This window comes from Lepidochelys kempii, chromosome 1, assembly GCF_965140285.1.
Source record: "Lepidochelys kempii isolate rLepKem1 chromosome 1, rLepKem1.hap1, whole genome shotgun sequence".
Classification (NCBI taxonomy): domain Eukaryota; kingdom Metazoa; phylum Chordata; order Testudines; family Cheloniidae; genus Lepidochelys; species Lepidochelys kempii.
Window position 1 is genome coordinate 202,471,382 of NC_136380.1, and position 138,020 is coordinate 202,609,401.

The window sequence follows — 138,020 nt, forward strand, 5'->3', positions numbered from 1 at the left end:
CTTGTAAGAAAACTGAATGCTTTTTCATTGTTCTCAGATCCAAGGGTTTGGGTCTGTGGTCACCTATGCAAATTGGTGAGGATTTTTACCAAACCTTTCCCAGGAAGTGGGGTGCAAGGGTTGGGAGGATTTTGGGGAGAAAGACGTGTCCAAACTACGTTTCCCAGTAAACCCAGTTAGAGTTTGATGGTGGCAGTGGAGATCCAGGGACAAAGGATAAAATTAATTTTTACCTTGGGGAAGTTTTAACTTAAGCTGGTGAAAGTAAGCTTAGGAGGTTTTCATGCAGGTCCCCACATCTGTACCCTAGAGTTCAGAGTGGGGGAGGAACCTTGACAACCCCCAATGCACTGTAGTGGTAATTACTGTTGTCCTATATGTCTGACTCTCTGGCCTACAGCCATACCACCACCACTGACTGCCAGACTGATGGAGCCCGTAAGATTAAGCAGGGGTAGACCTGGTGAGCTCTAGGATAGGAAGATCTTCCAGGAAAACCCAGGTGATCTTTGTGAGTGAGAAGACAGAGTTCTTCCCTCCCTGCCAGGGCTGACCTAATGGCCCTCCACAGTGTGGCTGGAGGTGTTGTCTTTCAGATGAGCTGTGAAACAAAGGCTTTTACCACTTCTGGTCATCAACCAGCCAGCCAATGGCATATTACACACAAGGAACCCCGGCCTTGTTTTTCCTCAGTACCACTTGTGTGATCAGGTATGAAAGGCTTCTGTGTTGGGGTGTTGACCTCACACCAGCACAGATGGGTTAAAGTGACAAGAGAGGCCAATTAGCCTTAGGCTGCCCCTGCTGGGGAGCTAAGGGGCAAGGACACTGGTTGAGAATGAAGCTCACCAGGGCAGGAACAGGTGGGACTTCTATAAAGCCTAGAAGCTGAGGATAGCGCAGAGGCTGCAGTGAGGTGAGACTGCAGTCACACTCCCTGGTACAGGGGGGAGAGTAGGAGCCTCAGAAAGGCAGGACTGGAAGCAGTCTAGGGAAGGAGCAGTAAGGCCTGAGAGGGATAGATGTGAACTGCTGGTTTGAGGGTCCCTGAATTGGAAGCTGGTGTAGAGGGCAGGCCTGGGTTCCTCTACCAGCCACTGCAGGAGTGGTAGAGTCAGCCCAGTGGAGATGGAGATTGCCTGAGACTTCTGAGGAAGGAGAATTTGATAATACCCTGGAAGGGGAGGACGATAGTGATTTGGCCGGAGGGCTATGCCGTGAAGGCGAGGTGCTGCAGCTCCGGACCGGCAAGAGAGGTGCCGTAAAGCGAGTGACCTAGGTAACAGGCTGAGTGATTGCCAGATGGTGAGTGGACAATAGCAAGCTGATTCCCCAGATACGCCTGCTGTTAGACAGGTGTGAGTGAGTGAGCAATGTTGCCTTCCAGAGGCTAGTCCACAGAGAGTATGACAGATTTAGTACCAGTGCAATCTAATGGTGATCTCCTTTAGCTCAAGGGCTGTAATTTTTGGAGATGAAGGATTAGTTGCTAGTCCCAGTTTTGGAGGGTGTGTGGGTGTGTGTGCGATAGAGAGATTGATTTAGGCAGTAATTGCATCTATTGTTCTCAGCTGGTGGATTTAAACAAATGCACATTCTCTGGTAGACATACATTTGTCCACACACTCAAATGCTCACTCCTCTTCATGCTCATGCACACCCCAAAAGATGCCTGCATATAGCCCTATGCTGGGTGGATGGTAAATATCTCTGACAGAAACACTTTGGCAGCACTTGTATAATGTGTAGTGCCAATAAAATCTTATTGAATTGAACTGAAATTGCCTGCAAGTACTCACATGTGCACCCATTCACAAACACACACCTGTGGTCACTGATAAACCTGGCTATACACACACACATTCACACACATGCAGTGTTTCAACCTCTCATGATTTTATTTTGAGTCTCACAATATTTGATGGGGGTTTAACGCTCCAGCTCCTGGAGTCAGGTGATTACATGAGAATCTCAACTTTCATTTAAAAAACAACATGGGGAATTCATGTGGAAGTTAGTGCAAAATAGTTAGGGTGTGAATTTAAAATGCAAACTATTCCATACCAGCTCCCCATATGGACATTGTTATTCCATATCAGGAGTGCTTTTTTGTGGTTTAGGTTACTCCACTTCCAAAGTGGATTCAGCTAAACTGCACAAAGGCACTCTTAGTACTGTTCTGGGCTTTTTCCTGTGTAGTCAAGCCTTAAGTTTCTAGGCCTTGTGGTTGAGAAGAAAAGCCTGAAAATATGACCTTAATGACTCAAAAATCTGAAGCCAAATAAAAAGAACCCTGCAATTATTAGTATTATTATTTTAAAATCCCATGATTTTGAAGCCAACCTTGTGATTTCTTAGGGGCCCAACTCAATTTTTCACCACTTGGGGTTGCCACCACTGCATTCCATCATTCATGCACTTCTGGTTATACTCACATATGCACACTGCACTGGTACACCCTTGGGTACATACCCAAATATTCACTAGCCCACATGCAAATATCAAAACACTGTGCTTTCTTTCTTTCACTCATACACACACACACACACACACATGCACACTCCTGCATACAGAGATGCACACACATACACGCTTCTAACAACAGCATTCACCCCCACTTTGTGTTGTTTCCACACATCCTTCTTTCTGCAAATTATACCCATGTCCTTTATTATGCTATGGGAGCTCAACTTCTACTTCTACTTGTACTGAGTAACCACCTCCCCTAATCTCCCACTCCTGTCTTCCTTCACTCCAGGGAAAGCTCTTTCTCATTCTCTTTTCACTGGTGTCGGGTGTTTGTACCTTGGAAGACAGAGAAAGGCAGGAAGACAGTGACGTGAGCAGACAGAATAACCGGGGAATAAAAAGAAGTTGGTTGAAAATCTGTAATTAGAAGACCAATTTCCGCTTCGTATCCAGGCACCTTTTAAATCCCTTTCAGGGGTTTCTTGACTGTCACAAAATTGAATGTCATTGAGATTTTTTTTTGCATCCTCCTGTTTCCCTGGCAACAAGTTGGTGATGCAAGAGCTAGCAACATGCTGTGTCTCTGTGGAGATGCTGGCGTGGGTGTGCCGTGGTGACAGCCACGATGGACGCATGGCTCTGCCAATCCCACCTCACCACTCACCATGTACTATGGGCCCAGCCTTGGAGTACACTTTTATTTTTAGCTAGATAGGTGTTAATTTGGCTGGTTTTCATCACATATACACCATGACACTGAGTCGTAAGATCCAGAAGACTTGTTAACTACATCATCCCAAAGTGACAGAGCTGGCAAGGGCTATGAAAGGCTTCTAGGGCCAAATCCTGAGGCCTTTACTCAGTGTCATCTAAGTGAGGACTGGAGCCTCCACATTGCCTCTTCCCTGACCCAGTCAGGTGTGCTGCATTAGTGTTCCAGGTCTAGCTGAGTGTTTCCCCAGTGGCTTATCTTCAAAGAGGAAGACTTATCTATGAGCAGTGCACAGGACTGGGAATCGGGACTCGTGGGTTCTTGTCCATTCTTGACAAGTCATTTCTCCTTTTAGTGCCTCAGTTTCCTTATCCATAAAATGTGGATGATGCTTATGCTTCTCTCGGGGGATGGGGGGGCGGAGGTGAGGCTAAATTTGTTGATCTATGAAATGTTTGGCTGTTGAGTATCACAGAAGGACAAAGTATTTGTCAGGCTGTTTGGAGTGGCTCATGAGTGCGAGTACTAACCTCAGGGCAGACTGTGAAGAAGCAAGGCCCAAACCACAAACTGGTTGTGAGTTCTATACTTAGATTTCACCAACCAAGTATCAAGTGTGAACTCCTCAAGTGCTACAACAACTGCAGTGTGGAGTCACAAACAGTTGCCTTGGGTACTCCAGTTGCTTGCCTCTCAGGTAAGCTTGGCTTTGTGATAGATGGTCCTTTACACCAGTGGTTCTCAAAGCCGGTCTGCCGCTTGTTCAGGGAAAGCCCCTTGTGGGCTGGACCGGTTTGTTTACCTGCCGCGTCCGCAGTTCTGGCCGATCGCGGCTCCCACTGGCCGCGGTTCGCCGCTCCAGGCCAATGAGGGTGCGGGAAGGGCGGCCAGCACGTCCCTTGGCCTGCGCCGCTTCCCGCAGCCCCCATTGGCCTGGACCGATGAACTGCGGCCAGTGGGAGCCGCGATCGGCAGAACCTGCGGACACGGCAGGTAAACAAACCAGTCTGGCCCCCCGGGGGCTTTCCCTGAACAAGTGGTGGATCGGCTTTGAGAACCACTGCTTTAAACCGTAAATCACAACAATATTCTGGTTACTCCCAGTCCTAAAGGACCAGTCACTTACCCCAGGTCAGTTGCACCTTAGATCCTATATCAAAGACCACACTTGTAGCCAATCCTATAATAAATTAACGAAAGATGTATTAACTAGGAAAAAGAAATGAGCGTTATTTACAAGGTTAAAGTTAAACATACACACACAAATGAGTTTGTCTTAGGTTCCAAAGGGTGATAGAAGCTGTCATAATATGCAAGTTCTATGTGTCCACGAGGGCTAACCCAGGCCAAGCACCATAAAGACCCAGTTCCTTCTCATCAGGGATTTTTATTGCCTTTCCCCAGAGTTCAAGCTGATGGGATCAGTCCATCTGCACAGCTCCTTTTCAAAGGTGTGGGAGAAGCAACAGCAAAGTCTTTTGTCCTCTGAGGTTCCACAATGGCTTGTCTGGTGGCTGTCGGCCTTCTTTGGTTGGGCCGGAGACGAAACCTCTTGTGGAAAACTAGTATTTCAAACTCCTGACTCTGTGTGTGCGGATGTGGGGGTTCTTACAGTTTCAGAGCAAACACCTAAAAACTACCTTGTAGCATGGGATCCAGATAATAGAAGTGAGATAAATGCAGGCAGCAACTCACAAGCACTTCATGAAGTCTAAATACTAAATACTCTAATACCTGTTTAACAATACTAGCACGCAGGTGAGCCAGGCTGGTTTCCAGCTTTGCATTTGTCCGTGTTCAGTGAAGCCTAGGGGCCTTGGCATGAGCTGGGACCTAGTCTGCCAGTGTCACACTACAGTATTCTCATTATTTCGGTAAGAGGGGTTTGTCTCCTTTTCCAAAGAGTCTTTTTAACTCTGTTCGCCCAGGCTGAGGCCCAGTCCCTTCCAACAGCAGGCAAAGTGTCCATAGGGATTTCCAAACAGGTACAGTTTCTTCTTAGGCAAGAAATGATGAATTTTAGACTAGGCCTCCCAAAACATCTAAATACAGAAAGCCCTTTTCCCTTTCTTGTCCCACAAGCTGGATGGAATACACTGAAATATTTTACAGGATCTTTAATACCCCCTCTGCCCTGCTGTGCTGACCTGCATTCTCTAGTTATCTGCAAATATACTAAAGACCCAAACTCTCCTTTGACATAGCTCCGACTAGAAGCAGTGACAGAGTAAGGTCTCCTGTGCCATGAAGCGGTCACTGAGTGTCTGGGTGCAAGCTGATCATTGGGCTCTATGTGCTCAAAGGGCTCCCCAAGTATCTGAGAATGGGGGCTGCAGGGAGATCTTTGGGGCCTATATGTGCCTCAAAGGAGACCCACATTTTTTGGGGGGGGCAGGGGTTGGCGGGGGGTGTAGGACTCTAAGCCAGTCCAAGAATTCCAACTGCTCTGAAGAGGCCTCCAAGTACCTGAAAATTGGACCTTTGAGTTGATCAAGAGGTCACCACATATCTTCAGTTGGGTGGTACAGGGTGATACACAAGCCTCAGTACCATAAAGGGACACACAAGAACATGCAAGTGGGATATTTGTGGCATTCTGATGTCAATAGTGCTATAAAGAGGGACCCTCAGCCCTTTTCCTCAAACCAACCAAGTCTCTGTGACATCATACAGTACGCAGCAATGTCACTGCAATACCCTCTGCCACTCCTCCTCATACCCAATATGTACCTGCGACATCCACTGTGACATCGTTGCAAACTTCAGTTCCCTCTTTATAATGCAAAACATATGATGCTATCTGTGAACCCCTGGCCTCTCATCCTCCTACACAAGAATCTTCTGTGACATGGTGCTGAACACTGCGATATCATCAAGGAACCATGGGCCCCTCCACCTCCTCATTCCCGAGGTGCCTCTGTGACATCACACATACGTGGAGGTCAATGAGGAACTCTCTGGGAAAGCTTGAAAGATGCTTTCCCAGGATCTACTTTTTTCCAAATAAGTGTGACCTAGTTCCAGTGAGGTCTGCATAACGCCCATCCAGGAAGCAGTAAAACTAAGCATCAAATTCTCCTCATCAGAAAGATCAGTTAAAGGGTTACATGCAGAAAGCTGAATCCCACAACATCCATGGGGCCAGAGTTTTCTTTTCCCTTTTTAAACTGCAACTATTTTTGTAGAATGTTGTTCCGGAATCAGTGCTGTTACATTAGTGCAGTGACATGCAGAAAGAAGACAAAGAGAGGACCCAAACTGAGCCCAGAGTAAGCCCCTATGCCAGCCAATGCTGGCAGGTTAATTGGGCTTTCTTTTCTGTACTCCTCCAGTTACCTAGGACAGTATAACATGTTGGCATGCCCCTAAAGGCTGGAAGGTCTGGGGCCAGCCACTCCTGATCACTAAGGTGATCAGGTGCTTGCCCTATAAAGAGCAGAATGCAGCTGCAGCAAAAGGGGGAAAAGCTTTGGGTGAGAGTGTTTTGGGTGTGTGAGAGAGATCAGGGCCTAGCAGAGAATCAGGCCTGAGACTCCAGCCAGGCAAGGACTGCAAAAGAAGGTCTGAGAGGAGGAAGAGAAACCTTTGCTGTTTATTGACTTTGTGTTGGGAATTTTGAATTTTGTTTGAAGTTTATTTTATATTAATGAACTCGGTCCCCAAGGAGGGTATTTTTGACCACAAAAAAGCCTGGGTGAAGTTTTATTTCAACAGTCCAAGATGGGAAACTGAGGCAGGCTGCCTGTGGTATGACTCTAGGCCATGACGGGGCACATGGGATGCATCAAGCCCATTTACAGAAACAAACCTGATTAATTTAGACTTCAGAGCAAGCAGGCTATTTGGACAATGTGTTTTATTGTGTGGAGCTACAGGGCACACTGAGCAATTAGACTGTGGAGTTAGCTAAAGGAGAAGAGTCACACACATGCACGCACCCACTCGACTCCAGTGCTTATCTCCACTAACAGCTATGGTTGATTTTGCTACAGCTAATCATGTTGTTTAGTACTGCCTGTAGAAGACTCCAAACATGCCCCCTCTTCACTCGCTCCTGTGCCTGGAATAGGAAACAGGCTATTCTGAGTGATTTTTGTGGTGCACATAGAGTATAGAAGATATCTGGAATGCTGGAGTGCAATACCCAAGTACACCAAATGGAAGAAAGGAAGCTGTAGACTATTCCATTTCCAATGGGGAATACATATCCTCATCCCATTCTTCCACTTCCAGGGGATGTAAGGAAGACTACATTCTAGTAGGGCAGAGAAATCTAGTTCAGGTTCTTCTTTTAGGAGCAGCACCATCCAAGGTGGGTACAGAAATCTGATTCAAGTTCTATTCCTTGTAGAGGGTGAATCCAGAGTTTATCCCAGGTGGGCACAGAAATCCAGTCAGACTTCTTCCTCCTTATTTCTCTATTGTGTTAACAGACCAAAGGAGCTAGTGTTATTTGTCACGCCCCAGATATTTGCTGATCATCATACTAGGCTCTCAGAAGACAAGTCCCCTGCCTCCACGAGCTTACCACCTAAGGACCTGATTCAGCAAGATGCAGATGCCGAACTCATTCAACTTCCAATGGCCTCCATTGGAATGGAGGATGGTTGGTTAGTACTCCGAGGAGGCACACATCACAAATTGTGTGTGAGCCCTAACACAGACACTAATAATACCACCCACATAAGGTACAAGATTCTGTGGGGGGCTGTGCTAACTGGAAGCAATGGTCATGTCTAGAGGAGGTTGTTGCTGAAAGGTGTGGGAGAAGCAAGGTCTTTTACAGTCTGAAAACTGGATTGAGGAAAGGCATTAAGGATAGGGGTGGTTGAAAATTTTCCATCAAAACTATTTTTAGATGGAAAATCCTTTTTTGACTGAACAATTTTTTTTCACAAAGTGTCTCCTAACAATCATCGTTTTGTTAAACTGAATATGTGGGTTTTGGCCAAAAAACTTCAATTTTTTAATTTTCAATTTTTTCAATTTCAATTTTTTAATAGAACGTCAAAGTTTTCTGAGCAACACCTTCCTTTCCCTGCTCCCCCATTTTCTGACTGGCTGTGTTAGTGAGCCCTCTCCCTGCTGGACACATACCAAAGTAGACACAATGGCAGCTCACAAGCTCCTCCATCAGTGACAGGGAAAACTCAGGCATGATTTCATCTTGCACAGCAGGAATGACTTCCTCTTTATCATTTGAGAAGCTAGGACCAACCTGGAAATAAAATCTAGTGCTAATTCTTAGCATCAGTCCTATTATTAATTATTATTATTACAATAGCTCCTACAGGCCTCTACCTGGGTGGGCTCCAATGTGCTTGGTGCTGTACACCCAAAATAAATGACAGTCCATGCCTCAAAGCCTCCTGCCACTGGAAGGTTAGAATGAAACTCATCATGCAAGCCTCTGCTATTAATCCACAAAGTGAGATTTAGCAGTTTATGCAGTGTCACAAGTCCAGCCAGCTGTCATAGGACTAAAATACAATCTTTATCTCATCCCTCTTCCCCAACTTTCAAAATTGGCTTTAAGGAAAATGCACGTTAGCAGGCACTTGTGCCCCATGCCCCTCCAAACTTACTAGATGTGGATTCTGCAATACATAGCCTGGCTGGTCTCCCACTCTGCTAGCAGAACCAGAGTAGGGTGGCAACTCTGATTCCCATCCCACCCTGCCAGCATGCCCCCTCACCCCAGATCATAACCTCTGTTCTTCCTACCTCCCTTCTTTATCCTGCAAGACCATAAAAGCACGAGCCAGTGTGCCAAGTCTACGCTGGTGAGTGAAAATCTTGCTAATTCTATTACACCAAAGCAGGGTTATGTTTGACTGTAGAAATAGCCCAGGGCCAAGGATTGTAAACAGAGCTGAAACCATGCACCATGCTGTTGTAGGGGGAGGCTGGGGGGGGGGGGGGAGAATCTTCCTTCTGGAAGAGAGAGAACACTACACACACAGACAGCATCACCACCAAGCCAACTTAGTCCACAGGGATAATTTCTAACTAATATTTATAAGATGTGGTTTGCAAGGGAGGGGGCCGATGAATCACTTAGTTGCCCTTTGTAACAAGCCTTGTGCAATTGCTTCTTTGGCTGCTCTTTTTCCTGCCAACTGCCTGCCTTGCAGTGTCTGTTTGCTGCTTGCTTGTCATTCAAAAGGCACCTGTAGATTGGACAGAACAGTAAAGTTACTACGTTGGAGAAATAAATAAGTGGCAGCTGCAGTCCTATACTAAATGCACGGCTCGATTCAAACACTGGGGTGCTAGGACCATGACTCTGCCAGAGAAACATGGAGATTTTCTTGAATGGCTGCTATGGGAGCTTGGCTCTAGACTTGGCATTTGCTCAAAGTGGAGGGCATGACTCTGACATTCTAGTCAGGAATGATCAACCTATAACTTTCTAGCTAGTGGGCGCAAGTACCGCTGCATCCTACTGGGTGGAATCAGCGTTGTCCAAAAGTGTGTGTTTAGCCTTAATACTGCTACAGCTCAATGAAATTCTCCTTCAGCTCAGGTGGCAGGGGGCTTGTGCTTTTGTATTAAACTGTTCCATGCTCATGGTGTGCAGAATATTGGTAACCGCAAAGTCCTAGCTTTCATTTAAAAAAAAAAACCTGGAAAAAATTGACAATGTAAACCACAGCAGTCTTGCCTTCCTGAGTCTGCAGACACTTGTAATAATAACAGAGATGTGAACTGCCTCATTCATCTCAATGGGGTGTTAACTCTGAAACATAACAATGACTTATTAACATCAATGATTTCACTGACAATTATTTTAGCAGAAATATACAGCTAATACCCTTAGCCCACAAACTCAACCTGCCTCCCATAGCACTTTAAGTGTCAAAAGCCGCAGCTCCCAAAATCTCCAGATTTACCCCCTGACAATTTCTATGATATAATTATACCTGATAAAGATTAAAATCTGTGGCACACTGAAAACTGAATATGTGAGGAAAATGTAAAACCAGCTACATTTAACCAGCTAAAATTTAACCAGCTAAAATGTAAAACCAGCTAAATTTATCAACATCAATAACAGAGGCCATTGGATTGATTGTATTATTCAGTTTTCATATTTAATTATTGATTTTTTAATGTAAATGAAGTTGCCACAGAATCCAAGAATTCTTCTGTAGAACTTAGGTCCAGCTTGTCTCAAAGTATACAGATTCTTGACCACAACTGTGGTTGAGAGATAGTGTTACCATTCAAAATCCTGATTTTTTTTCCCAGTTACTTATAACTTTCTCCCAAAATTCCCTTTCTGGCAGAGATTTTTTTCACATTTGAGCTGAGCCCAAAATCAAATTATCATGGAAAATTTAATTTAAAACAAATCTGTTAAACTACCTTGGAATTATTTGAATGTGAACAAAATATATGGGTGTTCAGCTGCTAAGGCATTTTTAATAATAATTTAATAACAGCCCATCCTTAAAACTTCAGACTTAGAATGTACACGGCCCTGAATAAGAAACATGAGCTTTGCCTCATATGGTTTCAAAATGACCAAGTTATGGATGGTTTAGAAAGCACTGTCATCATGTAGAGTATGTTTATCTTAAACATGCAGCAAGATGCAATGTGGATGAGTTGTGATGTATGAAGGGGTGAATGGTGGAAAAAACACACGTAAGTGTGATTCATAATAATGCCATATTTTATGCTTGTTATAGTCCCTTTCAAAGGTAGATAAATATTTCAAAAGCAAATAAATATTATTATCCCCATTTTACAGATGGAGGAAGAGGAGAGAAATTAAGTTGCCCAAGGTCATAGAATGACTCATAGAGGCAGTCAGGAATATATCCCAAATTCAAATGTAATAGAGTTATTTGAAATGACATTGGAAAAGGGCAGAAGTGCTTTCTCAGCTCCATTCAGCACAATTATATACCCTTTAAATAGCAGATACTCCAAGATGAGCCCTGTCATTAACCCTACAACAATAACCCTCTTTTGTCACCAGTGCAGCCGTATATACAGTTTTAAAGCTAATGGCATAACCATATTAGAGATATATGCACTTCCTTGAATGAATGGCTGTTTTCACAGACTCTAGAAGACAGTAGCCAGATGCTTGAACAAGAAAGGCCATGCTGCTCTGTTCAACCTATGCTGTTACAAGCTATGCAACCTCTTTGGAGTGTCTAAATATTTAGGAATCTGGTACTCTGTAGGATTGTTATTTCTTCGTGTTTGATGTTGTCTTATCAATTGCTATTGTATTCTCTGGTCACTTTTTAGCCTTTTCTCTTGACAGGGAGGAGGCTAATGTCATCTAAAGATTTTGGCCTTAGTTGGGACTACTATTGAATGAAAAGGCCAGTTCCTCCTTAGCTTTGTGCTGTACGTAACCCTGAGATGATTAGACACAGATGTGTCTTGTCTTTAAAAAAAAAAATTAAAGGGATTTTTCACATTAAAACATCAAACAAAACCCAAGGAAATTCTACGAAAAAGCCATGTAACTACAACCCTGACCCTGTGACTGGTATAGCTCCAAAATTAGGAAAACTCAGAATTATGTTCCTACAGCAGCTATAGTTCTGAGATCTTGCACATATTCATAACAATAGGATCTTTCATTACATGATCACTCAACACCAGGTAAGCAGATTGCCAAATTCATCATTTTTCGCTGAACAATACAATATAATGCAAAGACACAGCACTTTTCTCACCAGTGCTTCACTTTCATGACCATCAGTGGATAGGAGTTGCATAAATTAGGGTGGCAGGACAGACTCATGCAGTGTATTTGGTTGACAATATATGGTTTATTAAAATAAATGTTTATCCCTTCCACATTGAGACTGAACACACCGGAGAAAATATAAAAAATTTCAAGACTAAGTGTACTTATCCTCTCTGCTGTATAAGGTAAATAAATTCTCTCCTCCTTCTCTCTCTCTCAAGCTATGGAAGATCATTCCACCACCCAAATCCCTTCTGCTGAGCACCAGATTCCTCCTGCCATCACCTGAGTAGGTAGAAAAGTTCATGTCCTCTCTGCTATTGGGCCTCACTTACCTGCTGCATCTCACTGCCTTCTTCACACTGTCTTTCTCCCTCCCTGACCTCAGCTCATACTATGATTTACCTCAACTCCTAGACTGAGTGCACCAGCACCTGTGGACTGAAGGTCATGCCCGGAGGCTGGGGAAGGCTGGACCTGTTGGGAACATAGGTTGGGGGTGATAGAAGGGTTCTTAGTAGGAATATAGCAGGACTGGTTTCTCACAAGTGTCCCGCTACCATGCACACGTGACAGATGCTAGTTCTGTCACTTAATGCAGTTCTGGAAGGTACCCAAATACTATAGTGATGTGGGCTGTATAAGAACCTGAATAGAATAGAACCTGCTACAAGTCCAGTCACCCAGAAACCATCCCTGCTTCCCAGTGCCTTAACAAACACTTTGGAAACTAGCCAGGCTCCCAGGTATTAAATGTTGCACTATCCAAATGGGTAATACTGAACAGCAAGAAACTCAGACAGATACACTGTAGATCTGGATCTAAACAGGCCCTTTTTCTGTAACTTTAGATGCACAAACTGGATATTTCTGCATATACACTCTCCCAGACCCTTAAAATTCCATCTGCCCTGCAGGGTTTTTCTAGACCACTATAGTGACTTTCATTGAATAGCAGCAGGTTCCTGAAAGAACACTCTAGGATCAGTGTATTATCTCCAGGACCATGTGCTATCATACCCCTGTAAATACAAGGGCACAGTTATAGTGGTGAGGGGAAAGCGGAGGTTTATGGTTCACAGGAAACCTTCACAATGAATTTCCAGACTGAATACAATAAAATGTATTGGTCAAATCCAGACCCATTCATATTTCAAGGGGTTGCAGTTTGACTCTTCCGATCCCCTACAGTTCCGTTTCTGGGATGGATCCAAAGCCACAATGAGACCATTTTCTGCTTCCTGTTGGTAGTCAGCCGAAAAAACTGAAATAAATTGCACAAGATTTTAGCTATATCAAGCCCAAGACCTAGCCATGGGCTAGCTTCAGATCTGAGCCTGACTTTTGGGCTGAGCAACCCCTCTTGTGCTGGGTAGCTCACCCCACCCTTTCTAAAGGCTATGACAGGAAGTTTGAGGATTCTACTAGGGGGGAGTTTCCCCCTTTCCCAAGGAGAAATCCCAACTATCAATGAAGTCAATGGAAAGCACATACCATGTTTGCCTGGATGATTGATGAACATGGGGCTTCCACTCTCTTTGACCTAAAATAGGTTAGAAGCTGGACAGTTTTTTTCCACAGCAAGAAAGAGTTTATAAAAAGCCCCAATTCCTAATTCTTTCAGAGCTACAGATTTGGCTTGTGCAAACATTCAAGATTTCTTTGGTTGTTGCTTCTTGCTTCTTGCTGCTACCACACTCCATCAATGCGACCTGCTTTCTCCCCCAGCCTCAGCCATTCCTCTTGATTCACTGGATGGTCATGAAACTTATTAAGTTACATTTAACACTTAAATGTTAAAAACATTGAGTACTCATTGTATGAACTGTCTGGTCAGCAAATCTCAATACCATTCCTTGAGAAGAGAAGGGAAGGGGAGGGAGGCCTACAGAAAGGCTGCACACTTTAAAGAGGGCAGGACTGTATTAAAGCTTTGCTGGAACTCAAACTCTGTTCCACTGCTTCAGTGGAGCTCCACACAGACTCAGAAGCCAGCTTGCAAGATTGAAGGATTAAGACCATAGATTGCAAGACCCTTGGAGCAGGAGCCTATATCAAACATGCATTGTAAAGTGCCATCCACCCAATTGCACTAACTAGATACATTAATAGTAATAGCTAATGTGACATCTGCAGTCTGATTTCTGTTGTGACATTTAACTTCATGATAGACAAGCAGACAAGATTTTAATTTTATTGAAGGATTATGGTTTCTAAGCACTACACTAAGATGGAATTTAATTATAGTAAACATTTGCATTGTTGAGAATGCTGAGGCTGAATAATAATAAATAATGACTTGTGAGTTATGTAGGCCATCCCCCATGAGTGTGCTAAAATCTTTCTCCCACCCCCACTATCATGTATTCAGTGCCACACATGTTAGAGGAATGTTTTTTGAAAATTTTTAAAAATATTATTGGAACCTTTTCTTGTATCTTATCCCTGGCACCCGGTGCCTTAGTTGCCAAGAGTCAAACTGTACAGGGCTCAGAAGAAGAAAAAAATGATAGCGAATAAATGTAAAACACCTGCAAAAATTACCTAGAATTGCGTAATGGCAACAGGCGTATATTGAGTTGCTGAGTATAAGCAGCCAGCCAGTCATAAATATCATGGGGTGGGTTACAGCACTCTCCCAATGGGCAGTTAAACTCTTTGCTAACATGAGAAAGTTCCCTGGTTTATTTAAAGGTGTGATTTAAAGCCATTTAGGATTTGTTTACACAGCAGCTGGGAGGAGTAACTCCCAGTGCATGTACCTCCCAGCTACTGTGTAGACAAACCTCGCTTTAAACTGGTGCAAAAACCCACATAGACACTCTTTTTTGTTTGTTTGTTTAAACCAGGATTATTTTAGTTTATTTTAAACCAATCAGGAATAAATTAAAGCTAAACTGCAATAAGGCACTCTTCCATTGAAATAAGGAGGTTCATGCAGGGAGTTGCACTGATTTAACTAAATTGGTTTCTAAACTGATTTAAGGTTGTGACACTCCACAGAGGTACGGAGGGCGCCTCACCACTACCTGGCCTTAGCACGAGGCAGACTTGTTTGTGCCTGCCGTGGGTCAGCTCCCTGAATCCATCAGCTTCCAGCAACACAAGCACTGCCTTCTAGGTCTCTGAAGGCCTCATGCTCTCTGTGTAGGTGGCAATAGGTACACACAAACCCCCAAGTCCTTGGAACATTCCCTGCAGTGTCAAGCCTGTGATCCACTGAATACGCACAGAGTTACCAGTCAGCTGTTCCCAAAGGAACAGTACACAGTGCTTATAAGTTTCAGTTTAGGACCAGCCCTTTGCTAACATCACAGCACTTAGATATAATTATAGTGAAAACAAGAATAAGTTTACTATCAAAGATTCAAGTAATAGTAAGAATATTGGAAACAGATGGCTACAAAAAAGACAAAATCATAAGATGCTTTCTAGAGACTAAACTTAACTAATAGGTTAACCTCCTGTCTAAAGAAGGTTAACCTCCTGTCTAAAGAAGTTCCCAAAGTTCTCTTCAGCATTTTGATCCTAAGCTGTCTGAGATCTCGCTTTCATGAATGCTTTTACTTCCTAGGAGCAAGGGTATTTTCTTCGCCTTCTAGAAATACCTCCAAAGGTCATTGTCTTTACTCATAGACAGGATAACCCCCTATGGCTTATTTTTTCCTGTGTGCCCCTTTCCTGTTGATTTCACATCACTTTGTTAACATTTGACTTGGTATGTGAACAGGCATCCATTGTGTTAACGTACAGTGCTTAATTTACATCCCAGAGAGAGAGAGAGAGAGACTCCTCCTACCTCCAGTCTAAGACATGTCACCTTTTGGTAACCAGCTTTTAACTTCATATGTTTAAGAGCATAACTTTCTGCTACAGATACACAGCTCCTTACATAATACCTGTACATATATTTCATAATGATATTGATGACCAGTGTGTCACCGGCTTTCATTTGAGACCTCACATGCCATTCTTTGGTGGACCAGAATATACATCCAGAATCAGGAAATTCCTGTAACCCCTCTGCACCCCTTTGTCAGTTAGCATTAAGAGGTTCTTGGGTCAGAAGTTTGAATCATTGCAACTATCTTGTGTAGAAAATATCTATGTGATCTTTGGCAAGTCACTTGAACCCTTTCTTCTTCAGTTACCCCAGGTACAAAATGAACCTAGGTACACTGGGCCAGATTTGCAAAGGTAAAGAGGCAAATGGATGCCTTGTAGCATTTTCAAATGCACCTGTGCAGGTTAGGCATCTACATACCTTTGCAAATCTGGTTCAATGACTTCATCATGGAATATGACTACAACCTTAAAAAAGAAAGGCTACCATGTATGTCCATAATATATAAATCATGAGATCACCCAGTCCTTCTCTAAGCCAATGTAGCACTAATCACTTCAATATTTTTTCTATTCTAACTTTAAACATCCCAAATGGTGGGGCTTCCAAACCACTTCCCCTGGGGACACTATTCCTCAGCCTAATACACCTCACTATCAGGACATTTTCCCTCCTATTTAGCCTCAATTTCCCTTTTCTTGGTTTCCTCTCATTCCTAGTTACAGCCTAGTGTACCATGTAACAACCACCAGTAGGTGTCATCGCTAGTGGGATTGAACCAGGACCCCCAAGGGTATGTCTACACTATGAAATTAGGTCGAATTTATAGAAGTCAATTTTTTAGAAAGCGATTTTATACAGTTGATTGTGTGTGTCCTCACTAGGCCCATTAAGTCGGCAGAGTGCATCCATGTCCACAGTACCAAGGCTAGCGTCGACTTCAGAGCATTGCACTGTGGGTAGCTTTCCCACAGTTCCCACAGTCTCCATCACCTATTGGAATTCTGGGTTAAGCTCTCAATGCCTGATGGGGCAAAAACACTGTCGCAGGTGGTTTTGAGTATGTCATCAGTCGCCCCTCCCTCTGTGAAAGCAACGGCAGACAATCGTTTTGTGCCTTTTTTCCATGTGGCGCCATACTGCTTTCAGTTGCAGTAGGACTGCTAACCGTCATCATCAAACGACTGCTTCCGCTGCCACTCTGCTCTCCTGATGCTATGAATCCATCTCGCAGGTCCTCTATATGACCGTTGTCATCCACTGCTTCTGCTGCCACTCTGCTCTCCTGCTCTCCTGGTGGTCTCGCAGGGCTGCTTCCGCTGCAAATCTGCTCGTCTGCTCTTGTCTTGCCATACCACGGCAAGCATGTAGCCCACTCAGCTGTTGTGTCCTGGCAGCAGACGGTGCAGTAGGTCTCCAAAACTGGTCATCCAGCCACCGCTTCCTCTGCAACTCTGCTGTCTTGCAGATGCCATACCACGGCAAGCATGGAGCCCACTCAGATCACCACGGCAGTTATGAGCATTGTAAACACCTTGCACATTATCATGCACTAAATGCAGAACCAGAACCTGCAAAAGCAGGCGAGGAGGCAAATGCAGCACGGTGATGAGAGTGATGAGGACATGGACACAGACTTCTCTCAAAGCATGGGCCCCGGCAATTTGGCAATCCTGGTGGCAATGGGGCAGGCCCATGCCATGGAATGCCGATTCTGGGCCCAGGAAACAAGCACAGACTGGTGGGACCACATAGTGTTGCAGGTCTGGGATGACTCCCAGTGGCTGTGAAACTTTCGCATGCATAAGGGCACTTTCATGGAACTTTATGACTTACTTTCCCTTGCCCTGAAGCGCAAGAATACCAAGATGAGAGCAGCTGCAGCAAGGGACTTACTTTCCAGGCCAGAAAATAACCATTGGGGATGTTGAAATGCCTATAGTTACCCTTCGGGACCCAGCCTACCCGTTAATGCCATGGCTTATGAAGCCATACACAGGCACCCTGGACAGTAGTCAGGCACTGTTTAACTATAGGGTGAGTAAGTGCAGAATGGTGGTAGAATGTGCATTTGGAAGTTTAAAAGCACGCTGGAGCAGTTTACTGACTTGCTTAGACCTCAGCGAAACCAATATTCCCATTGTTATTACTGCTTGCTCTGTGCTCCACAGTATCTGTGAGAGTAAGGGAGAGACGTTTATGGGGGGGTGGGAAGTTGAGGCAAATCACCTGGCCACTGATTATGCACAGCCAGACACCAGGGCGGTTAGAAGAGCACAGCAGGGTGCGCTGCGCATCAGAGAAGCTTTCAAAATCAGTTTCATGGCTGACTAGGCTACTGTGTGACAGTTCTGTTTGTTTCTCCTTGATGAAAACCCGCCCCCTTGGTTCACTCTACTTCCCTGTAAGCCAATCGCCTTCCCCTCCCCACTTCGATCACCACTTGCAGAGGCAATAAAGTAATTGTTGTTTCAAATTCATGCATTCTTTATTAATTCATCACACAAATAGGGGGATAACTGCCAAGGTAGCCCGGGAGGGTGGGGGATGAGGAAAGGACCGGGTGGAGTGGGGGAGGAGGGGAGGAGGAAAGGACAAGGCCACACTGCACTTCAAAACTTATTGAATGCCAGCCTTCTGTTGCTTGGGCAGTGGAGGTGGAGTGGTTGGGTGCCTGGAGGGCCCCCCCCCCGGCGTTCTTGGTCGTCTGGGTGAGGAGGCTATAGAACTTGGGGAGGAGGGCGGTTGATTACACAGGGGCTGCAGTGGCCCTTTCCTGCACTTCAACCATACGCTGGAGCGTATCAGTTTGATCCTCCAGTAGCCTCAGCATTGCATCCTGCCTCCTGTCATCATGCTGCCGCCACCTTTCCTCTTGATCCCGCCACCACTCCTGTTGCTCCCACCACTTGTCCTCTCGCACGTCCCTCCTGTCCTCGCGCTCATTTTGTGCTTTCTTGGACTCTGCCATTGTCTGCCTCCACACATTCTGCTGGGCTCTTTCAGTTTGGGTGGACTGCGTGAGCTCAGAGAACATTTCGTCATGAGTGCACTTTTTTTGCCTTCTTTCTGCACTAGCCTCTGAGACGGAGATGCTAGTCACAGCATTGAAACATTTGCAGCTGCAGGAGGAAAAAGATGGAGATTAAAATTGAAAAAGACACATTGCCCATTTAAAACGAGGGGCTGATGTTTTTGGGTTAACGTGCAGCACAAACCCAACTAACCCCCCCACACACCCAATTCTCTGGGATGATCACTTCACCCCTCCCCCCACCGCGTGGCTAAAAGCGGGCATGATTTCTTTTCAGCCACAGGCAAACAGCCCAGCAGGAACGGCCACCTGAATAAAAGTCCCCTATTTCAACCAGGTAACCATGAATGATCTCACTCTCCTGAGGATAACACAAGGAGATAAAGAACGGATGTTGTTTGAATGCCAGCAAACACCGGGACCACACGCTGCCATGCTTTCTTATGCAATGATTCCAGACTACATGCTACTGGCCTGCCGTGGTAAAGTGTCCTATCATGGAGGACGCAGTAAGGCTGCCCTCCCCACAAACTTTTGCAAAAGGCTTTGGGAGTACCTCCAGGACAACTTCACTGAGATGTTCCTGGAGGATTTCTGCTCCATCCCCAGACACGTTAACAGACTTTTCCAGTAGCTGTACTGGCCGCGAATGCATCCCAAATCTGCAGGGCAAATTAATCATTAAACACGCTTGCTTTTAAACCGTGTATTATATTTACAAAGGTACACTCACTGGAGGTGCCTTCTCCGGCCTTCAAAATCCGGGAGCCCAGGTTGGGAGTGTGCAGTCTCCAGGGTGATAAACAGTTCCTGGCTGTCGGGCAGAACGGTTTCTCCACTTGCCTGATGTGCGCTATTTTCAACCTCCCTCTCCTCCTCATCTTCCTCGTCCCCCAAATCCTTATCCCTGTTGCTTGAGACTCCCTTGCAGGAGTCCACGTACAGGTGTGGGGTTGGTGTAGGGGCACCCCCTAGAATTGCATGCAGCTCATCATAGAAGCGGTATGTCTGGGGCTTTGACCATGAGCGGGCATTTGCCTCTTGGGTTTTTTGGTAGGCTTGCCTGAGCTCCTTAAGTTTCACACAGCACTGCTGCGGGTCTCTGTGATAGCCTCTGTCCTTCATGCCCTTGGAGATTTTTTCAAATATTTTGGCATTTCATCTTTTGGAACGGAGTTCTGATAGCACGGATTCGTCTCCCCATATAGCGATCAGATCCAGTACCTCCTGTTCGGTTCATGCTGGAGCTCCTTTGCAATTCTGGGACTCCATGGTCACCTCTGCTGATGAGATCTGCATGGTCACCTATGCTGATCAGCTTGCCATGCTGGCCAAACAGGAAATGAAATTCAAAAGTTCACAGGGCTTTTCCTGTCTACCTGGCCAGTGCATCTGAGTTGATAGTGCTGTCCAGAGTGGTCACAATGGAGCACTGTGGGATAGCTCCCGGAGGCCAATACGGTCGAATTGCGTCCACACTAATCCAAATTTGACCAGGCAATGTCGATTTCAGCGCTAATCCCCTCATTGGGGAGGAGTACAGAAATCGATTTTAAGAGCCCATTAAGTAGACAAAAATGGCTTTGTTGTGTGGACGGGTGCAGGGTTAAATCAATCTAACGCTGCTAAATTTGACCTAAACTCATAGTGTAGACCAGGGCTAAGGCTAAAAGCATGAGACTCTTCCACTTCATTTAATGGACAAGTTTTAGAGTAGCAGCCGTGTTAGTCTGTATCCGCAAAAAGAAAAGGAGTACTTGTGGCACCTTAGAGACTAACCAATTTATTTGAGCATGAGCTTTCGTGAGCTACAGCTCATTTCATCAGATGCATACAGTAGAAAATACAGTGGGGAGATGTTATATACACAGAGAACATGAAACAATGGGTGTTACCATACACACTGTAAGGAGAGTGATCAGGTAAGGTGAGCTAATACCAGCAGGAGAGAAAAAAAACCTTTTGTAGTGATAATCAAGGTGGGCCATTTCCAGCAGTTGACAAGAATGTGTGAGGAACAGTGTGTGTGTGGGGGGAATAAACATGGGGAAATAGTTTTACTTTGTGTAATGACCCATCCACTCCCAGTCTCTATTCAAGCCTAAGTTAATTGTATCCAGCTTGCAAATTAATTCCAATTCAGCAGTCTCTCGTTGGAGTCTGTTTTTGAAGTTTTTTTTGTTGAAGAATTGCCAATTTTAGGTCTGTAATCGAGTGACCAAAGAGATTGAAGTGTTCTCCGACTGGTTTTTGAATGTTATAATTCTTGACGTCTGATTTGTGTCCATTTATTCTTTTACATAGAGACTGTCCAGTTTGGCCAATGTACATGGCAGAGGGGTATTGCTGGCACATGATGGCATATATCACATTGGTAGATGTGCACGTGAACGAGCCCCTGATGGTGTGGCTAATGTGATTAGGTCCTATGATGGTGTCACTTGAATAAATATGTGGACAGATTTGGCATCGGGCTTTGTTGCAAGGATAGGTTCCTGGGTTAGTGGTTCTGTTGTGTGGTGTGTGGTTGCTGGTGATTATTTGCTTCAGGTTGGGGGGGCTGTCTGTAAGCAAGGACTGGCCTGTCTCCCAAGATCTGTGAGAGTGATGGGTCGTCCTTCAGGATAGGTTGTAGATCCTTTATGATGTGTTGGAGAGTTTTAGTTGGGAGTTGAAGCTGATGGCTAGTGGCTAGCCATCACCTTCAGCATATCCCTAACTTGGGATTTGGGAATATTCAGCTGTGCCTAGGGGCTTAGGAGCCTAAGTCATGTTGATTGTAACGAGACTTCAGATTTTTAAAGTTATTTAAACCCCAATAGGGATTAGGTGTCTAAATACCTTTTAAAATCTGGCTCTATGTCACTCTTGAAAGTGGAACTTTGACTCCTAAATCACTTAGGCACTTTTGAAAATGTTACCTTACTCCTTCTCTTCTCCCGGATGTGATGTCTTTGGCATGTGCAGCCATAGTGCAGACCTATATCTAATTTGATACCCTCTATCAGCCCTTGGCCGGTTTCTGCAGCACCACTTCTCAGGTTTCTTACTTCTCTTAATTGTACATATTTTGGATTCTTTCCCCCGGATGAATTTTTCCAAGCTGAATCTCATTTTGTTATTTAACCCTTCGGTCTCTATGTACTGTTCGTCTGTGTCGGCTGGTGTTTGCAACTCTTCCCAGTTCAGCATCGTCTGTGAATTTCATTATCATGCTATATTCCCCCCTTCCAGATCACAAACCCAGACCTACCTAACTCTGTACCTGCTGTACCACACAAGAAAGTTCCCCTAAACTACATAAATAGACATAGATAGATAGATTATGTTTGCAAGCCTTTCTATTTACTTTCCTTTTTCCAAAAAAGTCCTACTGGGAACTACAGTGATGTCATAGCAACTGAATATGACTATGAGGGAATCTGCTCTGAGGATATTCCAGTAACCACATATTATATATATTTAAAAAGTAAAAGCCTTACTTGGCTTGGGGCTACATTCCGCTATTAGGCTGGTTTACCATAAATCAGAATTAGATCAATGTAATAGCTCAGAAGTAGACTTCAGTGATGTTACTCCCTGATTTATACTGGTGTAACAGAGATCAGAATCTGTCTCTTAGTAAATAAAGGAGGCTTAATCCTAATTTTGTTAGATAGATTATATCTACCTTTTCCTTTCTAGGGTGTTCATCACTGTCATATTTTGGCTGAAATCCATGCATTGCCTAGATTCTCTTTTCCATATTGTCAGACATAGTCACTCTGCTATAAATTCTGAGAAAGCACAACGTTATAGCATCTGATACGTGTGTATTTGGGCGCATGTGTGTGTATGTTAGTGTTTGTGGGTGTGTGAGTGTGCCTGTGTCCCTTATGGCAAGTTTTATAGAAATTAATAAAGAAAAAAATCAATGGGATTCTACAGAAATTATTTAAAAAATAAATAGAGAAAGACAATAGAGAACAACATCCGTTCTATAGGTTGCTTCTAAAACCACCCTATAATAACTCTACGGCAGGAATATAATTTTCTATTAAATTCCATAGAAACCTATAGAAAAGTTATGTTCCATTACATTCTATAGGGCATTTCCATCTGGGGCATGTGTGTAGGTATATGTGCATATCTGCCCACGTGTGTATGTGCATATCTGTTTGTGACTATGCATGTGAGGGGGAAAGGAAAAGATCCACAAACATTCGTACATGTATTGTTATTCCCCACCTACCACAGCTCACACCTACAGCATGTCACCTGTGCATGAAATGCCATGGATATAACCCGAGTAGCTGTCTTAACACACAAATCCTCTCTTGGCTGGGGCCCTGTGCTCTCTGCTTTAACTACTCCAGTGTGAATGCGGAAAAAGAGTGGCAGAAAAATGTAAGCCCTCACCCACTTCCCGTTCCCAAGCCCCCACAGACACACCTCACCCCACCCCCTCAACAATCTATAATGTTCCCTTTCCTGCTAGTCTCAGTACAGTGGGAAAGTCGTTGGGTAATTGGGTCCAGATTGGAGATGTTTAAATATTCATGAGGCTGGCAGGGGACTGGGAGGGGGTGGCTGCCTGGATTGTAGTGGGGGGTGGGGTGGGGAGGTGACTAGTCATTGAGAGCTAGTGAACAATTCTGGGAAAGATACAGAGAGAGAGAGAGAGAGAGAGAGGGAGGGAGGGAGGGAGGGGGAGAGGGAGAGACAGCCAGCGTGTGCATGTGTGATGAGCAATAGCTGTGGACCTTACAGTTGCAGCTAACTGCCCTGGTGTGTGTGTGTGTGTGTGTGTGAGTGAGTGAGAGAGAGAGAGAGAGAGAGAGGGAGGGAGGGAGTGGAGAGGGTGGGGGGGAGAGATAAGAGAGAGAGGAGGAAAAAGGAGAGAGGAGAAGGAAAGAAGAAGAAGGAAGGAAGGGGACAATACAATCATGCTGTGCTGTATGAGAAGAACAAAACAGGTAGAGCTGAAAATTTTATACTTCTTTCTGTGGAGAAATTCGCAGGCTGTTGGATGTGTGTGTATGTGTATGGGGGGTGGGGGAGAGGAATTTTTAACTGCTTCTAAGCAGATGTCTTCTGTGCAATTCTTTAGCATCTTGCAATTGAAGGCTCTTTTCACACCCTTCCTGGTGACTGTCTTTCTAGTGCTGATGATATGGGGAGAGGGTGGCCTATCTTCATGTTTGGGGAGAAACAAGGATCCCCCTCCCTTTTTTTTTTTAACTGTGGGCAGATGCATTGCATAGGGTTTTCTGTCTCTGATCCTGAGGGTGTGGATGTGGAAGGGGGAGGAGGGAAATGTGATGAGAGGTGGCTCTACCTCAAAGATGGGGGAAGCAATTCTTCATCTTTTGCCACAAAAATAAATAAATAAAAAGATACTCAGTGAACCGTGATCCAGGATCAGGATGCCAGCTCTCTGTTGCCCTTTGCTCTGAGAGATGAAAGCTGCTTTAATGTGTCTGTGCATGTGTTTTTGAGATGGCAAGGGGGATAGGTGCATTTAGTTAAAATAGTGTGAACAAAAATAAACTGGTAATTTCTTTCTTTCCTTTTTTTTTGGTTTTAATAATATCAAGTACAATTAATTAATAGCAAAAGTAATCGGCCATGAAGTCGGGGGGGAAACCCAGCCCTCTTTGCAATCCCTTTAATAGTACGACCAGTTAGACAACTGTGCACCAGCTGGTAAAGAGACAGAGGACCACGCCTCTATTAGCTCTGAGCTCCGATGGGATGAGAGAGACGAACGGTATGAACCTGTTGGAAACCAGTTCATTCTCTCTACTGGTACCACATGACTTTCCTTGATGGAAGTGGCAAGAGGGGCGAGGAGACAGCGAATTTTCAACAATAAAACATGACAAGCCAAAAATAATAATGAAATAAAAAAGCTGGCTAGCTCATTCTCCCCCCCACACCCCTTCCATCTCAAACTGTTCACTTGAAAGCCAAAATCTGCTCTCAGTTACCTCAGTTTAACTCCTTTGACTTCAGTTGGAATCACTCCAGATTTGCACCAAAGTAGTCAGGGCAGGATTTGGCCCTTGGTTCATTTCAAAGGTATTATGACAACTTTCTCTATAGGGATAATAACAAAGAGGTGGGATTCCTGCTTGTCTTGTAAATCTTGTCTCAGTCTTATAACTACAGAGCTGCTCCTGGCACCTCCATTATATATACCTTACAGTGTCTATTACTGCAATACTCTACAGTAATTACCCAATCCACTGCTGGAAGCTGTAGAGATTTGGACAATTACTGTAGAATACTGTATTTAGTTACAATCAAGATTAAGGTGAATTTCTGTGCCTCAATGTGTGTGCTCCCAAGCCAAGGAGTCGTATTGTAGACTAATTGGAAGGGGCAGGCGAATGGGATAGAAAAAGACCCAGCGTTATATATTTTTCCCTATGCAGATTTCAGATGCTCTGCAATTAATGATACAGTCACTAAAACCTGGAGAAGGGTGGGAGGAGGGACACGTTGCAACCAGCCAGCAGAGCACGTTTGGTCGGCCAATGTGGGATGAAAAGAGAGGAGGAAGAAGGCAGACGGAGAGGCAGAATGACAGAGCAGTGGGTGGAGAGGCACAGCAAATTTTAAAATAAAATAGCAGTCTCTGGGGGCTTTTTGGAGGCAATAAGCTGGGAAGAGCCACAGGGGGTATTTTCACCATATTTTAATAGGCTGGGTTTTAGCACACATGGTTAATACCCAGTTTTACTCATTCTTTAAATCTTTTTATTATTATTATTATTATTACAACATAATTATAAGCGTATGATACACAGATTACTAGGTCATGCATATACACCCCCCCAAATTCAGTCACCTACCCAGACACACCCCTTCATCCCCCCATACATTCACACACACACATCCAACCCTTCCAGCCTCAATACAACCACACACCTCCACACACCGCCAGACACACCCATTCATACTCCTACACCCATACATGCATTCATACATATTCACACACAAAAAATTGCTATAGTGACTACTGTGTAAAACTTTGGAAAGCAGAGCTGATGATAATCATCCAAAAGAAGCTTTAATTTGGATGGGGAAAAAAGACCTGGGTTTTCAGCCTGCTTTCTTCTCTCCCTGCCCCAACCTATTGCAAATGGAAAGAAATCAGATCAGGTTCTTCATAAGGAAACAGGAGCTTCCTTCCAAAATAAAGACAGCTTTCCTCTTTCAGGGCATTTTTCTGGGGAAGCTCCCGTCAGCCTGCCTTTCTGATTGAAAAAGAGCCAAGTGCTGAAATTACAAATACAGATTCAGAGAAATCTCTTTAAATTCACATATATATATATAATTACAGGGGTGGGTGTGTATATACACACACCTCTAGAGAAAGTGTGCGCACATATACATATATATTTGTGGGTGGAGATGACAATGGAAAAGAACTAAGTAGCTGACTGACTGCACCTGCAAATGAGAGACCTACATGTCTAAATTCTATCATCTGTACCAACTGATTGCACCTGCAAATTTATACCCATAAAATCTGGAGCTAAACAGATGCAAAATGAGAGACTGGGTTGAAGAACCTTTGAAATTTGCTCTAAAGTTTATTTAATACTAACTATTTGGAAATATACTGTGCTATCTACTGTATCTCTTCATAGCCTAGCATGGATGGATAGATAGATAAATAGGAGAGCATTCCATATACCTACACCAGAATGGGTGGACATTATCGGGGCAAGTGCTCAGTACTAGATTGCATGAATGATTAAATGATAACTCACAAGCCGGTTTCCCACTTGTGGGTGAAATGATTTTCATTCATCGCCAGCCATGTTTTATGGCTTTCCCTCCAGTACTATCCTCTGTTCATCACACTTGTGCCTGTGAGAGACTGCAAAGGTTTGAACCCTGCCACACCCATGAAATGAAAGGCAGGAGGAGGAGGAGGAGGCAGACACAGTCTGCATTTCTTTCCTCTTCCACATGAGCAGCATGAATAAACAGGGCTGTATCTATAAAGATGCAGTTTAATGCAGTTGGAGAGGAAGCAAGCGTTAGGGGACTGTTCCAGCAATTACAGCCAACCAGGTTGGTGTCTGCTCACACTGGGAGCCACAGAGGTGAAGAGGGAGAGGGAAAAAGAGAGAGAGAGAGAGAGGGAGGAATGAACATCAACCTGAGATTTTATTGCTTCAGGATATTAAAATGTCTCAGACCTCATTTAGAATAACTTAATTATGCCGCATGATGCAGATGCTGCAAAACTTGCAAGGCGTGTTCGTACCTTTAAATGCTAGCACAGAAAGAGAGAAGTATTTTTCCTTCTTAAAAAAGCTTCTGAGCCAGGCTGTCAGTTGATGTCAATTGTTGTAGAGCCACTGACTTCAAAGGAGAGATGTTGATTTATACCAGCTGAGGATCTGGCTCTTGTTTCTTTTGGTAACTGATTTTTGCATGTGAGGTTCATTGCTTAAAGTTCTTATGGCTCCTATTTTCCTTCCTTGGATAGTGTCTGTGGGGATTTCTTCTAAAAATTAGTCTCCACAGAAATACCCGTCCCACTCTTCCCCACCTCATCCTCTGCTGCCTTACTGTGAGAGAAATTGATTTCTCCTAAATCACGCCACGTAACCACTCTGGATGGCACATGTGAGCTACCTTGGGGGATTAATTGCAGGCAGTGCTTCCAGAGGGGAAAATACAACCATAATGCTTTGTGAGAGGGACACCAGTCTACCTGCCAATCTAAGTTTCCTGACACCACTCACAGGTGCATAGAGGCCATAACAGAGCAAAGAGCATTCAGTCATCCCCCATATTCACAGAGGTCTATAGGAGCCATGTCACCTCCTTGTCTGAGGTTGGGAGGGTGTGTTCAGCCTGAAGACTCCTGGTCCCTCAAACTGAGAGGGTGTATACAACAGAGGGCTCTTTCAGCCTCATGCTGAAAGGGTCGGAATCATTTGTGAGCTCCTTCAGCCTCAGAACCCGATGGTGGTGCCTGTCCCACACTGAGGCAGGCTGTATAACCAGAGGCCTCCCACATCTCCTATGATGAGAAGATGTGAATAACCTGAGGGCAACATCTGCATCACCCTGACAGGGTGTAGTGTGTGTAGGTTACACCCGCATGGCTGCCTCTGTCTTACACTGAGTGCACGTGTGCAACCGGAGTCCTTTCTAAGTGAGGGTCTGTGGAACAGGCAGTGTAAAATATGGCGGTTTTGGCTGAGCTGTGCTCAGAAGAGGACCCCAGGTTAAATGTGGTTTTATACCATCTTATTAGAGTAACCTCAGGACTCCTCTAATTGCACAGCTGTCCATGGATCCATGGGGCCATTCCAGGACCTGGAAATAGTCAAACTATGGAGGCATATCAACCATTCTATCTTTCCGCCAGCCCTGCCGCAACATCACCCCGAGATACCCCATGCAGAGGGGTTTCCCAGCTGGCCACAGCTGCAACCTGTAGGCTCCAACTGTCCCATATTGCAAGGGTGTGTATAACCTGTAGGCGCTGCCTGCCCTATATTGTGAGGTTGTTTGTAACCTGAGGGCTCTGCCAGCTCCATGCTGCCTGATTCTTTCATTACCTAAGGGCTGAGTGTGTTTCAAGGTAAGAGGCCATGCAGACACAGTTACCAACTTTTACGCGGTAAATAAGCACCCCGACTTTCACAATAAGCCAAAAATCAAGCTAATCCCATTTCAAAACAAGGCCAAAACAAGCCAATCCCTAAGAACCCCAACACTGTATATGACTAGATTCCCCCAGTGTGCTGTCTGGGATTGGGGTGGGCCTGCTGTGCACCCCTGACTCTCTCTCCCCTTCCCCCTGCTTGCCCCTCTTTGCCCCTGCTTGCCGGGACCCGATCAAAAAAAAAAAAAAAAAAAGAAGCAACAAGCTATAAGCCAAACAAGCAACAAGCTGCAAGCCAAAAACTAGCCAACAAGCAACTCACAGGCCAATTAAGCCAAAAACAAGCCCAATTTCTGCTTTTTTTTCGCGGGTTTGGCATGTCTGCATTCAGTGCCTGAGGACTCTGCCTTCCCCATGCTGAAATGGTGTATAAACTGATGATTACTCTTGTCCCAAACATAGAGAGTGTATGTAACCTGAGGCCTCAGCCTGCTCCGTGCTGGCTGGGTCTGCATAACTTGACTAGCAGTCACTTAGTTCATGGCTTTCCTCCACACTGTATCCCTCTTTAACTCTACCACTGTCCCCTCCTCTCAGTGACTCCCTGCACTTTACATACCTCTGGCTTCCCTTGCATCCCTCTGGGCTTTATCTCTACCTTACCTGGATTTCGGAATGGGTGATGGATCTGGTCATAGGTCCAGGTTGCTGCGGCTGCCACCTCTGCATTAGAGCTTGTTTACTCCATGCTCAGGGATATCTGGGAGTGCGTTGCCTGGTTCTTCCCTTTTCTGTGAGGTTAAGTATCCTCCCCAGGGGATATTTGTCAGACCGTGCACACTTGGGCACCTCTGAGCAGTGAAGTCCCAGTGTGCATATTCTAATGCAGCAGCTGTAGCCCACGACTCAGCATAGAGGATTCCTGACCTGCTGAGTCTGGCAACTAAATCCATTGTTCTGAAGCCACGGTAGGGAAGGCCTGTGGAGGGTGCTGTGTCAGAATGGAGTGGGGTTTTATTGGAGTACAGTGAAGAAGGATTTGGAAACTGAGGCATATTGTGGGATTAAATTTAATTGAACCCAACATCCAACCCCCTTCACCAGCTATCGTCTAAACTCTGATCCTGAAACCCATCCATATTCATTTCATGTTTTACCCCAGGAGTCCTCCTGAACATCGTGGGAGATTATGTGCACTCTCAGGACTCCTGTGGGCTCATGCTGATAACCACAGAGCTCAGTGGTTAATGTACAGAAATAGGCATCAAGAGAACTGGGTTCAGTTCTCAGCTCTGCTGTTTGACTTGAGCCAGGGGCAGGCTGTTTGCCTGTCAGTATCTCTCTGAGAGACAGGGATAATGCTTTTCTACCTCAGAGAAGGCTTCGGAGACTAAATTAGTTATCATTTGTGAAGTGTTTTGAGACCCTGAAATGGAAGGAGCTGTTAACAGGTGAAGGGTTCTGTTCTCCATTCTAGATCGTTTGTGGAGCCCTAAAATATTTATCACCTGCATGGGTTGCCTGACACAACCCATCTATTGCCCTCTTAATTCAAGGTTTATCAGACTTGTTCTTAGTGTGGGCCACACCTTAAGAGAGCATTGGCATCATGCAGATTTTCCTTCCATTTGCTGTCACACCAACCACCTCCCTTCCCATCTGTGAGCATGCAACCGCCATGTAGCAACCTACAGCAATTGCTTGCATGGAAAAACAACATTAAGAAAGTAGTGATGTATTTTTAGCTTCTCGTAGTGCACCAAGGAATTTGTCCTTTTTAAATGAAGTTAAATCACACTGTCTCCTTCTGTTCTTCATTTCATCTCCTCTTTCCATCTGCGCTGCTCCCTGCTCTCCCCCTGCTCTCTTGCACATACTTCCCAGATGCTTAGTCCTCCTCCCCAGCTTGTGCACATACTTCCCTGTCATGTGGTCCTCTCTCTTGCCCATGCCTAGTATTCCTCTATTCTGCTTTCCTTCTCCAGTATTCCCTGGGACATTCCTCTCCTAAGGACAGCTGTGGTCACTGATGGCAACTTCTATTTCCTCTCGTCCTCCACTTTACAGCAGCAGCCTGGAGAAAGGCAGCTCAGATAGCTCCTCTGCCTTGTTTCCAGTTGCTTTTACAGGCCTCAAGGTGCATCTTTGCGAGGGTGCCTATAGAAACAATTGGAAACAGTTACCTCTCAAGGGGGACAGAGTGCTACGCTATGTGAGTTACACCTCCACATCTGTATATTTCTGCTGCCAGGCAGGGTGATAGCCTCTCCAACCCCTCAATGGTCTCAGCAGTTTCCCATGATGATAGAGGGGTAGTAACTGCAGTTTCCCCCCAGGATATCCCTGATGCTGGTATGGACAATATCTGCAGGCTCCCACTAGCATTATCCCTGTGCTGGGGGCGGAGAGGGGAGGGGAGGACAAATATTCTGAAGTAGTCCCCTATGGCAGGCCAGGGGGTGTGATGCAGAGCAATAACAAGCGCCCTCCCCTCATTTTCCTGCCAAATCTGCTGGGGCCACCTCCACTACTCATCTCACCGTGGTGGTTGCAGAGAGCTCTCTTACTCTCTTGTTGGCCTGAGAGGGGTTCTCTTGAGACTATCCTCCCCTTCTAGGGTTCATTGGGCTAGATTCCTAGAAAGGGAAGCGAGGAGATACTTATCTCCTTTCAAATTATAACCAATAAATGTCAGCCCCATTCATTACTCATCTACTTCTGAATTTCCTTGAATTAATTCCAGTGATAATCGCTGTACATCTCTATTTATAGAAAGCCGACAAGTCTCACAATATTGAACCGTCCTCCCTATAGGAGCTGCCTTTCTCTAGAGGCACAACTCTGGTAATTAATAGTATTAATAGGTACTGAGTCAACCCTGCCCCTGCTCTGAATACCCCTTGAATTTGGGGGGGTTATTGGATCTAGACCCAAACTCTGCAGCTGGTTTTATTCTTTCCCCTCCATAATAGGTTTAAACCAAAACTCTAGGATCAAGATCCCCTGTACTTTGTGGTTTGGGCCTATCGTTAGTAATCAGTTGTCTCCAGAATTATTTAGAATTTCTTTTATTCAACTACTTAACAAGGTCCTTATCAATAAGCATCTATACCTCACTCTGTCTGATTAAATCTAATCCATTTATTGCATGCTCCAGGCATGTTACAAATTCTCAATGCTATAAATACGGGGGCAAGGGAGGGGAGGGGCTCATTGTCCATTGCCCTGCACCACCTGCAGTCATTTACATCAGTGCAATTGGGCATGAAACATTACCATTCTGATCTGACAGCAGAGAATTAGGCCCAAGATCTCTGTTCTTCTCACTTGCTCTTCCATTCCCCCAACTCCCTCTTAAGGAGTAAATTCTTTTTGAATGATGCATTTTTGTCATTTTCCTTTTATTATTTTATTGCTGGAAAGTGGGGCCTAAAGAAATGAGCTTTGCATTTTGCTCCGGTGGCCATCTGATTAGTGGTTATTTTGATCTCTCGCGGAAGTGAGTTCCACAGTTGTGGTCAGCTGCCGAGAAAGCTCTGTTTTTCTGCTCTTGTTAGTTTCACTGGTGAGACTGACTATTCCTTTGTCCCTGATAAACATGGCTCTTATGGGAGATCACATTCACAGACTGAAAGGTGCTGACATAGGTAGCTCAGACCAGTCCAGGGCAGGGCTTTGAATATGGAAGGAGCTGTTAACAGGTGAAGGGTTCTGTTCTCCATTCTAGATTGTCAGTACTGTAACACTGAACATGCCTTTGTATTCAATAAGGAGACAATGCAGAGTGGAGCACTGGAATGAAGTGCTCTTGGCAACTTGTTTTGTTCAGTAGATGGCCCTCTGCATTCTGAACCAACTGGAGCTTTTTCGGGGTCAGCATTTTCCTTCCTATTTCATTGCACTGCAGTGCTCAAGCCATAGGTTACAAATGCATGGATCCCAGTATCCAAGTTGGAATCTGATGGGATGGGGCAATCTCTAGGTCAGCCAAAGGTGGAAGAGGCTGTTTTGTACAGCCATAGCTATCTGTGTAGGCACTGGCAGTGGGGAGTCCAGAAGAACCCCAAGGCTGCATACCAGCTTGAGACTCTAAGAACAGATGTCCACAGCAGAGGATGATGTTTGGTGGAAGCAAGTCCTTTCAAGGCACCATAACAAACCTATAACAAGTTCTAAATGAAGAAGCAACCGGCCCAACCAGAACCATAGGGTCTGATAAAAAAGCATCCCTTTATAGCCATGGGGCAGCCAGATTAACAACTGGAAGAAAATGATCCCCAATTAACTGAAAGAACATAAAAGAAAGAGTGGCTAGGAAAAACTGCCCTCCGGAACAAAAGAAGAGGTGAAAAGTTAAAGATAATCCTGAGGGAATAAGCAGAACATGCATTGTGCCCAAAAGGCTGCCATCAAAGGTTGAATCTGGATAAATAAGACAGGAAATTCCATTTTATGTGTTAGAACTAGATACATGGCAAAAAGGATCTCCCTATTTCTGTGCCATTGGACCACAGTATGCAGATGAGGAAAGGAAGATAATTATATGTTAGCAACAGTTGAGCCCAAAAAGATTCAAGGAGTTTTGGATCAGAGAAACCCCCTCAAAAAGTGTAGACATAGTCTCTAGATCTTCCTGAACCACATGGCTCTCTAAAACTGGGCTGGGTATCACAAAGAGAATGCACTTTCTTATACTATTTCTTGTGCTTTAGACCGGAGGCCTAGCTGGAAACCTTGTGAAAGGAGCCTGTAACATGGTAACTCAGGGCTTCCTGTCTGGTCAGAACCCAGAAGTGCAGAGGTGGTGCAAAAACAAGTCAAACTAACTTTTTGGAAGTTCTGCCTAAAAAAATTCAGGCTTCAATTTATTAGTAGTAGTATTTATTATTATTTTATTTACTTTATTAATTACTCCATACATGTGCCTGTTGCTTTACAGGGATTGAGCTCTTTGAAGGGACTTAAGGGAGTCTAAATTGAATGTGAATTGGGCTCCTAACTCCCTTAGGCTCCTTTGAAAATCCTAGCAGAGTACCTGCCAATAAGATCTTACGATCCAGTGAGGAAGCCCTTGAAATCTATAAGAGTTGGGCCATTAACTTCAATGGGGGCAGAATCAGGCCTCAGGGCTTTTCTACACATGAAGCTATTCCTGAATATCTCCATGTGTGGACACTTTTATTCCAGAACAAGAATGCCTTGTTCCTGTTTATCTTAACCCACAATAGTTCTGTCACGGAGTGCCTCATGTGGATCATCCTCCATTGGCTGAATTTCATCCTTGATGATTTGTTGTCTCAATTCATTACATTTTTGGTTCCAGAAGCTTTGAAGCTTCAGTTCTCTGTAGTTAACCTCTCTCTAGTGACCAAAAGCCTGTCTTCCAGATAGGGGTGTTTGTTGGGACAGATACGTGGAACTGCATACTGAGATTTCCTTTTGATCATCCTGGTGGTGGATTATTATAAGGGATTTACCAGCCTGGGAGCTTCCTCGACCTGGCTGATACTTGCTCAGGTTGTTATTTGTAACAGTCATTCAGAAATTCCCATTGGAGTTTTGTGCCCCTCTTGGAAGTGACCTGAGATTCTTAATCCCTTTGGCTCATTAATCGCTTTTGCCCATTATAACACCTCACATTGTGCCTCAGCAGTTTCTAGGAACCTTAAACTAAACATACTAAGACACAGTATAAAAGTAAAGAGGCAGCTGCTTCACTGGATACACGCTCATGTGGCTGGGAGTGTCCTTTCTCATGCTCTGGTTCCTGTGTAAAACCTAGACAGATGTTTCTTCCTCAGTAATTCCAAAATCCTGGCCTAGATGGCGACCTTTACTGAACATCCTAGGTGGGGCTAGCAGTGCTGTCTATAGTTAAGGTTGATTAACACTTTCGATTATAAGATCTTGTTTACAAATGCTTATAATTTTGCCAAAGTTTATGTGTTGGGGCAGAAAATTTCCATGCTGGGTGTCTGCCTCAGGCTGAAATTTTTTTTTTGTTGTTGAAAATTTCAGTAAAAAATGTTCAGCTGTTTCTGAGAACAAGATTAGAGGACAATGTCTTCTTTTGCCCATGTTAAAAAGTTATTAGACCATTTCTTTGAGAAGTTCTAGCTCCTTTGTGCTTTGTAATGGGGATTTGACATTTTTTCCTGGTGGGTCACACTGAGTCTGAAGAATTTTCTTCTACTCTCCCTATGACAGTATGCCCTCATTTGATCAAGTCACAAGGCTCTGAAACGTGCAGTTTGCACATGCTTAGTAGAGGGTTGTTAGAGGCTGGCCGCTAAAATCTACAAATATATCCTCTACAATGCACATTTTTCCAAGTCCAGGCCTGCAGGGCTTTCCCAGCAATTGCTCCCCCTGCTGGCTGCCAGGGGCTGCTTTGGCACTGTAACTGAGATCAAGGGCAAGATCACTGTCTCTCCTGTGCTTTCAGTGCTCCCTCTGCTGGTGGCCTAGCAGCATGGAAGAGAAGGAGGATACAGCCTGACTGGAATGCAGAGGAGGAAGCCAGGGCAAGCAAGGGAAGCTTTGAGGGGAAAGAGACATGGGCAAGCTAGGGATGCAGCCTGGTGAGAAAGGAATAGAGAAGACTAAGAGCAGGTGGATCAGGGACAGCAGGTGACAGGCTGGGGTGGGGGAAGGGTAGAGATAAAATCATGCAGAAAAGAGGACAGGCAGGAGGGCCAGAAGCAAAACTGTGTGTCTGCACACTCCCTTCCTCAATCTGCATTTGAACCCAGAATTCTTGAGTCCCAGCTTTCTTCTTCTGCCTTCAAATAGTTGTGAAACCCACTGAGAAATTGTGTGTCTCATTCCTCCATGATGGTAGTTCCACACAGAGGATAAGAGCCTATTACTGCTACCAGATCAGGTCACCCTGCTGATGACCCATTGAGATTCAATAGGGTTCCACGTAATGGAATTTCTGTTTAGCCTGGGTTTTTAATATTTAATTAATTACTTAATTGTTTATTTATTTACTGTGGGGAAATTACACACAAAATACTGTGTTAAGGATGGACTGCCCTCAGGAATGAGTCAGAGTTGTGTAGCAGAGGAGGCTGTTGTCTGTAGGACCCCTACCTCATTTGTTGAAGAAATTAGAAGGTTTTGTAATGAATAAGGAAGGAGACTGCAGGAAGGAAAAGAATGGTCTCATGATTAATGCAGTTGAACACTGCCCTGGAGAACTGGATTCTATGCCTGCCTCTACCATATAGTCAATATATGACTCTAGGGCAAGTATTTAACCAAATTTTCACAGGTGGCCACTAACTGTGTGTTCCTTATTTTCTGGGTGCCCAACTTGAGGCAGGGATAGCATCCAATTCTCCAGGGTGGCATTTGCACAAGGGGTCCAAATTAAGGTTACACGGAATACCTTAATTCTGGTATTTGCTAACTTTTGAGTGCTTGACTTTGCAACTTTAATGTTCTTTTTAGCATAGCTTTTTGTGCATAATTTCCTAAGTTTTCAATGAAGCAAACAGAAAAATTCCATCATGTGTCATCATATTGACACACACACGCCTCATCAACATGGCTGGAACCTTTAGGTTCGCCACACAAACGACTGCCACTTGAGATAATGGAGAAACTGAGAGCAGTAGTAGGACCAGCACTAGAGGGGGATGAGACAATTTCAAAGTGGGTTTCACAGGTATTTGCTGACAGTAGAGGAATAGTGAGACTCGGGGATTTGGGGTTCAGTTTCAGACTCTGGAGGGAAACTCATTTTAGTACGCACAGGCGCGTCTTCCTATTCTCCCCAAGTTTGACCCCTTCTGCCCTGTCCCTTTCCCAGTTCTATATCCGCTCCACCACTAGCCCCTTCTCACAGTTCCATTCCCCTCTCCTACCATGGGCAGCGGGTGAACCTCCCCCCTTTGGGGAGGCTAGCTCCCCAGCCCCCTTCTGCCTGAGGCCCCACCCCTCCCCTGCCCCTTTCCCCCTCGCCCTCTGCAGCCCTGAGCCCTTCCGCCCCCACGGCCGGAGGAGGCCTGACCGAACTGTCCCGGTCTGCTGGCCAGCCAGATAACCGACCTGAGCCATGGGCTGGCCTGAACCATCCGTAGCCACTGGCCAGCTTGAGCTCAAAGCTGGCCAGGCTGCTGGCCCTAGCTGAGCCCCTGCTGACTTCAGGGAAGAGGGGGAGTGACGGCGGGGCCTCAGGGCAGGGCATAGACAGGACTACGGCCTGGATTAGGGGAGGCTTAGCCTCCCCTGGACTATTATACCCGCTGCCCATGTTAGTCATTGCTAGTCTCCACTACTCAGGCTTCTGATCATTGTTTCTGTCTGACTCCCTGTCTCAGCCTGTCCCATTCCCAGTCTCCCCCACACTCCTACTCCCAGTCTCCTGGACAGCATATCCAGTTCTCCCCCTGCTCCTGGCTACTCATCCCAAGTACCCTTGCCCAAGTCCTAGTTCCCTCCTCCACTCCCTGATCTGTCTCTTTCTCTCTCTCCCACCCTCTGGTCTCCAGTCACCATCCACACCCATGTTTCCCATCCCATCTCTCTACCTGGGTTTCTCATTCTGTCTCACTGTCCTTGCCTTCCCCCAACTACTTATCCCAGTTTCTTTGCCCAGCCAGTCACAGTTCTCCCCTGATCCTCCAACTTCATGTCAGAGCTGTCTCCCCTTCCCACACCTTCTTCTCCCTGCCCCACTGGCTCCCAGTCCCAGTCTCCTCCTTGCCCTGTCATTCCCTGTCTCCCCACTCAGATCCTCCTTCCTCCTGACCCACTGGCTAACTGTCTCCCTGTGCCATTTCCATCCCCAGCTCCCCGACCTAGTCTCCTTGCCCACCCAGTCCCAGTCTCGCCTCTTGACAACCTCCAGCCCTAATCTTTGCCTCCCAGATTCCTTGTAGCAATCTACTGGCCCTGCAATGCCCTAGGTCTGGCTCTTTTCCCCTATGCATTTGAATCAGATGGCTTTCTGCTCCATGCTGCCTGGGTGTCAGCAACGGGGGGTGTCACTGAGACAAGAGAATAGACAGGCCTCCTGCTCTCAATTCTAGTGTCCAGTCCTAGTCTGGCCTGGAGCACCTGGGAGCAATCATTACAGGGGAAGTCGTCCTGAGCCCCCCCATTCTGGTAGCTCTGGCTTGGAGCATGCCCTGTCACTTGGTGCGGATGGTGCATGAGCAATTTGGTCACATGTAGGAGCTGTTTGGGGGTGGAGCTGTATGCTCACCTGCTCTGTGGGGATGGCACATGTGCAGACTGGGCAGTACTAGGAGCTGGGAGATTCTCAAACATGCTCGGTGATGGCAGAATCTTCAAAGATTTTAGCTAGGGTTAAGGAAGTCTCAGCTGAGTATGTGTGAATTGCTATTTTTCAAAGGCTCGTAAGTTGGCCCAATTTGGGCAGTTTATCACAGGGAAGGCAAAACGCACGTTCTTGACACCAAGGCCACCTGCCTGCCAAATTGCAAGTATCTCCTCCAAAGCATGGAGGCATTAGTGCATTCCAAAGAAAGGGTCACCAGAATTTTGTTCATGCTATAAAATAATGTTTTCCCCCTAGCCTTGTTCTTGAAAATGTCTGAACTGTTTTGGCTGAAATTGTCCAGAATCATTCAGACTGAGGCAGAGCCCTGACATGGAAATTGCTGGCAAAGCTTCCACTGACTTTAACTGAAATTGGCCAAGTCTCATAAAGCTCCTGTGGGGTAGGTCACTAGTATTATGCTCCTTTCAGATGAGGAAACAGAGGCACAGAAAGTTGTGGAATTACTTGCCTAAGGACACTCTCCCTGTCTTTATATCTGGCCCCCATCACATTCATGTCTGAGTGGCTCGCAAGAATTAAAATAGAAATGACAATAACAGCCTTTTTCTGTCCTCCAAGCCCATAGAAGAAATAGTTTGATTAGTGTAAAGGCTGTTTTTGTTTGTTTTAATTTGCTTGCCTGTTTTCTATTTGTGTGTGCTGATGCGTGGGTGGCATTTGTGTGTGAGAGAGCATTCTTCTGAAGAGCTTACAGAGGGAGGGCTATGGTGGAGAAACGAGAGAGTGGAGAGGTCCCTGGCCATTCTTGCTGTAAGGGGAGTGCATTCCACAGTCTGGGTCCTGTATAAGCTTTGTGTCCTCCGCTCAGGAGCCTGCCATTTTTGGCTGACAGTTTTATGATTGCCTGGGAACATAGCTAAGGGAGAGGCAATCTCTCAGTGACATGGGTCCATTCCATGGGAGGCTCTGAGGTCAGAGACCTCCAAAAGGACTCAAGGGGAAGCCATGGCCGAGAGGAGAGCACCAGGGTGGTGTTTTCACAGTGACTCATGTTGCTGAGGAGACTGAATGTTGTGTTTTGTACCAACTAGAGTTTTTTCCAGAATGTGTTGCTTCCTTCTTAGCTAAAATAAGTTGCAGTAATCAATTGTGGAGGTCATGTATGCCAATATTGTGGCTCATAAGATGGGGCACAGTTTTCTGGCCAGTCACAGGTTTCTTTACCACCACAACTATTTGGCCATCCAGTAACACTGAGGAGCACAAAAGGCTTCAAACCAACTTAACTACTGAAGCCAGATACCCTCAGTAGTGGGGGATGAGAAGACATGTTCTTTGAAGCACTTCCCACTGCCTACCAGAAGAGCAGGCTGCTTACCATGTATATGCTGATTTCAGGCAGGTATTCAGAAAGCCGTGAGATGGTTTGACATAAAGGTGGCGTAGAGCTGGGTGTCATCCACAGAAGAAAGTGTACTACCCCATAATGGACCATGATGGAATCGCATAGGGGAAGTTTCTTCCTTGGTTTACACACTTAGTGGTTGTCTTGTGCCATGAATGAGGGTTTATATCCCTTACAAGTATATCCTAGCTCCTATTTTGCAGAGCTCCCATTACAGTGGGTTGAAATTGTGCGTCAAGTTTGCACTCCCCTGGCTAGTAATAGGTTCCAGGCTCCGAACCCCATCCCCCCATGTCTTGGCTTGGCTTGGAGACTCCTCCTACTGCCTTTGAGGAGGCAGGAATCACACCAAAATGATGCTCAGTGCAAACACTCCTTTTATCAATAACAGTCACCTTGACTGGCAACAGACTGGGTCAGAATCCAAACCGCCCCAGCTGCAGTCTCTGTACGGTGCGAATACAGTGTGCCAAGTCCAGTCTCCGCTGTGTTTGGCATCTGCTGCCGTGGTTCTGGTGGTGGCCTGGACTTCTCTTCAAAAATGTCAGTGTTGGTCAATGATGAGATTAGTCACATGGCTGAAGTCACACAATTGAAGTCACATGCTAGTGCTCCTGACTCACTGATTGAGCTTACCGCTGTGTTTCCCAAAACGTTCAGCAGAAGCCATTTGGACTCGTTTTCTTAGAGTGGCTGTAGTTCGCTCTGAGCTACTTAGGGAAAATTTTAGATACTGTTATAACTAGGGGGTCAGACACACTTCATAGCGTGTGCAGGCTGATACTTATTGCAGCCCTCCACATTCTCCCTATAGTCTGTGCTTGGTATCGGCTGTGCCCCCCATTCCCTCCTCCTCCCATACCCAGGCCCCTCCTTCTCTCCCCCATACCAGTGGCTCCGTGTGCAACCCATTCCCACTTCCCGCCATGCCCGCCATTCCTTTCCTTTTCAGGGGCTCTGTGTTCCACCATTCCAGGGTCCCCCACTCTCCCCTCTCCAGGGGTTCTATGTGCCTTGTCTCCCATTTCCCCAGTTCCCAAATTCCTGCTCCTTGACAGGGGCTCTGTGTGGCTTCTTTTCTCCCATTCCCTTCCTCCCACTGTTCGACCCATGATAGGGGCTCTGTATATACCCCTGTTTCCTCCTTAACCCACCCCACACAAGGTTTCCCAATCTTCCCGCATTGCAGGGGCTGTATATGAACCTACCTTACCCCTTACCCCCACTTCTCCTTCCCCTCCCATGCCAGGGGCTCTGTCTGACACCCATTCACCCTCTTTTCCCCCATGCTAGAAGATCTGTATGCCCATTTCCCCCTCATCCAATACCAGGGTCCCCCAACTTTCCCCACCCACACCAGGGATTCTGTGTGTCCCATTCTCCTGTCCCCTATTCTCCCCCATGTTCCAGGGGCTGTGTGAAGACCCCCTTTTCACCATCGCCTCACTATTATTCTTCTTTCTCTCTGGATGATAAATCATTCAGGGTGTCCACATGTTAAACTATTAGGAGGATGAGCAGAGTTGAGATGGGGTGTTTGTGACATTGCATTCTATATGACTTTATGAAAATATGCTAATGAGTGTGAATATAATGTAACTGGAATATGCTTCATGCAAAAGGTGTCTTGTAAGGTATCATTACAAAGCTTATAATCTAGTGAGTGTGGTCGTCCTATTTCTATAAGTGTATCATTCTTGTATCTGAAACTAGAAATATGAAATATAACTCTGAGGTCCTATTGTAATTATGCGAAGTGTGGGCCATTAATGGTGGCTTGGAATCTTGATCGCTCCCAATAACCAGGACAATGGCTGTAGATGGCTCTGTTTACTTGCAAGCCTTCCTGTGAGTCAGGCTGGGAAGAATGAAGGCTTGGGGTCTCCCAGGACATGTGACCATGTCACCTGATACTGGCATCCATCTTAAACCGTGGTGCTTTTTCATTTAAAAGGAGGGGTGGGGACCCAAAGAGACAAAAGGTTACTGCCTTGTGCCAAAGGGGTGGAACAAGAACAAAGGGGGCTGGAGTCATGAGAAATCCCCTACCTACCACCTGAGTTGGAACAAGGACTGTACCAGGTGAAAGGATTGGGCCCAGACTAGAAAGGAGTCTAGTTTGTAAAAGGAGGTTATTGGAACATCTCTGAGGGTGAGATTTATCTGTAATAAGTTTCTTAAAGTGTTAGGCTTGGGCTTGCATGTTTTTGTTTTATTTTGCTTGGAAACTTATTTTGTTCTGTCTGTTATTACTTGGAACCACTTAAACCCTACTTTTTATATTTAATAAAATCACTTTTTGCTTATTAATTGACCCAGAGTAAGTAATTAAGTCCTGGGGAGCAACAGCTGTGCATATCTCTCTATCAGTGTTTTAGAGGGCAAACAATTTATGAGTTTACCCTGTATAAGCTTTATACAGAGTAAAACGGATTTATTTGGGGCTTGGACACCATTGGGAACTGGATATCTGGGTGCTGGACACAGGAGCATTTCTTAAGTTGTTTTCAGTTAAGCCTGCAGCTTTTGGGGGATGTGATTCAGACCTGGATCTGTGTTTGCTGCAGGCTAGCATGTCTGGCTCAAAAAGACAGGGTATTGAAGTCCCAAGCTCCCAGGGAAACGGGTTCAGAGGAGTCTCAGCACATCAGGTGGCAGTTCACAATGGGGTTTCTGTGACCCAACGCATCACAGTGTTGCTATGCTGGAAGGCATTAGTGGGTCCAGTCAAACACTTGTTTGATCTATAGACCACTGCAGAGGTATTTGAAGATGTGGCTGTGCTAATCAGATGGCCGGAACTCCATCTGCTCCCCATTCCCTCCCCCCACCCCCCGGTTTTCCAATTTTTCCCAAATCAGTAATCTGTTCCTTGATGCGTAGAACATTCCCTGGAAGTTTGAAATGTATTGGATGCAGCATTCAAAAATTATTATGTTAGATACCGCAATACTTACAAACAGTAAAATGCTGTAAAGTTGGGTATAAAGTCTCACAAGCTCTTTCAATCAATAAGTGTGATCCACCCTGGAAAACCCATATTTGAGATTATAACAGAGTATCCCATTACTAGTGTTTTATATTGGAAGTGGACTGGTCAGGGAATCTTAAGAATGCTGTTCTAGTATCAGATCACAAAATGAAGAGGTCTTGTACCAGCAGCAGTCTGAGAAGCAGAGAGAAAAGTATTTTTCCAGAAGATTAAATATTATCAAGGGCTGAAGTTGGACAGGCTGGGTCAGGCCCAGGGACCGCAGCATGGATTCTGAGCAGATGGCCACCTCCCAACTCCAACTCAACAGTTTTGCCCACAGACCTCTGTGCTGCCCCAAACTTAATAAACTTAACTGGTAGGGTAACATGTTTATTAGAGCCAAAGGCTGGGGTGTAGGTGGCCCAAAGAGAGGATCTACTGCCAATTTTGGAGGGAAAGGTTCTTCTGCTGTGCTGTTTAAATATAGAAACAGGGAGCCTGCCATTTTAGGATGTGGGGGCCCAGTTACAAAGTGAGTCTGAAGTAGGTTGTTTGGGGCAAACCCTGCTCCTGTGCACACCACAGGAGGATTTACTGTGCCTCAGTGTAGAGGGCGATTTGTGGGGAGCCCAGAGATAGGCTGGAAGAAGAGTGGCATTAGGCAATCCACAATTACATGGATCCACTAGCTGTTTTCCCCCATTAATGGGGAGGACACTGACCGTAGAGGCTACAGTAGCCCTGAGGCACTAGTAGCATGGCAGTGCAGCTATGTGTCCACTCCAAACCCTGGAGGGCCTTCTCGGTACACTCTCAGTCTTTCCTTGATGCCAACTACTATGTGCTGTGTCTCCTACTAGGGTTTACCTTGCTGCTCTTTCTGTGCTATGGTTCGAAGCTGTCTCTACTGACAGGGAGACTCACTCTTTGATGCTTTCCCTCCCAGGTCTAGTCCCCCAGTCTCCAAAGTCTTGCACATAAGTCCCTGCACCTCGGCCTGCATTCAGAGTACAAGCATGGCCACTGAACCACCAGACTGTAGACCGTCTTCTAGGTACTTGGCTCCAAGCGCTTCCTGATTTCAGGCACAACCAAGAGCATTTTCCATCCTGGAATGCACTGAGTACCAAACAGAGGTGACATACAAACACACTGCTCTTTGAGAATTAGTTTCTGGGACCTTTGAGCAGGACAGAAATGGCTAGGAGAAACTGATCACAACTGAATGGTTAAGAGAGGCAAGATTTTTAAGGCATTTTGTTTTAAAACAGGAGATAAATTTGGAAATAATGGAAGTAAAATTAGTATTAGATTTAGTTATATGAAGTACAGGCAGGTGCTATTCAGCATTCCACCTGCCCTCCCTCAAACCTCTGCCAATGCCCCTCGCTCCTGACCTGCAGCATGGGTGTATTATTCCAATTTTACAAATGGGAAATTGAAGCACAGAGAGATTAAGGTCAAAAGTATCCACGAATTTTGAGTGTCCAATTTGAGATGCCTAGGACCTGAATACTTATTATTTTGTAGCACTTCAGAGAACAACTCCCATAGACTTCAGTTGCAGCTGTGGGCGCTCAGCACTTCTGCAAATCAGACTCCACGGTCTTAAGTCAGGCACCCAGAAAATGAGGAACACACAATTAGTGACCACCTAAGAAAAGTTTGGTTTAGATGACTTGCCCAGCATGACTTAGGAACTCTGCCACAGAGGCAGGGATAGAATTCATTTCTCCAGGGCAACATTCAATTGCCTTAATCATGAAAGCACCATTTCTCTTCCTGCAATCCCTTGCCTCATTCAATACCTTCCAATATAGTCCAGCATGGAGTGTGCTGGTGCACACCTTTCTCCACCATTTCCAAGGGCTCTAATACAGCTGGCAGCTGTTTTATTTCCACCTAAGAGGCCTCCCCTGCGACCTCTCTGAGCTTCTGGTCTTTTACGAGGACCTCATCAGGACCTGGAAGCTTGTGTCAGTGGCCAGGTCTGTAGTGGCCACCTAGGGGGAGGATCTCCTATCAGAACCCCAGCCACACAACCCCCTTCACCATGGACTTGTGGTGGAGTCCCCCTTGGTGCGCTGGCGGTTGGTCCTGGCTGGTACCACCAGAATCGGAGACTTCCTGGACTACAATCAGAGGAACTAGGTGAACCTGGCAGTGCTTGGCCAGTGAATGGGGTCGTCCAACTCGCCCATCTGCAGTTGTGTGCTCCATGACATGAGGGCAGCCTTGCTTCCTGCTTTGTTTTCTTTCTTTGACCAGCTCCTGCGGGAGAGTGCTCCCTGCCCACCTCTCACCCCAATCCCTCTGGAACTTGCCATCGGCCCCTTCCCTACAAGCCTTGCTAGCTGCCCCTAACACACCACCTCCAAACCACTCCCAGAGAACATCTATATGCGCTTGTGCTTCACACCATCCACTTTCTTGTCCTCGTGTCCTGCCCTGACATCAAGTGGTGGGATCTCACCTAAGGAGGGAGAGGAATTGCAGTGGGCCAGTTTATACTCCACACTGGTCCCACAACCGTGGTTATTAGTTGGCAGCTCCTCCATGGAGCCATGAGCATTGGCGTGTGCTGGCCAAACTCCCCCAACACCTGTCCCTTCTGCAGCAAGAGGAAGACTCCAGTGCACATCAATGTAGGGTATGTCAGGTTGCAGCCCCTCTTCTGGCTTCTCCAGAACTTCCTACTGAAGTTTTGGCTGCACTTCTCCCTGCACCTCCTCATATTTGCACACACCATCCATGGCCCCACAAAATCTCAAGACCTCCTCATCAGCCTCCTTCTGGCACTGGCTATCATACTAAGATGGGGAAGGTAGGTGGGAGGTCCTCTGTGACTGTGCAGCCTATCTCTGGTCCCTTATCTGATTACGCCTCTGGGAAGAGTTCCTCTGGGTAGTGTCCACTGGCTCCTGCAATGCCTTTGAGGAACAGTGGGTACTGTCAGAGGCTCTCTGCTCAGTGTCACCCTCTGGATCCCTCATTATTAACCTTTGTCCTCACTTCTGCTCCCAGTTGTTGTTCCCAGTAATCAGTTGTAGCCTGGCTTAATGGCTCCTCCCCCTTCATTGAAGGGGTGGGCCTTTAGTTCTGGACGCAGGCCTAGACCTGCCTCTTCTAGTACTACAAATAGTACACACCTTCCAGCATCATGGAGTGTGCTGGCACATGCCTTCCTGTGCCACCTCTGAGAGCTCTGATGTGACCGGCAGCTCTTCTATTTGCACCCCTCAACCCTGGCCCTTCAGAACTCATCATTGTACCCCAGCCCCACGAGCCTCCCCACCCACCCTCAACACGCCACCTGAGCCAGCTGCATGACATTCAGCCATCTGCTCCAAACCTCACCCCAACAACGTCTGCACAAGTTCATGCTTCACATCATCCACTTCCTTGTCCTTGTGTCCCAATCTGATACCAAGCGGTGGGTCCTGTTGCCACCTCTGGAGGGTGGGGAGCTCCAATGGGCCAGTCTGTACTCCACTCTGGTTCCACGACCCACCAGGGCTATTAGCTGGTGGCTCCGCATGAAGCCATGAGCGTGGCCATATATCTGGCATGGTTCGCAGAGTCCGTTGCCACCTGTCCTTTCTGCCGTGAGACGAATGCGTAGAGTGCACCAGGCTGCAGCCCCTCGTCCAGCTCCTCTAGAACCACTTACTGAGGTTCTGGCTGCACTTCTGCCCACACCAGACCAGACACCAGCCTCCTACAAACCTGATTCATTCCCAGAGCACATCTGTTCTGAGCATTTAATGAGGCAGGGGTCTTGTGGACAAAATAGCATGTCGTCATGTAATTAAAGACTGTATCATAATTAGAGCTGGTTGAAAAAACTTCGACGAAAGAGTTTTCTGTCAGAAAATGCAGTTCCATCCTATTCTGACATTTTCTGAATTCCAACATTTTAATTTTTCATTTCAAAACAACTTTTCATTTTGATTTTTTTAAAGTATTATGTACTATAATACAGACAAAAACAAAATGGAATGTTTTGAGGTTGTGAAAACAAAACATTTTGGTTGATCCAAACTATATATATATACCCACACACACACACACACATATATATATATATATATATATATAAAATATTGGAATTTTATTTCATGGAGAATTTTGAAATGTTCAGGGTTAGTTCCTAATCGAGTCAAAACCAAACTTCAAAATCCTGCACGAGATGGAATTTCCATTCTCTGCACAGCTCTGAGCATAATCCATATGCACGAGGGGCCCAAATTAAAGTTACACAGGCAACCTTAACTCTGGCATTTCCTAACTTCTGAGTGCTTCACTTTGCAGCTGTAATAAAGTTCATTTAACCTAGTTTTTGTGTGTGTGTAATTTTCTAGGTATTAAAAAAATACCAGAAAAAAATCCCAAATTCCATCATGTGGCATCATATTTTCCCACGTGGGTCATTAACAGGGTTGGAACCTTTAAGGCTGTCTACGTGAACACGTAGTTTGTGGCAAATTGGGATGAAAATCTACCCCCTCACTAGCCTGCCAAGCACTAACTCTCCATGTGGATGCCCTAACAGTTCCGCCGTGTGCTTTGATCCACCTCCCTTTGAAGTGAGAGTAGATTAAAGCACGCTAAGAAACTGTTAGTCCATGTGAGCAGAGTCCATGTGGACAGTTATTGAGTGGCAGGCTAGATTCACACTCTAGCTTGCCACGAATTAATTCATATAGACAAGCTCTAAAAGCCAACTCCAATCTGCCACTTGAGCTAATAGCATAACTGATAGCAGTAGTATGTTGTCATCCTCTATGGAGACCAGCAACAATACACCTACTTTGCCAGTGAGTTTCACGGATATTTGCCGACAGCAGAGCAACAGAGAGACTCAGGAATCTGGATTCTATTCCAGGCTCTGGTGGGGAGTGTGTTCTGTTGGGCAGATTCTTCTTCCTGTATCCACAAGCTTGACCCCTTCTTTTCCATCCCCTCCAATCTGCCCCAGTCCTGTCTCTTCCCCACCCCTGGCTCTTTATTCCAGTCCAGTTCTTCTCACTTAGCCAGTCTCCACTCCTTAGGCATCTCTTTCCATTCCCAGTCTTTCCCAGCATGTCCTGGTCTCCCCCACACTCACAGTCCCAGTTTACTTGCCAAGCCAATTCCAGTTCCCCTCCCTGATGGCTCCTCACCCAATCTCTTTCTCACCCGCTGGCCTCCAGTCAACCCCCTCCGCCCCCCTGCCACACATAGACACCCCGCTCCCTAAACCCACTGGTTCCAAATCCCAGTCTCCCTCTCTAAGCTTCTTATCCAATTTCAACATGTCCCCCATGCCAGGAACTTTGTTCCAGTTTCTTTGTCCAGCCAGTCCAAGTTCTCTCCCTGCATCCTGTGTTCTCATCAGATCTGTTTCCCCTCTCCCATCACCACCTTCTCTTTGCCTCACTGTTCCCAGTCTCCTTGCCCAGACAGTTCCAGTTTCCCCCTACCCCAGTTCCTGTTTCCCCCTCCCTCCTGCCTCTACCTGTCTCCAGTCCCAGGCTCACTGACATGCTCCTTGTCCGAATCTGCCCCCTCTGTTCCACCTCCAGGCTCTAGTCCCCTCTGCAATTGAATCAAGAAGCTTTCTCCTCCATGCTGGAGAGGCACCACAGGAGAAGCGGGTGCCCTGTTCTCCATTCCAATGCCCGACACCAGCACAGCGCACAACCAGTGGTGGATTAGTCACTGGACCAATGGGGTCTGTGCCCAGGGACCTGGCCAATTGGGGGGCTGGGTGGGGGGAGCAGGGCAGGCCCCCACACCCTGACCCTGTTCCCCAGCAGGAGTGCTGGGCAGGTGGAGTGGGGCAAGCACCTGTGCCCCAACCTCTTTTCCTGGCAGGAGTGTGGGGAGTGGGGTGGCGACTGCAGGCAGAAGGGGCGGGAGCCCCCCCACCCCCACTTGTCCTGGCCTAGGGCCCCACAAAACCATAATCCGCCTTTGCCTGCAACAGCCCAGATCTGCAGTTGTAGGGGAAGTTCTTGTATCCCTGGGCTGGGTCCAGCATGCCCAGTGCAGAAGGAATCTGGGGAATTTAGCTACAAAGTTCTAACAGTTCTCTAATGAGCATGTGCACGAACGTGTGTGAACTGTGGTTTTTCAGCAGTTTATAATCTGACCACATTTGGACAGATTTTCACAGGAGCTGCAAAAGGCACATCCTTGCCACCAAGGCCACTTCCTCCCACCAAATCTCAAATCCCTTCTCCAAAGCATGGAGGCACTAGAGCTTCTCAAAAGGTCACCAGATTTTTTTTTAAGGTGGGCAACATCTTTTCCCTTAACCTCATTCTCAGAAACAGCCCAACACTTTTGGCTGAAAATTTTCCAGATGCATTCAGCCTTGAGCCGGACACCTGGGATGCAAAACTTCAGCCTGAACACTTGAAGTTGGGTAAAGTTATAAGCAACTGATTTATGTCTGTAAAGTACTTTGAGAATCTCAGTTGGAAGAGGGCAAAGCAGTGCAGAGGGTTGTTACATTTTCCTTGTGCCTTCAAATCGACAATGGCTTCTGTAACCAACACAAAAAATAAATGAATGCTCATATTAATTCTACAGGGATCAAACTGTTACTTAACTTAAAATATCAACAGGTTTTTTCTCCAAGTTTGCTTTAACTCTTCATAGATACCAGTTATGGTTAGTCAATGTCCAAAACCATTGAGGAAGGTACTTGTTTGAAAGAATGCTAAAAGAGTTTGTGAACACATTCCTTGTTCGCACTGGAACTGATCAAGTGGTACTTGGTGAATTTAGCCCTTTTTCCTGTTTGCTTTCATTATTCATAAGTATTCAGCAAATTGTTTATGCAGACAGATGTCAGGCTATGGATTGCTTGCAAATTGTTCACTGTTAGTAATATTCACTGTTACTGGTGCTTGGTTCGTGACACTCACATGACATTATTTCTGATTATTGAGTGGATAAGAGAATGGTGGATAAAGAATCGCTAATAGGAAGTAACAAATGGTGCACTTTCCTGTGTGAATTTCCAGACAAATAATCATTTGTGTTAAAATGTATGATACTTATGGGATTGATAAGCATATTCATGAACAAACTGATGGTTATCGAAACATTGGCATACAACTAATAATATGTCCAGGCAATCATTTGACTAGCTCTATTAATTACTTATTCAATTCAGGTTATTTGTCTGGGAACATATTAGGTATTGTTATTCTCTTGGGTTAACAAAATTGGGTTGGTAAGAACCAGCCTTGTCCTGATGCTACCTCTGAGAGCAGAAGTTAGAGCAGGAATTTTTCATTTCTGTTTGGAAACCATCTAGCACATTGTGAGTGCTACCATAATAATGATAACGATAATAGTAATAATACATAAATAAGCCAGGCTGACCTCTGGAGTATGTGAGTGCCTTTTCTTCTGCAAGCTTGTATCCTGCTCATGCAGTTTGTTTTTGTATCTCACACCATCCCATTGGCTTTTCCAGTTGCCATTGCTTGTTTCAATGCTTCATCTCCAGATGTCACCAGGGTAATGTTACCAGGATGTAGTAGTAATAACACCAGTAATAACTCCAACACAGTAAATCATCACAAGCTTGGCCTATCTCACAGTAATCTCCTTCCATCTGGACCTGAAAGCTCAGAGCCATGTGAAAATTAAAGGTAAGAGGACCCTGGTGCAAACAGTTAGTCAGACATATTGGTACCTCAGAAAAATGGTTGACTTCCTTCCACCAGATCTTATTTCATCTAGCCTTGTTGAGCCATCCCTGCGTTTAATGTCCTCAGAAAGCTCCTTAATGTTCTGAATAGCTTTCAGGAGGCTGGACAGCAGACGAGACACAGGGCAGTCAAACTCAGGACTGTCCTGTGACAGTGAGGAGGGATGGTCATCCACCTTATGAATTCTCTGAAATCTTTTCTCTTCAGGTGCTAAGCTAATTTCTTCACCATCTATGTTCACGGTTGCAGCTTCCCTTGCTGCCCTTGAGAGTCAGTTCCACACATTGTTTTTATTTTTAGATACATGGCTAATTATTATTATTATTGTAAATATGGTGTGTTTTGCTATTCATAGAAACTGGGAAGACATTTAGTCATTTCTCAGTAGAACAAATGTGACTTCAGGAACCGAAAAAAGAGCTCTGAGGAGAGGTTACGGTAGCAGGGCATGATCAGTTTGAAGGAGAGAAGACTGATGTGAGAGATGAGGGCTATAGATATATGAAGGGATGTTACCAAGAGGGCAGAGACCAATTGTTCTCACTAGGTACCTAGGACAGAACAAGACAGAACAAGAAGGAATAGACAGGCTTAAGCTGCAGCTGGGTATATTTAGTTCAGCAATGAAATAAGCTGCCACCGGGAGCTGTGGAATCATCATTTCTGGAGAGCCCCAAGACTGAGATGGGATACCCATCTATCAGGGAGGGTTTAAGAGCAATGAAATCAGTCCTGGATGACCCCAAAAAAGAGTCCATTCCAACCCAAACATATCTACGATAGTTGTTCACTGACTGTACAGTCTGTGGTGTGAGTCAGTTCTTCACTAGTAGTTGCTCCCAGGTTAATTACTGCAGCTTCTAAACAGTGATGTTCTTGTTCACCCCTCTTGGCACTTTCTCTTTGTGGCTGTGTACTGGATCTCAGGTAGAGAAAGACCCTATTTCCAAACCCCACACCTGTGGCTTAGTCAAGATAAAAACTTGCCCCCACTTCCAAAGTATACTAGAAAGAAATGGAAAAAGTTTCATGCATCGTACCTCCCACACCATTCACTTGTTCCATCTGGAGAACCCCCCTGCCTTGTTTCTTCTGCTAACTCAGCATGAGATGCTGGACAAAGCACCCTAAAGGGACTGTTTTGATGGTGCCTATATACTTCAGTGGTGGGTGGGTTATAAATGCATCAGATGGATCTCTGTCTATCTAATTTATTCGGGAAGAACACATGACAGTAGAACTCACTTTTTGAAGCTACTATAATGCTTGCTGATTGGAGGCTGGACAAAAGCCAGTAGAATTGAGTTGAGGCCTGAGCTGTTCAGAGCCAACTCAAACCCTGTTTTAATAACAGTTTGGAGGTGGAAGCCCCATGAGCAAAGAACTGAAAACAGTAGAGAGCAAAGAGGGACTGGGTAGGGAGCTTAGGAGGAACTTCTGGAAGAGTGTAGCAGTGGTAAGAGGTGGGCTGATGTGCACAAGGCCACTGTGAGCCTTAAATGAATATACTTCAGGTCCTTTCACTAGCTGCTTTACTTAATGCCTCCCTTTAGATCTGACTTTGCAGAGCCACCAAAGTGTCCTGTCCCAGCATACACTGCAGATCCAGTTAGCATTTTTGGCAGAGCTGTGTGCTCTGTGCAGGAACAGAATGGGAGCAAGGATGGTTTAAAGCCACATTTGCATTTCCCATATTCCAGGGCCAGCCCTGAGGCTGTTCAAACTCACATTCAACTGACTAGGGCCACAAAGGGTTGTTCCAGCAGCCAAGAATTGACAGAGCTCTGCTGTACTCGGGCCAACCCCTGCTTTCCTCTGGCCATCCCCTCTACATAAAGGGCTATGAGAGGGGCATGACATAACACTGTCATACTGATTCTCTGCCCTCAGGGATTACCCCTGTAGCAGGTAGCCAGGTTCACCAGTTTCCTGGTCCCTTTAAAGCACTGGAGCAGCATAAACTAAGGAGCAACAGAAAATCAAGCCCTGGTTCTCTTGGGTAACCTGTGATGGATTCTTTAGTGGGGGGATGTTGCTCTATTTTGGCCCTTACAAAGTCCTTATTGGAGACATAGATCTTACAAACATGCCTCCTCTCAGTGATTTCATACCCTGATGCACTGATAGTCAGGAAAGGGGCTGGAGAGGGCCATCTTGAGTATTGTACTCTACCTTGCCCTGCTACAGCACCTTCCATTTAAGGATCTCAGAGCCCTCCACAAGCATTAAGGAGTCTAGCTTTAGAGTCCCACTATGAGGTAGGATGGGACAGCAGAGGCAGAGAAAAGCAAAGTGACTCTGTCAAGGTCATTCAGGATGTCCATGGCAGAGCCATGAATTAGAGCCTAGGTCTTGTGACTCCAAGTTCTTTACCATAACCATGAAACCATTCTCCGTCCTGATTGGTGAATGTTGGGAGGGAGAAACTGGCTGTGTGATCTTAGGGTTTTCAGGTTAAACTGCTGCAGAACGCAGGAGGAGTTAGCAGAATCAGTTTTGTTCTCATCATCCTGGCTCGGTCTCATCTTGGTTCTTTCAGGAAAGTTCTTGAGAACACGTAGCCCTGAATTTACGACTGTGTTCCTCTAGTGTTAATGCAGACACCTGGGGCTAGATCTCGTCATTCCTTTGCCATTAAGTGGAATCTTTAATAACCAGTGTTTGTTTTGTTTCTTTTCTTAATTTTAACCAAAAGCCAGCCTCTGTCATGCGGTGTATGTCTATTCAATTCTATTCTGATAGCTTCTCATACTGCACCAACATCCACAGTATTTGAGTGCCTTTTTCTCTACAGGTTTGTATCCTGCTCAGATGGCTGTTCATATTTTCATCCCATTGGCTTCCCTAGTTGCTGTCATTTGCCTCATTGCCAGACATCACAAAGAGGAATGCCACAAGGATGCGGTTGGTGGGGATGGGAAGGTGCTGAAAGCAAGCCCCTGTGCTATGTGTCCACTACTAGCAGAGCCAAGGCCGTGTAGGTGAGGTGCTCATTTAGCTTGTGCTTTGTGTCTCCCTGTTAGTAAAGGAATGAGAATTGCTGTGCCCTCTCCAAATTGTTTGGGAGCAACTGGCCACTAGGGACCTACAGGCTCTCCAGTGGAAAAAGAGGGCATTGAAATAAATGGAGCTGCACCCACTTACACCAGCCAATGTTGAATTTAGCCCTGACTCTCCAGCAGCACATGTACGCAGCTGCTTCTCAAATGAAAGTCTCCATTTTATTTGCACCGCTTTTGGGGCAAAAGGTATGTGGGCTTCACTCACTTTCAACTACAGTTCTCCTGTCGGGTGAGCCTTACCCAACAGATCGCAGTCGCGTGTGTCTGTGCATCTTGGGAGCGGGGAGCTTCTCTCTTTGCCACATGATCATGAAATCAGCTAGCAAAGAGAGTAGTCTCCCATTCTTAGCTCTCTTAAAGGGCTACGCTTTCCAATGAGAGAGTTATTGCAGTAGCTCTGCCACTGCTGGCGACCAGGAGCCATGATCACTTACAAATCTAATATCCTGGATACCTAGAGTAGATTTTACTCCCATCGTTCCCCCACACTCTGGTGACCAAGCAGAGAGGATATTTGGGGTCTACAGGCCTCCTTCACTTCCTGGACAGAGTTGTGGGATGGGAAGGTAGCAGGGGCGGGGGGAATATTTTCCCTCCACGTGCAATTAAAAACATCAGAAGTGTAGGCCGAGAGTGATTTCGTAAAAATGGTGGCATATGGGACTCCAGCATCCCAGATGTGCTGCTGCTGGGGAGAAGTCAGATACACCAGAGAGGGTGGTGTCCTGCCCTCCCTGCTCACAGGGACGTCATTCAAGTGCTGTGTTGAGTGAACACCCTTTCTGCCACCGTGTCTGGAGACCTGCAGGGGAAGCCTTCCACAACTAGAGCAGGTGCTGGGATCTTCTGGGTCAAGCGATATGCATAAGAGTGTGTGTGTGAGTGTAGAGCCCGTCTCTGTGTCAGTCCAGGGCCAGCTGGGCACCAGGAGTGAGTGCATGAACCAGGGATGCCAGCTGCCCTATCAGTCCTCAGGAATCTGAACCTTAGCTCTTGAGGCCACTTTGGCACCAGCATCCCGAGCCTGTACCAAAAAGGCCAGTCCCTAGTCCGCAGGAGCCGGAACCGGTGCCAACTGGGCCAACCAGGCCCCCAGGAGCTAGAAGCTGTGCCAGCTAGGCCAGCCCTGACCAACAGGGAGGCAGGGAGGCAGGGAGGCAGAGTCTGTACTCAAAGGGTAAGTCTACACTGCAACTGGGAGCGAGCCTCCCAGCTCTGGTAGACAGTCTCGTATTAGCTTCCCTCAAGCTAGCAAGCTAAAAATAGCTGTGTAGACGTTGCGACTCTGGAGGAGACTTGGGCTAGACACCCAAGCTCAGACCCAGGGTGTCAAGCCTGAGCCACAACATCCACACAGCTACTTTTAGCATGCTAGCTCGAGCCCCGGTAGTGCAAGTCTGTTTACCCAGGCTGGGAGGCTTGCTCCCACCTGCAATACCCAGAGGCTGCCAAAAGAGCCAGGCAGGCCCCGTAGGGAACTGGAGTCCATATCAAGGGTGCCAGCCAGGTGCCTCAGGGAGCAGGAATTCGTAAGTGCAAGGCCAACAGGATCTGCTGTAGGATTTGAAAAGCACATGCACATCAACTTTTCAGAGAGAAAATGAGGGTGATCTCTTAGTGAATGAAAGGGGTTCAGATCTGGGGAGGGGCTATCATAAGCTAAGCAGGCTTGGACCTTGCCTGTATTTGGATGGGAGATGTGCAGGTTGTACCTAGGGGCTGCAGTGTGTGGGGATGGTGCTCTTCTCTATGAGTCAGTACAGACACCCGTGTCCCAGAGAGGTGCTGGGGCATTGTGCTCTTTCAAAAGAGAAGGGAAATTACGGCACCAGCCACGGGGTATAACTAAAGATTCCACATAAGAAAAGAGATGGTAACCTGGGTGTCCTGGCCAAATCTCAGTTTGAGGAACTACGGGGTGCCTCCTTCAGTTCCCCGAGTAATTTTAATTAGATGCAGTGGTCTTCTTCACTTCCTGTCTGAAACTGTGGTGTAAGGTTGTTATCCATTGTTAAGTAGCTACTGTGGTTAACCACAGAAGTGGCTGCATTTCAGGCATGGGTGAGGCAGTTTTTGTATCTGTAATGTTTGTAAAGCATTTTGGGATGAAAGGTATTGCAGAAATGTCACCAATTCATTATTATAATTCCCTGTTCCTGAGAGCAGAGAGGAGGGCAGTTATGGATACCACAGTGTTTCTTCCTGCACAATTGCTGTGTCAGAACAAGGTGGTCTTGTTCAGCAGCGCAGTAATGCACAGGAGACACTTGTGTAACCATGAAATTGCTCTCAGCCAGGCTTCAGCTGACACACGAGAAGCATGGTCTGTGTGATGCCCTAGTTGTGTAATAATAATATACTCATGATAATATTTTGCATTTGCAAAGCACTTTTCACCTATAGAGCTCAAGATACTTTACAAAGATAAGTATCACTATATCCGTTTTACAAATGGAGAAACTGAGACACACAGAGGGGAAGAGTCTTGACCGAGGCCCCACCGGGCGTCAGTGGCAGAGCTGGGGATAGTACTCAGGACTCTCACTGCTGCTCTGTCTGCGGGACCACCTTCCTAGTGGTGACTGTCACTGCGGGGGTGCCATGTGTCAGTATGGCCCATCCTGCTTCAGCCCAGACCCACAGCGGTGCTGACAGTCTTCAGCGAGAGGAGGGAGAAAGGATAAGGATTGAATGGGGAATTTCAATAGATACCTCCCAAGCAAACAAACCTCGACCATTGCCCTTTGCTCCTTTCTGGTATGTTCTCCAAAGATCCCCTGGCTCGCTTTGAGCACTGAAAGGGCATAATAAACCTGCTGCTCTGGCCAGTAGTCCCTCCTCTCCCTTTACGGAGCAAGGTCTAACATCTGAGGCCATGGCTACACTAGCGATATAGCTGTACTGATGTAACTGCACCACTGTACGATCTCTCATATAACTGCTCTGTGCCAGGGGGAGAGAGCTCTCCTATTGACAGAATAAAACCACTGCCGCAAGCAGCAATAGCTATGTCGCTCGGAGAAGCTCTCCCACCGACACAGCATTGTCCACACCTGCGCTTCTGTTGGTGTAAAGTATGTTGCGCTGAGGTGTGTTTTTTCCACACCCCTGAGAGACAGAAGTTATACCAACAAAAGTGGTAATGTAGACATGGCCTGAGACTGTGTGAGAGCTCCTACTGAGCATGCAATGGCTGCAACATATTCCTACACTCTCCCAGCACTCCTTTTATCTAGCTCATTGCAGTCCCTTCGGGATAACCTGGAATAGAAAAGGTTTTATAGATGCTCTAAGTTCGCGTCACTGGGCAGCAGGCTGCCTTCTTTTCCTCTCCCCTGTCTTCCAGAAAGAGAGCCCCTTGACTGGCTAGTGCAGTTTGCGACCCATATCTATTGTCTGAAGTGGGGAAGGGAAGGGAGCAGCAATGCCCAAAGCTGCCACACATTAACACATCAGTAGCCAAATCAATATCCTTTCTGACAAGGCTAATCCCCCGGAGGGGCACTGCCGCCAGCCACGCTTGCAGGAATAACCCCGCCGTTGCTGGGGAAATGCTTACATGGGGGTCCCTGCAACCAGTGCATTGCAGATGGCGTTCAGGGCTCAGTGCAGCGAGACTGGGCCTGCCATGGAAAGAGCAGCAAGTGGTGCCTGAGTTGTGGCAGCAATAGTCTTCTGTTCACACAGGTCTGCTTCTGCTGGACCCGTCCAGCTATTCCCTCTCCTCCTTTTCATGGCATCGCTCTCTCTCTCATACATGTCAGAAAAGCATCAGTTACTCTTTTGTCTGTCTGTCTCTCACTCGAGGTCTCTCCATGTGCCTTTCTCAACCTGCCTCTTCCTCTTCTTTCTTTGTCTGTTTCCCATTCTGGCTCTTGATTTTGGCCAGTTTCTCTCTCTCCATCCCTCTCTCTCCTTTTCTCCTCTAATTGTTGTCTCTCATTCCTTTGTTCCTGCCCTTCTCTCTTTCCTTCTTCTTTCATCTCACTTCTTATCTTCTTCCCCTGCAGCTCCCCCTTTTCATTTCTCTGTCCCCCTCTTCCCTGTCCAGCTGCCCGGGGTACCTGCTCTGTCCCTTGCTGTTTTCAGCCTCGGTGACTCTAATCCTCTTTCAGTCTCAGCTTTGCTCCTGGCGGCTTCTCCAGACAGAAGGCAGAAAGGGTGTGGCACCTGTCTGTGTCTGTGCTGGGAGGGGAGACTCTCCCCCAGGCAGCAGTGGTGGCTGGCGCTGCGGCAGGAGCAGAGAACCAGCTGCATTGGCGGAGCCTGCTCTCTAGCTGTTTCCCAAACCACTGGGAATTAATCTGCGCCTCGCTTTCCCTAATTGCTTGGGATGTTTGTTTGATTTTAACGAACCTGTAAACGCTTTGTGGGAAGATAATTGCCCCTATTTCCAATTATATAAATTAAAAAATAATAATAATAGAGCAAATACAGCCCCATGCTCATACAGCCAAGTGCGGGAGATCCTGGGAGCTGCTCAGCTCCCTCTCTTATCACTAGGCTGAACTGTTTCACCGCAGTGGCATCTCACTGTCTGCAGTGGGCATCCGAGTAAGTTCAGGGTTAACAGGCAGTTTAAAAAGAGGATTGAGGAACCAGATGGTTGGCTGCAGGCCTTTCCTCTCCAGAGCCGTGAATGCAGTGGTACATTCAGAGAGAGGGGAATGGGCAAAAGCAAGTGGGACAGAAATTGCTTCCTTCTTTAAAAAGAGTTCCGGAGAGGTCACAGCACCTTGGCCTCCATGGAAGCTCAGTGACTGGCTGCACCATATCTGAAGGAAGCATTAGTCATAGATTAGCACCTGGCCTCTGGCCCCTGGCCTTGGCTGGAGCTGGAAGCAGGGACGCCCAGATCTCATGGGGACAGTAGTTCTGAACTGCTGGAAATGAGAATCACCCAATTGCAATGTTTGTGTGGAGCCTCCTTAGTGAGACCCAAAACTAGATAAAGTCATCGAATTTTGAGTTTCCTTACAAAAGTGAAATGCAGGCTAGAATCGCCAGAGTCTGCAGGGATTTATGGTTCGGGGGTTATTAATAATAATCATTTATATTGTGACAGCAACAAAGGGCCTGAATGCACGAAGAACTATACAAACACATAGGAGAACACAGTCTCTGCTCTGAAGCACTGGGAACTCTACAGGCCCAAGTCACAGCGTTTGGATTTGGCTCTGAATTTCCCCAAAGTTTAGTGGTCTCAAGATCCAGGATTTGGTCAGAGCCTATCTTTAGGTGAAGTCATCTGAAATTCCATTGATCACTCAGCTTGTGAGGGGAAGGGCACAAAGTACATTTAGGATTCCCGGCATCCAGTGAGCTGGCCTTCCTCAGTGCAGGACCATCTGACGCAATTTAAGACAGGCACCAACGCTAAGCAAGATGCTGGCTGAGGGCACTGCCTCTCTGGTATTTAATCCCTTCCTTGGTCGGCCACCAAATTATTTTCAGTTGCATATTGCAAATGCACAAAGGGACAAGATAGGCGAGGTAATATCTTTTATTGGACCAACTTCTGTTGGTGAGAGAGAGAGATGCTTTCAAACGTACACAGGGCTCTTCTTCAGGTCTGCCCAAAGGGTCATGCACACTTTCTCCTTGGGCATTTTACGCCATTGCGCCAGGAGACCGTTCTCTGATACAACCCATTCTCTTCTGTCCGATGTGAGGGTGCAAGTGTCCCATAGTGAGCACATGCGATTTCTTGGGCATTCTAACAGCCACTGTCCTGTGTTTTATCCAATAGGGAGCATGCACAGTCTCTGGTATTGGCAGTACTTTTAATAAGGTCAGGAAAGCCGGTTGGAAAATGGAAACAACAACAACACAGGAAACTTTGATGAAAATGAAAACAAACAAAAAAATGTTTCATTGAAATTTTCAGTGGAACATTTCAATCTTTTCATCGAAAATCGAATTTCTTTTTGGCCAAATAAAAAAAAAATCCAGCCCAAAACTGCTGTAAATTGAAATATTTCCAGCCAAAAACTGAAAAGAGTTCAGGTTTTTGGTTTTCCAGCAAAAAAATGAAAATTTTCAAAGAAAGGAGTCACTTTCAATGAACATTTTTGTTTATCTGGAAACCCAATTTTCTGTCAAAAACAGTGTCAAAGGAAAATTTTCATCTAGCCTTGGCAATCAGTTAGCCCTGACAATCAGGCATATTTAGGTGCCTTTCTTCACTTACCCAGCGAGACTCTAGGGTTCTTGACATGGGAGGATATAACATTTGACCACCATATTAACAGAAAGACTCACAAACTGAAAGGAGTTCACAGGAGAGAAACAAAATAGATGAGGGGGTTGGAGGGACTGATTTGGGAGTGATTAAGAAGCTAAATATGTCTAGCTGGAGTCAGTAATGGACAGAGGAGAGAACATGATAATCTACAGATGTTAAAGGAATGTGAACACTTCTATCTGTCTATCAGGGTTGCCCACCTTCCCGGATTGGCCGGGAGTCTCCTGGAATCGGCCTCAATCTCCTGGTGACTATTAAAGGCAATCCGGGAGATTTTAATAGGTCAAAGTCCGGTTAGCAGCGCAGCGGGGCTAAGTCAGGCTCCCTACCTGCCCTGGCTCCGTGCGGCTCCTGGAAGCAGCTGTCATGTTCGGAACCACGGCCAATGGGAGCTGTGGGGGAGGTGCCTTCAGGCAGGGCAGCACACAGAGCCACCCAGCTGCCCCAGTGCCGGTAGCTTCTGGGAGTCACCCAACGGTAAGCGCCACCTGGCCGGAACCTGCACCCCGCACTCCCTCCCACACCCAACCCCTCTGACCCAGCCCTGAGCCCCTTCCTGCACCCAAACTCCCTCTCAGAGCCCATACCCTGCACCCTTTCCCGCACCCCAACCCCCTGCCTCAGCCCTGAGCCCTCTCGCACCCAACTCCCTCCCAGAGCCCGCAACCCATACCCTTTCCTGCACCCCAACCCTCTACCTCAGGCTCAGCCCGGAGCGCCCTCCCACACTCCGAACCCCTCGGCCCCACCTAGCTTGACCAGACAGCAAGTGTGAAAAATCGGAACGGGGGTGGGGGGTAATAGGTGCCTATATAAGAAAAAGCCCCAAATATCAGGACTGTCCCTCTAAAATTGGTACATCTGGTCACCCTAGCCCCACCCCCCAGCCCAGAGCCCACACCCCCTCCCGCACCCCAACCACCTGCCCCAGCCCGGTGAAAGTGGATGAGGGTGGGGGAGAGCGAGCGATGAAGGGAGGGGGGATGGAGTGGGGGCGGGGCCTTGAAGAAGGGGCGGGATATGGGGCGTGGCCTCGGGGGAGGGGCGGGAAAGGGGGTGGGGCAAGATTGTTTGGGTTTGTGTGATTAGACAGCTGGCAAGCCTACTATCTATCTATCTATCTATCTATCTATCTATCTATCTATCTATCTATCTATCTATCTATCTATCTATCTATCTATCACTAACACACTCCATTCTGGGCACCAGAAAAGAGAGGAAGAATGTTCTGACCATGAGATCCATTCGGCTGTAGAATAGTCTCCCAGGGGAAGGGATGGAAGCCTCATTGGTTGGGGCATTTGAGGCTAGATGGGACACCATCATGTTAAAAATACAATAGAGAACTATAAGAAAAGGAGGACTTGTGGCACCTTAGAGACTAACCAATTTATTTGAGCATGAGCTTTCGTGAGCTACAGCTCACTTCATCAGATGTTTACCGTGGAAACTGCAGCAGACTTTATATACACACAGAAATCATGAAACAATACCTCCTCCCACCCCACTGTCCTGCTGGTAATAGCTTATCTAGCCAGCAGGACAGTGGGGTGGGAGGAGGTATTGTTTCATGATTTCTGTGTGTATATAAAGTCTGCTGCAGTTTCCACGGTAAACATCTGATGAAGTGAGCTGTAGCTCACGAAAGCTCATGCTCAAATAAATTGGTTAGTCTCTAAGGTGCCACAAGTCCTCCTTTTCTTTTTGCGAATACAGACTAACACGGCTGTTCCTCTGAAACCTGTCAATAGAGAACTATCCGTCACTGGCCCGGGGGGAGGTGAGCTAGATGAACTAACAGACCTTTTCCCTCTCTAAATTATGTTTTGACCATAATAGCAATACTCACTCTGGAAAAAGGAATCGTTCTCGTTTCCACACACTGCAGACGGGTTGAGCAGGGAGGGGCAATCCTCTATCTTGGTGTCTTCACACCATTTAACTGGGTTAAGCAAAGCTGTTCTTGGTGCTAAATTGCTTCCTCACTTCAGAAGGCGTGAAAGTCTTTTCTATCTCTCATGCATTCACGCTTCGCTCCTTCTGCAGAGACAGCTGGTGCAGTCTTTTCTCATGTGCTTCTCTCCTCAGCTGCTGGGTCTCAGACAAATTATCTTGCTTTTCCCATAACACAGCTCCTTCCTTTCTGCCCTTACACTCAGGCGCCAGCTCATCTACCTTTTGGGGCACCACTAATGCCTCCCCCCTATTGGCCTGCAACTCACTGAGTCCCTTTGTCCTTCAAGTCAGAGGTCAGGAGGAATGTGTTTGGCTCCCAAGAGGAAAGGAAGATGGAGAGTTGGGAAGGAAACCAGAGTGAATAGGTATGTGAGAGTTATGGACTTTCCCAGTGGCTGAACAAGAATGGGAAGGAAATGAAGGAGCAATGGCTGACTTGACTGCAAACAACAAAGACAAAGGAAAATCACTCACTTTGAGGGAGAGTCCCTAATGGCACCAAGGCCTACCTTACTGTGTGCTGTAGTCAGGAGTAGGACACATGGAAAACTCCTGGGGAGCTGCCATCAGGAGCCCTCCAAATACCACAAGCAAACAGCTGTCCCTGGACTAGCTTTATGAGTGGCATCCATCCAGATCAATGAGGGAAGTCCCCAGAATATCCCAGTGCAGAGGAGAGACAAGGATAGAATGAGGAAGATTCCCCATTCACATTAGGGCTCTTTACATTTGGCAAGGGAAAGAGGGTATGGAGGAGGGGAGGCTAAAGTGAGAGACACCCTCTCCCAACTTGCAAAAGGGATGCTGACACCATCGGCCTCTGCCACCCTTGCTATGGGTACAGCCTCTGGTCCATTTAATGTTTGTTGTTTTCTCTTCTGGTAATACTTGAAAACTTAATAAACCCAGAACTTCTGGGTAATACACCCTGAATCCAGGGACCAGGGAGCTAGGAACCCTAGCTGTAATGCATACAGTCCAAAGACAAAAAGGAAAGGAAAGGGAGAGTAATGTTTCCAGGTGTGTGATGGAGTTGTCTCTGGGAGTGACAGGTAGGAAAACAGTCCCTTGCAAGCCAGTGTGGGGTAGAGGGGACTCTGGTAGGAGAGGTAGAGAGGTGGCCCCTCCCGGTGTGCCTCAGGTGTGCCCGGTGTGGGGCAGAGGCAGTTCTGGAGTGTCACAAAATGGAGCAGAGGCAAATCAGCCAATGCTCTTAAAAAATGGAGCGATGTGCTCCCTGTCACATACCTCCTTCAGTGGCAGGCTGTGGGGCATTTAAATGGGGCTGGAAGGTCTGGTGGCACCTTCTCCATCCCTAGCAATAATCTTCCCCCTCTACAAGCTTTTGGCCAAGTCAGCTCTGTGAGCAAGAGGGGAAACCTTACTGGGGTCAAGGGCCAATGTATTTTGCATGCCTGGAATTCTTCAGGCTGCTGGCTATTTCCAGCTGATCGACACTCCTCCTATGTTGGGATAATTTATCTTCTTGCCTCCTGCTCCCTAGCTACCTCTGAGAGGGAAACTCTGACAGGAGCTGCCTGCCTGAAAAGGGAAGCCTATCATTTGAGCTTGGGGTGTGTCAGACAGAGGCAGACAGAGATGTGGAACAAGATCATATCTCTGTTCAGAAGACAGACTCTGTGCTGTGTAGATAGAGACAAAGCAGCTTAGCTGTGTGCTCCACGAAGAGCTTTCAAAATCCTGCACACTGTATTCATGCCAAAGTCCCATTGTCTTCGATGGCTATCAATGGACCAGTCAGTATTTCTGACTTTTCCATCACGGTAATGTCTAGGGTTCGGGTTAGGGTTAGAGAACACCTGCTGATGATGTCAGTGCATAACTTGCACATTTGGTTAGTTTCCACATTGTTTAAATACGTCTACTACTATACAGAATTCACTTTATACGTAAGCATGTGTACAGTACCTAGCACTGTGGGACCTTGATTCCTGATTGGAGCATCTAGGCACTGTCACGGTACAAATAATAATTATTATAATTATTATTAATAATAACAGTAAATAAGAAGCCATGAAAATAGCACTCGAATATCATGAATGTGGACAGACAGAAAGAGAGAGAGATCTCCCTTTTCCCCTGGATTCCTCAGAACCATGTACATGTCCTGGAAGGACTGACTCACCTCTTCATTCTTCCAAGGAAGATAAATTGTGTTCCAGGCCATTCACTGTATATGGGTTATTTCTGACCCAACCTTCATAAGTAAGGTATTGGTTGCAGTGTGTGTAAAACTCAATGATGAAGCTCCAATGCTTCTTTTCCTGACAGCAGAGGTTTTCCTTGGCCAAAATGCCTCCCTGCCCCAGTGGTATATGGAGTGTGACACATGCACCAGTTAGCAGCTGTGTTCCACCCCAGAAGTGGCTGCATTCCAACAGTGCTGCACATACATGGTTTGTGAAGTACTTTGGCATGCTCCAGGAGGAAAGTGATATGGAAATGTAACATGTTATTCCTCAGTGGCTTCCGGGGTAGATGCTATAGAAATGCAACACTTATTAGTGAGTGGCTCTAGCGATACTACAAATCACAAGAGCCGTGTTTGAACCACTGTGCTCCTGAGCTGGAAGTGGTCTAATTATTATTATTATTGGATTCCCCTCCCCACACACTGACCTGAAATCCCTCCCATGCTTTACCTCCTCCCACTCTCTGCCAAAGACCTCCTTTCATTTCACATATGAAATGATACCAAAAGCACGTCTGTGTAACACAATTTGTAGCGGTGGACTTTTCATATCTGTGAGCAAATCAAGGCAATGGGGAAATGATGTCATCACAGGAGGGCTAAGAGTGTGATGTCATCTTGAGAGCAGTTCGCTTTAAGTGCTGTCAAGGCAGGCCAGGCTCTGAACTAGAGTTCTCTTTCTAGCCACAGGCCAGATACAGCATGGTCAGCGGCGAAGCAAGCCCTGCAAAATAAACCTCAATCACTGACCTGGAGGGACTCTCCTCTGAGGGGGCGAGAGGAGAGGTCAGTCTCCATGACCTTGGCTAGGACTGCTGATAAGGGAGACAATTAATGTAATTGCATTAGTGGGGGTCACATATTGTAAATAACTGGTTAATAGAGCTGGGCAAATATTGGATAAACAGATGGCATACGCTACCTTCTGTGCATGTGATGATGATGATCTGGGGGTGCCTAGGGTGGGAAAGGCCAAGTGGAATGGTGGGAAAGGGATTCAGTACTCCATGCAGGGCCCATGTAATATGGTGGTCAGAGGACAGAAGTGGGGAGCACATTAATTAACCCTTTCCTCTTTGTGTGTCCCTTTTGTCTGAGGACTGATGATTCCATCACCTTTTCTGATGAGTGTGGGAGCAGCTGGATGCTGGTGACTAGATCCTTAACTGTGTTGTGGTTATGTTTGATGCAGCTGGCCTTAAGCCACCCCAGTATCCATTCCCCTGATACTGGGCTGTCAGGGAGTTGACATGGTTCCTAGTCTTGACCCAGCCTGGAGCAGTCACACACAGAGACCTCTCCATCGGCTGGAACACTGTGTGGTGCCTTTGTGCTTTCCTGTCCCTAGTGTGCCTGTGTGGGGATGAGATGGCTCTACGCCAGCTGAGGTTTTTCCCAGACTGTTTGAGGAAGCTTTAAAACCCCTTTGCGCCCAATGGGAGACTTACATGGGGCTGAAAGGTATGACACTAGGTATCTAATAACACACGGACACAGGCAGCTTTGCAAATGCAGGCACTAGTTTGATGCTCACAGCAGCTGACATAACATGTTAACAGGCTCATAGACTCCATGGTCCTGTTCACACCACGTCACCTGGCAGGCTGGCCTTACCGCTCGCTGAAAGCTTGCAGCGCTGTAGCACCTTGCACCTGAGGCACTTAATGCGCTCTGGAAACATTAGTAAATGTGGATTCACCCTCTCCCAACACAATGGGCATAACTGTACCCATTCAATAGATTTTTGGGGCATAGTCACATCCCATGGTCACTCTCATATTGATTGGACATGGTCGGCCCTTATGGTCACTCTGAGTGATATAGGTATGGTCACGCCCTGTGCAAACTCTCACATGTTCACGGGAGCATCTTCTGTCCCCTGGCTCACTCTCCCGTATGGATGTGGGCGTGGTCACTCCCCATGCTCACTTGCACTCACTGATGTGGGTGTGGTCACCCTTACACATTGATGTAAGCACAGTCCATCCCCTCATTGACTCTCACATAGATGTGGGCGTGGCAAGTCACCCAGCTCACTCACATGCGGTGGGCGTGGGTTACTCCCCAGACTCACTTGTTGCTGTGGGTGTGGTCAGACCGTGCTCACGTTAGTGTGTGAGTGGTTACGCCAAATGCTCACGCTCACACATTGGTATGAACATGCTTACTCCTGCTCACAAACTGATGTAGGTGTGGAGAGTCCCCACACTATTCTTACACATGGATGGGGGTTGGGGTCAGTCCCCTCACTCACTCTGACGTATATGTGGGTGTGGTCAGTCTGTATGCTCGCTCATTGACTTAGCTGTGGATGTGGTCACTCCCCATGCTCACTCGCACACACTGATGTGGGTACGGTTGCTCCCAACCTTCACCGTCATATTGATGTGGCATGGCCACTTCCCAGGCACACTCTCACTGAGGTGGGTGCGATCAGTCCGCATTCGCACTCACCTTGGTGTCAGCATGGTTACTCCCCATGTTCACTCTCACACACTGGCATGGGTCTAGTCACCCAGTGCTTACCATCACACGTTGATGTGGGTGTGGTCATTTCCCACATTCATGTTCACTACTCAGTGTGGGCATGGTCAGTCCTAGCCTCATTCTCACATTAATGTGGACATGGTTAGAGCCCTGTGGGGATACAAAATTTGTATCTGCATCCGATCTGTGATTTGCAAAAATGGTCTGTGAATTTCCACAACTGCATCTGTTCGTATTGGTGTGGGTGTGGTCCGTCCCCATGCTCACTAGCACACAGTGTGGGTGTGGACCTTCCCCATGCTCACGTGCACATGTTGGTGCAGGTGCAGTTACTTCCCACACTCACTCTGGCCTGGTTTACACCTAAAACTTAGAGAGACAAGGTGGGTGAGGTATCTTTTTATTGGACGAACTGCTGTTGGTGAGAGAGAAAAGCTGTGTGTGACTTGAAAGCTTGTTTCTCTCACCAATAGAGGTTGGTCCAATGAAAAATAATATCTAAGTCATGTCAGTTCCAGGTGATCTAAAACTTAAGTCAACCTAGTTGCATCGCTCAGGGCTGTGAAAAATTTATGTCCGGTGCAATGTAGTTAGGTTGACCTAACCCACTCCTGTAGATGCAGGTAGGTTGATGGACGAATGTGCAGCTGTAGGGATTTGTGGTGTGGACATATGCTCTGACACAGTGATGTTATATGGGCAGTCCCCACATTTATTCGCTCACAATTGATGTGGGTGTGGTCACTCCTCATGCTCACTCTCACATTGATGTGGATAACATTGACGTATGTGCTCAGGCTGTGCTCACTGTCACATATTCATGTGGGCGTGGCCACACCCCATACTCACTCTCACACATTCATGTAGGTGCAATTTGTCTGCATGCTCATTCTCATGCACTGATGTACCTTTCTGTTGACCTAGCTCCATCTACACTGGGGTTTAAGTCGGCACAAGTGGCCCTCACGGATGTGGAATTTTCACACCTCTGAGCTCTGTAGCTATGTCGACCTAAGCTTTAAGTGTAGCCCAGGTCCTGGTGTTTGAAGACCTGTGTTGACAGTGTAGAGGCCATTGCATTATCAGTTTCCCTCTGCTCTTTAATAGCTCTTTTGATAACTACTGGATTGGAATATTGATGGAAAAGTATCCCCTTGTCAATATGCAGTTGAGCTGTTACATACTCAAGTGCTGGTAAATTATCAATAGAAGTACAGTACATATCATAGAGTGAAAGGAGCCATTAAAGGGTAAAATCTACCCTGGTGCACGAGACCAACATGAGGCCTGTATGGCATTGTATTGCTTCTTAAGGCTTCAACATAGGAATTACGACATAAGTGGTGTATGTGGTCCTCTGCTCAGGGGGAATTAATAGAGATACCAATTATCTTGTAGCACTGGATGAATTATCACTATCTACTTATTTTCCTTTCAATGAATCTGGCTTTGAAAGCACAAGCAGATGAGAATGGGGGCAAGAGAGGGTGGTTGTAGATGGGGTATTTGCAAGGCATATATTGTGTGAGCGGGCGTATTTGTGTGTCTGTGTGTCATCTGTGGTGGAGCATCCCGCAGTATAACCCTTCAGTGGGATTCCCCCAGGGCAAAAGACACCAGTGACACTGAACTCAACAGTGCTAGCACCAAGGCCTTACACAACGCTACCCTGAAAGCAGTGTGGGTTGTTTTTTTAGGGTGGAGGGGTGGTGGATTTGAAGAGTCAGTAAAAATAAATAGAGCATGAACATTTCTAAACCGATAGCAAATATCTGGTAAATATCACAAATTAACAGGGGGGAAAAAATCACATGAAATTAAAGAGAGGCAAACAAGTTAGCTCAGGTCCTCCGCGGCAGCCAAAGAGCACTCGGCACCGCTGATTGGCTGAAAAAGTGGCTTTGAATCACCTTTGCATAACTCCAGGGGACACTCTTGTGGCCAGGTATTGTCAGGGTGCTGGGATATCCCCACCCCACTTTTTCCCTGGCCATGCCCCTGTGCTTAGGTCGGGGGGGGTGGTTCTGGAGCCACGGCAGGTGTTGTATATAGCGCTAGTCACCGCATTTTTATCAACAAGGTTTTTCAATGGAAAAAAATGACTTTTTGAACAATACACAGCGATTTACATGTTCTGATTTTCCAGTGAAATGATTCAAAATAAGAAAAAAATCAGTTTGAATCTAACTGAGTCTAAACAAAAAAAGGTTTTTCTTCTCCATCTAAAAAAACCCCAAATAAATTAGGAAACCCTCGCTAAAAGGTGCTTCACATCAAATCAAAATCCTTTTTATTGGTTTCAAATCAGTTCCAAACGAACGTTTGTTTCAAATCATTCCATCAAACAATGGGGACGTCTTGGGGGAAAATGTCAAGGGAAATGCAAGTTTATTTCACTGGCTATTTTCCACAGAAAATAATTCAACATTTTTGCACAGCCTTAGCTGGATACCACTGAAAAAGCCTCCTGTGTAGGGGAGAACCTCATGAGCCTGAATCCACCACGTTAAAACAACTTTGTTCTGGGGTCTGGTGTGAAGGTGCTAAATTGAAGGACAGGATCTGGCCCGCTGTACAAAGGGAATATGCAGAATAACACACACACACACACATGCAAATAAACAACAGTATGGTAGTTTTGCCACACTGCGGCCACATGAGGATAAGAGCATGTGCTCTACTCTTGACAGGCCTTGCCCAGCCTAGTGAAGGGTGGGTGAGATGCCATCAATGAAACGAGCTTTCACTACCTGTGGGAAATTCTTTATCTGACTCCTTTCCCCCCTCCCCACCCTTTCTCCTTAAAGGTTGAAAAAAATGATGATGTTGACCAAAAGATTGAGCAAGATGGCATCAAACCAGAAGATAAAGCTCATAAGGCAGCCACCAAAATCCAGGCCAGCTTCCGCGGACACATAACAAGGAAAAAGCTCAAGGGGGAGAAGAAGGGAGATATCCAAGCAGCCGATGCTGAGGCTGCTGAGAAGAAGGAAGAGGCCGCGTCTGATGGTGTGGCAGAGAACAAAGAGAGCGACGCTCCTGCTGCCACAGAAGCTGCTCCGTCTGACAGCGCCCCGCCTGCAGAGGGCTGCAAAGATGGCAGCGCTCCCTCAGAGGAGAAGCAGGGGGAAGGCACTGCTGACGCTGGCTCAGAGCAGCCAGCCCCGCAGGCAGCCACTCCTGCCTCCTCCTCAGAGGAGAAGCCCACTCCCACTGCCACTGAAACGGAAAGTGCCACTAAAGCTTCCACTGATAACTCGCCGTCCTTGAAGGCTGACGAAGCCCAAGACAAAGAGGAGCCTAAACAAGCCGATGTGCCTGCTGCTGTCACCACCACTGCTGCAGAGGATGCTACTGCCAAGGCAACAGCGCAAACGGAGACGGCGGAGAGCAGCCAAACCGAAGAGAAGACAGGTAAGTGGATGTCAGGGAGCAGGGCTCTCTCTAAATGGCCGGGGAGGAGACGGACTCCAGTGTAGGGAATCTTTTTAGTGTAACAAGAGTCTGAATCCAGATCTATGGTGAAAGCAGCCTGTGAAGGGATTTTTTTTTAACCTCATTTACCTTGGGCCTGCCCAGAGACAACCCCCTGAATTCATATCCTCAACTTTGAGTCTTTTAGGGCCTGGTTCTCCACTGTTTTGCCCTTTGTGTCAACATTTACACCCGTGCAAAGTGGGTGTAAAATGCCATCACTGGTGTGAGCAACCAGACAATATTGATTTGGTAAAATTTTACACCCACTCTGCACTCACTTGGCACAGGTGTAACATCCCTTTCATTTGGATGTTATCATCCCCTTTAATAGTGAGGACATACATGCACCAGCTCCACTGTAATGACCAGAAGTAAGTAATTTATTACAGCAGATATTGATTTGATTATTTTCACCTATTTTGTTCGCCAGTTGTCAGTGAACTGTTTACAATATTCTTGCATCTAATCCAGAGGTGGGCAAACTACGGCCTGCGGGCCAGACCATACTGCCCAGCTCTTGAGCTCCCGGCTGGGGAAGCTAGTACCTGCCCCCTCTCCTGCTGTCCCCCCTCCTCGCACATGCTGGGCGGTGGGGCTGCGAGCTCCTGCCAGGCAGAGTGCCTGCAAAAGCCGCCAGCTTGCCCCAGTGCTCTAGTGCGCGGCTGTGTGGCTGGCTCTGGCCGGTCGGCACGGCTGCCAGTCCTAGTGCTCTGAGCAGCATGGTAAGGGGGTGGAGAGCAGGGCGGTTGGATAAGGGGCAGGAGGTTCCGGGGGGCAGTCAGAGGACAGGGAGCAGTGGGCAGTTGGATAGGAGTGGGAGTCCTGGGGGGCCTGTCAGGGGGTGGGGGTGTGGATAGGGGTCGGGGCAGTCAGGGGACAGGGAGCAGTGGGTGATTGGATAGGGGGTGGGGTCCCGGGGGTGCGGTTAGGGGTGGGAGTCCCGGGAGGGGATGGTCAGGGGACAAGGAGCTGGGGGGGTTGGATGGGTCAGAGGTTCTGAGGGGGGCAGTCAGGTGGCGGGAAGTGGTAGCGGGCAGGGCCCAGGCTGTTTGGGGAGGCACAGCCTTCCCTACCCAGCCCTCCATACAGTTTCAGAACCCCGATGTGGCCCTCGGGCCAAAAAGTTTGCCCACCCCTGATCTAATCGGTATTCTAAATTATTTGCAAATTTCTTCAGTAAATGTTTCTTGGCCTGCAGATCAATGGAACTGTGATCATTACAACTGAATATACAATTTACAGTTCACGGTCTAACATAAGTAAATAGCTTAGCTTGCCAACACAGTGAGTTGTAAATTTCACCATTGAATATACACTTTTTAAAATTAGTTTTCAGTGAATATTTGAATATTCATGCACGACATTTGCTTCTTATTCATATTCATTCGATATTCTTGCTAGCGAAACTCAAGCTCTCGAGTATTTTCAGAAACCAAAGGCAGAAGGTTTGTGACCATGGACAAATCAAAATTCCCATTGGAATGCTAATGAATATTGGTAACAAAATCTCCTTTCCCACTATTTGATCAGCTTTGCCAGTCACAAACTCACACAACTGGTGTGTCCGAGGATCACAGAAGTTAGAGAGTGGGAAAAAAGATACAATATGTCTTTTTATCCATTTCCCTGATGTGGGATTGTTCCCTGCAATATGTGTTTAGGCGTGGCAGAATTTGATTTTTATTTTTTTATAATTTTGACGGCCAATATCCATGTTTATTTGTAAGCCTTTTTCAATTTTTATTAATTTAAATGTTCACAGTTGTGGGAAATTATGTGTGTGTGTGTGGGTGGGTGGGTCAGATAATTATTTAATGATGGTAGATACTGAGATTCAAAACGTTAAGGCTTTATAACCATTAAAACACTAATTGTCAACATCACATGCCAAAATATACAAAGCAAAGAGCCTTAAATTGAACTTTAAGTTCTCAAGTGGCATTTTGCTTATTCTGCCTATCTGTCATATTTTATAATTATTGATGGAAATATTTTTTCATCTGTTTGTTTGCATAAGGTGAAATCGACGTTTTCTAATCCTTCCAAGTCTAAATACGTTCCACAGTACTTTGCCTAGTCTAGTTGCGAAGGGCTTTCACAACAATAGGGCTACCTCAAGGGAGCTTCCAGCGTTTCCTAGCTCTCATGGCTAGGAAATGTTCCCTGATACATAGCCTACATTTTTCTTTTCCTAATTCCATCCTATCACTCCCCGGTGTCCCTCTAAACAATGCTTCCCCTTCCTTGGCGTTTACTCCCTTCCTAGACTCAGAGACAGTGACCATGTCCCTGCAGTCATCGTTTAGTTATGCATTATCCTGCCAACTCCCAGCAGTGCTGTGGAGGCTTGGTCATCCATGAAAGAACGAGGACTACTAAAACATCTGTCACTCCAGCACTCTGCCAGTCCAGGAACCGATCTCTCCAGCTTTTCTCAAAATCTCCTCTTTCAGCTCTATCAGGCTGTTTCTCCCTGAAGTCATTCTCTTGGCTTTCAAAGTTCATCTTTTATCATGTCTGTGGTTGAAGACTAGCACAGACCTATGCAGTGTGAGGCTGCCAAAAATAAATAAATCAAACTGGCTACTGGCCAGCATCATTGGTTGGCTCATTGCCGTGGCACGCTTGGCTGCTACTCCTATGAAGCGTAAGTGCAGGTCATTCTACATCTGTGTGGTGTTATTCATTTGGGTAGAATTTTGCTACACTTGTCACGTCATCTATGGGTATGTTCCTGGCGTACCACTAGCAGTGGATGAGGACATTTGACCTACATCCTTGGGAGATCCTTTGCCTCTGCATCTGAGTGAAAGAAAGAAAAGGAGGGACAGAATGAATGAATGAATGAGTTAATCAATTAACCAAATTGCATTACCTGTAGTGCTTAAAATTAAACATTTCTGCAGTGGACTGGAAGTGGGGCAGCTCCTCCAGAACAGTATTTACTCCACTAACACACTCATCATCCCCCAACTGTCCAACCCTAGATACTCTATTAATCTTTTCTTTTAGGTAACTGCTTTGGAAACTGACTTTAACCAAGCAATCCTGTGTCCGGTATTAATTTACTTGGTGCCTCAGGACTGAATTTTTATTATAAAGCACCTTCTAAATAATTCTGATTAGGGCTGCTGGACCATGAAGCAAAGATGTGGGGCTCTACCCAGGATAAAGCATGAATGAGACACAGGTCCAAATTCAGAGGCTGACCTAAGTTAGAATCCTAGTTGCTCTTCTAGACCCCCTCACACCCACTTCCCTGTGAGTAGATTTACGTTGATGTCACTTACAAGCTGAGGAGCTGGGAGAAGATGTAAGTTAAGATAGGAGGTGGCCTACTTACATTTACACTTCCTCACACTCTCCTGTTTGTTGCTTTTCTTGCCACATTCCTGGCTTCTGGCCCATTAAAAACTCTGTCCTACTCAGTGGGACAAAGTCAGGAGGGAAGTGTAAGGAGTATGTACGTTACATATTGGTAAGGAGGTGCATGTCTAAGGCCTAGTCTATACTACAAAGTTAGGTCAACATAAGCCGCCTTGCATTCACCTATATGTGCATGTGTCTGCACTCAGATTTGTCTCCTGGTGATGTAAGTGCCTGTTACAACGACGCAGTAAAACTGCTTCCTCAAACCGCATGGAACCATTGTCAATCTAGTGAGGTCAATGCAGTGCAAGTGTAGACACCTGTGTCGACCCTAACAGTCCTCCATAATCCCAATTCCTTGAGACAGTGATCGCTTTGGTCACAATTTTAAACTCCGCTGTCCAAGGGTCATAGAGACCAGAAGCCACCCACTACTCTCACCCATTAAAGCCCCCTGCATATTTTTGAAGTGCCTTTTCCTGATTGCCCACCTCGTAAGTACAGCAACCGGCTCACCTTTGTTGAGTGCAACAGGTGCCCAACGAACCATGCCGGCTCCATGAACACTGAGAGGTACTGGATGCGCTATTGCCTGGACTACACCGGGAGTACTGGGTCTCCTGGGCCTGTTGGGAGAAGAGGCTGTAAAGCACAACTATGGACCACCCATAGAAATGTGGACATCTATGAGCAGAATGCAGGGGGATACAGGGAAAGGGATACAACAGGGATCAGCAGAAGGAATTTTGCCAGGGATACCACAAGGCCAGGGAATGCAATAGATCTGGTGCTGTACTGCAGACCTGTTGCTTCTACAATGAACTGCATGCCGTACTTGGCAGAGCCTCCATGGGCACCCAGCAGAACACTGTGGAACCTCGGAGAAGCCCAAGACAGTGACCCCTGCTGTGAAGAGTGAGGAGGAGGAGGAGGGAGATGTGGCTGGGAACTCCAGCCATGCTGGGAACCCGGAGCCGTTTGAAATTCTCCCACACTGTAGCCAGTCCCGCCAAGCAAGTGCGGGTGAGCCTGATGAAGCGGACGGGAACTCAGGTAAGTGTGTGCATGCATTTTTCCTTAAAATGTTGACATTTAAAGAGGGCGCCCGGCCCATCCCCAAGTTACTAAGACACAGGTATCTACTTTTCATTGTTTTACTCATATGAAAAGAGGTAGCGGTACAATAAACAGAGGTAGAGTTGACATCTGCTTTTCGTACCCCTATTGGACTAGGTGGCAGGGTGAGTGTGTTCATGCGGAGCTCTTTGTTTAGGTATATAGGCATGTCTCTTAGATCCTCCTGAGAGGTCTCCATGAAACTTGCATGGAGGTACTTTGCATTCCTCTCCTGAAGGTTTCTAGGGATGGCGGCCTTATTTCTTCCTCCGTGGTAGGACACGTTCCCACGCCACTCCGCAGTGAGTTCAGCTGCAGTACACAGGCTAGCAGCATACAGACCCAGGTGGCTTAGGGATGCCAGCAGCAACTGTGCTCTCTGTGCCTTTGTGACCATCAGGAGTAAGATACTAGCTGTGGAAAATGGTGCCAATATCCAGTGCCATTGTCTTATACTCATGCCCGTGAATAGGGGCTGAAATGTCATAGCTTCATGCAACAGAAAATCCTTCCCCACGTCCATCGCCCCTGGTGGGCCACACTCACTCTGGCTGGGGCTGGAGAGCCGTGCTGTGCAGAGGAGCTCCAAAGCTGAAGTGTCAATAAGTATTTCTCATTAAAAGTGTTTGTGGGAATCAGGGAAGGGTGTTTTGAAATTTATCTTTCCCTTTCCCATGTGGTTGTAATTCCAATGGTACATCTGTCTGTTTTTATCAGCAGCTTCTGGCACGGCAGCCCCGAGGGAGGCCCCCACCACACCCGCCGAATGCCTGGCCCTGATGAGCAGGAAAAAGAAGAGGACTAAGGAGAACACGTTCAGCAAGTTCCTGCAAGCTGTGCTGCATCAGCCCATGAGCCTGGAAGGTCAATATGATTGACAGTCTGGAGGAAGACAGAGAGGAAAGGAAAAAGGTCCAGGAGTCTCAAGAGGTGTAAGAGCAGGAAATACACCAGGACATAATGAGTCTTTTCAGGCAGCAAACCCAAATGCTGCAGACCTGACTGACCTACAGCTCCCAAAATCCTGGACTCTCCACTTTTGCAGTCCTTGGAGAACTCCACTGTCGCTGCTCTCTAACTGCCCAACATACCATGGGGCATCATGGGCCACATCATTATCCCTCCACTCCAGAATACAGCAAGGAAACCCACAGCTTCACACACACTGACCTGTGAGCACCACAACTGGTGTATGCGTAGCTGCAATGGACTAGGTTTATTTACTCACTGGACATAAACATTTATTTCCTTTATATTTCTAATGTTTCACCCCATTAAGTTATGTTGAAAATTTGTATAACATTGCCTTCGGTTTCTTTGCCCACGGATTTTCTGCACTGTTTTTTTTCCACTCAATAAAGTTCAATTTTGGGACAACCAAATTATCTTTATTAACTCACAACACACATTGCAGAATTCATGGTGGCACTCAAAGCAAACAGCACTTGTAAATGCACCCCAAGCACCACAGAATTCATGGCTTAAGGAAAACACCCTGTCACATTTATTAATATACAGTAAGCACTACACAATTCTTAGCAGCACACAAAGCTCCAGGCCCAGAGAACACTCTGGCAGAGAATACTACTGTGGCTAATAGTTAAAGTGCTCTTTCAAAGCCTCCCACAACCACATAGCTCCAAGTTGGGCTCTTGTAATAGCCCTTGGGTCTGGCTGTTCAAAGTCAGCAGGCAGTCAGTCACTCCACCTCCACACTGGTGGCAGTTTTTCCCCCTATGACTCACAGATCTTTTTTTGGTGCTGTGGAGGTGGCCAGTGTACAGCTTCTTGAGCTGTGGAGCAAGTGGGTAGGCTGGCTCCCCAAGAATCACTACTGGCATTTCAGTATCACCAAAGGTAATCTGCCAGTTGGAAAAGAATGTCCCTAATTGCAGCTTTCGGAACAGTCCTGTGTTCTTAAAGATGCGAGCATCATGCACCTTCCCTGCCTGGGCAACACTGATGTTGGTGAAGTGTCCCCAGTGATCCACCAGTGCTCACATAACCACAGAAGTAGCACTTTCTGTCGATGTACTTTGTGGCAAGGTGCTCTGGTGCCAAAATAGAGAGATACATCGATTGCCCCATCGCAGTTGGAGAACTCTATTGCTGCAAATCCATCCGCTATTTCCTGCACACTGCAGAGAGTCACAGTCCTGCATAGCAGGAGACGATTAATGGGCCCCATGCGTTTGCATGACAGTGGCACCCACTGTGGATTTTTCAATGCCAAAATTATTTCCCACTGACCAGTAACAATCTGGCGTTGCAAGCTTCCAGAGTGCGATTGATACTTGCTTCACCACTGTCAATGCAGCTCTCATTCTGGTGTCCCTGAGCTGTAGGGTAGGCCATGCTCAGCACACAGATCCAGGAATGTGGATTTTTGCATCTGAAAGTTTGGCAGCCAATGCTCGTCATCCCAAACCTGCATTACGATGCTATCCCACCAGTGAATGCTCATTTCTCAAGCCCAGAAGCAGTTCTCCACCAGCTGCAGCTGCTCTGTGAACGCCACCACCAACCTTGAATGGGTTTTCGCTATGTCCCGCTGCAAATGGTCCTGGAAGAAATCCTCATGTTCCTGGTTGTTGCATTACTTCCTGAGGATCTGCAAATACAGCAGACTCATGCCTTGTGTATTTGCAACATTCAGGAGAATAGTGCAGAGCTCTGTGGGCACCATGATTCTCTCAGAGATGGCAGAGATCAAAAAGTGCTACATGGGATTGTGGGATTGTTTTAAAAAAGCTTAAAAACTAAGGGATGGAGAAAATTGTATGCTGAGAATTTGACCTCTATCTCCCAGAGATCTCTGGGCAAGTTATTACTATCCCACAAAACATTGCAAAAATGTCCCAAAATGTATTGTGCTGGATGGCAGTGCATGGCATGCAGGGATACCTACCCATCATCTACCACACTTTGCATCAACATACGCCCTTCTGGTGAGTACACACTTCACTGACCCAAGCAGCCAAGTATGCTTATGTCCGGGTGACATAAAACCTGTGGCGTCTGCATACCAACGTAATGTGTGTCAACCAAAGTTTGTAGTGTGGACATGGACTAAGTAAGTGAGCCATATGCTACTCTCAGTTGCATTGGTTTAAATCTGCAGTGTCTCCACTGAAGTCAGTGGATTTACTCCAGATTTAGACAGGTGGAAAGAGAGATCAGACTCCAGTCTGGTTGGTCCGAGGGAGTCTACGATAGCTGGTGTAACATTCACATGGTAGGGTGCAGGAGAAGTTGTGAGTCACACCAGTTTAGACTCCCTTTTGTCTTTCCTAGATTGTCTTGAACTCACCTCTGAATTTGGCTCACCCTCACACCAAAAGCACTCTTAGAACATCAGGTAAGAATACAGTGAAGCACAGAAATCTCAACTAGTAAATGTACCTAAGGAAGCAAATTGATCTTCCTTTGTACAGAAATGAAGAATGCTCTCCTGCTTGGTGAAATAGCCTTAAAATGGAGCAGTCCTCCTGCTGCAATGGAATAATCAGTCAGACTACAATCACTTTACAAGACTGGCAGGTCTGCAGTTCCCAGAGGGCTCTACACCCCTGCACCTCCGCACACTGGCAGTCACCACTTCCACTCACTTCCTTAGAGAATGTAAGTCTCCAGAGGCACTTTTCAAGATGTAAAAGCTTTGTTTTGAGTTGTATCAGAATACTGACCCAGGGACAACCCGGGGAGCATTGCCTATATAAAGATTTGCCTATGGGAAGCACTGTCTATTGTAATGTACTTGCTAGTGTGTATGGTCTGATCTACACTGGAGGATTAGAGTGTGTAACTGAAGTGTTAGCATTGGTCTATGCATTACTGGCACGATACAGAGCACCTTTACCAGCATACTTATTTCAATTGCACTTACCGCTGCATCTACCCAAAGCAGCATAGGAAAGTGATGCAAGCACATTTCCCCCCGGGAAACGGTGATGTAATTGTAACCTGCAAGCTAGTTTGCCAGAACTTCTTGTCTACTGCCGTGCTCTATCGGTACGAGCGAAGCACAAACATTAGCGTTGCTCATAGCATGCCTCAGCACTATAAAGCCTGAGCCTGATTTCCTGTTGCACAGTAGTCTCCTTCTTAGCGTATGCGTAATGTGCCTCAGGTGGCATGTGACCAGGATTCATCACCAGATTTGGTTTGCTGGTTGGATCATTAGCTTCCCCGGCTTGGCCCGGGCACTGTAGTCCTTTGCATCAGTGCACAATGGGTGTAAAATGCTTATGAACGCATTTTGCACTGGTGCAAATGACAACACAAGGTTCAGAACAAGGGAGCATCAGACACCACATCTTCAGAAGGTTTGTAGAAGATTGGTGGATAGTCGCTTGGTGTACTAGGAGCTAATATGCAGCATACCACAATTTTTCAGAGTACATGAGCCCTATGTGGCCCACACTTCTCCTATATAGGATGGAGCATCCTACCTGCTCCAGTGTGTGCCCTAAAACTATCACTGAATGAGGTTCTCCTTAAGCAATGTGTGTCGCAGTTGTATGTTTGGAGCAGAAAGACCTGAGTTCAAGCCCTGCTTATATTCATGGTAATAACTGTGTTTAGTAATAACTATATGGGATCTGGCTATGGAACAATCTGCCCAATGAGATCAGGTGAATCAAGAGCCTAGCTATAGTTGAGAAAGCCTTCCCACTGTGATGCTCACAATTCAAGCAACCCCCTTTTATTCCTACCAAACAAAAACAAAACAAAAACCCCTAGCCCAGGCAGAGTATTGACCCCCAAAAGGGAAAAATGCCAGAGACTCCACAAAGTCACTATGTACTTCACTATTGCTATCGATTTTAAATGGAAGGCACTCATATACTAAGGTGATGGTTGGCAATATAAATCAATGCTAGACAGATAGAGTGATCACCGTGAAGTGTAGCTAGCTGCTGCGAGCTGTACAGTCATGGCCATGCAGGGCACTGCAGTCATGGATTCTCTGTATACCATGAGCTGCTAGACTGAACGTTACAGCTGAACACGAAGCATATCAAGTATCAGTTGGGATTTATTAGTCAAAGGAGCAAATCCAAGAGAGCTGTCAGGGTTAGGCAGCTCTGCACTCTGTGCTGCAATTTCTTTAAGGGGAAAGCCCTAATTCCTCCATAAAATGATAGGCTTAGGCAAATTCCACCCAGTCAGTGCGATCAGATTATCTGAACAGTCCTTGAGTGCTTTGTAATTGCTGCAATTAGAGCCAAGAAAAATTAGTGGCACTACAGTGATCCCTTCCAATCCATGCAGCAGCCCCATGGATTCGGCTAAGGTGGACCTATGCACTCTGAAATTATGCGGCCATGCAAATGGCTGCATAGGAACATAGGAATTGCCAGCCTGCATTACAGCCAAAATCCATCATGTCCAGTATCCAGCCTTTAACAGTGGCTAGTACCAGATGCTTCAAAGGAAGGTGTAAGAACCCCACAGCAGGCAGATGTGGGTCACTCTGACCTTATATTAGGGCTCATCCTGATCTCTGATAGCTAGACATTGGTTTAAACCGTTAAGCAGGAGGTTAATATCCCTTTGAACACTTCTGCTATTATGATAACTCAGGATATTCTTGATAGCCATATAACTATAATTCCCTTTCTGAATCTTGCTTAATTCTTGGCCTCAACACCTTCCTGTGGCAGTGAGTTCCACAGTTTAATCACACATTGTGTGAAATTTGCCACACTTTAATTACATTGCCTCCTTGTTCTTGTATTATAAGACAGGGATAACAGAAGCTCCAATCTACCATCTCATTTTTATCATGTTCCCTCTTATTCATCTCCTTTCTAAGAGAAACAGTCCCAGTCTTTTCATATAAGAGCTTTCTCGGGTTCTTGATCATTCTGGTAATTCTTCACTAAGCACTCTCCAGTCCAGCCTTTCTGAGATGGGGTGACCAGCACTGCACATAGTGTTCCAGAGGAGGCTGCATCACAGATTTATGTAATGGCATTTTCATATTTTCTATATTGCTCTCCATCCTATTCCATGTGCATCCTAACATCTTGTTTGCTTTGTTGACTGCAGCTGCTCATTGTGCTGAGGTCTTTATTGAGCTCTCTATAGTGATGTCCAGGTCCCATTCCTGACTTGATCCTTCTCCCTTTTGTAAAAATGCTGCATAAATCTTGTATTGAGCCATACGATTGGCTGTAGATTGGGCCAGTGGCTAAAGAGGCCAAAAAATGTAGACCAGAGCAGGATGCTTTCGGAGCAGTCGGTTGCAATGCTGAGTCCTGCTGGGGCACAGTGCCTGCTCTTGTGGAGAATCAAAGCTCTGCAGGACAAGCACTTATTTGGCTCTGGCACTCCCAAGATGCTCAGCAAAGTAGTTCCTTCCTGCATTCCTTAGGAGCTTTGCCAAAGTGAAACAAAAGCAGGCTGGCCCCAATTCTGTACTCCATAGGATCTCTACAGCTAGGGACATTCCTGCCCTCTGGAATTCCAAAACTCCACAAGAACAGGGTCTTGCTCTCCTTCTCTGGATTTTAGAACTGCTTCAGGGCAGGCACCTCTTCCAACAAGCTCCACCCACCCAGTTCAGTTTTATCAACTCTTCAGCCACAGCCTCCTTCTGCGGACGAGCCCTTGCGCCAGGGTCAACTCTGAGAAGAAACCTTCCTTGGGCTGCTGCTGCGCATCTCTCACGGAAGAACAGGAGCTTCAAGTTAACTTGTGAGAATAAGTTGGATGGTGGAGGCTTGTAGGCTGTGCTAGGCTGTTCTCTGAAGGCTTGGCTGGTTTGTGGCAACAGGCTGCTGGTGAAGGTGGTCTCTCCACTGTGCTGGGACTTTCTACCTAATTCCATGGGCCTTGCTGTATAATTCTGAGGGGCCTTGCCACATAATATAGATCTAATGCACTTCACAGTACAAGGGGTCTTGGCTTTAGCCTTTTCTTCCTGTGTCCTTAGACACTTCATTCAATCCATGGAACACTTGGATGGGTTTGAGGATCTCAGCTCAGTTCCTAGCATTCAGTAGCCCATATTGTACAGCTGTCACCTGTAGGGCTGCATGTAAAGGCAGAGAGCTATGGAAGCCTGGACTGGGGTAAAGAGCTAAAGGAAAAGGCTGTTTTTTTAACCCTGGCAACAATATGACTCAAAACGTTCATGTAAAATAGTTATCAGTGATCACACTTAACTACTGGTCATGGTACCACACAGCTTCCATCCAACCTTTTAGCCAACAGTAAATGTCTCCTTTTCATCATGAAGGAGAGCAACAGGCATGAAGAGCAAGAGATGGAGGTGAGGGGATGTTAGTGAGGATGACTGGATATGACCCTGACCCGGGTGGAGCTATAATACTTGCTGAAGAGATAAGAAGTCCCTTTTGCATTTGAAAGATATGTGCTATCTCATGCAACGCTGTATAGCTACAGAAGGCCTTATAGACACAGTGCTGAAAAAGGTGTGAGCAGCCAGGACCTGTTGATACTGGAGTTCTCAACATTGCTGACCCCAGTGTTGTTGTAGCCCTGTTGACCCCAAGATACTTGAGAAACAAGGTAGTTGAGGTAATATCTTTTATTACACCAACTTCTGCTGAAGCCCCGAAGAAGGGCTCTGTGTAACTTGTAAGTTGTTCTCTTCTATCAACAGAAGCTGGTCCAATAAAAGATATTACCTCAACCACCTTGTTTCCATAGGATGACTTGACAGAAGAGCCATATATCTTGGTACAAGGTCTTAGGATCTGATTCTGGACTCCTGCCCTTATTTAGTCATTTACAGCTGTACAAAGTGACATTCTTCCTTTGCACTAGTGTAAATAATGACACTAGAAGCAAGCCAAATGGAGAATCAGGCCCATGTTACACTTTGCCATCCTACCATAGTACATTCCCCTCTGGTAAGTTCATGGGAGTCTAAGGGAGTCTATGGGCTTGATTGTCCTACACCCTCTAGTGAAAGATTTGTATGTTTCTTCCCCCATCTAAATGTTGACATCATGAATTCTAATGTGTGGCATGATATAAGTTAGCCCACTTTGGAAGACACTGGCTTTCTGCCTTCCCTTTCTGTTGGAGGAGACAAGAGGCCAATTTTAGCTCTTTCAAAGCCCTTCAGACACCTGGCTGTTTTCTGATGCATGTTCTATTTGGCTTGGTGTTGGCCATGTGGGCTATCAGATGAAGAATGAAGGTCGAAGGGGGAGTAAACCACAGCTGACCCTATGATAACAACACTGTATGTATGTGTTGGGATCTGTTTTGTTGTGGGGGAGGCATGTTTTCAGAGATGTGTTTTGGGGAGGAGGTTGCATGCACTGCAGTTTTTCTGTGTTTTGGAACATCTGTGTGGGTTTTTTGGGTACATGTGATTAAATCCCAACATGAATTGGAGCAGCAGCTGCACAGAGAAACAATTTAGATGTCACCATGGAAACTGCTAGATTGAATCGTTTCAAGGATACCCCCCATTCCCATCCTTTTCCATTGGATCCTCTCCCATTTGGCTACACTTTGGTCCCTCTGTTTCAGTTGGAATCTACCACTGCTCCACAGAGATGCCAGGGACTGCACTGCAACATGGGGAGATGATCAACGTGGATTCCATGAGCTGTTGACCCACTGTAATAGAAATGACTTTCCTTCATTTGAAATCAGGTCTCATTTTCTCAACTTTTATAAACCCCACTACAACATTTTATGGCCCACAACACTGTAGTAACACTTATTGCTAAAGCCTTTTGAACCATTATGGTAACATTTCTTTTATAAGCATTGCAGTCATGGGTCATGTTTGGCCACTCACTGTGGCCCTGATCCCAACAGTCACGATTATTCATGATGACAACACATTACTTACTATTAATTATTAATAATATATCACACTTCTTTCACACAACGCTCTCAAAGCTATTTACAAACACTCTCCTGTTGAAAAAAAGCCATGTCTGGGGCGGTACATAGCAGTTGTTCAGTAGTAACTTGCCTCGCTATACAACCTTTTGGGAAAAGAAGTAAAGAATATAAGATCCAGTTTAAACTGCAGAGGAATTTAAGGAAGCAACCAAATTGGAATTTTGCCAGTGTTGACCCCCTTGCTGAGAAAAGTGCCATAGAACCTTTAGAGACTACTGGTTGTACAGCTCATTGAAAGATGGCTCCTGCAGCAGACACGGTGTGCCTTAACATGATGGGGGCACATTGGTTAAGTACCAACTCACAGAGAACAGTGTCCCTAACTGAATCAGCTGCAGCACTTAGTTGTTCTTTGGAGAGCTCCATCCAAGTTCTGATATTTAGTGAAATACCATAATATATGTTCTTTCTGGTCAACGAGAAGCTCTTTAACCTGCCAAGACCTGAATTTAGACTTACATTGCAACATAGGATGCTCTTATTAACACCTATGGTGGGCCATGGAGTTCCTTGAGTTCCTGGCACTGTTTTAGGAGCCAGACTGTAGCAGAGTTTAAAAACTGAACTCTGAATTCAGTTCAAGCAGGTAAGTAAGGAGGCAACTGATGTTCAACTATTTTAAAAGGTATTTATTTGTAAATTCTTTGGGCCAGGTTCTCAGCTGGCTTCAGCAGAGCCACTCTGATGTAAACCAATTGAGGGGGCTGGCCCTTTGTCTGCATGTATATTCCGTTGATGCTTTGGGATATTAGGGCCCATCCTACATCATTTGCGCACTGCAAGCTCAAACGGCAATATCAAAATAAAAATCGTTAACAGGTACGTAGCACTTTGCAGCTGTAGCTCTCAAAGCACTTATGGGGAAGGGTAAGGATCATTATCCCCACTTCAGAACTGGAGACACTGAGGCACAGAGAGGTGAAATGGTTTGTTCACTGCCAAACAGTATTTCAATGACAGAGCCATGACTACAATCCAGCTCTCCTGATGCTCAGTCCAGTGCCCTGCCCACTGAGACCTGTGGCCTCCCTAGGTGGAATGCCCATCAATTGTAATAGAAATTCTGCATGCATGACATTTGCAGGACCTGGAGTACAATACGAATTTTGCGTGAACAATGGACCCTTAAATTGCTTAAGCAGTTTTTAATACACGCATTTAAATTAATCTTAATTGATGATCCTTTGTGGTAGCTGCAGCTATCAGCTCCACCTTCTCTTCACATTCTGGCCAATAGACCATTGGATGGCGAGGGCTAGAGAGTGATCAGAGTTCAACTAGGGATGGCAGATGAGAAGGGGTGGCTCCAAATTTCTCAAACTTAAAATATCAGTGGTTTTGTGAAATGAGTGTGTGTGTGGGGGGTCTCTGTCTAGTTCTCAGTGGAGTGGGGTCCACGTCACAAAACCCACCACCACTGTCACCCTTTGTGGGCAGTCTCAGCGGGGCAGCCAGAGTGCATGGGCCATGCAGATTGAACCCCACTCTTGCCCATAGAGGGCGCTCTTCTAGGGCAGGGGTGAGGCCCAATGCCAGGGCAGCATGAAGAAAGACATATCACTGCTGTAGGGTTGCCAGGTGTCCAGTTTTTGACCGGAACGCCTCGTCGAAAAGGGATCCTGGTGGCTCCGGTCAGCATGGCGAAAGCACCATTAAAAGTCTGGTCTGCAGTGCAGCGGGGCTAAGGCAGGTTCCCTACCTGCTGTGGCTCCGCGCAGCTCCTGGAAGCAGCGGCATCTTCCTGCCTCCAGCTCCTACACGTAAGTGCAGCCAGGGGGCTCCACATGCTGCCCTCGCCCCAAGTGCTGGCTCTGCAGCTTCCATTGGCTGGAAATCTCGGCTATTGGGAGCTGCGGGGACGGCGCCTGCAAATTAGGCAGTAAGCAGAGACGCCTGGCTGCACCTCCACATAGGAGCTGGAGGGGGAACATGCTGCTACTTCCAGGAGCTGCTTGAGGTAAGCCCCGCCCATAGTCTGTACCCCTGACCCCCTCCCATGTCCCAACCCCCTGCCCCAGCTCTGATCCCTCTCCTGTCCTCTGAACTCCTTGATCTAAGCCTGGAGCTTCCTCCTACACCCCAAACCCCTCATCCCCAGCCCTTACCTGCCACATCCCCAGCTGGAGCCCTCACCTCCTGCATTGCAACCCCCTGCCCCAGCCCAGAGCTCCCTGTGCACTCCAAACCCCTCAGCCCCAGCCCCACACCAGAGCCCACACCCCCAACCAGAGCCGTCAACCCATCCTGCACTCCAACTACCTGAGCCAGCCCAGTGAAAATGAGTGAGTGACAGTGGGGAGAGCGAGCAACACAGGCGGGGGAGGGGATGGAGAGAGTGAGGGGGCAGGGCCTTGGAGGAGGGGTGTGGCGGGGGGTGGGGCAAGGGTCTTTGGTGTTGTGCGAGTAGAAAATTGGCAACCCTACACTGCTGCCAGTACAGCATCTGTTCTTTGGATAAACAGCAGACTTCAGTCTCAAGGGGCTTCAGCTCTCCACTTGTCATGGCACTCAACAGATACACAATGTGAAAGAAAACGTTTCTTTGTGTCTCGAGCTAGAAACCTTCTTCAGGTCTGCAGCCAAACAACTGTGAGAAAGATGGATGGAATCACTTATTTTTACCATAGGGACTAAAGGGAAAGTAATAGCCAATCCTGAGTGATGGAGAAGACAACCCTACCACGCTTTTCTCTACCAAATCTCCTTTCCACACTTGTGCTTGTAAAAAATGGGCAAAGGGGCCAGCCTAGCTGGGGAGTGACAGAGGGATGGGCTACCACATGGAAATTCTGTGTGACATTCACCCAGCCTGGCTGCAATGCGGTGGAGACACGTAGCCTGTATAAAATGCACCTGTCTGTATATTCAGGGACTTACACTACATGGACCTTCTGTATAGTCTTGCCTGCAGTGTCCCTTACGGAAGACACAGGTCAAAGTTGTAATGAATTGAAAGGAGACTTGTTACCAAAGCTGCTGGACACAGATAGACCCTGTGGTTCTGTCTGGCTCTGTAGCTCCTTGAATGACTAACACAACCTGTGCTGACCAGTGTCACCTCACAGGGTCTACTAAATCCCAGAGGGGACAAAGCAGTCATGGGAGGAACTGCTAGTGCACTATATCACTCATTGCTAATGAAAAAAAAATACTTGTTTCCTTCACTAGCCAAAAGGACTGGTGCTGTAATCAGGTCCTGGTGTCAGGAAGCAGCACTGATAAGACAGATGGCTATTCCATGGGATCTCTACATTTCTAGTGCCTATGTGCCCGAAAATCCAGGGAAGCCTACAGGAACCTTGAAAGAGTGAGACATATGGGAAAATCAGTAGGCAACTGCTTAGGGGATTTCTGCTGTGGTCAGTCACCAATCCTGAACTGCTTGCTCATTCAGGTTTCTGTTTCCATGCAACTGTGGGTCCCCAATGCCTATCAGAAGCCTTTGGGTCATTTCCTGTAAATCACTGCTGTAGCCAGAGCCAAGAAGTCTGGAACCTCAAGTCACCCACCACACTCTGACCAGTGGAGACAAAGACAGTACTTGTGAGGAGGAAATGACGCCATAAGTGGCTGAGCGGCCTGGGCTGAAGGGAAGAAATGAGCAGGGACCAATTAGGTGAAGACAGTCAATCACACATTTTCTTAGCTTGCTAATGCAATCTAGGAAACTGCTGCAAAGGATGACTGGGTTTCTGTAATTGCCTTTTCCTTGACTAGGGAAAGAGGCAGTTTCAAGGTCAACCAGCTGAGGGCTGTTGTCATACTGCGTACACATCTGGGCTATTTTTCCATAAGAGAAACAGGGAGACCTTAATCTTCACTACTAACAATCTTCTGGGCCTTGTTGGTCACCCTCCAAACATAGATCAGCCACTTACCTCTTTAAGGATTCTAGGCAGCATAATCCAGAAATTATTTCCTGTGCTAAGAAATACAGGTAGTTTCACAGGTAGTTTCCATCCAGCCCTTAGAGGAGGAGGAGTTTATTACAATGCTACAGGGCTTCCTGTTCCAGGCTTGGCTGTGGGAACACACACTGCTTGTCTTGATTTCCCTCTCACACGAGTGTCACAACACTGCAGCTCTACTGACTTCAGTGCAGTTACTCCTGATTTACCCCAGTGTGAGAGGAGAATCGACCCAGCATGCATTCCGGTGCCCAGTTCCGCTCGCTGATAACGTTAATTTTAGAGTCTGTCCATCAACTTTAGCAGCAAGGAGCACCTCCATTGGGCTATGTCTGCTTGCTGGACTCTTCATTTGGGTTGCTTGGGGCATTGCATCCTAGGCCCTACCTAGATCAAGCCTCCCAGCGTTAGCAGAGCTCAGTTGCGTTGTTATGCAGACTCACACCACGGCTAACAAGAGAATTACACCAGTGCCCTCTGCTGTCCAGAGATCTGCACTGCACTAGGCAACAATGGAGAAGCCTTGAGTTTTTCAATGTGTGGGCTGATTGGGTAATTAAAGAGCTGGACTTGCCACTGCACTCTGGTCATCTAGAGCTGTTTTTACAGCCGCCTAGTCAGGGATGGTCTCTCATTGAGCCTGAATTCATTAACCGAATAACTGAAGTCTTATTGTAAAAAGCCTGTCAGCCAATTAAAACAAGGCAGCTATTGAAAGGCAGCTGCCCCTTATTTGCTGGGTGCAGCATTCAGAAAGTTCAGAGGGTGGAAAGTTCTTCCTGCAGGGTACAAACTGTGAGAAGTGGTTTTAAAAATGCCCAGATTCTAATTCAAATTGGAATTCTTTATGCCACTGGCAGCCATCTTGATGGAAAAGAATGCCAGTGCAAACATTGGTTAGGCCTCATGTGGAAGACTTTTCAGACAGGCCTCCCTCCTGCTTTGTCATTCCTACTCTGTCCTATACCCTGGAGTCCCAGTTGCCAGGCCCCAGCTGCAGTCATTTACACTAGTGTAAAGTGATTGCTGAGCAAGTGTAACATGCACTCATAGATTCATAGCATGTGAGACCCAGAAGAGACCATTAGATCAGCTAATCTGACTTCCTGCATAACACAGGGCACAGGCTGTCCTTCAGTTACCCTTTCCCTGGGCCCGATAATTTGTGTTGGAGGTGTAAAAGATAGGCAGCTGAGAATCAGTCCCAGAGGGTACAAACTGGGGATGGTGTCAACTCACTTTTCTGAGACACAAACTGTAGTAAAGTGGTCGTGATAGAGTTAACTGGGTTACCTAGAGTATTGTGGGATGGAGCCACGCTCCACTCATGTTTAGAGCAGATCTAATTCCTAGAGAATATCTCGGTTGGAGGCTGCCCCTGGTTTCCATGGCAGTCTGGCTTAGTGGAAGGCTTGCAGGTTTCGTGAATCCCCAATTTATCAGCCTTGTAGAGTGTATATTAATGGACACTGGGCAGTGAGGTGGATCATGAATGGTATGCATCCGTTGGACTGGGGGAGGGGAGGTGGGCATGGGGTTGTATAGTAAGGCTGAAGCAATTTGTTCTTTTGTCAATCGGAGATGAGGGAGGAGTGGTGTATGTGTGTGGGGCAAAGGGAAAGGAGCTGTCATCAGTTCAGAAGGCACTGGAAGAATTTCCAGAGCTTTTTGCTGCCAACAGGGAGCACCCTTTTCCCCATGTCCAGCTGGGGAGAGGAGCACACGCAAGGCCTGCGTCCCATGTTGTGGTGACAAGGCTTATTTATTATGACAAGGAGGAAGTTGTACACAGAGCTGGATCGACCCCGTGAGAGCACATGGACCCTACGCTTTTGTGCACTCCCCTCCTGTTCCTAATGCTTTTTACCCTGGCTCTGCTATCAGCGGGTTAGAGGCTCCCACTGGTGCTACCATCTCTTTTTAAAGCCAGCCTTGGCTCTCCTCAGCCAGCCTTTCTCTCACCCACAGCCTGCCTCGTCACCTTCACACAACTAGCACGCAGCTACAAACCCTCCCGTAGGAGCTGCAGCAGGTAAACAGGCACCTGAGGATCCTATATGTCTACGTAGCTTTCATCACAGCTCCCCCACACCGGCTGGCCTCTCCAAAACAGTGCCCCTAAAACTGCTGTACCCTCAGCCTCATGAGCTTGTTGGCTAAGATAGACCTGCTTGTACAGCCAACCTCCTTATGCACTTGACTAATTTCCATGGAAAGCACATTATGGTCTCTTCTGGGCCTTTCAGTTCCTTATAATATCAAGCCTTCTCTAATTTCTTTACTGCATCTTCTTCCTGGATGACAGGCTGAAGAAAATTGGGCACTTCAACCACTGCTCTGCCTTGACACAAGTTCCCACATACATCTCCCAGAGCATCTTCTAGAGATGGAAGGATCCCCAGAAATAGGGCAGAGATACGTTGCACAGAAGGGCACTGCTACATGGGATGGGGACATCTTTTCTAATGTGTGTATCAACAGCAGCTTCCTACCACTGTCAAATGTCACATTCCACAGTTGGAAGAAAACCTGCGTATTCAAGCTGTTCACACATCAAAGTATTTCTCAGAAGGAGTAGGACAAGCAGATTTTACGGTTTGTAGGGTACGTAGCAAGATCTTAGGGAAGAGTAAGAGATCAGAATATAGGTTGTGAATCACCTTTAGAATCATAGAATCACAGAATATCAGGGTTGGAAGGGACCTCAGGAGGTCATCTAGTCCAACCCCCTGCTCAAAGCAGGACCAATCCCCAATTAAATCATCCCAGCCAGGGCTTTGTCAAGCCTGACCTTAAAAACTTCTAAGGAAGGAGATTCTACCACCTCCCTAGGTAATGCATTCCAGTGTTTCACCACCCTCCTAGTGAAGAAGTTTTTCCTAATATCCAACCTAAACCTCCCCCACTGCAACTTGAGACCATTACTCCTTGTCCTGTCCTCTTCTACCACTGAGAATAGTCTAGAACCATCCTCTCTGGAACCACCTCTCAGGTAGTTGAAAGCAGCTATCAAATCCCCCCTCATTCTTCTCTTCCGCAGACTAAACAATCCCAGTTCCCTCAGCTTCTTCTCATAAGTCATGTGTTCCAGACCCCTAATCATTTTTGTTGCCCTTCGCTGGACTCTCTCCAATTTATCCACATCCTTCTTGTAGTGTGGGGCCCAAAACTGGACACAGTACTCCAGATGAGGCATCACCAATGTCGAATAGAGGGGAACGATCACGTCCCTTGATCTGCTCGCTATGCCCCTACTTATACATCCCAAAATGCCATTGGCCTTCTTGGCAACAAGGGCACACTGCTGACTCATATCCAGCTTCTCGTCCACTGTCACCCCTAGGTCCTTTTCCGCAGAACTGCTGCCTAGCCATTCGGTCCCTAGTCTGTAGCTGTGCATTCGGTTCTTCCGTCCTAAGTGCAGGACCCTGCACTTATCCTTATTGAACCTCATCAGATTTCTTTTGGCCCAATCCTCCCTCTGTATCCTATCCCTGCCCTCCAGCGTATCAACCACTCCTCCCAGTTTAGTATCATCCGCAAATTTGCTGAGAGTGCAATCCACACCATCCTCCAGATCATTTATGGAGGATGGTGTGGACCTTTTCTTCAGGTCCCCCTGCTTGGGAGCCAATCATGTCATGACTTGCAATACCCCCCTGTCCTGGTGCTAGTTCTGAAAAAGTGGGCCATTAGCAAGCTTGCCCAACCTCAGGGTTTGGCCTATGACAGGGCCTTTGTGGAATTTCTCAGGCTCTAAATCCCTCTCTGGACTTTTGGTTCTGCAGCGGCTGTTGCTGCAAAGGCCATGGGTACTACAACAGTGAAAATAAGACTGAGGTCAGGATAGATGGTCTAATGGGTAAGGTAGTGGGCTGAGGAGGCATGGGTTCAATTTCTGGTTCTGTCATAAACTTCCTATGTAACCTTGGCCAAGTTACTCAATGTTGTGCCTCCGTTCCCCATCTGTAAAATGGGGCTAATGGCACTTGCTCACCCCCCAGGGTTATTGTTTGGAATAGACCAGAGAAATGGGTACTATCTGGGGAGGTCATAATGCAGGTACCACAAAGGTCAGAGTTCATTTTAAGTGTGTGTGTGTGTGTGTGTGTGTGTGTATGTTATATAAAACATACCAAAAACTATATTAAAATTAAGGTTCCAAATCAAGCAGCTGAAAATTAGAAAATGCCAGTACTACAGTTGCCTGTGGTACTGTGGAAAAACATCCTCAGGGGACTGGCTGGGTCAGGAACATGATTAATGGCAGTCTTTACCACTTTAAATCCAGCTCAGAGAGTGGCCAAAAGTTGTTGGCTGCTTTTTCCCCCGTAGACAGTGGATATAGCAGGGGATTGGGAGTTGGATCAGATCTTGTGGGTACTATTCCAGTTTTGCCACTAACACGATGGATGATCTTGTCAAGTAATTTCTTCTTTCCATTCCTCAATTTCTCCATCTGTAAAATGGGGATAATGATACTTTTAAACCTCACAGAGGTGGCTGTGAGAATTAATGTCTGTAAAATGCTTTGAGATTTTCAAAATGATTGAGGAGGGAAAAATTCCCTCTATCGCTCATGCCACAATCCACTACTTCAAGATTAGCCTCCATCTGAAACACCCATTTAAAGACCATTGTGCAAATGTTCTCAGTACAGCAAAACATGCCTGGCCCTCAGGATCTGGAGAACAGGAACACCAGCACCTTCAAAGGATCTCAAACCCCATTACCCCACACCCTCCAAACCTCACTATCACTGGGTTGAGGAAACATCTGTCACAGTTTAGGGCATGATTCCCCCTCCATGGTCTAGCAAGGGTACCCAAGCTAGGCTCCTGCCTTCACAGCCATCAGTCTCTTTGGTGGAGACCTGCATCTCTCTCCCTTCTGATTAGGGTTTTTCCAGGCTGCACAGTTCCCTGTCCATGCTGTGACGTTCCCAGCAAGCCAGACAGCATAAACTGGCCTTTGTCTCTGCTGTGTTTTCTCCTCTGAGGCTATGAACAATTGTCCACCATTATAAATTATCACACAACTCTTTCTAAGCAAGCACATTTATTCTTAAGGTGAAAGCATTACAGAGAAAACATATTAAAACAATAAAAGAATTTACACACATGCTAGCAAGCTTACCAGAGATCACCACAACTCCAACAAGAGCTCTGGTAAGTGATCAGTCCTTCACACCCACAGAGGGGTTCTTCTGTGATTACAATTTCATAACAGCTTTTGCTCAGAGCAAGAACACACATGAATAAGTCAGTATGTCCTTTATACAACTTGGGTCTTTGATATTCAGATTCCAGGAACTGGTAATCAGCAGACAATGGTTCTCTCCTCGGGGCGTAGCTGCAAATGGTTGGGTCCAGAGGTGGAAACTTACATTCACCTTCCCCCAGGTATTTCCTAGAAAACACACTTAACTTTTGTTTATCCAAAAAGTTCCTTGTTGTTTAAAACAGTCATTTGAAGCTGAATTCATTCCCAAGGTTTGCATTGACCATGTTTTCCCCTCAAAGAAGTTACATCCAATCCCACAATAATAAATAAACTTTGCATTCAGTACAATGGACTCCAAAGATACTTAAACTTGGTTCAATAAGGTTTTTCAAGGATATTGCAGGAAATTGCTCAAACTGTCACAACATCCCCTGAGAACACCATGCACTTGGAAAAAACTCAAAAACCATGCACTGGAAGGAAGCCCACTGCTTGACTGGTAACACAATTAATGGAGAAGAAGAAAATAAGAACCTGAAACTCCTGATGCTGAATGCAAAGTCACCCATCAACAGAACCAGCACCATCCAAGATCTCCTTTTGGATGAGCCTTGCTGGCATCACTGGGACATGGTTCAATGCCACCTGCAACCCTACACTAGGATAGCTAGTCCCTACAGGACACTCCATATGTCAAAAACTAAGACAGACCCCAGAATGCACCAGGAACAGCAAAGAAGAAGTACAACAACAGTCCTGTTGCCCTCCAGCCTAGGGTGCAGAAGACGTTCCAGTCTGGAAACAGAAACACTTGAGTGCATCTATATGGTCTGTAAGGCAAAGGACAAGAAGAAACTAGGACTCCTAGTAGGGTACAGGCCTCCAGTTGGAAACCCTGTCAACTTACTGGAGGAACTTGCAGAGCTCTTGATCAGCAGAGTACTGGAATCCCCCAGATTCCTTGTCCTCAGTGATCTCATCCTCCACATAGACAGGGCTACTGATACAACTGTATTTTATCTCACGGCTTATGTGAGATTCTGCTAGGCAGTCTCTGGATCCACACATGCAACCGCACATACGCTGGACATTATCTTCAGCCTAGGACTGGATATTGGAGAGGTCACCAACATACCACTCTCTTGTCTCATCACTGCCTCCTCCAAGCAGAGATCAGAGCCTTCCCTCCTTCCTGCCAGGACAGTGAGCAACCAAAGCTGGTCCACCCGCTCCTGCCCCCAAAGACTCATGAAGTACCTTGGTTTTCATCTCACCCTAGAAGAACAAGACACCCAACTACAAGGCTAAGGTGCCAATGAGTTAGTACAGCAATACAATCGCCTGCTGTCCACTACCACTGGCCACAAGCCATCCACTCCCTCCAACAATGACTGAATGGCCATGGACACAGGTAAAATCTCCATGCTCATACTGATGGATCTCTCTGCAGCTTCGATACAGCGTACAACAAGGAATAGACAGATTATTTTACCTCGATATTTGGCACTGGTATGATCTCTGCTGGAATACTGTGTGCAGTTCTGGTGCCCAGAATTCAAGAAGGATATTGATAAATTGGAGAGGGTTCAGAGAAGAGCCACAAAAATGATTAAAGGATTTTTTTTAAAGGAAGCCTTATGGAGATAAGCTAAATAGATGGAGCTCTTTGAGTCTAACAAAGAGAGGGTTAATGGGTGACTTGATTACATTTAATAAATATCTAAATGGGGAACAAATATTTAATAATGGGCTCTTTAATCTAGCAAACAAAGTGACTGGAAGTTGAAGCTAGACAAATTCAGACTGGAAATAAGGCTTATTATTTTAACAGTGAGAGTAATTAGAACAATTAACCAAGGGTTGTGGTGGATCCTCCATCATTGACAATTTGTAAATCATTTAAAGACTGGATGTTTTTCTAAAAGATCTGCTCTAGGAATTATTGTGGGGAAGTTCTATGGCCTGTGTTTAGACAGGAGATCAGACTAGGTGATCCTTCTGGACTTCGAATCTATTACTCTAGGTACTGCTACAAACACCTATGTGACATAACAGGGGTAGGTGGCTCAGCACTAGAATAGCTCCAACAGAACTCAGAGTAAAGATGAATAGCTGCTTCTCCTTTACAATATCTACATGAGTCCACTGGGAGAGATGTGAGATGCCATGGGCTTGGCTGCGAACAGCATGCCAATGCCATTAAGCTGCATATCTCATTCTCTACTGATGCTACTAGAATGTCTACAGGAAATGAGCTATTGGCTAAAGACCAACTGGCTCATCTGAACCCATGCAAGACTGAAGAGATGCTGACTGGAAGGGAAAACACTTTGACAAGCTTGTCAATACCTTGTCTCCACCTTTTGCCGAAGGCACACAGCCCCCATTCATCAAAGTGGCATGAAGCCTCTGGGTCTTGTTTGACTCCTCACTAAGTTTGGCTGATCAGGTAGCACCAGTATCTAAAAATGCCTTGTCCCTCTTACAGCTAGCTGGGAAACATCATCCCTTTTTGTACAAGGACCTGGACACACTGATCCCTGTGTTTGTCATCTCCAGCCTGTATTTCTGACACTCATTGTACCGGAAGCTGAATCTGAAGACGGTGTGCTAGCACCAGTCGGTTCAGAATGCAGCTGCCCGCCCTCTCCATGTCTCAGGCCTCAGTGAGCACACCAGGGCTGTGCCAAAACCCCACCCCTGGCACCCAGTCATTTCCCAAAGCCACTGTATGGCCTTGGTCCTAATTTTCAAAGCAATTAATTGATCAAGCCCCAGGTGCATCAAAGATTGAATTCCAGTCTATGAGCTACCCCCAACAGCTCTGCTCCTTTTGAGAACTGCATTGTCCCAGAGCCCAGAATGAAGCATATGAGAACTGGGGACACAGCATCTGGCTATGGAACAGCATGGGGGAAGCTCGCTGGCTGCTCTCCATGCTGCACTTTTTCTATGGATAGGGTCCTTTAGCCTGAACCAGGGCTGCCAGGCTGCCCTCTTGCACAAGCGCTACAGTCACTTCAAAAAAAAAAAAAAGAGAGAGAGAGAGAGAGAGCAAAGTACTTTAGATACACCCACCCACAGATATATGCTGCAGCAGGTTCATTCAGCACGGCTATGTGGCTGTGTGTGCCATGGGCGGGGGAGCCTGTTCTGTGACAACACAGTACATTGAGCTAATACCCATCCCTTGGCATCTGCAGCCCTTGCCAGTTGATGTATATTTTTATAGTACTTTCAGATCTACTGAATGAAGCTCCATGAACCTCCAGTCTGATTCCCTCAGTGAGGTGGTTCAGTATCATTATGCCTGTTCTATGTGGGGTGCAAACTGTACTTGAACCTTCAGACCATGCTCTGGGGTCATGCTTGACCATGCTTGAACCTTGGTCATGCTCTGTGGGATAAATGCTTCCTCGGCATAAGTGCACTGAAAGCAGCAGTGTTACAGCCAGATGACAGTGGCCCATTCTGCAGCTGCACAAGGTTTCTGTTCCTCAATGCATCTTCTTACTTGAAAGATGCTCCCCTACCGCTTTCCAAGACAGTAAGCCACCAGGCTTCCCCTTCAAGTACCATATACAGCATCCCTGAAACAAGCGTCATTGCTGATTTTGCTGCTGCACCAACCGAGGAAGGTGCTACCTTCCCAGAGGCTGCAGTTGCCTATGGGAAATGGTGTGAGGGGAGACTCTCCATTGACAAGGGGGGCCCCTGCTGCCTGTAAAGCAATTCCCTGATGGGTGTGAATGGCTCAGTTCTGGCACCTGTTTCAGGGCAGAATGTGTTGGTTTGCCAAGGGCGAGCGAACATACTGACAACACAGAGCAGTAAATAGGAGTGAAAAAGCAACCTGCCAGCAATAGCTTAGCCAGTGCCCCTCAGCTGTCGGGTGTAGTGCCATATATGTGCATGTGGGAGGGATGGCAGTGGAGGGAATGAGGGGAGTCAGTTCTTCCCTTGCCCAAGGAAGCAGAGTGTTTGTAAATGTGGTTGTATCAGGGTTAACGCCACACATTCACAAAGAGTATCTCTCCGTTTTCCCCTCCCCTTCCCCTCTCCTGATCTCTCTGGAGAGATTCCCCTCAGCCAAAGTTGGAGGGTTTCCATGGCAACCAGGCAGCTGGTGTCTAGACACTGTGAGAGATGCCTTGCAATTGAGCTGCAATTCTAGGTATACCCCCCCACCTTTTCCTTTCCATTTACTGCACACGTGAATGTCCAACGGTGGAATGGAGTTTCCTTTCCACAGGCTGTGGGGTATGTGGGGAGAATCCCAAAGCCACCTTCTCCTCAGCTTGAGGAAACAAGAAGGCAGCTGCAGCAACAGAGACAGATCTGATTGTCCTCTGAGGATTTAGCTGGGTCAGAAAATGTGAAGCAGCGGACAATCTGGTCTGCTAGGACCAACAGCATTGTCCCTTTCTTCTACCTGCCCAGCTCAGAGTCTCGGCTGATATGGGGCTGAACACAACATGGAGAGGAGAATCAGGATTGGGAGACCCAAAGTGGAATGACTGTTAGTGATATGTGATTGATTGCTACCTTCCCTGAAGACCTGACCTTCCCCTTCCCTCCCCATCTCTGCCCTGGGACTCCCTCCCCCAGCATGCTCCATGACCTCCTTACCTGTGAAAGCTTCTAAGAACCAATTCAAGGAGCTGCAATTTTCTACTCCCCCATCCACTCCTTTCTGATGTCCTCCGGGCTATCTGGGCATCACTGCCATCTGCTGCTGCATGTGCCAGGGGATGGAGACCCCCTGGTGTGATCACTAAGGATGCTCTGAGCTCACTGGCTCTGTGATGTCACCAGGCTCCCTGCGTGGAGGGGAACTCACGATACTCCAGAGGGGAGCCTGAGCCAAGATGGAACTGCAGAGGACGCGGTGGAGAGCTACCAGCCCCACACACCTTTCCCCCTCATTTATAAGTGTGAAGTTACAAGAAAGGAATAGTATGAGTAAACAGGTAGTTTTTATACATCATCAAGAATTATACTTACATACATCTGTTTATAGGAAAGGACAGACACTTCCCCCCAAAAAGCTGCTTTATTGTTCCCTTTCAACTGAGAAGGTGCTGTGGGCCAGCATATCAGAGAATTGTGAAGCATAGCAGGAAACACTCCCCATGGAGAGAGACCCATGATAGATTCTGTTTCCACTCTCTCCAGTATTCAACGGGCCTGCAAAGGTCACTTAGTGAAGCAGACTGGTCCTTCAAAGGGATAGTGGTTTCCATGGAGCTCTTAACCTGCTACGTGATGTATGAGGCGTTTCAGTGGAGGGGGACTGGGCCAAGGATGCATTTTAGACAGAGATGGGGAACGGAGAATGGTATCTGCAGTGGCTCTGAGCCTGAAATGGGTTCCATTTCAACAGTCTCAGACTTACCATACTCTGCCTGGAATCAGCTTCTGAGTGGCTGGATCGATGATGGATGGATTTGGATAGATGGATCCAAGCTGAGAAGTTCAGCTCTGGATCCAAACATCATCACAGCTTGGAGTGGCTGAGATCCTGGGTTTTGACTGGGGCCCATCTCTAATCCAGAGCTTCCAAAATTCTGAAAAAATATAATTTAAATTGAGCTGCCTCTGGGGTGGAACATGGCTGCCGATAGCAGTGCAGTACGACCCTGAACAACACTTGAGAGCAGTGAAGGACTCCGGGAGGGGGGAAGGTAGACCACCATTGTGGTTCCCTGAGGCTGGGGCCATAGCAGAGGTAAAGGTGAATGCAGGCTGTTTGCATGTGGAATACTGTAATATAAGGAATGAGACAATAGTTTCTGAGCGAGGAGCATGAGCAGTAATTCTGAAAACCGTGGAAAAGCGACTAAGGCAAAATCCCTGAGTCGGCTGTATTGAACTCAAAAGTGTTTGTGTAACTTCTTTTCTCTTGGTGTTGTCTGTGACAATTTAAAGATCTGTAAGATAACAGAAAGGAAAAACAAAACAAAACCAAAGCCACCAGCCACAAAAAAATGAGCATTGGAGAGGTTACTACTACTATGGTCACGTGTAGAGCTCTGCTCCAATTTAATTAATCTTGGCAAGTCAAATGGAGCTGGGCAGGTCCCAAGAGGCAACGTTTACCCAGAAATCCACTCAACCTAATTTCACTAATGTAGGGCAGTGGAGGGACTTGGAGCGGGGCCTGCAAGCTCAGCCATTAGAATGTGGCGTAGGCGAAAGCAGCTGGAAGTGCCACCATCCAATGAAACTGCTGCCTGCCTGCCTAGCTCAGCTTTCTAGCAACTGTAGCTGCCTATGTTCAAGGCGCTCACTTGCCAGTGGGGTTCTCAGACACAGTTCTCACCCCTTCCAGGAGATAAATGGAGCACTGAAAGGCAGGAGATTTTTCTGAGTTCATTTCAGCAGGGCTCCGTAATTCAGTTCCATGCCTTATGCTACCTAGCACAAAACCTGGAGGGTCTAATCCAGAGAGGCGATGAGCACTTACCACTGCCAGCTGAATTTAATAGGGATGTAGGTTCTCAGCCCCTCTCAGAATCAGGCCCAAAGTCCACACCAGGAGGGCTCAGAAATATACTTTAGCTTCAATCTACCAAACAACTCCATAGTTTAATACCGGTGCAAATGCACAGTGTCAATTTAATGCCTCATGCGAGGGCTCTGAGGTGGCCCGGTGGGTTTCTGAACCAGGTTTTCTCCTCCAAAATCCAGGATTAAAATGAGAGTGGTTGCATCTCAGCTGAATCTTGAGTCTGACATTTGTCCCTATCCCAGAATCACCACACATATGGGAATAATTCAAAAAGGCCACTCCTTCTTTGTCCTCCCTTGCTTTATTTTTTTGCATATTCCAAGCCCCTTCAGCTTCATGTCACTGCCATTCCTGTTTCTTCTCAATCTCCTGGTGACTCCTATTCCATGTTCTGACATACCCCAGCGCCTCTCCTCTCATTTTCTGGGTTCTGGGGCTCCATTTGCTGTCTGTACATAGCCAGCCTCTCCTGCTCCAGCTGATGGCCTCTCCTGCCACATCTCTAGCTATCTGAGCTTCTCCTGCTCTAGCTCCATGTATCTCAGACTCACCAGCCTGTTTCCAAATAAACCAATGCCTCTTCCTTGTTCCAACTCCACCCACAAAAATGGAGAGGTGGGGTTATGGGAGAAGGTCTCACAATGTCAATGCACTGAATCTTAGCAAACCTGGCAGGAGCAGGTGCGGCAGCTTCTGCGAGGGTGGAAAGTTGGCCATCCAAAAGAAGCTGCATCTGGTGCATTTCAATTTTGAAAAAGAGAAGGAAAATGTTGGCTGAATGGGCCTGATTCTCCCTTACCTTGCATCTTGTATCACTATTTATGCCTATACAATGAGAGTACAACATGGGTGTCAAATACCACCGCCTGTGTTGCTGACAGGCAAATTACACATCCATGCTGCACCAATGTAAAGGACAACCCAAGGTGCAAGGGAGTGGAAAATTAGGCCCAATCTCAAGAAAAGCCTTCTGACAAGTGACAGCTAATAGAGAACTGTCTAGTGGTCTCCTAAGGAAAGGGGTGGAAGCTCCTTTGTGTGGGACATTTAAAGGTAGACTGGAGAATCCCTGGAGAATACATGCCCAGGAACAAGCTTGCACTAGCGAGAGAGGCTATTTTACATACTTTTAGGAGTCAGATCCTAAGCTGGTATAAATTAGTACTGAAATCAATGGAGCTACATCAAATTACAGCAGCTGAGGATCTGTCCCTAGGTCTTTTCCAGCTTTGATGTCTATCTAGGATTCTGTGATGTTGCATTTCTGTGCTTTGAACCTGTTTTGCACACAATTGTATATCCTTGTGCTGTCACCTGTGATTGAACCTCATTGCTGACCAGTAGGTTCTGATTTTTCACTGTCCTCAAATTCAGTGAGACACTGCCACAGCTGTTAAGCAAAAAACACATCCCAGCAGCTGGGGCACATGTGCTCAGAACACTTCCCCTCCCAGATGCTCCCTGCTCACATCCAAGCAAGAGAGAGACAGATAACTGAATTTTGCTTGCTAATACTCTTCATGGAGCAGGTTTCTCATTTATTTATGTGAATTCAGTGTTGGTAAAAGGTACCTGGTACTGCGCTGGTGACTGAAGCCTTGATCCCCTTGTCCAGCTGAGCTGTGCTTGGTGCAGGGCCCGAGTGGGTGACAAAGGTGGCTTTATGTCACTTTTGTGGCTTCCTGATTCCAGACTGGGCCAGGTCAGTCCCAGCCTAAGTTAGAGCAGTCATGAGGCCAGGCTGTCAATAAAGTCCCTATGGCTCTGCCTATGACCCTGATACTGGGTGAAGTGAAGTGGGGATAGTGTTGAGCCACCACCCAAGTTCCATGCCACCTGAGGATTCCCCTATGCCAGGAGTATGCCAGGAGTGAGATCTGCCAGCTTTTCAGCCCCTTTGTCCCACTAGAGCAGGGGTGGGAAAACTACGGCCCACGGGCTGGATCTGGCCTGCCAGGTGTTTTAAGCCAGCCCTCGAGCTCCCACTGGGGAGCAGGGTCTGGGGCTTGCCCAGCTCTGGTACTCCAGCCAGGGCGCAGGGTTGGGGGCCGCTCCACGCGACTCCTGGAAGCTGAGGCATGGCCCTCCTCTGGCTCCTATGTGCTCTAATGGCCCCTTACGGCGCTCCAATGGGAGCTGCAAGGGCGGTGTCTGTGGATGGGGCAGCGCGCAGAGCTGCCAGGCCGCGTCTCCGCATAGGAGCCGGAAAAGGGACATGCTGCTGCTTCCGGGTGGTGCTTGAGGCAAGCGCCACCCGGAGCCTGCACCCCTGAGCCTCTCTCTGTTCCCCTACCCCCTGCCCCAGCCCTGATCCCCGTCCTGCCCTCTGAACCCCTTGGTCCCAGCCCAAAGCACTCTCCTATACCCCAAACTCCTCATCCCCAGCCCCACCCCAGAGCCTGCACCCCCAGCCAGAGCCCTCACCCCACCCCACATCCCACTCTCCCACCCCAGAGCCCGCACCCCCAACCAGAGCCCTCACCCCCTCCTGCACCCGAACCCCAATTTTGTGAGTATTCTTGCCCCGCCATACAATTTATATTCCCAGATGTGGCCCTCGTGTCAGAAAGTTTGCCCACCCCTGCACTAGAGCAATGCAAAGGGGCCATAGTGTGGCAGAACATTGTGCCCTGAAGCTTTCTGTTTATCCACTGAGCAAGATCAGCACAAGGCAGCATTAGTGTGAGCTTCCATGCACTGCTCTGAGCCTGCCAGTACCCCACATTTAGAGCCTGGTATTGCATTTCTTGACCACGCAAAACTGGTCAATGAAGCCCATAGGTGTTTTAAGTGACCCCTAAGGCTTCAGGACCAGGGCCTTAATTGCTAAGGTAAGTAGAGAAGTGTTATGGCCTAGCGGACTGAGCATGGGGATTGACACGAATTCTAAACCTGGCTCTGATACTGTGCAGCCTGGACTAGTCATGTGAACCATTCCATGCCTCAGTTTCCCCATCTCTGTAAAACTGAGTTAATTTTTACTTACCTCTCTGGGGAATTGATTAAGTTAATGTTGGCACAGCACTATATAAGTTTTCACTGTACATAAGTCCAATGCAGAACAAAATTCTAGGGGTAGTTATGTTGTTTGAACTGGTTCACCCACCCCTAGCTTTGAGTGTGTGTGTACGCACGCATGCTTCATTCACCCATCCTGTGTATGCTTGTAAGAAAATCTGTAGACGGCTTTGTTTCAGGAGGCTCAGATAAGCCCTTGCAGAGTCTACACCGCTAGCAGATAAAGATATTCTTGTGGCTAAAACTCACCCCTAGGTGTTAGCAATCCTGGGTTCTATTTCCCTTTCCCATTGTGTGACCATGGGAAAATCACATCTTTACTTTGTGCTGCTGTTTCTCCATCATAAAACCCTCAGGTAGCCAGCACTAGAGATGAGTGTGTGTGCGGGGGGACGGACGGACCCCACCAACATAATATTGTTGTAGCTGCAAGAAAGTTTAGTAAAACCATTAAGATCACTTGACCTGTTTGGGCTCCCCAACACTGCGTGCATCCCATTTAAATCAGCAGCCTATTTCACTCCCTGTTAATGGTTGCAGTTGTACTAATTAATGCAAGAGAGGCCTTGCGAAGCTGTTGGATTTTGTTGCTTAGGAGCAGGAGAAAGCAAACATGTATGTGCTTCTGCTGGCTGGAAGTCTGCAGCCCCAGGGACTTAGGCAGGGTTACTGGGCCAAGGTGCTGCCCAGCAGATATTTTTGGGGGGAACTATTACAGTAGGAACTCATTGTGACACCTGGGTTGGGGGTCCAAGCAACATAAGTGCAATAAAAGCACTTAATTGGCACACGAGGCAGGGGGTTTGCACACATTTTAAAAGGCATCCTTAGGGACATAGGGTTAGGGAAGGTATTTAAAAGAGCTAGGTTAAGGGGTCTTGGCTGTTTGCCAAGGTTGGTAGTAAAAGCATGTCTGCCATCTGACGGCACTGAATAGCTTAGCAAAACTGTCCAATTCCTATGACTATCCACATGCCAAGAGGCATCCTCATTGATGCTCGGCAAGGAGTCCTAGTCCAGTGCAAGAACTGAATGGGCTACATGTGACCAAACTCCCCTTCACAGGATAGTCACTGCATTTCAGTGCTGAGGCACATCAGTGGGGCCAGAGGCAGGAGAGGAGAGGGTTTGCCCTGCCACTGCCCTTTCTGTGCTTCTTGCACTGCTAAACCAAGCACTTTAGCTTGCAGCGGTGTCAATTCACTACCTTTCACCAGCATTACACTGATATGAATGTTTTTAAAGAAACATAACCAACCCTATACACACTGAGGGACAGTCCTGAAGTCAACCATTAGGACAAGTGGTCCTGATTCTCCGCTCCATTGTGTCTTGTGTGGTCAGTTACCGCTGTGCAAAGCAGACCAGATTCTCCAGTGCATTACGGCAGCTTTGTGTCACAAACCACAAAAATGCAGAGTTGGCTTTATAGCCCCAGTGAGCCCCTAGGCTCAGACAAGATGCCTGGGTTTCAGGGATGCTTTAGCAACAGTTCAGTCAGGTCCCATACTGCAGGTGAATGGGCTGGATGACCCAAAAGAGGGTCCATTCCAACTCAAATCATACCACTTCCATCTACTTTGTCTTGTCCATTCCCCCCATCCCCCGGCCCATTTCCTGATCTCTTGTCTAATACGTGTCTAGAATGTCACTGGTTAAAGTATTTTACTTTAACATTTCATGTGAACTGAGAGCTGGTAAAAGTTGTCTGTTGGTCTTGAAGTATGACGGCCTCCAGCCACAGAACTGGCACAGCTCCAGGCAGATGTATCCTTATGGAAAAGACCTGGAGGAGGGATTAGAGAATGAGAACCCTTCTATAACTTCTTATAGCATTTAATAGAAAACTAGCTCCCTGCTGTAGAATTCGGTACTTTTTAAAAAAAAACCATAGATATAGGTTCCTGTTTGCTATTCAATTCTATAGGGTTCTCGAATAATTTCTGCAGAACTCTATCATATGTATAGAGAACCTTGGCCTCATCCCTATAAAAATCGATAGGACTTTTCCATGTGGATAATGTACACTTCTAAACACTTAGGAGTGAGTGAAGAGTGAACCTATTTAAGAGTAGACTGGGGAAAAAACATTAGCTAATGTATAGAAGGAAACAACCTGCAACTGGCTCTAGGGGTAGGGCAGGGATTTAGGATAAACTAGGTGATCTAACAGGTGTGTTGCCTCTCTACAATTGTATTTGTATGGTTGAATCACTCCTTTAGCCTTTCTGATCTGGCTCCCTAATTCAGAAGGTTAATTAATCATGGTGTTGGTTTGTGGGAAGCATATACCTGTCCACTAAGACCTGGATAATATAAATTCATTTCACACAGTCACCCACACGTGTGCCAGATAAGAACTGTCAGATTTTGGCCCATTTGGGAACAAGGACTTGGAGTCATTCAGGCCGCCTGCAACAAGCATGTAAAAAGTACACTATAGCTCAGGCAACTAACCCTCACCTCTCTCTTTCCCCACTAGATGCTGTAGAAGAAACCAAACCTACTGAAAGTGCCCAGCAGGAAGAGGTGAAAGAAGACGAGAACAAGGCGGACCAAGAAAATGCCTGAACATTAAGAAATGACTCCCCACTGCCCCTCCCTCCCTCCCCCTTTCCTGTATCCTTCTTCTCATGCCCACCCTAATCTTGATTCCCACCTCCTGCTCGCCCCTGTGGGCCTGTCCGTCCCTCCCCCATCCCACTTAAACCCTTTTTCTCTCTGTGTGGCAAACATTTAAAGAAAAAAAAGCAAAAAAAAAAAAAAAAGCAGGAAAAATCCCAGTCGAACAGTGTGGCTTAAACATTTCTTTGTTTCTTGGTGTTGTTATGGCGAGTTGTTTGGTAATGATGATGATCCAATCATTTTGGGAAAATTCTTGCACTGTATCAGAGTTCTTTGATCTGGCGCGTGCGTGTGTTTGTCTGCCCGCCGCGAGCGCTCTCTCTCTCTCCCTCCCGCCCTCCCTCTCTGTTCCAAGTGTGTGTGCAATGTTCCGTTCATCTGAGGAGTCCAGACTTACCGATTTAAAAACGAAAAAAAAAATCTTTTTCTTCCTTTTTCAATGTGATGGAATGAACTAAAGAGAACAAAAGAAAAACAAACAAACAAACGAAGGAAAATTAACCCCCCCGTTTGTTTTCAAAAATAAAGCAAAATGTGCCAATTAGCTTCAGGTGTGGCTCCAGGCTCCTTTTTCAAACTGAACGACGATGATAATAATAAATGAGAATAATGATCATGATACCACTGTCTTGCGTTTGTATCGCGCCTTCTGTCCTGATGGAACTTGTAGGGAGACTCTTGCTGTGGCCAACATGTCTTCTGCTCTTGTCAACACAGCACAGCAGGAGAGTGGAAATGCCAGCAGAAACTACTGAGGGTATTTCAGGAAGGCAGGCTGGTATTAGGTTGGATTTTGACCTGGGCATCAGGGTTAATGTGCTGGCTCCTGCATAAAACACACCAAAAATACCCCCGACCTACTATGGGACCCTTAGGGTTTGATCATGACAGTCACTCAACACCTCATGCTGAAGACTTTAGGATAGCTCAGGAGCGGCCTGGAGGCTCTCAGCTGCGATCCTCAGTGGTGACTGCATTAAGAAAGAAATCTGTGTTTGACTAGGAATTGACAATGTGCTCCCTCAGCAGGCCCAGTGCCATTAAAAGGAGGTGTCACCCCACAGCTCGTCCCCAAAGGAGCAGCTCTGGGGTGAGCCAGCAGCGCTCACCGGCTGCTCTCCCTTCTTGGTGCAGCAACTCCCCTGCTGCATTGTAGAGGAGGGAGGGGAGAGTAGCTCTAGCTGGTCCATGGCCTGATTCGCTGCTGGGCCCCTGGGACTGCCTGAGCCTAGGGCAGTAGTTCCAATATTTATCAGGGCCTCTTGACTTTTTAGAAATAATATGTCTGGGGGACTAGGCTGGACACTACTCAGAGACAGGCTGCTCGGTGACCGTGTGGCCAGGGCTAGAATTGGTGAGATAGTAGCCATCCAATATTACTGAGAAAGGGAAAGGCAGCGTATTTTTCAAATAAAGGGCTGCACTTTTTCAGGTCCAGCTCTAATCAGGGCCTAGGTTTATGGTCTCATCTCCAGCAGCACAGTGCATCCTAGCAGCCGGCTAAGGGACTGATTTGGCACAGACCCAGAAGCGAGAGGCACCACATCCTGAGTTACCAGTGCCACTTCCTGCCCTGGGTTTCCCTTGGCGATCACCAGCTGCGTACTCCTTCGGGCCAGCCTTTCTTAATGGATGAGATCTGGCAGGCTCATCGCCCCAAGCAGCGTGGCTGTCAGTATCTGCTGTTCTCTTTATGAGTTGTAAGAGAGAACAATTTAAATGTGTCACTGAAACATCTTTTTACAGCCCCTTCTGTAAAAGCTCTTTTAAGACTGTAGTAACACCTCAGAGTGGTGCACTTTCACTGTCCTGGTTATTGTCACCGGCTCCCCCATCGCTCTTACTGTGGCTTCTTGGCAACACTAGATAACCATGGTGCCCCATGCTCTTATTGTGTAATATTGCCTTTGACAGGAGATGGAATAACTGGCCTCACAGCTGTAACACCAAAAGAAAGGCTCCATCTGGCTCTGGATACTCTGCTACCCACAATACACGTGCCACTGGCTGCCTCATGCAGTGACAGAAGCAACGGCTTCAGAAGAATGGCTCACCGCTCCTCTTCTGTTTGTTACCAAGAAGGAACGCATGTCCCTTCACCATCTTTTCCTATAACCCTGAGGTAAACCCAGTGGTGAGCTGGAGCCGGTTCACACCAGTTCGCTAGAACCGGTTGTTAAATTTAAAGGAGGACTTGTGGCACCTTAGAGACTAACCAATTTATTTGAGCATAAGCTGTAGCTCACGAAAGCTTATGCTCAAATAAATTGGTTAGTCTCTAAGGTGCCACAAGTCCTCCTTTTCTTTTTGCAAATACAGACTAACACGGCTGTTACTCTGAAACTTGTTAAATTTAGAAGCCCTTTTAGAACTGGTTGTTGCACAAGGGACAACCGGTTCTAAAAGGGCTTCTAAATTTAACTGGCCAAAAGTGGTGCCTTAGGTGCTGACTCCACGGGTGCTCCAGCCCTGGAGCACCCAAGGGGAAAATTTGGTGGGTGCAGAGCACCCACCGGCAACTCCCCACCCCACCCCCGGCCCCAGCTCACCTCCGTTCCACCTCCGCCTCCTCCCCTGAATGCGCCGCCCCGCTCCGCTTCCCGCGAATCAGCTGTTCACACTAGAAGCCGGGGCAGGCTGAGAAGCAGGCGGTGGCTTCCTGCTCAGGCCCACGGAGGCGGAGGTGAGCTGGGGCAGGGGGGCGCGAGGAGGGCCGCCCACACAACAGCAGGTAACCGGGGGGGGGTCACGCAGGGGTACCGCTCCCCGCCCCAGCTCACCTCCGCCACCCTCGGCCTGAGCGGCAAGCCACCGCCTGCTTTTCAGCCCTCCCCGACTTCCCGCCGAACAGCTGATTCGCAGGAAGCTGGGGGTGAGGCGCGGAGAAGCAGAGCGGGGTGGTGGGTTCAGGGGAGGAGGCGGAGCAGAGGTGATCTGGGGCTGGGCGCGGGGTGGGGAGCTGCTGGTGGGTGCTCTGCACCCACCAATTTTTCCCATGGGTGCTCCAGCCCCGAAGCACCCAGGGAGTTGGCGCCTAAGGTGCCACTTTTGATGTGATCAGTGGGGGAGTGGCTGCTCCCCCGCTCCCTCCCTAGCTACGCTCCTCCGCCCCTAGGAGCCAGAGAGACCTGCCGGATGCTTCCTGGGAGCTGCCCCAGGTAAGCACCGCTGGGACTCCCCACCTCGCTTCCCGGCAGGTCCCTCTGGCTCTTAGGGGTGGGGTGGGCACCCACTACGGTGGCCCACGAGACCCTCCTGCCCAGTTCTGGGGGCAGTCAGGGGACAGGGGAGGAGGGTGGACAGGGCAGGGGTCCTGGGGGGCGTCAAGGAATGTGGGGGGGTTGAATGGGGCAGGAGTCCCGGGGGATGGGGGTGGGCAACGACCCCCTCATGGGGTAAGGAGGGATGCCGTTGTTAAGATTTTGGCAGCTCATCACTGGGTAAACCCAAACTCTCATACACCTATTTTAAAACAATGAACCCAGGAATAATGATAATGTAAACAACCCATCAGACAAAGAACTTCTTATAAATAAAAGACATGAGCTTAAAAAAGGTGGGTTGGGAAGAGGGCTAGGCACTTTAAAAAAAAGGAAAGGAAAACTTCATTCTCAACTCCTCCCCTATGTACAGAAGACCTGCCTTTATGTTTTGCCACACTAAAGGTTTATCTACACGTAGAGCCGGAAGGTACACCTCCAGGTATCTTTTTCCTAAAGCGAGAGCAGAGCTATAGAGTGTGTATGTCTCCTCAAGCTAGCACTTACGCCTTTGGATTGAAGTGTAGATATACCCTAAGAGATTTCATGACTTCAGGAATGATTTCTTTTCTTACATGCACTGCTGTAAATCAGGAATAACTGGTTTGAAATCAGTGGTGTTGCACTGGTGTGAGAGAAGAATTACGACTCCTGAGGTATGCCTGCACTATGATTAAAAAAACCCCAGCAGCACTGAGGTTCAGAGCTCAGGTCAGCTGACTCAAACTCGCAGGACTCAGGCAGCAGGGCTGAACATTGCAGTGTAGACATTTGGGCTTGGGCTGGAGCCCGCGCTTTGAAACCCTCCGAGTGCGGAGTGCTAAACCAACAAGATGCCAGTTTAGATTTGGTATTGGTAAGCAGTGAGGCCTTCATGGAAGAATTGGTTTTAGGGGATAACCTTAATTGGAGTGATCATGAGCAAATTCAGTTTAAACTAACTGGAAGGGTAAACAAAAATAGATCTGCAATTAGGGTCATGATTTCAAAAGGGCAAAGTTTAAAAAATTACGGGAATTACTTAAGGAAGTAGACTGGACTGAAGAACTCAAGGATCTGAATGTGGCGGAGGCTTGGAATTACTTTAAGTCAAAGTTGCAGAAACTATTGGAAGCCTGTATCCCAAGCAAGGGAAAAAAATTCATCGGGAAATATTTCAGAGCAAGCTGGATGAGCAAGCATCTCAAACAGGTGACTAAAAGAAAGCAGAAAGTCTGTAAGCAATGGGATTAATCAGCAGGGAAAGCTACTTTTTGGAGGTCAGAAAGTACAGGGGTAACGTGAGATTTGCAAAGGGAATTAAGACCAATAGTAAAAGGTTCTATAGCCATATAAACAAAAAGAAAAGAAGGAAAGAAGAAGAAGGACCACTAAGCACTGAGTATGGGGAGGTGATTAAAGATAATGTAGGCTCAGTCCAACACCTAAATGAAAACTTTCCCTCATTTTTTAATGAGGCTATTGAAGAGCTTAGAGGTAGTGGCAGGGTGCCTGATGGCAATGAGGATATGGAGGTAGAAATTACCACATCCGAGGTGTATGTCAAACTCAAACAGATTAATGAGACTTAATTGGGCGCGGGGAAGATGATAATCTCCATCCAAGGATTTTAAAGGAACTGGCACATGAAACTGCAAGCCCAAGAGTAATGATTTTTTACTGAATCTGTAAACTTGTGGGGAAGAGGGGAGGTCGTACCCTATGACAGGAGAATTGCTAATATAGTTCCTGTTTTTAAGACGGGGAAAAAATGTGATCCAGGAAACTACAGGCCTGTTAGTTTGACCTCAATTGTATGCAAGGTCTTGGAACTAATTTTAAAGAGAAAATAGTTAAGGACATAGAGGTAAATGATAATTGGGATAAAAAAAAAGCTGGGGACTTATCAGTTGAAAGTGACAGAGGAGGAGAAAAACTCCAGTGCATTGGTCGATCACAGGATGACTATGAGCTGCTAATGTGACGTGGCTGTGAAAAAGACTAATGCGGTCTTGAGATGCATCAGGCGAGATATTTCCAGTAGAGACAAGGAAGTGTTAGCACCATTATGCAAGGCACTGGTGAAACCTCATCTGGAATAATGTGTGCAATTCTGGTCTCCCATCTTTAAGAAAGATTAATTCAAACTAGAACAGGTGCAGTGAATGGCTACTAGGATAATCCAAGGAATGGAAAACCTACCTTATGAGAGGAGGCCCAAAGAGCTTGGCTTGTTTAGCTTAACCAAAAGAAGGCTGAGGGGAGATATGATTGCTCTCTATAAATACATCAGAGGGATAAATACCAGGGAGGGAGACAAGTTATTTAAGTTAAGCGCCAATGTGGACACAAGAACAAATGGATATAAATTGGCCATCACCAAGTTTAGTCTTGAAATTGGACGAAGGTTTCTAACCACCAGAGGAGTGAAGTTCTGGAACAGCCTTCCAAGGAAAGCAGTGGGGGTAAAAAAACCTAACTGTCTTCAAGACGGAGCCTGATATGTTTATGAAGGGGATGGTATGATGAGACTTCCTACACTGGCATGTAAAAACAACAAGGAATCCGGTGGCACCTTAAAGACTGGCATGTAGCTGATCTGTAACTGATAGCAGCTAGTATCTCCAACAGCCAGGGAGGGGACACTAGATGGGGAGGACTCTGAGTTACTACAGGGAATTCTTTCCTAGATGTCTGGTTGATGGGTCTTGTCCACATGTTCAGGCTCTAAGTGACCGCTGTATTTGGTGTCAGGAAGGAATTTACTCCCTGGTCAAACTGGCAGAGACCCTGGGGGTTTTCATCTTCCTCTGCAGCATGGAGCATGGATCACTTGCTGGGGTAAATGGTGGATTCTCTGTAACTTGAAATCTTTAAATCATGATTTAAGGACTTCAGTAACTCAGCCAGAGGTTAGGGGTCTATTACAGAAGTGAGTGGGTGAGGTTCTGTGGACTGCAATGTGCAGGAGTTCAGACTAGATGATCATGATGGTCCCTTCTGATCCTAAAGTGTATTAGATGCTATTGACAAATTTCACCCACGCTTACTCCCAATCCATTTTTCAGGTATTACTCTGGTCATATGTGAAACCCTCCATTATTAGATATTTTATTAAAACTTCTCTGTAGAGTGATATGTGGAGAAAGGGCTAAGGTCAAGATTTGCAGGAAAGATTAGTGATCTGGGGAACCTGGATTTTGGACCATCCGAAAGAGGCCCAATTTGCAGAAGTATTTTCTGCAAACCAGGCCCATTTGAGGTCTCTCAAGTTGGGCATGCAAAACTCACTAGCCTCTTTTGAAAATCCCAGCCAGAGTCTTATTTTTCTTGATGCGGAAGGCTGTAGTAGGGTAAGTGCCTTGTCCCTATCTTAGTATTTATACTCATTTCTATTCCTAAAGAACAAAACTCACCCCTGCACAAAGGACCCACACAAGGGTTATGCATCACCAAAGCCTTCTTTTGAACAGTGACACTGACAGTAATGAAGTGGTGCATGAGGGCCTGAAGGAGATGCGTACAGCCTGTATAGGGTATAGAACTGTGATGTATCTCCTTGCTACTACAAAAGAACCTGACTATTAGAATGGCCTATTTCCAAAGCTCTGATGTGAGGCCATGGGCAGAGTCCCTCACCAATTGTGCTTGGTGTTAGGAATTTGTCCTTCCTCAGAGATCCATTGTTCACACATGTCCTGGATAGTGTCCTAAGGCTAAAAGCTTCAGAACTTAGCAGAGAATGTTTCAGAGAAGTAAGAATCATACTGATGTCTGTATTGGAAAAATTGGTCCAAATAAAATCTCTTTTTAGTAGATATGCAATTATTTGCTCCCAGAGCCCAAGGTTATCCGCTGAGGCGATCTCCCCTTCCTTTATAATAGCTCTCCATTTTATGTAGCCCCAGAAAGGTATGTTCCTCTCAGTCTGGAGAGCGTCAACGTCTTCTGTTGTGGATATAAATCAGACTGCTCTTTTCTGGTTATTCTAACTCTAGACAAGGTCCTATAGTGACACAGACAATACAGACATCTCTAATAAGGAATGCAAACTCAGGCTTCCTGGTATGTATTTATGAGGTGTTAGAAGGCAATTCTGAATGATGTTATTTATTTTTTATTTGTATTACAATAGTGCCTTGAGGACCCAACCAAGATCAGGACCTCACTGTGCTAGGCACTTGACACACGGGTAGTGAGAGACAGCACTGGCCCCAAAGGGCTAATGGCCTGGGTAGTTACACATAAACGCACACATCTTCTGAAGCTTAGCTGAGTCCTGGAAACCGGTGCCTGCAGAATCTCCAGGAAAAATGTCATGGCTGGGATGTTCTCAAAAAAAAGGACAACCTCAACAGCAATATGCTTGGGTCCATTTAACAACTTCCATCCCTCACACTGACCAGCATTAAAAAAAACAAAACCCACACACACATTTTAAGGAAAACGTAACGTGAACAACTAATTTATACTGCATTAAAGACAGCAAGGCAAAACAAGCATCTGGAAAGTTCATTTTTCCCCTTGCGTTCCCAGGCTGAATTCCTTATGTGTCCTGAATACAAATGAAAAGCTCAGAGTTCCTCTGGGAAATCCCTGATGCTTCTGAGCTTGGAGGATTTTTCAGTGCCTGAGAGGTCCCAGAAAGTTCTTTCTTTCAGCCTAACCCTGACCAGGGCAACAAAATGTAAAGACAGAAGAGGCTTCTAAACAACTTGTGCTAGGTAGCTACATCTAATGCTGCATCATGTCTGTCACTGACTTGAGAGCCTATCTGCAATAATATTTTCAATTCATCTCACATTTTCATCCCAAGGCACTTTACAACCACTTTTCAGGATTCACTACACCCATCTCTGAAATGAAGCAGCTGTTAACAGGGCCCAGCAATGTTGCACAAAGGTTAGGGACAGGAACTGAAGAACACTCTATCCAGCATGGAACTGTCTGGGGAATGTAGAGAGGGAGAATGTAACATGAAGCCTCATGTGGAATCTGGAGGAATTGCCAGACTTAAAACTACAACCAGATTAATAGATCAGCATATTCTTGAATGCAATCGTTCTTCCCAAAGAACGCCTGCAAATAATTCATGGTCTGTAGCTTGTTTGCAAACAGTTTGTTGCAAGTATTTGGTACTGAAAATTCAAAGTGGTTTAGCTAAGACTAGATCGGATACAACAGTGGTTTTCAAACCGCAGGTCGCAACCCAGTACTGTTCAACCAGTAAAAGTCCCGTCGGCGAGTGCTGCCCAGCTAAGGCAGGGTAGTGCCTATCTGTTCTGATTCTGTGCTGCGCCCCGGAAGCAGCCAATGGGAGATGGGGGGGGCAGTGCCTGCAGGTGAGAACCGGGCAGAGCTGTTTGCGCGCCTCCGCCTAGGAGCCGGACTTGCTGCTGGCTGCTTCTGGGGCGCAGTGCAGTCCGGGGTGCCAGGACAAGCAGGAAGCCTGCCCCTGCACCCCCACTGCACTGCTGACCAGGAGCCTTCCAAGTTAAGCCCATGCCCCAACCCCGCACCCCAACCCCCTGCCCCAGCCATGAGCCTCCCCCAAATCCAGAGCCCCCTCCTCGACCCCAAATCCCTCATCCGTGGCCCCACCCCAGAGCCTGCACCCCCAGCCCAGAGCCCTGACCCCCTCTCACATCCTGAAGCTATCATTCCCAGCCCCACCCCTCAGCCTCACCCCCGCATCCCAACCCTCTGCCCCAGCCCTGAGTCCCTCCCACTCTCCAAACCCCTCTGCCCCAGCTCCGTTGGGTTGCGGGCAGCAACAATTTTCTTCAACTGGGCCCCCCGAAAAAAGTTTAAAAACCACTGGGATACAGTGCTGCCCCAGAAGTATACACATGCCACACAGAAGCCTTAAAGGGACAGCCAAGGACTCTCCCTGAGAGAGGGGAAACCTTGGATGGCATAGAGCTCTCTGCCACTTATTCACCCCCTCCTAACCTACCCCAGGTTCATAAAATCATCGCCTAAATGCTTATATGGCTGTGGGCCTATCACACCCTCTTTACCTCTTCAGTTCTCCTCCTGCAGCAGAGTTTGGCTGGTAGCTTCTTATGTTCTGGCAAGGCAAGTGGTTTGGCAATGAATGTGCCACACCTATTGCCCTACTGACGTCACCTGCAAGAGCTCATCATGCCCAATGATGTCACTCAGAGCTTCAGTGCTAAACTTGCTGCCACTGACTTGGCATTTATTATGAAGTGTCTTGTAGGCAACAGTTCTCCACGGGCTCCTGATCTGCTACACTTTGCTCTGTTGTATTATTTTACGCCTGCAAATGACTTACATCATCACGACATCAAGACTGGCAGAGGCTACTGTCTTATAAAGATGAACAGAAATGCCTTTAACAACCATAAAAAAAGAAGACTGCAAAGATCAAAATCACATATGCAAAGGAAACTACTCCCTTGCGTTATTGATTACACTTAGTTAATTAGACATGAAGATCCGTTTTCAAATGATTTTGCCTCCCTTTTTTAATTTCATTTTGCACAAACAAGTGAGCATAAATGAGCCACAAAGAGAAGAGCAAAGTATGAGATCCTCACACGCTGCTGGATGATCTTGCATGCTAAGCAGGGGACTTTGAGCTAGATTCAACTCTTGGCTCTCTCATGGATCTTCTGTATGACATCAGGAAAGAACCTTGTCTGTAAAATGGGGAAAATGACACTTCCTTTCTTCCAGCCTGCAAGCATTTGGGGCGGGGCCTGTCTCTTACTTTTGTTTGAACGGCACTTAGCAAAATGGGGCCCCAGTTCTAGCTGGGACTTCTAGCGGCTACCATCATGCAAGTATTAATAAAAGCCTTTTAACTTTTGAAACGGGTGGAGCAAGGTGCCATTTTTAGACAAAGACTTTCCAGGGCAGAACCAGACCTGAATGTGATGTGTTTAATCAGAAAACGGATGGAATTGGAAACTCTATGGCAGATCCCACAGGCCACTGATACTGCTCTGCCTCCTTTCTTTCTGTTCAAATATTAAACCACTTTCTCACATTTCATAGGGGTGCACTTGATTAATACACCCAAGTTTCTCCCCCAATGACTTGGGTTCACATCTAGCTGAGGTCAGAAAAGGTCAGTTTGCTAGTCCCTGTCATCTGCCAGCACCAAAATGCTATGTGTTACCAGTGGAGGCTAGGCCATGATGGGCGAGGGGAGGCGAAGGCAGGGGGCATGAGGCCAATCCCAGAGGTAGGGGGATAGAGCAGGCAGGGAGGGCAGGCGGCAGGGCCTGCCTGAGAGGCACCAGGGGCAGAGTGGGCATGGTGGGCAGGGTCTGCTTTCTGTTTCAATGGTCTCTGTGCAAACCTAAAAGTGTTGGGGGAAAGATATGCAATGGCAAAGTGGTCCTATGGTGCTGGGTTTGCTATCTACTCTCAGAAGTTAATAGCCATGTCTACTGAGTCTCTGCAAGCGAAACACTGTGAATTGAAGAGTAGGGGTGCTTTGAGAAGCGCAGGACTGGAACAACAGAGGGGGCTGTAGGGCAGGCTTGAGGAGCACGGGCAGAGCTGTGTGGGGAACTGAGGACTGCAATCGCAGGGAGTGGGGGCTGTAGATCACAAGCGAGATGTAGTAGCAGAGCAGTGTAGGGGAAGCAGGATCACTCACAATTTACAACCGCCTTTGAAAATTCCACAACATTTCTTGTCATCATAAAAAGACTTTCCCCTGACAACGGATCTATTACTCCCCTTAGAGCAATATTGTGAATCCTTGAATCATACAGGAAAGCTCATATCCCAAAGCCTAGCGCTAGATGGCTAAGAGCAGGCCTGCATGAACTCATACACTTACCAGTTCCCTATAAAACTCCTAAGGGCTTTTTGCTGCGTTTCATGTCTGGGGATGGAGATGGAGATGGAGAGAGAGAGAGAGAGAGACTGGTGGCTAGATACAGAGATGGGAAGGAGGCTGATGTGTCGTATATCAGCAGTGTCCATAACACCATGGGGGTGGGGGATGTTTGCAGATGGGGGGGTAGTTTTTCCAAACAGTCATTAGACAGCAGCAGTGCTGAACTGTTTTACACAGTCTGCCTCTGCAGCCCTTGCTGATAGAGAGACCATTAATAAGGCTTTCCAGCTTGTCACTTCCACGCTGAAGCCTTTGAAAGCTGTGCTCCTCTGGATCCATTAGAGGGAAGTGCTGTATCTGCTGAAACATATGAGTCTGTCAGGCACTGTCTGCTTGCCACTCAGAAAGCCACGACTTCTGTGGTGGTTTGATGCTGAAAGACGTGTCTGAGTGGTTGTGGTGGGGTCAGAGGGATTGTTGGAAAGGGCAGCTGAGGTAGGATGGTTGAAGAGGGCTCACTACGTGGTGAGGAAGGGGTGACAAGGTGGGATGGCAGGACTGCAGAGGGGCTGTTGGTGTACAGTGTTGGGGGAGCAGTTGGGGTTGTGGGGAGAAGGTTGAGCAGAGGTTATGGGAAGGGATGTTGGGTGGTTGGGGGTTTGGGGAAGGAAGTATTGGGAGGGGTTGGGTAGGGCGTTACTGGGAAGAGTATTGGATTTGTTGGGGAGCACAGTTGTTAGGGAGGGATGCTGAGGATAGGATGGCCGGAGGAGTTGGTGGGCTGGGAATGGTGTTAGGGGAAGGCGGAGTTGAGGTGTGGCTGGTAGGGCATGATGGCTTCTGCGTGGTAACACCTCCTGGAGACTCATTTGGGTCCTGTTGTTTGTATTCCTGAAATCTTCCCAATGCTGCTGGACTTTCTCATTATCCACCCTCCAGCTCCACTGACAGAGACTGAACAGGATTTAATGGAGTCCCCTGACTGTTGCCTTTGAAATATTCATGAGCCTCTCATGGTGCATTTCATGCTCACCACCTCCTCCTCCATTAGAGAAGCAAGATGCACAGAGAGGAAAGTGGGCTGGAGAGGAGCTGGGGAGACTGATAAAGGGACCAGCTGCTGCTCTGAGCAGCTGAATCAGAAACTGTTGGGGAATGGTCCATTCCGGGTGCCACTCCACATCCGCTTCTCCTCTCAGTCTAACAGGGGCTTACATCAGGTCAGGAGAGTGATCTGAACTTACCCCAGGGAGGTGATTAATATAAGGAGAAAGGAAGGAAACTAACTGAGCAGAAATGTCTATCTGAAGTTACTACCTGCCCACCCCTTCCTACATCTGTCTGTTTGCCATCACCATTTGCAAGGTGCTGCCATGCTAGTATCTAGGACAGGAATGGGCAAACTTTTTGGCCTGAGGGCCGCAACAGGTTTCTGAAATTGTATGGAGGGCCGGTTAGGGGAGGCTATGCCTCCGCAAACAGCCAGGCATGGCCCGACCCCCACCCCCTATCTGACCCCCCCCCTTGCTTCTCGCCCCCTGACGGCCCCTGCGGGACTCCTGCCCCATCCAACCCCCCCGTTCCCTGACAGGCCTCCGGGGACCCCTGCCCCATCCACCCCCCCTGCTCTCGGTCCCCTGACTGCCCCCGGACTCCCCACCCCTAATTGTCCCCCCACCCCATCCATCCCCCCCTCCTTCCTGACTGTACCCCCGGGACCCCTGCCCCATCCAACCACTCCTTCTCCCTGGCCGCCCCTGGATCCCTCACCCCTAACTGCCCCCCACCATCCCAACCAACCCCTCCTCTCCTTCCTGAGTGCCCCCCGGGACCCCTGCCCCCATTCAACCCCCCTGTTCCCCGCCTTCTGACTGCCCCGACCCCTATCCACACCCCTGCCCACCCCCGAACACCCCTGCCCTCTATCCAACCCCCGTCTCTCCCTGCCTCCTTACTGCACTGCCTGGAGCACCAGTGACTGCCAGTGCGGCTGCACCAGGAGGGGCAGCCACGCAGCGCAGCACAGAGCACCAGGTCAGGCTGGGCTCTCCAGCCCCGCTGCCCAGAGCATTGCACCGGCGGCGAGGTGAGGCTGCGAGGGAGGGAGGCAGCAGGGAAGGAGCCGGGGGCGAGCCTCCCGGGCCAGAAGCTCAGGTGCTGGGCAGGACGGTCCCACTGGCCGGATGTGGCCCGCGGGCCATAGTTTGCCCACCTCTGATGTAGGAACTGCACAATGGTTCTATAAGCCAGTAGGAACTGCCCTGAAGCAAATAATTTACTCCACTGCTCATTCGCCTCAGTCTCCCCCTTGCTGCCACGCTAAAGTTTTGGGAGACGCACCGTGAGTGAGGGCAGCGCCTTTTGAGCACAGCAGCCCAAACGCCAGACTGGAATGCTAAGAGGGGGAGCTTGCACAGGTTATGAATGACAGCTCTTTGTACTTCCTCTCTGTCTTTGGCATTATTAATAACACCTAGCTATAATGTAGTGATTTTCATCAGCAGCTCTGATAGCACTTTACAAAGGAGGTCAGTATCATTATTCCCATTTTACAATGGGGAAAACTGAGTCACAGAGCGGCGACATGAGTTGCCCAAGGTCACCCGGCTGACCCATGACAGAGCTGGGAACTGGACCCACATCTGCTGAGTCCCAGTCCAGTGCTAGGATGGAATCCAGGCGCCATGCTTGGGCTATGGGAGATGGAGCATTGGAGGGGGAAGACTGTTCAGCAGCTGCTAATGTCATGCTCAGGTCTCAAAATATAGAATATGCCAAGGTCATGAATGACACCATCCATAGAAATGCAGAATGCCATACTGAGCATGTAGGTAGGTGAAGTGTCTACAGTACCTTTCACTGCAAAGTGCCCCTGAGGGCCATGCTGGGGTATCTGGAGACAAATACATGTCCACATTAAACAAATAGCACCTCCCAGCAGCACACTGCCTCCTAAGACTATGGTAGGTATGGTTGGGATTTGAGCATATCGGTATCATGATATCAAATGGGCCACTCTGCAATGTGTGATCATCCACCAAACCCGTCCACTGAACTGGGAATCTATCTGACTAAATAACAGCTAAGCCTGGATCAAAGCTCCAGATGCAAACTCCCAGAACTTTGGGAGGGACTTTCAGAGCTTCAGCCAAACTTTCCCCACCCAACTTGCTCATTAATATTGTGTCATAAAGGCTTGCTCATGACTCCATTGACTTCTAGAGTCGGATCCAATCCACACTGAAGAACATAGGCTTCTTCCTATGATTGACAGTGGGGAGATTTTAGAGACCAGAGATTACTGACATTTATTTTTCCTTTGGGCCCAGCCCCTTTCGCTCCACACGACATTCCTTTGCTCCATGTATTCCTGAAGCCCAATTCCTTGCCCTGAGCATGATGTAGGATAAAAACCAAAACCAAAAAACCAACAGCCCCATTTATGCTTAATCTGAAAATATTCATCAGGCTTCCCACACACACATGCATGTGCCCCAGGAATCAAATGTTTATGAACATGTTTGCCGAATGTGCAGCATCGATGTGGAATTGTTATCGAGGAGCCCACAATCAGCCTAATTACCAGGTATTCATCACCCACCCACAGGCTCTTCTGAGGCAGCTCTGTGCGGCATGTCAATGAATGAATTTGCCTGATTCTATCCTGCCGCCAGCCAGCTTCAAAGATCAAGAGCTCAGTCTCTCGCTTTCTATTTTTCAGGGCGAGAGGGGGAAAAAGGTTTACAGAGTGGAAGCCGCACAGCAGCAGAGATACCAACTGAGAGCAGCGGGAGTATGATCTCTAATGTCCTGTGAATGCCTCCTCTAAGCAGACACTGATCTCTGTTTGCTTTCTCTGATCTCTGTTCACTTCCCTACCGTGCTCCCGGAGCAGAAAAGACAACGCTGCTTCTGAACAAGCCAGAAGTTTGGAAGGTTTGAAATCCATATTTGAAATTTGCAACTGGCTCCTATCATCATAATGGGCTGAACCAAATCCCTGGATCCAAAATTGTGAGGTGTGTGGCTATCAAACTGCGATGCCTTTTGTCTTCTGTGCGTTACACCTTCACATGCACAGCCACTCTGCTGGTGTGAGACATGTTGTTCTCAGAGGGGCTGCAGCCTGTTACAGTGCATTCACACATACTGCACCCTCTCTTGGAGACCTGACTTTTGTTCTTTCTTGCTTTGTCATTTCCTTTCTCTCAAATAAAAGTAGTGTTGGACGGAAAACCAGTGGGTTGGTTTTTGCTGATGGAAGTGTTGCAAAGCACACCGGGGCTAGATCCTGGGTTGGCATAAATTAGTATAGCTCAGCTGCAATTAGTGTAGCTTTGCGAGTTGCATCTGCTGAGGATCTGGCCCCTCTCTGGGAAAATCCGGTTCCAGATCTGTTTCCAGAATATGCGCTCAGGGTATGACACGTATAATCACCTGTGTGCCCTGTAGTGTAGCGTGCCGTTCCTTCTGTTAGAGCTTAGTACAGGACTTGGCACCATATTGAGACCGGGGGCTACCAGTTCGCATCCTGTAACCTTTCTCCTTTGCATTTGGTGCAAGCGCTGAATCTCGCATACAGTCCCTCATCAAGTCTTCTTGTCTGAAACATCTGGCAGGGGAATTAAGCTGCTTGTGAAAGGAAGCAGCCAATAAGCCTGGCTAATGTTGATCCCACAGTAGTGCACGGTAGGTGCTGCACAAGCTTCCCTTACACAGTTCTGTTAACAGTCATACAGCACCTCAAACTCGAACTCCTTCACGTCTTACTCTTCTAGTCCTGCCCCCTTTTCTCTCTCATACAGCTCTGCCAATGTCCCACACTCCTGCCCTGCATCCCTTTGCTACTCCAATCCTGGGCTCCTAACACAGCTCTGCCAATGCCCCTCACTCCTGCCCTGCAGCCCCCCTGTGATTCCAGCCCTGGGCTCCCCATGCAGCTCTGCTAATGCCCCTCAATCCTGCTCTGCAGCATCTCCTGCTATTCCAGGGATGGGCTGCCCCCACAACTCTGCCAGTGTGTGGTCCTCAACCCAGACAATTAGGTCTACAGTACCATTTGTTACTGCAGGCTTGACCACTTGTGAGCAGGTGGCTAATCTTGTAAGTGTGTGTGATGGACTTGTGATGCATGGCCGTCTGTCCCTGGGGAATTGCATGAGATTACCTTGTTTCACTTGTGACCTAGCATCCTTGAACCAACATCTCCAGAGAAGAAATATACTGTGTACTAATCCACGCTGACTTTGAGTTCCCTATACATTTCCCACTCTGAGCTGTACTCAAAATTTGTATGCCATGACCAGACACACAACACACTCTTCCAGGATGCTGAACGTTATCTAAAGTAGTGCTATGTATCCCACAGTTTCTGAGGCTCTCCACTGCTCACCAGAACTTCCTGAAACCTCTTTGGTCTAGGATTCACACTGGGAATGGCAAGAGAACATGGTCTTTCATTCGATTCCCATTAATCTGGATGGTGGCCCCTACTCAATAGCCCCTGACACTTTCACAGTGTATTGTGGGGAGAAGGGGGTGTGCACGCTACTCACCAATAGCCCCCCTCATGTTTCCCTACTCAGTATATTTGATAAGACGGTTCATACCACTGCTTCCCCTAGTTCTTTCTCCCTGGTAGATCTAATGTATATGTGTGTGCCTTCAGCTTGATAAGGGGTGGGGGGTTTCATACCAATAGCTCCCCTCATCTCCTTTGGCTTATCTAATAGCAGAGTTCAAAGCAATGGTCTTTCAACATGCTGTACAGATCAAAAGCCTTTAAAATGTCCAGGGTTACATTTATGTCATCATTGGTTGCCTGGCTGAGCTGTGAAAGCAAGAAGCCCAGGACCAGAAAACCCATTTCTCACTCTACTGTGCTCTGCATTAATGCCATAAAATCCCATTAGTGCACTCTGAGGCTTTATTTTAGTACAGACAATAGTGTCAGAATCAGCCTGCAATGGCCAATCAGCTTGCAATAGAGAAATGATATGACCAACAGGTCCATGCAAAACCAGGAAAAAGCTCATGAATACACACACACAGTGTGTGATTATTATACAGACAGACACTAACCTCATCAGGCCCCCATAAAACACAGCTACCTCCCTTACACCCAACTGGCTCAAGTGCTCACCCAAGACATGGGAAACACAAGTTCAAATCCCCCGCTCTGCATCATTTAGAACAGGGACGTGAATCCAAGTCTTCCATCTATGAGATGAGTACCCAAACCACAAGACTATAGGGTATTCTGGGGTCGGGGCTCTCTCAAGTTTTGCACTTTAAGCGGTTCTATTTTGTATGAAAAACAAACATTCACCGGTGCAGGGACTGGAACCCAGGTCAGTGCACTAACCACTAGGCTAGGAAGCCATTCTCACTCCGGCCCTCATCTTGGGGGAGTGGGCTAACTACCAGACTATTATGTATAAGGGGGAGGGGACACAATCACCCCAAACTCTTCAGCTGTGTCTTATGCAAGACTTGATGCCTCTGAGAACCCTGACTGGATCAAGTCCTCCAGGCAAGATAAGCAGAGAAACACCTTGTCTGAGAATCCCACTGGGGCTTAGGGGCCGAGCAGCTCGGACGCATCAGGACTTAGTGGCTTTGCTGGTACCCAGCAGTAGAAATGTAGGTGCCACGCAGACTTTGCTGGTGGAAACACAGATGTCGAGGGACTTTAGACACCTACGGGTTAGCCGGCTGCTGAGCAGGAGTTTGGATATGAGCAGGAGTTTGGTCTGAATATCTGGGCACCTAACTCCCTTTGTGGATATAGCCCTTAGAGATTTGCCCAATGTCAGCTAGGAAGACTGTGGCACAGCAGGAAATTGCACCCAGGGCTTTTGAGTCCCAGGAGGTCAGAGGTCAGTGACTATTCTGTGCTGAGGTGCTTATTTTGTGGGAGAAAATATAATGAACTGTTAAAAACCCATTAAAAATATATACCCTAAATAAGAATTTCTTCTCAAAAATGTCTCTTGCACGATGTCTTTTCCCCCTACCAGCTCTGTCTCTCTCACACCCTTTCCCTTGCCCCCAAATAAACGAATCTTTTATAACTGCAAACAGAGCCCAAACCGCCGACAGGTGAGCTAAGCCGTCTTCTTAGTCTACCCTTCTTAGCCCAGGAAGATCTCCTATAAAACAGAGCAGATGTTCTCTCAGTTCCTTTGGCTCACAGAGTAGTTGCTCTAACAGCTGTTCTTCATATAAAGCCTTTGAACTCACAGCTCGCTACCTCCCCCTCAGTATGCCATCCCCTGGGTCAAAGGGAGGATCTCTGAGAGAACACTAATCCTATAGCGCTGCAGAATTTGGGATGTGTGGCAGCCAGAGCGAACATAGGGGTGGTTTGTGTCCCGCCACCTCAATAAAAGATTCCCCTTATGTTTGTTACAGTCCAGCTCTGTCTCTTCGCTAGAAGGGAAAAAAAATAATTCCCCTTTAGCTCATTGGGGGCACCGAGGCAGAGATCCTCAGCTCCATGTCTTGTAAGAAAAGGGGCAAATTACTTCACCTAAGTAATTGCTGAAGCACTAGCCGCACATTCCTCTCCCCTAACAAAATCCAAGGGAACCCAAACAGCCCAGTGAGTTCCTGCCCCATTCCAGCACAACACAGTGGGAAGGTCACTGGGAGCCCATGGGATGTTCCGCACACTGTACATATATGACTCACTGCTCTGTGTGTGCTCTGTCTCTCACTCTGTGCCTGGTCCATAGAGGATGCAAGACTGAGACGTTACCAGAAGATGGCTCTTTAGCTCAAGCTCTGCAGATTTAAGCTTCTAACTCTGGAAGTCCCTGGTTCAGTCCCTGGATTGGCCAACATGGTGGATGACACAAACATATATGGTTGGCTGTGGATTCTTTTTACATCTTACCTCCTCCCCCTTGTCCTCTTTCCTACCCCATCACACAAGATGATGTAATATAGCTTTGCTACATAACATTAGCACCCAGGGCAACCTGCAACCATCAAAACCGGTGGGGTCCCCTTTCTATTTTGCCCTACAATAACCTTCCTGTATTCTGCACTGGGACACCTCAAGGTCTGCTCGCTTTCACATATTCTAGCCAGCAAGCACTTACTCATTAACGGTGTTTTTTTTAGTTTTTCATAGAAATGCTCTACATTTATAAACCAAAGTGTGGCTGTGAAGCTGATCAGATAAGGGGGAGAATGAGAGCTGGCCACCAACATGAATAGAACTATATTATGCTCTTTAAATAGCATGATTCCATTTTGTTAGTGATATTAATGTGAAGTTTGAGCTAAGTTTGCCTCTACACCCCTCTCTTTCTCTCCCTCTCTAACACCTTCTCGATTTATAAAACCTTTCTAGTCTACTGCTTTAGTTCTGATTTATTTTTCATGTTTAAAAATATACTTTGTCTTAATTTTTTAAATAAAACAAACACAGGCAACTAGTTGCAGAAAACTATGTTCAGGTTGAGATTTGAACTGAGAGAGAAGTATAGAGGTAAGCATAACTTGTATGTCATTCATTACATGATCCCACCATATCAGAAAAGATGCCATAATATTCAGCAAATGATAGAACGTCGTGGAAAGGCAAAGTCTCTGCTTTAATCTTGAGCGCCACATCCACAGTATTTTGTATTAATGCCACTGTATGCTGTACGGTATGTGATCTTGTAATGCAAGGCACAAGGCTTTGTAATGCATGAGTGCAAGGGGGAAGACAGACTTAAGTTTCTGGTGAGTACCTTCATTGGGAATTTCCTGTCCTGTCCCTCATCTGTGTAACATCTCCACTCCTCACATGGCATTCCTGCAATTTTTCCACTAGATAATGCCTATGTCTTTCTGTGTGAGAGAGAGGGTGTTCTCTTTGTGTGTGGGTGCTGTATGTCTGCGTATAGGCCCTTTGGCTGTGTGGGTGCCTCTGCTTGAGACCGTGTGGATTTGCATGGATGGCCTTTGTGTGTAGGTGCACCTGTGCGCCCACAAGAGGGGAGGCAGGAGCTTCCCTACCCATATGTGCCTCTTTGTGATTGTATGCGTGGTTGTATCCCTCTTGCCATCTTCTTGGTGATCCGAAGGGAATGTGACTAGAGAGGTGCTGAAGAAAGGGTGAGAGGAGAGACTAAAGGAGGGATGGCTGGAAAGGAGCTCAGCTCACTCTCTTTTTCCATCCCAAATGGGTCTGAAGCTCACAAGTGAGCGCCTTGTCTGGGTTGGCAGAAATCAGTCGCTGGTCTCACTGGAAGGCCGCCTTGCCTCTGCCATTAAGCCTCACTGGGACCTGAAATCATTTGCTCTCCCCTGTTCTTTTAGCTCTGTCTTCCCTGCCTTGAAACCTGTTCAGCCAGCAGCCCATCAGACACAGGGAAAGGTCTGGTCCATCAGACATGGAGAGGAGCAGACTCCATTCCCCAAAATGTATCCTTTCTCTTTCCCCTTCTTTAAATTCCTAAGAAACAACAGGCCTCATTCTCTGTTACCCTCCACTTGGCACCTCTGTGTGGTGGGTGTACAACAGTACTGAATCAGAAGGGCAGCATTGTAAATGGGTGTAAAAAGATGACAGAAGGTGCCAGGAAACAGAATCAGGTCTGACGTTTCCCTCTCCCTCTTCTTTCGCCTATTGCGAATCCAACCCATTGAGCTGTCTCCCCCTTCTGGCATGTCCTGCAGCTGCTTTCAAAGGACATTGTTCTATGGTTCAGCTGCAGCAAGATGGGAGGTTCCTGGCTTCATACATAATGAATGAGAGCCAAACTGCTCACATGTGCTCATCAAAGACAGCCTGTGTGAGAGAGAGGGAGGTGGGGACAGTACAGTATGCTGGAGCAAGAGAGAGAGAACAACAGAAGCCTTATGAGCATGTTAGGGAGGATGTAGTGTTAATGTCTGTAAAGCAAATAGGAGCTTTAAAGCAGCGAGGAGAGCGAGGGATGTACACATATGTACGTGTGCATGTAAGACAGAGAGAAAGATGGTCTCATTGCAAACCATTTATTGAATGACCTTAGCTCCTTTTTCAGTTCACAAATGACCTGCAACCAGACTTTGATTTTGACTAATTTGCTCGTTATTTGAAATTACTAAACAAACTGGTTTCTGTGAACATATTTTAGCTGTTGGCTAGCCTAGTGGTTAAGGCACTCACCCAAGACCCAGGTTTCAGGCCCGGCTCCAATGACTAGTGAAATATTTATTACAAAATAGAATTGCTTCAATAGGAGAGACTGAAAGGGATCCACTCCAAAACAGCCTATATAGCCCAGCCAGTACACTCATCTGGAAGGTGGGAGACCTAGGTTCCAGTCCCTGCTCTAAATCAGGCATGGGGGGATTTGAACCTGGGACTCCCGCACCTTAGATGAGAGCTCTGGTTATTGAGTATGAGGGGGCACCACTATCACAGTTGCTTTTTGTGGGGATTAGGTGTGATCTGAGAACACCCACTAGTTCGGGCTCTATAGATGAGATGGCAGGGAAATGCCTAGTTTGTGAAACTCGCTGCAGCTTAGGCATGACTAAGCAATGAGCAACTCGGGGACATCAGGAGCTAGGTGGCTGTGTGCATGCCCACTGGCAGAAATGTAGGCACCTAGGGGACTTACCAATGGAAACTTAGGCGCCTAGAGAAAGTGCCTAAGTTCACGTGAACACTTGTGTGATGACAGATTCTGTTCACAAGGGCACCTGGGACTTTCTTTTGCTGAGAGCATTCTTGAAAACAAGGGTTCTTTCATGCTGATGTGAATAAAAAAGGATCACATCAAAGCGAATTCATGCCTCACCTGTTTGATCTGAGTAAGTGCTTTCCCAGCTGTAGTGATTATGTGAGAGAGAGAGAGAGAGAGAGAGAGAAGGGGGAGTGAGAGATGGGAGGGTGCACAGAGAGGGACTGTAAGAGTGCATTGGGCTCCATGAGAGATAAAGTTTCATTCCTGTGGAGTTAATTTCCAGAGCTTTTCATTGCAGTTTTGTCTCTTTCAGTGCCTCTTGAATCAAGTTTCCATTTGTCTGTCTTGCGCTGGCTTTATCTCATGGAGTGGATCATTAGAGGCACAAAGTGCCTCAGCTGTAATTTTTCCTCCCTCCGGACAGCCTCCTTAGTGCTTCTTGGTTTGTTAACTCTATGATCACTCAGCTGCAATCAGCCCCCATTACTCTGATCTGGATGTCTCAGAATGACCCTCCCCCCCTTCTTTTCCCCTCCCCGTTGGCATGGATGGCAGGGGTTCTGGATCCTGACCCGTGTCTACGAACAGCAGCAAATGCTTACTCCCAGATGTCTATAGCCCATTCCCAGTTACATTTAATCTCTGTGTTTACTCTTACACCCATCTCAATGTCATATCCAGAGGGACACAAAAGCACAGCAGAAAGGACTTCCCACAGTCCTGTGCCTCAACAACAAAGCAAGGATCCTTCCCCCGACTCTAATGTCCCCAAACTTTGGGAGTGTCTGGGTTTTCGTATGAGCTGTGAAGTCTGAATCCAGATTCAGGTCCAGATCCAGATGTGAAGTGCCAAGTTTGGAGATGTTTGGAGCCAGGCGTTAGATTTGGGCCCCGCTCTGCTTTCCCGAGGTCTGAGGGGGGTTGGATGTGCCTGGAGTAGATATAAAAACAAAAGGTCTCATACAGCACTGCATTCCTCCGGTATGTCTCAGTTACAGTGGCATAAAACTGGAGAAACACAGCGGTGACTCAGGTCCAATGTGTTTTGCTGTTTAGAAACAAGAGGCCAGATTCTCAGCTAGTGTAAACTGGCATAGCTCCACTGACTTCAACACTGCTCTGCCAATGTACACAATGTCTCATCCCAGAATTTCTCTTGAGACACAAATAGTCTGATTAGCTTTAACTCCACCACGCGTTGAGGTCTACAGCAAATGTAGAACGAATATGAAAGCATTAGGTGCTGATTTATTCTTCTGCTAATCCTTGTCTTGGAAATCAGCTGTCAAATAGGACAGAAGTTTGGAACAGGTGAACTGAGTCAGCTGTGCTCCTGAAGACAAGTGTGGTAAAGCAGCTATAGTCTGGGCAAACAATGTGGTGCTTCAGGGGGGGAATGAAGTGCACTGGAAGGGATTTGTGGGGAAGCTTGCACAGACTACAGAAGCTTCTCTGCACAGCTGCTGCTACCCCTCACTCCTGATCTACAGCCCCCCTGCCATTCCACCCCTGGGCTCCCCACACAGCTCTGACAATGCCCCTCACTTCCACCCTGCAGCTCCCCCCGCTATTGCTGTCCTAGGCAGAGCTTTGTGTGTGGGCCCATGCCCCTCAATCCTTCCCTGTACCTTGTCCTTTCTGACAAGGCCTCTCTTGAGCAGAGCATACCGATCTTTGCTGAATTGTGAAATGTTTGTCAGGAAAATTTGTTTGCAGTGTTCCTGGCATCTTTGGTCATGATCCCCCTCAAACTCATTTATAGTTGCAGCTAAGCTACCTGTGTTCCTAGAGCTCCAGTGGGAAAATGTCACAGGCATAATCTCCTCAACCATCTTGGCGCCTTCCCTACTTTTCAGAAGGTTCTGAGTTAAAATGAATACTGCTAATTTAAATACTCATTTGATGATATTACTACACTGATGATAATGGTTTCCTATGTACTTTTCCCAGTGAGAATAAGAGACATAGAATCATAGAATATCAGGGTTGGAAGGGACTTCAGGAGATCATCTAGTCCAACCCCCTGCTCAAAGCAGGACCAAGCCCCAATTAAATCATCCCAGCCAGGGCTTTGTCAAGCTGGGCCTTAAAACCTCTAAGGAAGGAGATTCCACCACCTCCCTAGGTAACTTATTCCAGTGCTTCACCACCCTCTTAGTGAAATAGTTTTTCCTAATATCCAACCTCGACCTCCCCCACGGCAACTTGAGGCCATTACTCCTTGTTCTGTCATCTGGTACCATTGAGAACAGTCTAGAGCCATCCCCTTGGGAACCCCCCTTCAGTAGTAAATCTTCTCACAGACACAGGATGCGATACGTGGTAGTAAATGCAGTAATTAATGCTAATGAGTCTGCTGTTAGCAAGTAGTATTATTGGTGTTATACTCACGCCTCACCAAATGCAGAGTCTCAGTTTGTTAAACAGATGCCAGTGTTAACGGCCAAATTCTCTTCCCATAGATAAGTTTGCATTAGTTAAATGTACCATTAAAAATAACCATTTAAAATGTCAATGAAAACAGAGTCTGCGCCTGCCAGGATTTTTCTGGCCTCCCTTTTATTACTACTGAACTTTTCAGTGGTGGTGGGGAAGTGAGGCTGATTTTAAGTTCATTTTGATAATACACACAAAAATGGAGACTTGGCAGCACTAGCTAAATCCAGAGATGGTGCACGAAAGCCTGCATGTTTCATTCACACAGCTCTGCCTATGCCCCTCACTGCTGCCCTGCTGCAGGCCCCCCTGCTATTCCAGTGCTGAGGTGAAAGTACCAATTCTTACCTCATTTCCGGAGCCCGCCCTGACAGCTGTGGCATTGCACCTCAATCTTGACTTGCAATTTTATTGGTTTCATTTAGACCTTTTCCCTTCTTCTCCAGGGATTAACCACAAAATGATCATGATTCCTCCCCATTTGTTCATTAAGTCTGTTTTCCTGCTGTGTTAACTTAAGCTGTGTCCCACTCCTAGCTGCCATTCCAGGGCAGCACACACAGACCCAGACCCACCCACACTGAGCAGAAGTGCTCAGGGCTCCAGTGGATGAGGTTGTCGGAAAGACTCATTTCTGACCTGAGCAGGTGATGACAAAGGCTGCTGTCCCATAGATACCATCATGCCCCCGCTAACTCTATAGCACTCCAGCCAAGCAATTTGCAAAAAGACTGTAACGATATGCTGCAAAGGAACAGTTGTCTTTTTGGGACACATACCTGGGCAGGAACATGAATATGCAGAATGCGCTGTGGTCTCTTGGCTATTCACCAGGGCAGGATGCAGAAGCTTTCACTGCCAGGTTCCTCTCTGGGTAACTCATTGTGGCAGGGGTCTACAAACGAAACAGTTGCTGCTACCAACGTTGATGACCAAAGTAACATGGAACAAGGTATTCCTGAGAGTAAGGGGGGGGAGGAGTTCCCCAAAAGAGAATATGCCTACCACCAGGGATGATGGGGGAGAAGACGACACTGCTTCTAGTACAGAGGTGGGCAAACTACGGCCTGCGGGCCACATCCGGCCCGTGGGACCGTCCTGCCCGTGGGACGGTCCTGCCCGGCCCCATCCCTGCTGTTCCCCCTCCCCCACAGCCTCGGCACGCTGCACCACCAGTGCGCTCTGGCCCACCACTCTTGCCGGGCAGCGTGGCGGGCTCCTGCATGGTAAGGGGGTGGGGAGCCCCAGGGGGAAGTCAGGGGACAGGAAGCAGTTGGATGGGGCAGAAGTTCGGGGGGTGGTGGCGGTCAGGGAACGGGGGGGCTGGATAGGTGTGGGAGTCCCGGGGGGCCTGTTAGGGGGCGGGGGTGTGGATAGCAGGCAGGGCAGTTGGGGGCAGGGAGAAGGGGCAGTTGGATAGGGGGTGGGGTCCCGGGGGGCAGTTAGGGGCAGGGGTCCCGGGAGGGGGCACTCAGGGGGCAAGGAGCGGGGGGGGTTGGATGGGTCGGGGGCTCTGAGGGGGGGCAGTCAGGGGGTGGGAAGTGGGAGGGGGTGGATAGGGAGTGGGGTCCAGGCTGTTTGGGGAGACACAGCCTTCCCTACCCGGTCCTCCATATAGTTTTGCAACCCCGATGTGGCCCTCGGGCCAAAAAGTTTGCCTACCCCTGTTCGGGGGTAGGCAAAATCACGTGTAGGGAAATATTTTCCGCTTAACCGCCGTGGTGAAATCCACGTGGCTTGTCTGTTATGTCAGCAGATGTTAGCTACAGATTTTGGCCTGGCTGGGTGGGAGCCATGTCTCTGCAGACCCACATCCAGCAGCACGCTCATAAGGGTGGGCATATTTACACAAACCAGGGTGAGCAGCAGCACGGTGGGGGCAAGGACCCAGCACATCCATTCTAGGGCACGCTTTGCGGAGTAAGCAGCATGCTCCCCACTTCCCACCGGAGGGCCGACGTCAGACCGACCCAGCGGTCCCTTTCTGAGAACTCTGAGACGGGTTCACAGCATCTCCCTGTGCTCCCGTCCCCAGCAACCCATAACTGAAAGCTGTCTGTGCAGATACTAGTGCATCCGATCAGGGTGAAAGGTCAGGGCTTTTGGGAGCTCACAGCTGCTGCTGATCCATGGCGGCAACTGCCAAACTCTTCTTTGATGCCCCTTCCTCGGCCGCAGAATTTGCCAGGCAGTCAACAGTTCAGGAGAGCAGGCCCCTGTGTGGGAGGGGTAGGAGTGTGCACCTGACTGCATGTTCTGGAGCAGCAATCAAACCACTCATGATGTCGGCTCGGACCAGCTTTAACCACACCCACAGAGAGCAGCTTTGAGAAGATACGTGTTTCCCTCAGTATACAGGAGGAGTGATGTGCTAGCAGGGAAGGGAGGTATACTGCCTTGCAACTCAGGTTGCAGCAGTTTCTCTGCACTGATAGGAAAGTGGCCAGTGCTCTGCAGCCAGAAAAAAAACATCCTTACACAGTACATTGCATTCTCCGAGAGCCTTGGTTGCAGCAGGAACCTCCCTGCCACCTGGGGAAGCAGGAGGTGGGAAAGCTCCGATCTCCACAGGATGTATGAGCAGCTGGCTGCTCTACAGGGTTTCTGTCTGCATGGCTCAGGCCCAGACAGACAGCAGCCTAAGCCCTGCAACAGCAGAATGGCCACTAATCAGGATTCCGTGTCTCCCTGATGCCCTCTGGTGATACCATCAGGATTGTGAGTGTTTCCCGGCCTCTCCTGCTCCATTTCTCTTAGCCTGCGGTAGGCCTGTTGAGAGAAATTTGGGGCCCCAGCAGCTCCTGTTTTCTGGGGCCTCACCCCCCCCCTTCCATTTCACCCCAGTTACAGAAGTTTTGGGCCCACCCCAAGCTCAGGGCCCTGGTACATTCCTCCCCCCACCTTCCCTCCATCCTCTCATCAGCCCTATCTTGGCCCTTCCTGCTCTACCTTCCAGGTCCCGGGCCCCAGGGCCTGTTCTAGGGGAGGGCAAAGCAGGGCTGTTGCCTTGGGCACCAACTTCCAGGGGGTGTTGTTCTAGTGTACCACTTGGCTTTCTTAGACTCTTCTCCACTGCGATTGGCTGGCCTTTTGGGAGCGGGGGGGTGGGGGGGGTATCGGTCCCTCGTGGGGGTTGTATGCCAAAAACATTTTCCATCCTGGCTGGCAAAATAGCTAGACCTGCTCCTGCTGCCCCCCCCCCCCGCAAGGTCCATTTATTTCCTAGCATCATGGGCTCTCTTTTTCCAGCTCCCTCCTCCTTCTGGTCCATAACCTACATGTTCCTGCTCCCATTCCCCAGCACCAGACCCCTTCTCCTTCAAGTTCTAGACCCCTCTCCTCAGATTTCCCATGTGCTAATTTTTCCTTCCCGACTGACCAGTTTCCCTCCTGCCCTGTGTCCATTTCTCCGTTTCCTGGACCCTCCTACTCTATTTTCCTGAATCCAGCCCAATCCTTCTTACTCTGCTTTCCTCCACCCCCTGCTGTGTCCCCATCTCCTCCCTTCTGCTGTTTCCATGTAGGCCTTGGGTCTTCTGGCCATATTTTCAGGACACATCTCTGTGTGTCACCCAGTCCTAGCTCCTCGTACTCCACTGGCCTTTCTCCCACCCCCTCCTGTTTTCTCCTCAGGTCCTGACCTCTCATGCACCATTTGCTTGTTTCCATGCTTCTCCCTCTCTTGCTCCATTGCCTGTTGTCCCATCCTTTCCTACTCTGTTCCTGCTCCCAGCTCCTACTTTTTCTATGCATAACCTGACCCCTCCCCCCTTTCCTGGGTACCTTCCTGCTCTCTTTTGCCACGTACTGACCCCTATCTCCCCATCCCCCAGACTCTTCTGCTCCAGTTCCCTTTGCCCTGGTCCCCCAGCCTCCCTTCTTTTTACCAGCCCACCCAGCTGCTTTTTTTGCTTCCACTTCCAGGCTCCTCCCACTCTGCTGCACCCATCCTTCCCCTACCCTCTTGAACCAGCTCCCTTTCCTCTCTAGGCCCCTGCTGCTGTTTCTCTCTGTGTTCAGAACTCTCTTGCCCCAAGCCCTTTGTCTGACCCCACCCAGCTCCATTTTCCTTTGTCCCAGGGAGGAGGAGGGGGATGAGATTAGCTCTAAAGTCATGAGGGTTTTTTTAAATAATGACAGGTTTCAGAGTAACAGTCATGTTCGTCTGTATTCGCAAAAAGAAAAGGAGTACTTGTGGCACCTTAGAGACTAACCAATTTATTTGAGCATGAGCTTTCGTGAGCTACAGCTCACTTCATCGGGCATCCGATGCTCAAATAAATTGGTTAGTCTCTAAGGTGCCACAAGTATTCCTTTTTTAAATAATGTTTTTCTGAGCTGGCTGATGTTTGAATCCCCTGCTGCCATGTGTGCGTGTGTGAGAGAGAATTAGTGTTGCTGACTTACAGTGAGAAATGGGATTTTGGCCACGCTGCCCAGACATCAGTGAACCTGGGGCTCCAGGCCCCACATCCACAACTCTGCACCCCTAGCCCCAAATCAAACAATGGTGTGCCCCCAGTTCTCATGTGTGCCCGAGCCACACAATTCTGCATCTCCTCTTACTCTCCCCCAGTGCAACCTCTGCAGTTCCTGGGGGTCTTCACTCACCTTGCCCAGGCCTGGGGGGAGCAACTGCAAGGGTGAACTCCTCCCCCTCCCCCTCCCCTTCCCCTTCCCAGCCCTGGTGTTGCACAACTTGCAAGGCTGGGAAGAGCACAGAGCAGGCTGACCCATTGCACACAGGAGGGCTGGGGAGAACCATACAGACTGACCCATTGTTCACAGAGGTGAGGAGGAGGAGCGCAGAGCAGACTGGTCCATTGTTCAGGAGCGGGGGAAAGCACGCAGACTGATCCATTGTTCACAGGAGGGGTGGGGAAGAGTGTAGACCGACCCATGGTTACAGGGGCGGGGGGAAGAGCACAGACTGACCCATTGTTCACAAATAGGGTTGCCAATCCTCCAGGATTGTCCTGGAGACTCCAGAAATTAAAGATTAATCTTTAATTCAAGATTATGTCAAGTGGTGGAACCTCCAAGAATACCTCCAACCAAAACTGGCAACCCTATTCACAAGAGGGGAGGGGGAGGAGCACAGCCTGACCCATTGTGGAGGGGAGGACACATACCCCTGCTAGCTCTGATTGAGTGAGGAGGTCAAAAATAGAAATGATGGTGCAGTGGGCTGCCTGCCCCAAGTATAAATCTGTCTGAACCCCTAGGGCCAGACTTGAGGGGGGCAAGCCCATCTGGCTGCTCACAGCGCTGGTCTGCCAGGCTATTTTTAGCACACTAGTTTGCTCAGCGGCAGCACCGGTATGACTACCTGAGCTGGAAATTACTTCTTCTCCAGCTGCAGTGCAGACATACCCTAAGTGCGCTTTTCATTCTGCTCCAGCCCTGTCTGCGCTGGACTCCTCTGTGTCTATGAGTAACTTCCCCACAGGAGTTCTTCCCCATCCCTCCCTGGAGGTGGCTGTTCTGTGCCAAGTCGCTAGGGTGACCAGGTGTCCAGTTTTAGACCGGAACACCTGGTGAACAAGGGATCATGGCAGCTCCGGTTAGCGCTGCTGACCAGGTGACTGCATGCTGACTGTCTGGTTGGCGGCACCCTGTGCAGTGGGGCTGGTAGCCTCCCTGCTGGCCTCCGTGCTGCGCAGCTCCTGGGAGGCAGCTGGCATGTCCCCCGCTCCAGCCCCTAGATGTAGGGGCAGCCAGGGGGCTCCGCACGCTGCCACCACCCCAAGCACCACCCCTGCAGTTGCCATTGGCCGGGAACCGCAGCCAATGGGATCTGCGGGGACAGCGCCTGCGGACAGGGCAGCACTTGGAGCCGCCTTGCTGTGGCTCTGCATAGGAGCCGGAGAAGGGACATGCCGCTGCTTCCCGGAGCTGCTTGATGTAAGCGTCGCCCGGAGCTTGCACCCCTTAGCCCCCCTGCAGCCCAACCCCCTGCCCCAGCCCTGATCCCGCTCCCATCCTCTCACCCCTCGATCCCAGCCCGGAGCATCCTCCTGCTCCCAAAAGCCCTCATCCCTGGCCCCACACCAGGGCACCCCCAGCCAGAGCCCTCACCCCCTCGCATCCCAACCCACTGCCTCAGCCTGGAATCCCGTCCCACATTCTGAACTCCTTATTTCTGGCCCCACCGCGGAACCCGCACCCCCATCCAGAATTCTCACCTACCCCCGCACCCCAGCCCCCTGAACCAGCCTGGTGGAAATGAGCGACTGAGTGTGGGGCAAGTGAGCAACAGAGAAAGAGGGGGATGGAGTGAGTGGGGGAGGGGCCTCGGACATGGGTTGGGGCAGGGCAGGGATGGGATCTCAGAGGAGGGTGGGACAGGAGCAGGGCAAGGGTGTTCGGTTTTGTGCGAGTAGAAAGTTGGCACCCCTACGAGTCGCACGTCACAAGGGGCCATTTGCAAAATTCAAATTAAATGAATGCATTTGCTGGGGGATCTCAGAAAGCCCCTTGCAGGCTGCAAGACTGAGCAAATACCCTCATTAACTCTGCTGCAGAGGGCAGGGCCCACCATACTGCCCACTGAATTCCAAAGAGATCCTGTCCTGCAGAGCCCCCCTCCCCCAACGACAACTTGGTTGCTGGCATAGAAGGGGAAGAGGCATGGAAACATTCAGTGTCCCAGGTGGGAGAAGAGGGGGAAGTTGGCATCCTGAATCCCATTTGGGACAAAATGCTGGATGGAAAGTCTTAAGAACTGGTTGAGACAGTGTGCATACCCATCATTGTGGTTAACACAGGATATTATCCTGATCTCACTGGAAGTTCTGTCATCTGCATCAGTGGGAGCAAGATCTAGCCCTGCATACCCTTATGAGTGTAGACTTTGGACACAGCTCTCTCTGTGCTCCACAACAGCATGTTGAAAAATCTTTGGGTAGTTTGCGTAGGGGATCCCACACATTCCCTGTGCCTTTCACTGCAAATCCATGGCCATTAAGGACTTCATAGTTATCACAGTGCTGCAAGCCATAGCCATGTGGAACTTCAGTGCAACAGTCAGTTCCTTTGGCATTGGCTGCTCTTACAGCTTGAGCTAGCGGATAATCTCATAGATTCATAGATATTTAGGTCAGAAGGGACCATTAGGATCATCTAGTCTGACCTCCTGCACAACGCAGGCCACAGAATTTCACCCACCACTCCTGCGAAAAATCTCTCACCTATGACTGAGCTATTGAAGTCCTCAAATCGTGGTTTAAAGACTTCTCTCTTTGTATAGCAACCTTCTCAAACATATGCTGCATCCCTCTCTAGTGGCTTGTTCACATAAAGAATAATCTGCTACTGCTACCCCCCCCCCCGGAGTTATTCCTTTAGTTCATGGGGTCTGTGCCAGGCTGAAATCTTGCTGCCAACCCTGTGGTGGTGGCGGTGGTGGCGGAAGGTCATCACATCAAGGTCAAAGATGTATGAATTAACAGTTCTCATTCCATCCAATAGAGGGCACTAGTTGTGTATATCCACCGGCCATTTCGGTACAAAAGCATGGCACCAGGTGTAGACTTGGGAGAGGAAACACTTCCTTACTACACACCTGGATTCCTTCATAAGACAATGTGAAGGAAATAAGCAATATGTGAAGGCCTGACCAAAATGTCTTCTTGTGGAAGGGCTGAGAGTGAGGTTAAACTCTCCCCAGCTCCACTCCCCCAAATGCCCATGAATCCTCGGTCATTGCCCCAAATTTCCTTCCAGACTTGCTACTTCTACATGGCCTGGAAAATGTGTGAAAAATGAAGTTTACTAAGTTAATGCCATGGGCTCAAAACTATGTGTGAGGGGAAGGGAAGGGAAATTAAGGTGCATTTCTTCCTTTTCACGTTTATTTAGTTTTTGTTTGTGGTTTTTTTTGTTTGTTTTTTTTAAGATCACAGAAGAGCAGAGCATTCATACATGTAAAGAAACAGAAACAAGATAACAGAAGTTAAATACATTGAGGAAAGAAAAAAGAAAAAGCTTTTTGTTGGTGTCAGGTTTTGTTTTGTTTTTTTCCTTCTTCTTCTTTTTCTTCTTTTTTTTTTAACACACACACACTTGCGCATTTAAAATTTTCTTCCACAGAGCTAGTATCTGAAAACAAACCAATGGCAAAAAATATAATGGCCGTGTTCTTGTTTCATTAAAGAGACGTTCAGCTCATGTCTACGGTGCTGGGGAAAAATATATATAAAGATATAGAGATATATATATATATATTTATATGTATATAACACTGTTTATGAGAAGAGTTCTAACCACCCCACTGTGTAGCAAGAAGAAGGGACACTGGACCTCCTCCCTAAGGCTTGGAGGATGAAACTTAGCTCCAGCTGAGGAAATTGAAAGGTTTGGGGGCAGCTGGTGGAGCCAATTTTTACTCTCCCCTCCCCCCGCACCCTTTCCTTGTTTGTAGAAAGTCACCACAAACCATGCAGCTGATGGCTTTCTATAGACAAATTGCTAAAAGCAAATTGAGAAGTGTGTGTCATGTTGCATGTGTCACCGGGGGGTCTGGGAAAGGAGAGTGGTGTGGTGGCTGTGTGAGGGATTTTTGGAGGAAGGTGGCATGTGTGTGTTGTAGGGATATCGGGAGGGATGATTATCTGTGTGACTGAAAGAGGGAGCAAATGAAATAACTTCAGAGCTGGAAGACACTCCTCAGCTGGGAAGTTCTCTCCTTGTGGATAGTTTCCTAGGTGGTCTTGCTCCTTGCGGCCTAGATGTAGACACATACACATACTCACGTTCCATAAGAGGTGCTAGGCATTCTTAGAGGGAAGTAAAGGGTTTGACTGAGGACAGATAGCAGGGCTCAGTTCAATCCCTCTGTTCTCACGCATATGCTGAGATGTTGATGGATGGGGCCCCAATTAGGGTATCACAACGCACGTTCCCCACGGGGCTCGGGAAGTCAGCTGAAGATATACACAAATTGGGGAGAGGTAGTTCCCTGCCCCGCCTGGAGACTTCCTTTGTTGGATAGGACCTGTGCCCCCTAATGTGCTCCCCAAACAGCCTTGCCATGAAGTCAGCCCTACCACCAGCTTTGTAAGCCTGTCCTGACTGTTGAGCACCCTCCCTTCCTCTACTGTCTCGTGTACTCCTTAAAGGGTTGCAGGACCTTTTGGTGGCACTAGCTAAGCTGAACCTGCAATGAGGTAAGGGCCCTTTACCTTCCATTTCCTGGGCTAATTTAGAGGGGATGTCCTCTTTTCCTTGCTCTTTTCAGGGTGGCTGGCTTGCCATACAGGTACCTCCCCAAGCCATGCCTGGATAGGGGATTTTGCTGGCATCTTTACCAAGCTGATTTCCTCCCCGCTGAGCTAGTGAGATAGGAAAACAAGTGAACACAATAACCCACATAGAAACCATGCTGAGGTGTCCCACTGTAAGATGTAGGTGGGAAGGGAACTTTCCCCAGCATGTTAAATAGAGGGGAACAGGGGGATGGTTCAACAGTTGGACACACCCCTTAATGTCCACAGGAGTCATGCAGCTAACTCTCCGAGGCACCACACTGGAAATATACCCCTTTGAAATGATGCTGAGAGCCAATGGTCTTCCTCATTGATGTGGCTGGGAATTCTGTGCATGGATTGCGAACAGCACATGGCCCTAACTTTTTTATTAACGACATAGCCTGGGAGACCATCTCCTAGTTTAATTCTCTCTTCCTGCCCCCACCACTCTGCTCCTCACGGGAGGGGCCTCTTTTCACAGTCTTTTCTGTGTACTTGTCAAAAATGAAATAAGCTTTTGCCACCCTCAGGAGGGAGACTTAGAACTTCCAGCTCTGCCTCACCTCCCCAAGACTGTATTCCATGGCACCATTTGGTGTGGTTTGCTGTGTGATGTCAAGCACCATGAGATTTTGGCCATGGGTCAGTGGGGTTGGAGCAGAGGACATGGATTGTACTATTAGACTTGGGAGAGGAAACACTTCCTTACTACACACCTGGATTCCTTCATAAGACAATGTGAAGGAAATAAGCAATATGTGAAG

The 138,020-nt window shown here is 47.3% G+C and overlaps 1 protein-coding gene across 1 annotated transcript; it reads left to right on the forward strand.

The window, feature by feature from the left end:
* Positions 1-23,609: 23,609 nt before the first annotated feature.
* Positions 23,610-104,460, forward strand: GAP43 (growth associated protein 43). The gene is made up of 3 exons (XM_073308879.1): positions 23,610-23,730; positions 68,504-69,110; positions 103,699-104,460. Exons 1-3 carry the CDS (start codon positions 23,701-23,703, stop codon positions 103,785-103,787), a joined length of 726 nt encoding a protein of 241 aa, XP_073164980.1. The 5' UTR covers positions 23,610-23,700; the 3' UTR covers positions 103,788-104,460.
* The last annotated feature ends 33,560 nt before the right edge of the window (positions 104,461-138,020 follow it).

Excerpts from the sequence above, each read along its gene's own strand:
- GAP43 (XM_073308879.1), top strand. The coding sequence starts at position 23,701 with ATGCTGTGCTGTATGAGAAGAACAAAACAG. Across the intron at positions 23,731-68,503 it reads GTATGAGAAGAACAAAACAG|GTTGAAAAAAATGATGATGT; the intron begins GTAGAGCTGAAA and ends TTCTCCTTAAAG. Across the intron at positions 69,111-103,698 it reads CCAAACCGAAGAGAAGACAG|ATGCTGTAGAAGAAACCAAA; the intron begins GTAAGTGGATGT and ends TTTCCCCACTAG.